This window comes from Clupea harengus, chromosome 13 (genome assembly GCF_900700415.2).
Source record: "Clupea harengus chromosome 13, Ch_v2.0.2, whole genome shotgun sequence".
NCBI lineage: Eukaryota > Metazoa > Chordata > Actinopteri > Clupeiformes > Clupeidae > Clupea > Clupea harengus.
In genome coordinates, this window is record NC_045164.1 from 16,163,981 (window position 1) to 16,308,159 (window position 144,179).

A 144,179-nucleotide genomic window follows, 5' to 3' on the forward strand; every position below is an offset into this window, starting at 1 on the left:
TGTAATGTTTATTGCATTCATGTCATATTTTACGATATTCAAACGATTGTTCACAGGAATTTGTAGGGAGCACAGAACAGTATTTCTTCCGGGTAGCAAGTTAAAGCTCCGGTTAAAGGGCTGGAATAGGAAAGGCTTCCTATGGTTTTTGTTGTGGTAAGAAAATGCACTAATAGATCGTCTTTTTTACTTTTTCTCGATGATCATCAGTTTTTCCCAGTTCGTCAGTCGTGTGGAATGGAATTTTCATTGTTTTTCTTAACCTGTTAGAAAATTTAAAAAAAATCCCAGTTTTTCAATCACAGGCCTTTCTTGTAAAGATTTAATTTCACGTTTAATGTATGAACCTATTGTTGACACTTAAAATGAGAGATGTGTGCCATGCTATTAGGGACAGCCTGGTGGATGACTTCATGTCAGTTCCAACCAAGCAGGAGTGGAGTGACGTTGCTATGGGTTTCTTTCAGTGGTGGAACTTTCCAAACTGCATGGGCTCCATCAATGGCAAGCATGTAGTCACCCAGGCTCTCTCAAATACTGGGTCCCTCTGTCACTGTTACAAGGGGACATATTCCATTTTGCTCATTGGTGTTGTTGATGCCCGGTCTTTGTGGAGGCCTTTCCCTTGCGGAGGAACCTTCTGTGTCCTTTTCCAGGGAACAACAGGGTGAGGAGGATCTTCATGGCATGCTTGAAGGCCACCTGTGTCCTCCACAACTACATCCAGCAGGATGTCCAGCAGGAGCCAGAGCCCAGCATCCGCTCCTACCCAAGAAGAGGAGTCAGCTGCACTGCTGGATGCTCCCACAACCAGTAGCACCAATGCTGCCCAATAAACCATCTGCTGCAGGGAGAGGTTCTCTACATGTTTTAAAGCAGAGTGTGCTGTGCCTTGGCAGCACCATGCAGTGTCACCACGTCAGTGGCTTCATAAATCAACATCTCTTTTAACATCAACCCATATTGATCATTTAAAAGCAAATGTTTCCCACTATTTTTGTGTGTGTTTCAATGTGCTTCAAGCCAACAATGCCTAGTAATAGTAGCAATAATAATAATACGATAATATTCTAAAGTTAGCATTTGTCGCTGTGCACAGATCCATACCGCTAGACCATGACATGGCAAAACCTGACTACAAAATTGGACTTGTTATGGTGCAGTTCCTCCTCCCTCTCAGCCCCATCCTGAAATTGCTTTATTTCAGTTCTGCCTTCTAAGATGGTGGCAACCTTTTCAATGCAGGAATGAGGCTTTTGAAAATCAGTAGATGGGGGCTGGTACCTCTCCACAGCAGTAAGAAGACACTCTTTGAATGGGTCCATCCTGGCTCTCTTCCTACCAGGCCTGGTCTGCGGTGTGAAAGGGGTGGAGGGCTGGGTTGGTGGTGCAATGTCAGGCTGGCTGGCTGGCTAGATGGCTTTCAGGGGGGTCTAAATAAAGTTTGCTTTATGTGTTCAGCTTAATTGATCTGCCATTGTGTGTAATGGTTGATGCCTGTCCAATCGGGTGAGATCACCAACTGGTGCTGTTGTCAGGATAGTACCAATGTTGTCTTGGTGGCCCTTGTGAAGAAGGTATTCATTTATGCACAATTGCACCCACATTTATCTGGCACCTCCTCATAAGGAATACCTACGTTATTCTAGAGCCTATGTGAGAATGGTAAATATACCAGTGGCATCAGGCAACCACAGAACACAGGATCTGTACATAAAAAACCTTTATTGTTTACTTTCCTCACATACAGTATATCCATACAATCTATGCATTTTTTGAGAACGAGTCAAACCAGAAAATAGCAAGAGGGCTAGCCAGTTAACTTCAGTAAGCATCAGAACTGCCTTTTTGTTTAAGGCTTTAAATGAAATAAACCCACCAGGAACGCCAACCATCTCTGACACAGCCCTCCACGCCTTGTTTTTCTTTTAAACATCTCTGTAGACGTGCATTACACAGGATGACTGGGCACTGCAATAATTATTTTCATCTCCATTTCTATAGATCAGAAAATGACAACAATGTCAAATATGGCACGATATGACGACGAGTTTTAAAGGCAAATGTCATTTCCATAGGATTACAATTTTCCCAACTCTTTTCACTCGTTTTGCCCTCATCCGTCTACGTCACTGTTGCCTGCCTCCAACAGAAATTAATGGAGTACAGAACTTGGTATGTATCAGTACCATTAGAATAATTATACACTCTTACATTGTATCTTGAGTAGACTTGTCTTATGTAAGTAGATATGCTGGGAAAAAATATACACAAAAAAGTATAATTTATTTCAAAAACCTATTTTCATCAAGGCCTGGACAGCTTTTTAAGAGTACAATTCAAGCACTTTTTATGCAATTTTAAAGTTGGCCTTTCTAAACCAAACATTTCCATGACTTTTGAAGCCTTTATCATCACATCTAAATTGTTAGCCTACTACCCCCAGCAATCAATGTCATTTGTTTATCCTACCAGCTGTTCATATTAACTTTGATGGTATGTTTTGATTATGATTATTTAATGCTTGATAATTTTCCAGAGTAAGGGATCAACAGAGGACTTACCTAGAATGGCGAGTAAACAAAAACAACTTTTTTGAATCTTTACGAACAGACAGCCTTTAAATTGTTTAGAAAAACAGTTTACATGTTTGCATATAACAGCGAGTAGGCTACAGCAACAGGCTATCTGTATGTGTTCAAACTCATTATTTTACAGTCATTGGTTCAAACAGCAGAAATAATTAAATTCAATTCAATTTAATTTATATAGCACCAAAACAATAAAACTGTCTCAAGTGGAAGAAAGAGACAAATTGAGTGGGAAGAGTTCGGCTGCCCAATATGTGTATATGTACCTAATGGATTTGGTGATGCATAACAATGTTTCCACAGCCATTGGCATTTATGAGCAAAGGTCACGCTATAAAAGAGAGAAAGTGTGGTTAGTAAACATCACTTTGATAAACAGATAAAGAGATAAACATTTACATTTACATTTACATTTAGCAATAGAACCTGGTGTAACAATAAATAAATACTACTTTACATTAGAAATATAACAAAATGAAATAAAAAGAAAGAAAGAGTGCAGAAGTGTAACTGCTGTAATTGCAAGTTACGCACTAGTCGAAGTGCCAGTTAGGACGGGAAGTGCTCTCTGAAGAGTTGGGTCTTCAAAAGCTTCTTAAAGGTAGAGAGGGACGCCCCTGCTCTGGTAGTGCTGGGCAGCTCATTCCACCAACGTGGAACTACAAATGAGAATAGTCTGGACTGCCGTGCTTGCACAGACGGCAGTGCCAAACGACGCTCACTAGAAGAGCGCAGCATCCTGGGTGTAACATTTGCCCTTACAAGAGCATTTAGGTAGGTGGGAGCAGAACCATCAAGCACTTTGTAGGCAAGCATAAGCGACTTGAACTTAATGCGAGCAGCTACAGGCAGCCAGTGGAGGTCAATGAGTAGCGGGGTGACGTGTGCCCTCTTCGGTTGGTTGAACACCAGACGCGCCGCCGCGTTCTGGATCATTTGTAGTGGTTTCACCACGCAAGCCGGCAGGCCCGTTAGGAGGGCGTTGCAGTAATCAAGGCGTGAATTCACCAAGGTTTGCACCAGCAGCTGGGTGGCATACTGGGTTAGGTACGGCCTGATTTTGCGGATGTTGAATAGCGCAAAGCGGCAGGACCTAGAGACAGAGGCAATGTGGTCCGTGAAAGTCAGTTGGTCATCAATAATGACCCCGAGGTTTCTTGCTGTTTTGGATGGAACAAGAGACAAGGAGTCAATATTGATGCTGATGTTGTGGTGGATGGCCTGTTTGGCTGGAAAGACCATCAGTTCCGTTTTGGCCAGGTTCAGCTGAAGGTGGTGGTTTTTCATCCATGTGGATATATCAGCAAGACAGTCCGAGATCCGCGCCGAGACAGTGGTGTCCTCAGGAGGGAAAGACAGAAACAGTTGAGTATCATCGGCATAGCAATGATAGGAAAAACCATGCGAGCGGATGATAGGGCCCAGCGAAGTGGTGTAAATGGCAAAGAGAAGTGGTCCCATCACCGAGCCTTGGGGCACCCCTGTGGTAAGGTGGTGAGGTACAGACAGCTGACCTTGCCATGACACATTGAACGAGCGTTTAACAATTAACAGCAGGTATTAACAGCAGGCCACTGTATCAGTATCCACTGAGATCCATAGCGATTCCACTGTTCCTCTCCTTGACTTCATCTCTTCTAATGGTGAGTGAGTCCACGTCCAGAAAATGCATTGCTGTGGAATGATCAGGGTTAGCCTGTGTAACTACTGTATTAATAGCCTACTATTAACTGTGTCATGTGTATGCGCGCACATGTTTGCACAGGCTTTAGTGTTCAAATTTGGTGACAAATTGCTTGCTATCTGGGTAGTAATGTAATCTATTGGATTATTAAAAATCTTTAACCTAATCTGAATACTTTTGGATTATTTTAAACTCAAACATTAAAAAAAAATGCACCGTATACTAAAAACTGGATGTAGCCACAAAATTCACAAATACACTTTGTTCTCATTAAACATCTCAAAACATTTTCAATCAAATGTGTTTTGCATGTTCAGCATTTATGGATGGTCAAATCAAATTACCCTTCCAAAAACAGTCCTGACACAAACTACAGGTGTAGGCTACTGTGTGTATTCAATGTGGGAGGCTGTTTCTCTTGTGTACGCTTGTGTTGCTGCTGTTTTTTAATCAAAGGCTACATGGAGGACTGTGCTCTTGCTCTTACATTTTCAATGTAAATGGAAGGTACAACAGAATAAAAACTCCATTATCCATAACCATCATTAAAAAACTAAAACAATATAGTTAAGTAACCATTAACAAAACCGGCAACCTGTGATGAGTAATTTAGGAGAGAGAACATTGCCATACATTCACTCGCCTAGTTGGTGTGGGCGCACAATGCGCTGTAGACCAATAAACTCCGGTTTGTCATTGTCAAACTTGTCATACGTTCAGTTTAGCTAGCCAGCTAGCAAGCTAACTACAGTGAAAATTGGTGATCATAGGTTCCCCTTCAACATTCTATTTCTAGAAGAAAATGACTGAAAAGTGTTCACAGTACATATGACAGCTAGCAACAGTGTGCTACTGCGACTCCATGCAATTGTATTGGGTAACATTAGATCTATATTTTCGAGATCCAATATTCGTAATTTGCTTGGTATTGCACATTAGCTTATGAGCAAAGCCATCGCTACCATTATAAACCATACTATTATCAGATGCAAATGAGCAGATGAGAACCACTGTGCCTGGTTGCTAGCTAGCTAAATTAGTATAAGTATCGAACACCCCTCCCCTAATTCCACCTCCTTATGTCTACATGTTACTTAATATTGATTTTGCTGCACCAATGTGTGTTATTGCACCAATGTTTCTATTGGTTAACACAGTATTACAACAACAATAATAATAATAGCAACAACAACAGCAATAATGATAATTATAATAATACAATTATATCTATTTCTATTCAACAGAAAATGTCACAAAAAAATTAAAGTGGAAAGACAAGGGCATGGTGCTGGCATTTGAGGAGGTGGCTGCAGGCATGCCAGTGTGCCAGCCACGCCGGGTCTTTGAACGTCCCTCGTAACACCCTGAGCGACAGGGTGAGTGGGCAGGTGACCCATGGCGCCCGCACAGGCCCCAAGCAGTGGCTGTCACCAGAGGACAAGAATGCTCTGTTGCAGTACTGCCTGTACTATGTGGGTCTTTCTTCTCTAAGTGAGGACAGAGCGCCCACTGCTCCACTGTGACATAAATCACACCTAACACCACCTGCCATCGAGGTGGCTAGGACAGCTCCCTACACACCTCCCATTTCCTGCCAGAATACTTTGATCCTTTGAAAATGGAGTTTGCCATGGTGACTGGCAATAGTAAATCAGACCGAATTCGACTAAGTTTTCTGCCACCCGTACCAGCGGCTTAAGGACCAGGTGTTGTGGTGGAGGAGTTTAAGGAGTGCAGCATCTTCCCTCTTAACTGTGATGCCCTCAACACTAGCTGCCTCATGCCCCCTGGCTGCAGAAGGCAGACCACCACCAGTGGGCCATCCTCCTCTTCCCCAGTGGGGGCCTCTGTACCCCCCACAACTGCTACCACATCCTCCCCCCAGACACCTAATTCCCCACCTCCCCCAAACCCCTTCAGATCATCTCCTGGTGGCTGCAGACCTTGCCGAGGTCCTGATGCAGGTTCAATTTCAGAAGACTGTGCGGAGGAGAGTAACAGCTGAGGCCCGGGTCATCACTGGGGAGGAGTATGAGAGTGGCCAGAGAAGCAAGGGAGCAGGGGGCTCAGCAGAGGAGGGAGCACGCCAGAAATCTTGACCAACAGAGAACCAAGTCCACCGTGGCCTCCAGGGGAACCCCCAGATGAACCAACTCCACCGTGGCCTCCAGGGGAACCCCCAGATGCAGAGGCGGGCCCAGCACCTGTGCCGCTCTCAGCCCTATGCATTTATTTTTGTTATTACAAAAATATTCAGCCATCAAATCTAGAATGCTACAAATCGGCATTTTCATCAGGTCTGTTGGCGTGCAAACCGGTGATGTCCTCTATGCGACATATTAACTGTACTTCCTTATCACCTGATTACAAAAAAAATTCTAAACAATTAAAATTGTGGCTGAAAATCAGATCCGTTCACTGTAATCTGTTACTTCCCAAACCTGATAGTTTCAAATACACACTTTTTCCACAACACCTTTCCCCCATGTCAATGTTGAAATCGAATTGCTACCAAGATTGTAATTCTACATTTACGCACCAAAACTAGAAATTATTTTTGTTATTTTTACCCAAAAAGAACTTCCAGTTATGCTTCCATGTTTAGCATTACAGATTCCCTCCTATTGCCCCCTTATGTTTTCCCAACAGTGATGTGTCACCTCCCTAACAACGTCTCTGGAGCTAGGTATTCAGTTGGTTGCAATCTGCAGCCTCACCGCGAGATGCCACTAAATCCTACACACTGCAAAACATTAGTCATGTTTTAGTTTGAACGATTTCTAGGATACGGGATAGAGGCGCTAGACCGAGGAGATAAGGAGACATCCGTGAGAAATAGGATGTGGTCCTTAACATCGGAATTCGCCCATTTGAAAAACATAACTTTTCTTCAAGTAGGGTCAAAATTGTCCACACAGCGAATACTGTTGTACCCAGTAAGCAGCCTTTTATTAATATAAAATGTCACTGTGTACCGAAAAAAATACACACCACAGTTACAATACGCCGCAGGTGAGTTTGGATGATAAACATGGTTGTAAAGACCACGTATAAAGCAGAGATCCTACAATGCACGGCACATCCTCTTAAATTTGATGTCGGGTGACGTGGCTGAAAGCAGGGAAGTGTTTGCCGTATTTGCAGCATAGCGAGATTGGTCGGACGTGGTCATGTGATGGGGTTTTGCCAATCGGAATCCTGTGTGATAATTATTCGTAAAGTAATTTACGACAATGACGTATGAAGACGTTTCAATAGGTAACGTTGGTGCTGTCAGCGGCAGAAGCAGGAAGAGGGAAGGTGGGATAGCGGGATAGCAAGGAAGGCTAACGTCCCAAACCTGTTGGAAAACTTCTGGTTAATGATAACGATGGGATCTTCTAGATGGAAAAGTACAGTAATGGTCTTACTCTCTGCCTTTAGCATGTTGTTACCAGTGAAAGCAGACGAGCATGAGCACACGGTAAGACCTCTAACGTCAGCCCTCTAGTGTTAGCTAGCTATCATACGTTCCACCGAAGATGAAAATCATCGGTTTTTCTTGAATGCCAAACGCAATGGACGGTTGTATTCCATTATAGACACTCAAACTGGCAGTCCAGCTATCCACCGGGTTTAATAATAACAGTTGCAATTATGCTTATTGAACTAACTATATCGGTATTTGAAGTAGGTACAATATAATCTTGCAAACCCCACTTGTTCACCGTGGTAGCCAGCGTATCCTGCGTATTCCCTGATGCTATGGCTAATGAGATGCTGACTAACGTCAACGCTAACTGCTCAATGCGTGGACTACATGTTCAAGGAAGCTATAATTGAGTGTTAGCTAGTATCGTTAGATATGTCATAATAACCCAGTTATCAAGCCTAAGTCCACGGTAATCGGTAATAAGGAAACGGGTATTTTGTGTAGATTAGCACAGGCACACAGTGAATGCCGTTCACTGGAGGGTTAAAGCTTGTGTGTCCGTACCATTGTCAATGCTAGCTAACTATCAGCTAGCTGTCCACATCCGGTTCGGGCCCTCACTGGTTTATTACTAACGTTACCTAATGGTAAGATTACCAGGTCTTTTCGGAGATGTAGCTCATGCCTAGATATTTTCCGAGATGAAGCCCATGACTAGCTCTGGTTTTATGAGTTTGAGATGCATTTCTTAATGCTTGTAATTCGTAATGATAAGTTTGCTATCGTGGCTATTTTAGTTTTTTTTTTTGCATAATGTTAGTTTTCATCGTTGCCTATACCAAATGTTGAGTTGGCACGTCAATTTCTACCTTTTAAAGCTTATTTGGAGCTCTGAATCGGCTGTCAGACTTTATATTTTGGCTAAAATGAACCTAATTTAAAACATTTAGAATGGGCTTACATTTTGAGCGTCTATCTTTTGGGTGCATCAAGGTTATGTATAACCCTGTGTCTGGGTATGCTGCTTTATTTATAACCGACTCCGTTTGGGACTCGTATAACTTTTTAGGAGACATAGAAGTGCGTAGAACATCAAGCTTCATGTATGCATTATGTGAAAACCCTAGTCTATGACTCCTTATCTGGAATTCTTTAACAATCCTGGTTATACCCACTCAGTTGCTTTCTGTGATTTGTGGTCAGACAATTAAAGGTGTAGTCTGCAGTGTTGGTTGTCAAAACCAAAAAGTCTTTGAGGATTTAAACCGTTGATGAAACATGAATGTTTTCTGGTGTTTTTGTGCATTATGTACATCATTTGGCCCCTTTAAGTCCCTGTTAAGTGTAAAGTAATGAATGCGAAACACCTGACACTGAGACTCTGAGACTGGATGAGTGAAATGCATAGTATTAGTATGAAATGTTGTTCTCCATTCCTTCAACCGGTTCTCATCACGGGAAGTCTAGAAACATTGTTCAAGCCTAGAAATATCTTAAACAACCAAATCCACTCAATGCATCTGGCCAGCTCAAAAGCACACTTAAGACTTCAGATGGATAGTTACGCTACACTGGTTGAAGTTTCGAGTAAATCTTGTATTTCAGATGTTTTTATATGTTCGTTTAACCCTCTGGAGTATGGGACTTGTCGGACACTGGAGCAAGCCTAACTTGACATACCTTAACAGCATTCATGTACTATATATATGATCCTAAAGTTTCAGCTTTTATATGTATTTTTTTGTATTTAATTGTTTTTATTATTATTATTCAGCAGAAACTGCCAAGTACGGATGTTGCTACTTTTGTATTAAATCTATTGTCAATACAGAATTTCCACATTATTTTCTTGAAGATGCTGAGATTATAAAAAGGTCTGGGCCAAGACCTTTGAACTTTGTAGACATAAGTGTATAACATACAGACTGTTGAGTGGCCCTCGTCATGCATATTGTGAGGCGTTTGGCACAGGTAGTCCCAAAGTTAATTTGGGCCATCAGTCTGGACAGATGATGATAGAGAAGAAAGGCCTTTTTACACTTCAGTGGAAATGTATAGGCTAAAGTAGAGCACAAAATGTAATTTTTTGGCCAGTAGATGAAAACAGTTACCGACTAGGCATATTTTTGACCAACCAAAATTAAGCAGTGGTTTTCATAACTTTATTTTTATGTATTAGTAATAAACTACCTTCTTGTGTAGTTTTTATTTCATTGTACACCACATATAGATTGGGTTCTAAGAAATTAGACTAGTTTAACTTTCAGTGTGGTTATCATTAGGCTTAAATTATTTTATCATACACTTTGTATTGTTAAACCTTGAAATTGATTAAATTAGCTAATCTTATAAACAGACAATCTCTAAATCAATAGAGGTGCAGTGGAACCTCTCGTCATAATGGACATGCCTCCTCTTGTCAATATCCCTTAAATACGCATGGATTTAGGAAGGTACTTTTATTTTGAAATGCATTCTCTGGAAGACGAACAATTTACAATTTCACGACTGAATACTATGCAGAATAACATAATGTGCAATAAGTTCATTCTACTTTCAATGAACTAACTAGAACTACAACTGTTCTGTTGTGAAAGGACATTCGCTTGACAATGACAATCTTAAGCTAACTTCACCGTTGTCATCAATCCATGTAATCACCTGACATCAAACAAATGGGACATGAAGCAGTGGCCATGAATATGAAAGACTGTGCATAACTTTATACCACCATCAGGAGGCCAGAAGAAGTGGAATTTAACATCAAGGCTTGTTTTTTTGTAATTTTATGCACAATTTTATGCAGTAAAGAAACAGAATATGCAGCACCGCTGAATTCCAAGATCGTGATATTGCGAAAAACTGGACGGACTATGTGTGTGTCCTTCCTCTCCCTCTCCTGTATGGCAAGCCAGTTTATCAGGATCCCATTTAAGAGACAGAATCATATTTTAAATGCCAGAGTGGTGAAGTAACTGCCATCATTCGACGGCCTACACCGAAATCTACATGGCGTTGGCGCTCTGTGGGTGCTCATTTGGTGCCCTGGTAGGAAAGGAAGGGAAGAGATGAATGGTAGGGGAGTGGATGATGAGACCCAAGGAGGTGCTGTTGGAAAGAGTAGAGGACCTAGAATTATCGAAAATGTTAAGGCATAACTGGTGGATATGCCAACTGTTGTAACTATTGTGTCTTAAAGGTGGAAAAACGGTGTGATGGAAGGGTGTCTGGTTATGCTGCATCTTCCATGCGGAAGATCTCAATTCACACAACACGTTATGCTGGAGATAGGAGCTGAGGTTACTGGAAGCCATTGTTCATTGTTCAAATGCGCCAACTTTTCTTATTCCGAACATACTTTTATTATGTGTACATTTTGTAAAGGTTCTTCTTTAACGCCGCTGTGGAGGAATTTTAGCCCACTCATCTTTGCAAAATTGTTTTAATTCAGCCATATTGGAGGGTTTTCAAGCATTAACTGCCGGTTTAAGGTCATGCCACAGCATCTCAATCGGATTTAAGTCGGGACTTTGACTAGGCCACTCCAAAAACCTATCTTTTGTTTCTTTTGAGCCATTCAGAGGTGGACTTGATTGTGTGCTTTGGATCATTGGCCTGCTGCATAACCCAACTGCACTTGAGCTTTAGGTCACAAACTGACGGTCAGATATTCTCCTTCAGGATTTTCTGGTTCCATTAATTATGGCAAGTCACCCAGGTCCTGAAGCAGCAAAGCAGTCCCAGATCATCACACTGCCACCACCGTGTTTGACTATTGGTATGGTGTTCTGAATGTGGAATGCTGTGTTAGCTTTACACCAGATGTAACAGGACCCATGTCTTCTAAAAAGTTACACTTTTGACTCATCAGTCTACAGAATCTTATCCCAAAAGTCTTGGGGGTCATCTTGCTGTTTTTTGGCAAATGTGAGACAAGCCTTTGTGTTCTTTTTGGTCAGTCGTGGTTTTCGCCTTGCAACTCTCCCATGGATGCCCAGTCTCTTTCTCATTGTGGAATCATGCACGCTGACCTTTACTGAGGCAAGTGAGGCCTGCCGTTAGTCTGGGCTCTTTTGTGACCTCCTGGATGATGCGTCGATGTGCGTCTTGGAGGAATTTTGGCTGGCCGGCCACTCCTGGGAAGGTTCACTACTGTTCAAAGTTTTCGCCATTTGTAGATAATGGCTCTCACTGTGGTTCGCTGGAATCCCAGAGCCTTAGAAAGAGCTTTGTAACCCTTTCCACACTGATAGATGTCAATGACTTTGTTTCTCATCTGTTCTGGAATCTCTTTAGGTTGCGACATCATGTACTGCTTTCTAGGTTCTATTCAACAGGGCTGGCAGTTATCATGCCTGGGGGTGTCTAGTGAAACTGAACCCAATTATCAATACAATTTGGTTTTAGTAACTAAAAGTGGATTTAGTAATTAAGGGGACAAATACTTTTTTCACATAGTTTTAAGTTTACTCAGGTTATCTTTGTGTAATATCAAAATTAGTTTGATCTGAAACATTTAAGTGAGACAAATATGCAAAAAAAAAAAAGAAATCGGGAAGGGGGCAAATACTTTTTCACAGTACTATGTTATTTCACTGAGTTGCGAAGGACCATGTAATTGAATTACGCTGCCCATAATAAGTAGCCGGTGTGTGTGTTGTGCACACAGCTAAGGAGGGAAACTGATGGGGCTTATGCTAAACTATATTGGTGATTGGTACACACAGGCTAAAGACAAAAAAAAACATGTCACACTAGTGGTACAGTGCCCACATGCTTAGAGTAGACTTTAGCATGGTCAACATTTTATAGGCTACAGACTAGTATTAGCTTTGTGAACTATGGTAGCCTAGTTCTTCTCCATCTACCTAGCTCTTAGAGTGAACAATATGTATGATGTATCGGCAAATAAATAGGCTACGTTTCCTACAGTCTCTTTACCGTTATTGGGGGTAAACGGACACAGGTGTATCTCTGTAGGGGTCCTATCCATGTTGACAGACTCTTATAATAGCATTTACGAGCCTGTCAGTGGCTAAAACAAGCAGTTTACTTTATGTGCCTGCTTGCCAAAGAGGATTCGATTGTATAGCTGTTATGCGGTTGGTGGTTTTAGTGTTATACACAACCGATTTTGATCGATAAAAATACATTTTCCATTACACTTCACATCTTCATTACAATAATGCAATTCCAGTGGCCCATCAGAGTTCTTATTCCTGAGTTTATGTCCTTGATTTGATGACTGCCTGGTGATTTTTGTTGCCATTTTTATGGCCCTTACTTTGCGGAGAGGGGCAATATTTAGAATTTTCTGCACTCTGTTTTGTTTTCGAAGTCTGAGAATAGCTGCTGATATTTTAATAAACAAGATTTTGATCAATTTTAATAATTTTTCTGACACCTGTAGGCTGCAGGTAACCCCCCCCCCCAACAAACCCCTCCTTTTATAAATCACTTGGAGTCCTCCAGGCATGCATCCTCATTGTGTTCTCCCTATCAATGTCAAAATGAGTTTGGTCATCGATTACCCTGCGTCTAGTATCGTCGACTTAGCTGGGTACTTTCTGTAGCCAGAGACTCCTGCCAGCATGTAGAGTATTTTGTAGCCAGAGACTCCCCCACTCTATGTACGGAGCTGTCATCCTCTTAGTCAAGTATGTTCATACCCTCTGAATGTTTGAATGTTTACTGGTTCCTTATAACTGTAGGTTCATCACTTTAGTTTGAATATGTAAATAAATTAGGGACTTGCACCTGACATTGTGATACTCTGGCTCACTGTTGAAATTATTAACAAGAGGACTAGGCTTTTACTAGGTAAAGTGTTACCGCAATGTAGGACTAGAATTAGTTTCAAACTAAAAAGCAGTAATGTTACTTAGGGCTGAACGATTAATTGCATTTGCGATTTAATCGCGATATGATAGAACGCGATTTTCTAACCGCAACGTTCGCGATTAAAAAACGTGGTCTAAAAAAAAAAAAAAAAAAATTAAATTTAAGATGGTACATTTTGCACACAGTGTTTAAAAAGTGCATGCCTACTGTTTATACTTAAAATGACTTTTTTTAAATTACTTAAATGCACAGTGGCAAAGCCACCGATTGTTGTTCTTGTTTCTGTAATGAGCAGTTAAATAAAAATGTAAAATGTGGGAAAGAATATTTTACACTAAATGTATCTAATATTGTGTTGGTCATATTTAAATCATTCATTTCGTTTTGTTTGGGAAAAAAAGAGGATAAAAAAAATCGCATATTAAATCGCAATCGCAATATTTTGGTAAAAAATCGCAATTAGATTATTTTCCCAAATCGTTCAGCCCTAATGTTACTCTTGAGGTGCCTGGCCAATCATCTGGCTTAGACACGCTGTATTGTACAGTGCTGGATTGGTTCCACTGAGCGTGTGCAGCAGCCGCTCACCTAGTCCCTGACGGTTAGGCTGGTAAATGGAGCAATCCGTGATCTTACTGCAGCCTCTGAGCTATTCTCCAGAACTAGTAGCAGGAGGAAAAACGGCCATGGTCATATCCCTGAGCAACACTTTCCCAAGAAGAAACCAGTTGATAAACAGTAAGAGAGGTTTTTGTCATAAGAGGTTGTAGGTATCCAGAAGAAATGACCCTATGCCAACCTACTAAACTAGTAATAATAATATTGCATTCAAAAAGCAGGGACTAAGGCTGAGTTCCTAAACTGAGTGTAGTCAGATTACCCAGATTGGGTTCTTTAATAAAATATTATATTTCAGCAAATTGCAGACAGTTTGCAGTTCGGGTGCCATGGGTTGTTGACCCCTGATGTAGACAAAAAATATTGATACATTTTGAATTGTCCATGACTCCGGAAAAAAAAAAATCAAGATGACTGTTTTTTTTTTTACCATATTTTTGACACTTACCCTATTTACCAAGGCCAAGCTTTTGCAACTGTTTTATTAGTTGTAATCTGAGTGTACACAAGGGATGATTTGATTGGGAAGATTGTTTGGTTTAATTACTCATCAGTGTTTACAAAACCATGTACAGTATTCTAACCACATAGTTTGTCAATACATACACATACACAGACAACCTCTGATTGTGTTGGTGCACATCGTGATTGATTGAATCTTTTTTTTTTCCTTCAAATTATAACCACAATGGATCTTTATCTTGTCTCTCTTGCAGTATACAGATAAGGAGGAAGTGGTTTTGTGGATGAATACAGTGGGGCCGTATCATAACAGACAAGAGACCTACAAGTACTTCTCCCTTCCTTTTTGTGCGGGCAACAAGAAGACCATCAGCCACTACCATGAAACCCTTGGGGAGGCATTGCAAGGTGTGGAGCTGGAGTTCAGCGGCCTAGACATCAGATTCAAAGGTATTTTTACACTTCTGTTCATTTAAACCTTGGAGCTGGATCACCTGTACGTTAAAATCCCTGTCCTAGCACTGACCAGATGTTTAAGAGTTGAAGAGACTAAAGGCATCCTCATACCTGTGTTTACCCAACTCGGAGTAGGTGTTTCCTAAACTGGAGGTTGTTAATTCACTACATTGATATCAGAGTAAGCCCTGAATGTCCCATTACTTCTCTCAGGCTTGCTTATTGTCTATGTGAAGCCATTTAACATCAGTCACAAGTGGTTGTGATCGCTGAACCCAAGACTTCCTTTTATTGGTCAGCTGATTTTGAGAAATCAGCCTGTGCAGCAAATGTTTTTTTTTGGTTGCCATGGTTGTGTAGTTGGTAGCTGACTAACTAGCTAGCTAAGGAAACGTTTAAATAAACATTAGTTAGTCATCTAACTCATGTTACAGTCTTCTCAATTTAACTTCTAAAATTATAATAGTAAAAGGTAGAAACAAGTTCATATTCACACACACTAGTAGCCAGCTGCTAAGGTGGTCCCCTGAGCTAGAGACTGCTGTTATAGAATAGTTAAAAAGCAACAAAAGGTAGAAACTCTCTGGGTGCCCGTGCAGCTTCATATGAACACAAGTTCATATTCACCTCATATTAAAATTAGTTCATATTACACACACTAGCAACTACCAACTTTGAAGATGGCTCCTTAAGATGGACATAGCTAGATTAACTGGCAGGAGGCCGTGTATGTTTTACACCTCACGAGCAGAAGTGGTTCACGCTCTGTAGCATTCTGTAAAAAAAACAATGAATGAATGAGAATACGCAGCACATTTTTATCGTTATGGAAGACTGAATGTGAATGAAGAAGTTATCTATCCTGTCTTTTTACCTATCGATACATTAATTGGTTTCATATGTGAAAGGGGGAGTGCTTTACCTGGCCGATTTACTGTGTTTGTTATTAACTTCCAGGCGGAAAAACTAATGCATTCCCATTTAAAGGCCTATGTATGGGTATCTGAGTATTAACTGCAGGGCCGAAGAAATGTTGCCATATCAATTTAATAATAATTGGGGAAATTACAGTAGTAGCAATCACTTAACTGCAACTTTATTATTGATTTCTAATGAGCAAATTATGGTCTTATCTTAATGATAGATAATCCACTTTATGGTCTTATCTTAATGATAGATAATGCACTTTGAGTAGTTTGGAAGCTGAATCCCATTATTTTGCACAGTACTACCTAGTGTCGTCCAAGTAGCCTGCTAGCAGGCATAACACATCACCCTGCTGATTATTATTTGGTAACAATTGCAATCGGGCTCACTAACAGCACAAGGATGAAAGTGAAGCAATTTCACTAACATCGCACAGGGTTTATATACTTAAGATTTATCTAAGTCTGATGCCATAAATGTTTCTAATATCAGCAAGAATAGCCACGCAATATCCACACTTGACTAAAAGTCCCTTTGTGTCATCCCAACTGCGCTTTCTGAGATGCAAGGATGTCAGTTTTACACAGTTTGACCCTCCTTATCACCTCTGAGCTCACCCAAACATAGACAAGAGGTTCCCTCACTTACGCATGTAGGTCTTACACATGCAGACTAAGTGGCGTCAGCACCTAATAATCTAAGTTACACACAGAAACACAGAAAAGCCACGGTTTACATTACCATACGGATAGTCACACATCCTCATGTGGATATAACATAAGATCTTTAAAGTGTACTGCAAACTAAAATGTGTGTTTTGAGTTGTAAACTAAATAAAATGACTGAACCGTGATGAAAATCATAAATGCTGGTATTAAGGTTGACAAACATGGCTCAACACACCAACAACACACGCTTAAAATCATCCTGAACTTTGCAAGGCTGATGCTGACGTAGAGTCAAAAGTTTGGGAGTTATCTACGTTCAACTGTCCCTTTTTCCTGGAGACTGGCACACCAAACTCAGTAGATTGTCATATTTGTACATAAAAGTTACAGAGAAATAGACACTGCAATGTTAAATCCTTGTTTTTGTAACTGAAAAATACGTCTGAGGGGATTTGCGAGGTGTCTGAGCCAGCTATCTAATGTTGGCATACTACTACCCACAAAGTAAACAGCGATGTATTGACGCATTGACGGATAGTTACAAAATTTGGGAGGTGCACGTCAGGCCACGGAGAGGTGCTCGGAGAGGGTTTGCCACGACGGAGAGGGCTCTCTGTGTCTCGGTAAACGGACGACCATAAATTACCCTTTAGGCTAACTTTTTTTGTGCACCCTTGAATTTGAGAGAAGGGAGCCACTTGGGAGCGGGATGTATTAGATTTTAACATCAGAACTATAAATTATTTGACAATTCATTTAAGAGGTTTCAGTGGGTTAAGTCCGGGCAGTTCTTGCCAGTAATAAAGGGTGTTCCACAAGGATCCATCTTGGGTCCTGCCCTCTTCACCATTCATATTAATGATATTGTCTCTTCATTGAATGGCTGTCAAGCCCATCTTTACGCTGATGGCACTATCACTGCTGACTCTTTAACTAGCCATGCAACTGCATTCAACCTGCCACTTTCCTTTAATGCTCTTCGGGAAGCTCTGATAATCTGAAACTAGTACTTAATGCAAATAATCAATAGACATATTTATTATAACAGTTTGCATATATCTACTGCAAATGGATCTTTGGGAGTCACTAAATATAAGTATTTTGGCGCGTGTCTTGGCAAGAAACCTACATTTATATTAGGGGTGGGAATCTCTTGGCACCTCACGATTCGATTCGATTCCGATTCAGTGGTCAACGATTCGATTCTAAACCAATTATCGATTCTAAACCGATTATCGATTATCAATTCTAAAACGATAAAACGATTATCGATGCATGTCGATTTTTAAACATTTGAGTTTGCTACTCAGAGTCTCAAATCACTTCCTACTTTGTGTTTGATAATTAAAGAAAATCAACAGATGAATTACCTTCTCTATTTTTTATTAGAGAAAAAGCTTTTCCTTGTCACAATTATGACTTTCAATGAACAATGCAATAATCGATGCAGCTTGCATTTCAACACAAAATGGATGTGTAAAAAAAAAAAAAAAAATTAATTTTTTTTATTTTTTATTTTTTTATTAAAAAATCGATTATGAACTTTTCTGAATCGAGACGGAATCGTTCTAGAGATAATCGAGAGAAATCGAAAAATCGATTTTTTCCCCCACCCCTAATTTATATAGACAAACTATATCTTTTACACAAACCAATCCAGCTAGAAAAAGGATTGTTGAAGCAGCTTTCATGTCGGTGTTTGGGCTATGGAGATGTGTTGTTTTATTTGTAATCTTGTCATCATTGAAAATATAGGCTAGCCTCAATGTATTCCAGAGAATTAAGGTTGAATTAATGGATGAATGAAAGAAATCTATGTAATTTTTAATTTAAGAGTGTAGGCCTCCCACCCCTCTCTGCCCTCTCTCTCAGCCCTTTTGACCACTTCTAAGCTGGGGTGAAGTGTGGATGGGGAGAGAATAGTGTACTATATAGGGCAATTACTGTCAAGCTATTTTAAAAAGCATGGAAACATGAATTCCTATATATTTTTTTGCCTCACGATCTCTCTCTAATGTAACCGTGTTTTGTCCTCAGATGAAGTCATGCAGACAACATACTGTGAAATCGAGCTGGACAAAGCCAAACGGGATGCTTTTGTCTATGCCATCAAGAACCACTACTGGTATCAAATGTATATTGACGACCTTCCAATTTGGGGTGAGAATTACTTTTATTGCCTTATTGTCTTCCCACATTTATTTTAAGTCAAGTGAAGAGTAATGGAAATGGCTTTAAGGATGTGTACTTGGCACTATACTGAACTGTTTCATTTCTATGTATGGTTTCTTTTATTGCATGGTATTACTGCACGGTTGGACCAGCCTTGCATTGCAGATAATGTTCTTGTTGGGTTGAATGCATCTTTTTGACTGTTTGCTGATTTTGATACATTTAAGTACACCAACATTTGGGTACCAAATGGTACACACTGTTGTTTACGAATAGCTGTGAGTTTACCGTTTGCTACGTTGTCACATTGTTCATAAAGTTCGTTTTGTATAGGCTTATTTTCTTCCACCTCTATCCCTTTGACACCATGTTAACTCATTTTAAAGGAAGTAATATTACCAATGTGTCGGTCAATGCACTTTGTTTAAACAGGCATTGTTGGAGAAGCGGATGAGAATGGAGAGGATCATTACCTCTGGACCTATAAGAAACTGGAAATTGGATTCAATGCTGACAGGATTGTTGATGTCAACTTGACCAGTGAAGGGAAAGTTAAGCTGGTGCCAAACACAAGGATTGCTATGTCGTACTCTGTGAGTAAATTCCAGTGTCATTATATTGGTAGAATTAACTGTATATCCGCTGAAAACATTACAAGGTTGCCGAATTTAATTTATTATTAAATTATTATTAATTGTGTATGGAAAAAGACTGAATTGAAGGTTAACATTGTCGCTGCTTTCCCCATAGGTAAAATGGAAGAAGTCTGATGTCAAATTTGAGGACAGATTTGATAAATACCTTGACCCATCCTTTTTTCAACATAGAGTAAGTGAATTTTACATTCTTGGGAACGCAGAACACAAAACCGTCACAGAACAGCAAAGTGATCAAAACAGCTATACACAAAGCTGTAACGTAAGCTAAATAAGATCAATAGTATTTTTTTTCTAAACATCATGGATGAGATGTCCTTCCTGTGAATAGGTCTATGAGGCACATATTTCCTTTTTCTATCCTGTTTGGTTTTGGCGACTATTAGGGGTGGGACTCTCTTGGCATCTCACGATTTGATTCGATTCCGATTCAGAGGTCAACGATTCGATTCTAAACCGATTATCGATTCTAAACCGATAAAACGATTATCGATGCATCTCGATTTATCTTCATTTTTTTTATTAGAGAAAAAGCTTTTCCTTGTCACAATTATGACTTTCTATGAACAATGCAATAATCGATGCAGCTTGCATTTCAACACAAAATGGATTTTTTTCCCCACCCCTAGCGACTATGATGTTTGTAACTGGTATTCCCGTTAGTTTTCTGCCCCTTGGTTTGTGCCACGCTGTGGCAGACTGGCTGGTGACATGCCAACTGGTCTATGACTCAAAAACACCAGGCAGTACATGAGGCCAGATAGATGGGAACAGTAACCTGCAAAACTGGATTACATTGCAAGCAAAATTTAGATCAATTTAGGCTTGAATCTCAGTTCCAAACTTCACAGCAGTTTCATACAAATGTGGTGACTGCATTGACAGGTCCAATCCAATTTCTTATTTTCTTACCCCTACCGATTGTTTGCTAGTGCCTCCGTTTTCGAGTTACCAGTCTTAAAACGAATGCTTTGCCATTGAATACATTGAAATAATGTTATCCAATGAAGGAAAGAAAGTATCCAATGGTTACTTTGTTTTCTGCGCGCCGATTAGCAATATAGCATATTTTGCAATGTATTCTGGAAAATGTATCATACCATTTGGTTTTGAGTGTGCTTTTGAAAAAAACTAAATTTGAAACGCTGTGTAGCCCTACCACGTTAAGTAAGCTTGCTGTTGGCGGACACTTTATGTTTGCTAACTAAACTAACTCTAAACTAGCTAGCTATCACAGACATTACTTTGTCATTTTGTATTCATATGAGCAGAACATCAGCTCAAGTATGGGCTTTAATTAATCCACAGTGGTAGCGGTTTCTTTATTTTAAAATGACTGCAGATGAGTATCCATGAAGTCTGTTATTCCAAGCTAAGACTGCCTCATCAGTCTGCCTAAGCCCTGGTGGAGCATAACAAGCACGCTACACATGATCAGGATGGAGGGGTCAGAGTCCATCTCAGAGCTGTTAGGAGGAGAAATGGTGCCGAAAAACGGAACTACTACTACTACTACTACTAATTCTAATTCAGAAGAACAATAGCTTGATTGTGCAATCACACTAATAATTAGATGTATTTACTCCAGGGAAGAAAAAACAGGTAGCATAACCAAAAAACTTCATGAGGGGGTAAGGCTAAAAAAAAAAAAGAATGTTTTTCATGAGTGGAATCTGTCTTCATTTATTATTTAGCCTTAGTCACTCCATAACTAGGCAAAAACAGGACTACATATGCTTCCCTAGACTGTTTACCAAACTATTTACAATAGGGAAAACAAAAGGTAGGCTCCACTGGAAACTTACAGAACGTACCACATGGTGACACAATAGGGGAAATAGACCAACACAGCAACCACAACAAGCTCTCTTTTTCACCGAGCACAACAGCTGTCTGAAGTAGGAGAGGGGAGTCCTCCCATGACAAACAAGGACACCTATTTGCCATGCATAATGACCTGCTGAAGGAGACGGAAGCGGAGAGAAACAGAGGGCACACCCATAGTATACACAGACAAGAGTAAATGCACAATACATCCATAAATGCATCCATAGATAAAATAAGTTTGTTGTATTCCCACTCATGATCGAGACTGTTTCACGGCACAGTTTACGCAGTGTTCTGTTATTGGTAAGACTTAAAGATAAAAAGAAAGAAAGAAAAAACGACGAAAAAAACTGCCATACTGACGAGCTGACCTATCCTTTTCTTCTCAAGTTTCCTGCTGATCAATACACCTGTTAAATGATTGGATGATCAGGCACCAGCAAATCTCACATGTTTTGATCCTGCTCTAAACCTGGCCCTTATTGGTCTGCAATTTGACACACAAAAAATAGACCCTGACGCTGTGATTGGGAAGCTGTGAGCACAACAACTTCAGGAGCTATACCAAAAATACCAAACAGATGCCATCGCATTTTCATCTCTGCTGTCAGACAACTTCTTTTGCTTTGGACATCTACCAACCCACCAACATATAGACAGTGTGAATGTAATGGCCCAAATAATGAGATTTCCCATTGGTGGTTCATGTAAAATATTTCAAAAGTATGACGGCCCTTTTATTATTAACTAACCCTGACCTAGCATCTAAAAACCAAATCCCTGCGCCCCTGTGTAATGTACTTGGTAGCAGGATGCCAGGGCACTGTATCCAGAGGGTGTAGGCTATTTCTATAAATTCTTGGCCGATACCGATGTTTAAAACAACAATCTAGCCGATACCGATATTTGTTTATTTCGTTTTTGTTATTCATTCACCCTTTTGTGCCAGGAAAATAATTAAATCATTATTTAAAAAGCACTATTTTAAATTATTTCAGCCCTTTATCACTTATCTTTTAATGAGCACAAATTCAGTTTAGTTTTACTAAAATGTATTTAATATAACCTTCTGTTACAGAAGACATCCAGCTAAAAAGCCTTTATAACTTTCAATCACCAGTGCACAGTCTCTCTGTTGCAAACAAATAGCACATTGTGCATACTATTAACAAAAACAATTCATTCATGAACTCTACATTCCATGTCCATATAATCAAACAAACACCATTTAACCCAACAGAAAATAACTTCACACTGAATAGCTATTACATAATTGAAATGTGAACAAAACAAACACCCCTCTGACATAATGCCCCGCTCCCTCCACAAGTGGCATGATGTAAAAGTGTTATCCCTGCGCGAGCGCGCTTTCGCGTTGGGACCAGTATGTGAGAGCGTGAGAACAAGGAAGTGTGAGTACATGTATGTTCACCAGTTTATGGATGTTATCGCAATGCGAATGGCAAATGGATGAGAAAGTGGGTACCCAGTATAAATCAGTATAATTTAGCAACAGTAGAGGTGTATGAAAATATTATGTATGATTGATATATATCGCGGCAGAACAAACAATACACCAAACTCGCGGTAAACACCCGACACAATACACCTTCACACCGTGAAGCAAACAAGCAACACAAACCCACAAAACACCCAACAACACTTTCAACAATGTTCATTGATCACATACAATTCTGCGTGCGTGTGTGTGAGAATGAATGGCGTCTGACGTCTCTTACTCCCGCATTCGCGGTAAACTGAGTAACTGTACAGTAACGCAGAAAACATACCAATGAACATCGGCCAATGCCATCGGTGAAAGTTTATTACCGATGCGTCGATGGCAGTAAACAAGGCGAATATTGGCCGCTACCGATGTACGGCCAATACATCGGTGCACCACTAGTTAAAACAAATGCTGAACAACAGTGATAAACTGTTTTTGTAATTCTAGGGGATTCACCAGTCTTGGGTATAACATGAGCATGAAAGTTGTGAGTCACTCCCTTAATATGTACTATTAAATGTCCATCTAACATTTATGATTACTATTGGTTGTTATCAGAAGTTGACAGTAAGAGGGCGAATGGCATTTGAACACTGAATATGCAGAAGGGCATGTTAACACCCTTCCCTCTCCTAACACAAATGATTCAATTAAATGTTCTTTAAATAGTGCCAACAAACAATGGAACTAGTCTCTAGGTGCATTACAGAGCCCAGAGTCTGAACCCCTTAGAGCAAGCACTAAGGCAACTGGGACAAGGATATCCTTTCCACAAGGGAATGCCTGGTAGACAAGAAGCTGAAACTTCCACACCAATTGCACTATAGACTAATTCTTGCCTGTCTACACATACCAACATGCGTGTTGGCGCATTTTACATGCCATTTTAAAGGTCCACATGCATTCACTGAATGGGTAGGCCTACAAAGGGCCACTAAGAGTTCAGCCTAAGAGCTCACTAGTACACAGTCAACTATTTGTGACTGGCCATGTAACGCTTTGTGTTACAATTGTGTTGCGTTTTACCCACCATAACCATTTATCTCATTGAATTGAATACAACAAATAGCTCGTACTAGCACACAGAAAAGTAAAAGGATTACGCTTGGACCTGGGTGGAATTTTATTTACAGTGAACTTCTCTACCACTGAAACAACAAAGTCTTAAACATGTGAATAGATCAACTAGGGAAGGGGTGTGTATTTACGCTGTCCTATGCTGTGAAGAATGTGAAAGAGATGCATACCTGAATATTTCACTTATTTATGGTACTTTTTCAAACAATTATTTTATTTGTCAATGGATTTATTGAAAGGAAAAGCCTTTAAAGTTTCTGTTAATGCTATTATCACGTTGGTATGATTGGAATCGAGATTCATGATAAAAATTGATATCATTTTTCTTTGCGCATGTAATATCCTCATTGTCTTATTCCTTCCAATCGAATCAGTTAATCAAACGATTAACAGCACATAATAATTTTTTTTATTATAATTTTTTTATCTACAAAATTGTAAGTGAATTGGCACACTTGCCCTATTCCATAACAAGGTCTTCTGTTGTGCTTGTGTGTGTTTGGTGATGTGCTGCTAATGTCCAGTGTCCTTCTGTTCTGTTCTGTTCTTTAATAGATTCACTGGTTTTCAATATTCAACTCCTTCATGATGGTGATTTTCCTGGTTGGTTTGGTGTCTATGATTTTGATGAGGACACTACGGAAAGACTATGCTAGATACAGCAAAGAAGAGGAGATGGATGACATGGTACGCCATCGCTGCCCCTCTTGGCAACCTGGTCTTGATTGAGTTCATGCAGTGCATGCAGAAGCGTCTTAATCAATGGGTTTTAAGGAATTGAATTGTTGTATCCATGTTCACAAGTTAACAAGTAGTTAGTTGAACTTGAAAAAGGATGGGAATAGGGGATCCGGTAAGTGAATCGTGCAAAGATCAGTGCAACTAGTTGAGGTCAACAACAATAGGGGCATAGTTAATGGGATTTTAGTTTTTTAATGATTGTATAATAACTTTGTGTGACGCATTGTATGCCTGAGGGTAGCAGGAATCTATTAGCTTACAGGTCTTTATAGCCACAGTCCCTTTTCAATCATTTTACAAGTCACTGACACCAGTGATTTGAGCTTGTTTTTAATGCAAAAATATGTAATAAGTAAAGTTTTCTGTCATTGTCAGACAAAAAAAGTGAGCACATACCTGCAAGATTCTGGTGGGATTGTAATGGAACTGGTTTAAGTTGGACCCTGTTTTTGTAGACTCCGGAAAAGAAAAGGATAAACTGTTGTGGAGGTTTTTTCCCCACAGGCTTCCACAAACTATACAGTCTAACAGTATATAATGACAAAATAAGTTTAGGATTCATCTTGACACTTTCTCTGCTCAACCAATGTAACTATATCCATATTTGTGCTGTTTTTCTCTTCCAGGACCGGGATCTTGGAGATGAGTATGGATGGAAGCAGGTTCATGGCGATGTGTTTCGACCATCCAGTCACCCCATGATGTTTTCTTCACTGATCGGCTCTGGCTGTCAAATCTTCTCCGTGTCTTTCATCGTCATTGTGGTGGCCATGATTGGGGATTTGTATACCGAGTAAGTTCCTTCTTCAGTATTATTACTGTTTCAGAACCTTCTAGAACGCCAGCATTCAGAACATACTTTAGAATACTCCATTCAGTCCAGCTCTTACTTCAACTTAAGCCATCTCTGCATGCTTTATGTTCTGCTACCTGAATGTTGTGGTGGCCATCTTCCTTCACATATGTAACAGCAGTAGGTTGGTGGCAAAACCAACTGAGATTGGGTGGCAAAATAACTCTAGAATTGCAGAGAAAATGTTGTATAGGTTGTGTTTTTAGCGTATTGGAGTGTTTTGTAAGCCTTTCCTATCACTGTGTCTGCAGGAGAGGATCCATGCTGAGCACAGCTATCTTTGTGTACGCTGCCACATCTCCCGTCAACGGTTATTTTGGTGGAAGTTTGTATGCCAAACAAGGGGGTAAGCAGAGTGTTTGTTTGTTTGTTTTTTACCTGTAATGTTTCTCTGAATCCCAACAGCCCTCTTCACATTACAGTTAAAAAGGAATTGCCCAGATGATGTGCGCTGTTGATGTTTGTCCACTGTTCTAGGAAGGAGATGGATCAAGCAGATGTTCATAGGGGCCTTTCTGATCCCGGCCATGGTGTGTGGTGTGGCCTTCTTCATCAACTTCATTGCCATGTACTACCACGCCTCTCGGGCCATCCCCTTTGGTACCATGGTGAGTCTGCATCAGCCTAATAGAGCTGCTCTCTAAAGGATGGTAAACATCCTGGACACATTGATTTGATAAATGTTCAACTAAACAGTAGCCTGTATTTGGGGCAGGCTTGTATTAGGGGCAGGCCTTTATTTCTTACGGCTCTTCAGAATGTTCAAAAAAGTTCAGTTGATTTGAATGGGGCACCCCAATGTTAGCAGGTCTGTAATTTCTTGATATTCACCACCTCGAAAAGTTAATGACCGCTGTCATTGGCAACGGGTTTTGTGTTTCTAATTCACATCTTTCATAGCATTCCGCAAGAAGTCCGTCATTTAACGTAGCGCAAAGTCATTGTAACTTGAAGTCAGCAAGTAATGGGTTGCTACGCAACACCTAGGACGTTAAAGTTGTATTGGCCTGAAGAAAAAAAAAATCTTAGCGGAAATCACGAAACGGCAACAAAATCATTAAAAAGAGGTATTTTGGAGGAATGTCTATCGTTTAGGCAAGTAACTGTATAATAACAAATTCGCCTTGTAGGCTGAAACATTTATTTTTTTATTGCAAACAGCCATGAAATTAGCCAACAACATTAAACATGAGGAGAACATCTATTTATGAAATGCATTCAATTAAATTGTGATGTCTGCTTTGTGCTGGACTGATGCTGGTAGGCTACAGTAAAATAGGCTACCGGTACCTTTTTTATCATCCATTTCGCCGTATCGCGCTCACCATTCACTCAAACTGTAACGTTAGCCTACAAGCCCAAGCAGCGTGCCTATTGTTTTGCTTCCGGTCTAGCTAGATCCGGCGTGGTGCTGTAGTGTTTCTAAGGTTACTAGTTGTTGCAACAGCATGTGAAAAAAACAACACAGTTTGTGAGGCCAAAAAGAAGGTTAATCTAATTTGAATGCAACCCACATTGCACATGCATGCAAACACTATAAATCTAAAAAGCATTACATTTTCTGGTGTTCTCTAAACTTTTGCTTTAGGCAACAACACTATCTCCAGCCATAAACAATAATAAACATAAACAATTAATCATTTAAGAGAATTTCTAAATAGTAAATGGTGTGTGTTTTAACATTGTAAAGTTAGGGCAAATTTGGAATGTGAACAGGATCGTGAACAGGATAATAGGTTCTTATTTTCTACACCAGATAGCTAGCAATCTAGCTAGCTAACTTCTTACAACTGCAGCTAGCCCTTTTCTCCTTAATACCTACCTTTTACATTTTTTGATCATCCACCGTGTTGCAACACATAAAACACCAGCACTTGAATATTATTCTGTGCTGTCCCTGTCTATATTGTGTACAGTTCGTTTTATTAGGAACCATTGCCTAGCACTCACAAGACCACAACGTTGAAATCAGAACTTTATTAACTTCAGACACTGTATCAGCAAACAGCTATGGACAAGTTTCTGATTCGTAAAAGTCAGGCAACAGATGCAGCAGTTGCGAAGAAGCCAAAGCTTCACAAATATGATGAGAGCTATTTGCAGTTTGGTTTTACCGCCACTGGCATGACTGAGCAACGTCCTCAGTGTGTTTTGTGTTCCGAGGTGCTGGCAAATGACAGCATGAAGCCATGCAAATTAAAAAGGCACCTCGACACCAAACACCCTGAGTTCAAAGAGAAGCCTGTGGACTTCTTTAAACGTAAGCGTGATGGCCTGCAGCAACAAAAAAAACACCATATCCAAGCGGTCTCCAAGCAGTGTCTGGAGGCATCGTATGTAGTTGCTCATAGGATTGCTAAGCTTGGCAAACCCCATACAATTGCCGAAACACTGATTTTGCCGGCCGCGCAAGACATGTGTAGAATAATGATGGGTGACAGTGCGGCTGCTAAACTCAGTGTCATTTGACATAGGTATTGCGCTATCACACCGAATATCAGAAATGTCCAGTGATGTCAAAGAGCAGCTAATTGACTACATTAAAATCAGTCCTTACTATGCACTGCAGCTGGACGAATCCACTGACACTGCTGGACAGGCCCAGCTTCTCACTTACGTCAGGTATGTGCGGGAAAAGGAAATTGAGGAGGACATCCTGTTTTGCCGGCCTCTTCAGACCCGTACAACCGGGGAGGCAATATTTAATGTCCTTGACTCGTTCATCCAAGACAGTGGTTTGGGCTGGGGAAAGTGTATTGGCCTCTGCACAGATGGAGCGTGGTCGATGACAGGCCGTGAGCGTGGCCTCGTAGCTCGCTTCCAGCAAGTTGCTCCACTTGTGCAATGGACACACTGCATGGTCCATCGCGAGGCCCTTGCTGCCAAGAAAATGCCACCGCTCTTCGAGTCAGTGCTTCACCAGGCCGTGGAAATTATTAATCATATTAAGGCTCGTCCACTTCACTCCCGTTTGTTTGGGGTCCTCTGCCAGGAGATGGGGTCAGGGCACGAACAGCTGTTGCTGCCCACTGAAGTTCGCTGGCTCTCCAGGGTGTTACAACGGCTGTATGAGTTGCGAGAGAAGGTAAAGTTGTTTTTGACCGAAAGTCAAACCGATCTGGCGAAGCACCTGGATGATACCATGTGGCTTGCCTCTCTCTCCTATTTGGTGGATATTTTTGACCGGCTGAATGGCCTAAACCTGTCTTTGCAAGGCCGCCAATCTAACGTTCTGCTCCTCGTTGATAGAGTGAATGCCTTCACACAAAAAAATTGCTCTCTGGCATGGCCACATCAGTTCTGGAAACTGCAACATGTTTCCCAGCCTTGCAGACTTAATTGCCGATGCACGTGGCACTGATTTCTCCTCTCTCCTCCAATCAGCTGCTGATCACCTTACAGCGCTGAAGAATCAGTTTGGGTCCTATTTCAAAGAAGACTACCGTTCATTCGCCTGGGTTCGGGATCCATTTATCTGTTCAGCAGACGAGCTGTCAATAGACATGCAAGAGCAGCTAATTGAGCTGAAGAGTGACAGTAGACTTAAACATCTGTTTACCACCTCTTCTCTTTCGTCATTCTGGGTAGCAATGATGCCGGAATACCCTCAGCTTTGCGACTTAGCCTTTTCGCGTCGACATATTTGGGTGAGGCAGGCTTTTCAAAACTGACTGCGCTTAAAACTAAATACCGCAACCGCGCACAGATCGTGGATGACCTGAGGATATGTTTGTCAAACATTGCCCCAAGATTTGAGGACCTTTGCAGGGCAAAGCAGGCTCATGTCTCACATTGACAGACCTGTAAGATTTTTTTTTTGTAAAGATCACAAGAGGCCCATAATAATAACAACAGTATCCTAATGATAGCAATAAAAACACCTATTATAATTATGATAATAATAATAATAATAATAATAATTGGTTGATAATCATTAATTATAATAATAATCCAAAGATGGTGATAATAATGATGATTATAATAATAAGAAAGCATGCAGGCTCACATAGCTGCTAATATTAATAGCCTAATAATTATAATAACAATAATAATTATAAATAGTAATAATAATTGTCTGTATGGGCCTAACAATAACATTAGCCTAACCTTGACATGTCAGGCCTATCAATAACAATATTCTATCTATCTATCTATCTATCTATCTATCTATCTATCTATCTATCTATCTATCTATCTATCTATCTATCGTGGTGTAGTTGAGGGCGGTGGCGGGGGGACCCCAACTACCCCTAACCAGCTTTGGGGGGGCCCAGCTTGCAAAAGTTTGAGAACCCCTGTTCTACACTGTATGTTCGTCAGAGAAAGTGTATTTCAAAATAGTAAATGTTACAGTTCATAACATTAAGTAACATGGCTTTTAACATTATCATTTTAACATCAAGCAAACTCTGCTCCCACACTTCACTCGGCCTTTGGTGGTGAAGCTGTTGCCATCACTATTGTTTTCACTCCAGTAAAGTTGCTAGTTTACATGTCGGAGCATTCCTTAGTTCATGGTTGTTTTTAGGCGGTTCTTAGGGCTTGAAAACATAACCAAGTATTTCAATGTTTGTGAATTTATATTTAATGGAGTATGCAAAGTCAAAGTTGAACATTGTGCACCCTGTTTTCTGTCACGTCTGTTTTTTAGGTTGCAGTTTGTTGTATTTGTTTCTTCGTCATCCTCCCCCTCAATCTGGTGGGCACCATCCTGGGGAGGAACCTGTCTGGGCAGCCCAACTTCCCCTGCAGGGTGAACGCTGTCCCAAGGCCCATCCCAGAGAAGAAATGGTAACGGAGTTTAATACTGTGTCATAGTTACCAGCGTGTAGAATGTGAAAAAAAAAGATGTCTGTGACCATGCTGTTTTCTTTGTACAAATGTAACCCTTTCTCTTCATTTGGCCAGGTTTATGGAACCAGCTGTTATTGTGTGTCTTGGTGGCATTCTACCATTTGGGTCCATTTTCATTGAGATGTAAGTGTCCGGCACCCTGCATTTCATGAAACACAAACACATACATAATGTCAACCTTTTTTCTTTTTCTTTTTTTATACTTTGAATTTAAGTATCAGGCTTGTATTGTCTGCGCTCATCTTAACAGATTTAGCATTTGAATGCAAGTAATATATTTCATAGTGTTAGTGTTTTGTTGGCTGCATGATGAATTCACTAATTATCTGCTGTTTTAAACATGCAACATTCAGTGCACCACAGCTTTTAAAGTTATGTATTATTAACTTAAACTATGAACAGTGGACTTTTGCTTTTTTAGTATCGTATTAGGCTTCTGGTGATCTAAAACTGACTGCTCTCATTTCTATATTAGCTTTGCTTTGTTGGTTCTGGATAAATGTCTGTGTGTAAGTTGTAAGCTGTGCTATCTGTATGCTATATTACTCATTGTGCACTTGAGCCAATACTATATGGTGTGAGCTGAATATACATGCAAATGTCATCAATGAGGCCTGAAGATATGGATTAGATTCTAATATGTCTTATTTCCTGTTTAGAAGGGAACCAGAGATTTCTCAGTATTTTAAGGTTTACTATGTTCATCTTCCAAACCTTAGCAGGAAATGTTCATACTTGGGGGGAACGTTGTTGTTCCATTCAGTTCAGTTTACAATCCTGAAGTAGGCCCAAAACACCAGAGAGAGAGAGAGGAAAAGCTCCATTTCTCAGCTTCAGTAGAAATGTATTCATGTGTTTTCACTGTTTCTCAGGTACTTCATCTTCACCTCATTTTGGGCCTACAAGATTTATTACGTGTATGGCTTCATGATGCTGGTCCTGGTGATTCTGTGCATTGTTACTGTGTGTGTGACCATCGTGTGCACATACTTCCTCCTTAACGCAGAAGACTACAGGTGGTAAGCACCGCCTCGTGAACACTTACATGAAGGGAACACAATCTTCTTTTCTTTTCTCAATTTGAATAGAAGTAATGAACATTGTTTGTGTTTCTGTTTCACTGATAGTTAATGTGTGTGTAAAGAGAGACCGCTGTGAAATCTGTGCATCCAACTCATTGCCATCCAGTGTTGTGTTAGTATTTAAGTCTGAAACTCCTCTTTGCAGGCAATGGACAAGCTTCCTGTCTGCTGCATCGACAGCCGTTTATGTGTACATGTACTCCTTTTACTACTACTTCTTCAAAACAAAGTAAGGGGACAACACACTGTTTGAATCATTCTTCATGAATCATCTTATAGTCTTGCTATTGGCTACTGATAATGATAATGATAAGTAAGGGATAATGTATAGTCCAACGGTCCAACTTGTTTCGTCCTGAAGGGATTTATTTTTTCGATAATGACCACCGGACTACATTATCCTGCTTTTATTCGGTTACTTGCCGAAACGATAGACATTTCTCCAAAATACCTCTTTTTAATGATTTTGTTGCCGTTTCGTGATTTCCGATAAGAAAAAATAGTTATTCACGCAAATAGAACTTTAAACTTTCAGGTGTTGCGTAGCAACCCATTACTTGCTGACTTCAAGTTACAATGACTTTCCGTTACGTTAAATGACCAGACTACTTGCGGAATGATATAAAAGATGTGAATTAGAAGCACAAAACCTGTTGCCAATGACAGTGGTCATTAATTTTTGGCAGCGGTGAATATAAAGACCTCAGACCTCTTACCTGCCGTGTAAAGGTGAATTCCGTGATTCTGGCAAAACATTGTTGATATTTGAACTCAACAGCCAATCAATTTACACCAAACCCTTCCATGCTCCTGAAGCAATGTGTTGACTGGCTGGAATAGTCTATGGCTCGGTCCGATCCACTTTACAGATCCAAGACTGTTTGAACACAAGAGTTCAGCTAAGAGGAGAATTGGTGAATTTCACAGGAAGTGTATTGGATTAGAAGTGTGGATTGTGCCTTTAAACCTTTCCAATTAATTAATGCAAGATTTAAAATCACTGTATATCTATGTATCAGACAGATTAGCTATGTGAATATATATTTGTGTGCATTCTTGTCTTCATTTCTTCCAGTATAGACATAACAACAGTTTACATTTGTTAGCTGATTTCACAAATCTCTGAATTTTGATTGCAAAAGCAAGTTGTTAAATGACAAACAATTTGTATCTGTCTGTAGGATGTACGGGTTGTTTCAAACGTCCTTCTACTTTGGCTACATGGCTGTGTTCAGCTCCTCACTGGGAATCATGTGTGGTGAGTCGCCTCAGCACACCTCAGCATTCATTAGGCTGAACATTCACAGAGATACATATTTATAGATTTCATATCAGAGATACATATATATATAGATATCATTTCAGAGATAAATATATATAGATATCATATCAGAGATACATATATATTTATAGACATCATATCAGAGATAAATATATATAGATATCATATCAGAGATAAATATATATAGATATCATATCAGAGATGCATATATATAGATAGATATCATATCAGAGATACATATATATATAGATATCATATCAGAGATAAATCAATGTTTTGTTTTGCTGTCGTCACATGCCTAGGTCTGTCTATATCATGGCTATTGTGTTCAATCAAATCCAAACTGTTTCCCTCTCTCCCTTAGGGGCTGTTGGATACGTGGGAACGAGTGCCTTCGTGAGGAAGATATATACCAATGTTAAGATTGACTGACTTCCTTCAGTCACAGAAATATTTGGACACATGAAAGATCCCAAGGTTTTTCCAGAGGCAGGCAACACTTGTTTTCAAAAAAGTGATTGTGGAATCTTGTATAGATCTTAATTCATTTTCTGGATGATTTGCAATTAGATGACAAGTGCACAGAAAATAGGAGAACAGTAATGTTTAATTCTTTCCTAATCAGCTCCTTCCAATCACTCTTTTCCTGTAGTCTAAAGTTCCTCCGGTTCATTTCTAAATATTTTAACATGCTTCCCTCTTTCTGGCAGATGCCTCACCCACCAACTGTGAACATAGTTTTTATTGATGGAATAATGTAGCTCTCTTCAGTGAAGAGGCCCAAGTATATTGAAAGCCTTTATTCTATTTTCTGAGACTGTTGGAGAGTTGGGTTTGTGTTTGGATTCTGTAGGTCACATAAGAGGCATCACACACACACACCATCTGTAACCTTTCCATCCATTAGGCACACACTAGTTCACGTTCCAGTAACATTTAGTTCTCTTTCCATCCGGTTTCAAAGTTCCTTTAAAGCGACTCAGTCGATCAACAAGCGTTCACAGCAGAACTCTATGGTTTCTTCATGAGAATAAAGGAAGGCTGGAAAGGTTTTGTGGCAAAAATGCCTCCCAGTCTGATTTCTACATGTTCTCATCTGCTCAAAGATAATATATGGATGGGGTATATGTAAACAACCTTCATAATGTTTGTTGGATGTAGATTCCCAAACTATTTTGATGTACAGATGTGCTACAAGGGGAGTTTTTTTTATATTATTATTGCTATTACTATATTTAGTCTTTTTTGGGGGCGGGGAGGGGAGGGGTGTAGAGGCACTATTGGGCAGGTTGGCTTGGTTACATCTTGCCTGAAATTGCATGACATTTTCTCCTTGACAAAGGTACTTCAGAGTCTCTTTTTGGGCCACATGACAGAGCGTTGCCTACGCCATGTGCACTTCTGTATCCGACTAGTCCTGCACACAGATGTAGTCATAAACATGGGGAATGGGGAAGTCTTTGTAAGTTTGTGTTTTTCCTTTTTTTTTTAATGATTTAAAGCTTTAAAACGCTCTCTGTGTGTTGGATAGCTGAATTCCTTGAGCTGTCTTCGGTATCAGGGAAATGAATTATTGTCGTGAATGTCATGAGAAATGGCATTCATGCTGATTTTCAACAAATGATACTGCACAAATTCAACTCAGTGTAAAATTATTTAGATGTTGTTCCCGACAGTGCTACATCGTGCTTAAAATGTGTTTTATATTTCATGTAAATACAGTAGGTATAAAAAAAAAATAATCAAAAGTGGCTTTGCCAGTTTTAAGACTACAGTCCTGATTCTCTTTCATTTCTAAATCCATCTGGCATTTTCCTTGGTTGGCAGGACATTTTAAAACCAGATGTGAACTTGTTGTAAAAAGACGAAAAATAAACCTAATATCTGTATATAAGATGGGTGTGTTTCTTTCTGACAATATCATCTTGTCATCATTGTATCTGACCGTAGTCTTTGAACTAGTCCTACAAGTACTTTGACCACTATCTTGTACTAGGGGGAGAACAATCAGAAACATGGCAGATGAAATCATACATGTATCAGGATGAGCATGCAAGCATACATGTGGTAAATGTGTAGAATACATACAAACATGGTACATACATGATGCATACAAAATACAGGATAAGGTGAGGCGAGAGCATTCAAGTATTATAGGACAGCTTAGTGGGTATACAATGTGCTTAGAAGTTTGAGAAACGGATGCCTCATAGGTCATGACCTAGTAGCTTTAGTAGGGCTCATAAAACACCAATCGGCAGTGAAGAGGCTCTGGAATGCTGGCCTGCTGGGCAGTTAAAAATTAAAAAGCCGTATTTGAGATCGGCTAATGAAAGGAAAAGACGACAATGAGCGAAATGAAACGGGTGCTAGGCAGAAGATTGAACATGTTAGACACATCTAAGTTGAGGTGTTTAGATCACAGAATGAACTGTGAAGCACAGAACAAATGAAAAGATACTGGAGGATTTCATGACGCATTCCAAGCACAGCAGAGGAACTGTGATGATCAGGGGGTAGTGTGGGTCCTGTAAAGTTTGTCATTTGTACATGGGAAAAGGAATCTTGAACCAGGAAGGCTAAAAGTCCATTTGACCATAACTCTATCGCCATGCCCTGCCCTGCGGACTGCACTGACTAAAGCTCGTTTGGTCCTGCAACAAGAGAGGCCAAAAGCGTTGCTTGAAATGATGCAAGACCTATGTGGTAAAGAAGAAGCCATGCTGTAATCCTGAACAGTTTGTCTTTGCTGCACACGGAACATTCTTTGGTAAAAGCACATTTTCAAGCACGGATTTATTTCTGGATTCATTATTTCTTGACTATATTTTCAATTCATTGTATACCTTATTTGATGGATACAAATATTTTGTAAAGTTTAGTTTTCAGGGTGATTCCAAACTTGAAAAGTCTTTGAGGGATCCTTGAAAACATGCAGGCTTTCACTAGAATGAACAGAGAGACAAGCGTTCATCAGCGGAGCGGAGCGGTAGAGAGGGGGAATACATCTGAAGGAGAAAATAGGTGCAGATCCAATAGCTGTCCTGTAGGCAAGAGGAGGTGATTTGAATTTGACTAGATATATAAACTTGTATTAATCCCCGTAGGGAAATTCAGGTGTAATAGCAGTAAGGTAATAGGAATAAAATCATTAAATAAAAATAAGATACGTACAACGCAGCTGGCGTATATTAGATAAAAGTTATTATGTGGGGGGTCAGTCCTTGGTTGTGGAGCCTGATGGCTACTGGCACAAAGGACTGGCCAAGGCGCTTTGTGGTGTGCCGAGGAGGGAATCAGTCTGTGGCTGAACGTGCTCCCCATCTGTGTTAGCTCATCATAGATGGGATGGGAGGGGTTCCTCCTCGTCCTCTCCTCCGCAACCGCCTCCAGATTATCCAGTTCAGTTCCCACCATGGAGCCAGCCTTCCTCACCAGCTTGTTAAGTTAGACTAGACTAGCAGCTACAGGGAGCCAGTGAAGGGTAATCAGCAGTTGTGTCGTCTTTCCCCACAAAAATCCAAAACTCCAAATTTGACACCAATTGAATAAAACTTTTTACCATACTTTTTGAATCTTTCTATCAGTTTTGCTACAGGGTTCTTCCTTATAACTGTGATTGACTAATCCTCTTGTACCCTTATTATCTTTTGTTAAAATAAAAAAAATTATATTTCTCAAGACTCCAGACAACTCTCTTCCATGAGGTGCTGCTGTTGTCTGCCTTAGGTCTGAGAGGGATTCAACAGCTCAAGAACCACTTTTAATGGCCAACCAGTTATATTGGTTGGTTCAACAGCACCATCTAGTGGTCAACTACCCTTCATAAACATCAGAAATATTTACCTCCTGTCAAGTTCGCTTTGCTGCCAGCAGTATTATGCAAACACTACACGGCCGATTCTGATGATTCTTGGGGTCGAACAGGGACCAAGTAAAAACTCACTACAGGTCCACATCAAGGGGCAGATGCAGCAATGTTTTGTTCCCTTTCTGTAACATTACAAGATAAGACATAAGGTCTGTGCTCTCTGAGTGCCCTTCTGGCTCTATTAGCTTTTAGTTTGTGAATTTCAGGAGGGTGTATTCGTATTTGAAACATGTGTTGTGTTGTGTTGAGAAAAAAAGGAGCTGCATTTTGAGTGATGAGGCAGTGGGGCATGTTTGTGATAAAGATATAACTTTATTTGAACGTAAACATGCTTTGTTGAGTACTTCTCCTACGTCTCCAGGCCAGGATGAAGTATGTTACATATGAAACACACATCTGATGTAGTGCCCAGTAAAGTGTTATTTAGATATATTAAATTGATTATGGACAGAGGGGAAGATTGGGGAAGATCCAGCAATAGCAGCTCATTATAGACCAATTGCAAATTGATGTAAAGAAAGTCAACAGGTTGTCAATACGTTTATGGGAAAGTAGAATGTATCCAACTAGAGACTGACATCAAGAAAGTCTTGGGCTTGAAAAGGTGTTAGTGGCTGTATATTTGGATATTGAAAAGGTGTAGGTTTTTCCTCAGTAGGTGGTGGTATGTGCTGCTCTTACATTTACATTTACATTTAGTCATTTAGCAGACGCTTTTGTCCAAAGCGACGTACAAGGGAGAGAATATTCAAGCTACGAGCAATAGAACCTGGTGTAACAATAAATAAATACTACTTTACATAAGAAATATAACAAAATGAAATAAAAAAGAAAGAAAGAAGTGCAGAAATGTAACTGCTGTAATTGCAAGTTACTAGTCGAAGTGCCAGTTAGGACGGGAAGTGCTCTCTGAAGAGTTGGGTCTTCAAAAGCTTCTTAAAGGTAGAGAGGGACGCCCCTGCTCTGGTAGTGCTGGGTAGTTCATTCCACCAACGTGGAACTACAAATGAGAATAGTCTGGACTGCCATACTTGCACAGACGGCAGTGCCAAACGACGCTCACTAGAAGAGCGCAGCATCCTGGGTGTAACATTTGCCCTTACAAGAGCATTTAGGTAGGTGGGAGCAGAACCATCAAGCACTTTGTAGGCAAGCATAAGTGACTTGAAGTTAATGCGAGCAGCTACAGGCAGCCAGTGGAGGTCAATAAGAAGCGGGGTGACGTGTGCCCTCTTCGGTTGGTTGAACACCAGACGCGCCGCCGCGTTCTGGATCATTTGTAGTGGTTTCACCACGCAAGCCGGCAGGCCCGTTAGGAGGGCGTTGCAGTAATCAAGGCGGGAATTCACCAAGGTTCTGTTTCAGTAGGTGGCAGTATGCACTGTACAGGCAGAGATGGGCAGTATTTCAATTACTTGTATTTGAAATACATATTTCAACTGCTTTGAGTATTTTGTCATTTGTATTTGATAGGGCCGATAAAAACTCTAACGTAATTTGTATCAAAATACTTTAGAGTAGAGTAATTTTGTATTTAAAATACTCAAAATACTTTCTCCATTGTTAAGGCAGAAGGAGATTTTTTTTCTGTCAGATTCTACCACTAGACCATCTGATCTGCCTTTGAATGTCATTGTCGAATCAGGCAACAGTCAGGCAAAAGTGGTGCTTCAAATGACCCCGCCCCTTTTTGGGGCGAAATGGAAATCGCCCAGATCTCTCTCATTGACTCTCACGTTAAATCCATTTTTTTTTCACAAAACAGGGCTGTGTTCGAAAACTTAGATAGCTGTCTTGATCCTTGTCAATTTATCTTCATTAGTACGCCGACTTAAAGGAGGTTCTTTCAAAGAGAGAATCGAGTTGTTGCACCGAACTTTAGCCATCTTGACAGAATGTGGCTGTGGCTATTACGGCACACTTTACAAAGTACTCTGCAATACAGTGCACTGCAATACAGTGCACTTACATATGTAGTTTGTTCTGTCGCTGATTAGTGTTGTCTGAAATGGAACACTGAGAGACACAAATGTGGAAGCCTTTAACCCGCAAATCTGTGCTCCGGCCAACTGGAAATTTGGCGAAAAACAAAGATGGCGGACCAAAACTCTGCTGACAGCCGTGTTTTGTATACAAATGTACATCTTTTAGCGTTTTCTCGCTTAGATTTTTTAAAAGTTACAGAGAAATAGACACTGTACTATCAGATAACACAGTTATTGTAACCAGCAATAATGGTTGAAGTGATTTGCGAAGCGTCAGTCAGCCAACTTTCCAAACTGAAAAGCTTCCGAAAGGGCTCCTCCTCTTCCGCTACGTAGCCGAGATGGCGCCCGTTTAGAGTGAGTAATGTCCATTATTTCACACTGCATTTTTTGACCGTTTGCAGTGCGCCATCCAGGTACTTTCAGTGCCCTGAATTCTGCTGGTTCTGTCAGTGTGAACGCCCTAAGCACTGAAAGTCAGTGTTTGAAGTGTGCAAGTGTGCGGTAATAGACACGGCCTGTGACTTGATCAAAGTCGTATGACGTCCTTATACACAATTACGTATGACAAAAGCATGGTGGGACGAGCCCTCCCGGAAGCCATAGAGATTGCATTGAGATCCCTGTTTTGTGAAAACATGAGTCACACAGCTGCTGCCTGCAAATATATATATATATATATACATAATCAATCAAGTTGTTGTCTTTTAATAGCTTTGCTTAGTTACACTGATATTCTGTGACTGTTTTTCCTATTTGTGGGGTTCCCCAGAGCTTTGTGTACATTATATAGCCCAAACCTGAATGCTCTGCTATACCAAACTGTGAGAAAACGGAAAATCCAGAAAAAGTATTTCCTATATTTTAAATACAAAATACATGTATTGTATTTTGTTACATTTTCTGGCACCAGTATTTTGTATTTTATTTTGATACATTTATTTGAGGGGTATTTTGTATTTTGTATCAAAATACATTTTGATGTATTTTTGCCCATCTCTGTGTACAGGCGTAACCTGCCAATGAAAAAACTAAGAATAGAAATAGAATAGAAAAGCCTTTATTGTCATTGTATTTGCATACAACCAAACTCTTGGTGCGACGTGGGACAACATATAACACAACAATAGTACAAAAATGGCTAAAAAAAAATAATTAAGAGTTCAACAAAGTGCGGTGGTATTGAGTAAAAGTACTTCCCTGAGGTGCGTTGCAATGAATACAGTAACATTTTCTTTTATACACGTGTGTAAGGGGACTGAGATGGCAGAAGTGACTTGCAGTCGAATAAGGTGATTTAATATTGCACAATGAAATTGCAAGTTTAGTGCATGTCTGTGTTTAATGTTCTGATGGCCGTTGGGAAAAAACTGTTCTTTAGACGCGTGGTCGTTGCTCTGGATGACCTGTATCGTCGACCGAGAAGAAGAACATTCCGAGTGTGTGTCAGTACGGCTGGTACAACAACCCCCCTCATGTGTATTTCACAAGGTCCTGAAATGGAAACAGTTATCATTGACGACACATTAGAGCAGTCTAGAGGCGGGGTGGAGTGACTTGACTGCTCTCAGCCCTCACTACAGTGCCGTCCAAAGCTGTGGACAAGGTGGGATTTAAGACAGTTATGTTATTTCCTGGTTATTATGTTATCTATTGACTGCCGGGTACAGAAGTTGAAGCTGTGAAACCATCTGAAACCAAATGTACTTTTGTGTTGCTTAGATTTTACTATGCCTTTTTTAGTTTTTTCTACTTGAGTACTTCAAAAATGTGTTATTTAATGGTTGTCATCTATTGACTCTCACAACTTTGTAGAGTATTTAAAATGAAGTTTAACCCAGGTTTTAATGACCATTTTGAATACAGTGTCTGTAAAAGTAAAAGGGGGGTTGTCAGATCTCCTATTGACCCACTCCTGCCCCATCTCTCCAGCTGCGGGCACAGGCAGTCAAACAAACAACAGCAGCTCACTGAGCCTCAACCCAAGAGTGAACGGGTGGGGAAAAGACATCCTTTATGTGAGCAAAGGACATTTCATGTTTTTATTTATGTTCACTTTTCCATACTCCATATAATAGTCACACACATGTTGTTGTATGTGGGTCTACTTTTTGATGTCCGTTGTTCAGTGTACAAATCGCGGCTATACAACCAGGGAAAAAATTGACAGGTAAGGTGCAGCACAAAAAATGATACTGTTTCCTTGTGAAGAGTCTATTGATGCACTACAACTCCCCACTTGTTGGTTTGGGATGACACTGAATGTGTTGGACCCTCCATGTGAAGATGCAAACGGAGTCAAAGTGGGCAGGGAGAGGGTGTAGTGGAAAACGTGTGAATGAAAACTCAATAATCTCAAGAAAATCAACAATCTGTATAACCACAGATTAGTCTGACTACTAAACAACTCAAAATGATTATGTGCACTCTATTTTTAAATGTGTATAGCAAACATACTGATGTTTGAAGCTCTGATGTGTGGGTTACATACCAGGAGCCTTCTGTTGGGCCAGTTGGCTGACCAAATATGGCATAAAAACTTCCGGTGCCCCCAATTCTCCAATTAAAAACAAGATCTATTCCATGGGGAAGGGCCACAGATGATTAAGTGTGACAAGAGGGGTCCATCAGAGGTATAAGAAAAGAATGCAAAACTCTGTAAAGTCAGTATTGTCTCGAAACTTGCTCAGGTTTATGCTGTTGGTATTGTACTGACAAAAAGAATCCTTTTTTGCTCTACACTCGACCAAGAACAGAGTTTTATTCAGATCTGAAAAGAAAAGAGAGTGCTTACTTTACTACAAACCTACAAATCAGACACGACAGGGGTGGAATTGAACATAGTCCTTAAGTCCTTGCCTCCCATCCTCATGTCCTCCATGGTTTCCTCAGAGGGAGGTCATCAATCAAGGGTAATTTTCTTTTAGGTATTCCTCAAAACCTTGTCTGATGTCAGTGGAAGGAGTTCTGTCATTATTGTCAAAGATGAGCTCAACAGTTGTTGCCACTGTCTGAAACTGGCAGCTATTGTTATGTAGGAGTCTCCTGCACTGAACAATATGTGATGACAACAAAGAGGAAGCACAAGCTGTGAACTTTTCATTTATTTTATTATTTTACTTCTATAAAAATGGCATGCTTATAAGGTACACTTTTGCTGTCCTACACAGGTTCGTCTAAGCAAATATTTCAAGTTTTACTTTCTGGCTACACAACTCTAGCGTAAAAACATGAAATTGCATCATGGTGATTTCAATACATTTAGTGCAAAATATTTGTGGGAGAATATTTCACGTTTTTGTTTCGGCTTTTTTTTTCTGTCCCTAGTGTCCCTTTAGGGTATGGTCATAGGCAGTCGTACAAAGATTCATGTCAATCCAAGTTTGGGCCTAATCTGACAGACCAGTTGGCAAATAGTGTCAATGAGAGCCAGATCCTCCGTGAGTGCTGATGCAGTTGGCAGAGTGACATCACTCAGAGTGTTCCATCCATCAGGAAAGGAGAAGGTGTAAAGGGAAATCTCACCTGGCAGGTGGCAGGCCACACCTGTGACAGGTCAGACGACAGGGACATAGAGCTGGGTAGAGAACCACAGCGCAAGAGGTCCCATAGCTGCTAGTGACATGAGACCAACCAGGTGGAGTGGCAGAGGCTGGACGAAACATGAAGCTTGTGCATTCTGTGCGTGGGGAAGTGAAGAACAATCTCAGCTCATTTGGACACATCATCTATGTGTTGTAAAAGAAGGAAATTGGGAAGATGAGCATCAAGCGGAAGGCAGTCCCAGAAGTGAAACGAAGGGACATGTGATAGCTAAGGACGAGCTGGAAATAAGCTTTTTCTGAGAAGAAGACAGGGCTCAAGGTGTTGTGGGATGTGCAAGAGCTGGCACAACTGTGATAGGGCAGGAAGGATTAGAAAGCAGAAGAAGGGAGGCCAGGCCTTTCCTAAATGGAATTGAGTGTTTCAGTTCATTGGGTCACTGTCCCTACGCATGAACATGAACATGGGCAGGAGCTTGACTTAGCTTTGGTCACATAGTTTTACTACATCTGATAAATACATACAGGATCACCTGCCGATTGTTTTTAATGCCAGTCTACTGCACCCAACTACTAAACACATGCACTCTAGCATCAGGCGATAGAGAAGGGACTGCAAGGCCAGTCTGTTTTGTGCCTGTTCCTGTTCCTCAGTCTTACTCCCAGTCAGGCATCGATGAGCTGGTCTCCTGTTTTAATTCTGCATGTACCTCAGGCCTTCACACTATTGCACCTGGAAAGGAGTGTTGACCCAAACCTCGTTCCCACCCCTGGTTTAATGACAATACACATTCTTAGGTTATTTTTATAATATCCACTCCCACTTAAATAAAAAATGATGGTGGTCCGGACCAGAACTCAAATCCACTGGTGGATATATATACGCTTGCTATCTGGGAATGGCCTTCAGTGTTCAGGTAGCAGACATTAGTGCACTTCTGGCACTTCCTCAAACATGCATTCATTTCTGCTGCCCGAATGCTGTGTCGTCCATTATCCCTTACATATTTTGCACTGTAGATCAGGTCTAAGGTGTTTTTGTTTTGAATACCAACTAAAGTGTGATAGAACTCTTCAATGATTAATGAACGAGGGCCACTGGTGGCACCACATTCTCCAAATGAACAGAATGCAGACATAATGGCAAGGCCTAGGACAGACTTGATTGGGTTTACCCAACCAGTAAATCAATCCATGGTCTAACTGATGAGGAAAGGCCTTTAATATTTTAGACTGGAGTACGAGTCTATGAAGAGTAATGGTGTCCACACAGGGATAGTTGTAAAATCCACTTGAGGCTTCAGTAACATCAGCATGGTAATTAGAAGGTGTTTGCTTTTAAATATTACATCTCTTACTAATTGAATTTAAACCCTTCAGCCACTCTTTTCGTTTTATAAAAAAATAAATAATCCTTGAGGTAATACAGAAACTGAAATCCCTGACAGATGCTCCGACTCCGTTTTGGTGAACACGTACCAATGATTTTGTATGTACAAGCCACATTGAACGAAGCTCTAGGTTTCTACAGTGTGCATGTCTGACAGAAATGAACAAGCCAACACTGCTTACAGTGCCTTTTCGTGACTACAAGTCTAATTAAGTTGACCTTTGAGGGACGCAATATCTTTGAAGTCGTTCAGAACCACCATATCCAAAATCAATTAAAGAACTAGATGATCAGACACAAATTTGAGATTGAGGATTTTATTTTACGGAGATCAACAAACAACTTACATACTTCGCTTAAGCACTAATCAGAATGTATACAATGTCATTTCCTATGGCTTTAGCATTCCAGGAATCCATTCCCACAGGTAAGCCTACGTAAATTCAAGCTTCATTCAACTTTTTCCTGCAGCTTATGTTGTAGGGCCAGACCAAGACTTTATTTTCAGTTCATGACCACCATCTTTGGAATGATCACTGTCTATCTGCTTACAAAGTTGGCTTAGTTAACCGTCTCAAAGTACTCCTTCGATCCTTCAGGTGTTGGTTTGATCTAGAAGGGGGAAAAAAACGATTAATATTCATTCATAGCAATCTTCGTTGGATATACGAAGATGAAACTGTTAAGTTCTGGAAAAAAAAGGGTTGTATGAATATTTTAACATATTTTGTCTATATTGTAGTCATGAGAACAGTTCATACAGATTGGAAATATCACTGTTTCATTGAAGTAATACATTAGGTCAAAGAAAACATTAACTGTTAATTGATTCATATGTGTAATAGTATAATTATTGATTTATTAAATTCTACTATATTTATTTAATATTATATATATATATATTTTCCCCAAATGGCATTTCTTTGCGTGTGGGTTAAGTTTTTTGAAGACAACATACGTGAAAATATGTGGATTTCTATGGACCCGACACTGAAAGAAAAGAATGTTCTAAACTGTGAAGTTGCCACACATCACACACTGTCAGTGGGCGTTGCTCCGTTCTGAAGAACTAGAACCGTGTTGACGCACAGCCAATGGCCATCTCCCTGGAGAGTTCAAGGCTAGCCTGAATGTCCATCCCTGCAGCTTCAGACTGACATTTAGCATCTCCTCTGAAGTTATCTGGGAAAGCCTTTAGTGCGGCATGTTGCTACGTTTTTTGCCATGTGTGGCAATCCTTAGTCCTAAACTTCAACGACAGCTCAGTTTAGTTTTGTGCAACATTTAATCAACTTTCCATTCTGATGTTCAAGTCACACCCCTTCATCTATGTTCCCTGCTGTGATTTATTTAAGCGACTGTGTCTGTGTCATTTGTGAAAAAAAATGAATTTTAGTTTAAATGACCGAGGACCCCACTACTGAAACACCATGATTGCTAGGTTTCAACACCTCAGGGATTTCTCTCCATAACAGTTATCTTCCTTGTTCCATGGTCATACTATCCAGGGTCTTTGTTATTGTCATGTTGTTGTTATTGATGCTTGTACAAGAAAGATTAAAATAGTATTTGAAGCTGCAGTAATCACAGTTAATCTGCAGTTGAGCTGATTAGCAGTAAAATAGCCACTATCTTAAATGGGCTTCATTTATCATAAGGCGCTCAAGTTTAATGGCAATTTCATGACTTTAATTTAGTAGGCTACCAAACATGTGGGGGCTCAAATTCCAGAACCAAGTGGTTCTCTCAATACTACACATGGGTTTGTGAGTTAGAAACTGAACCAAGTGGTTCTCTCAATACTACATACAGTATGGGTTTGAGTTAGAAACTGAGCTTGACATTTGTATGTCGAGGAGCCTTTCCACATGCATGCATCTAAAGTAAAAGCGGTCGAGATGTAGGACTCACCGTGGGGGATTCTGGTTTCCAGCTGGCAGGGCACACTTCACCATGTGTCTCCACAAACTGGAAGGCTTTCACCAGGCGGAGAGTTTCCTCTACACAGCGCCCCACAGGTAGGTCATTCACACTCATGTGTCTCACCACTCCATTTGTATCAATGATGAACAGACCTCTAACAAACAAACAAACAAACAAACAAAGAAAGGAATAAATCACTACATTTTGTTTAAGCAATAGATCATTCCATGCCAGCTCACCTAGAGCCTCAAATATGAATCGACCTATAAATCGTCTAAATGTGTAAGACTTCAGCCACTGCTGAAATTCAACATATGTGGATTCAGAGCAGGAAAAAGTGCAACTCTAACAAGTTAACCAGTTAATCTAGCTCAAGTTATTAGCAAGCAAGTTAACTGTGTACCAATTCTTTTTTTCATTTATTCCACACTGCATTCCAGATTATGAAATCGCCATTTTTGTTTGTTTATCCTAGACTTAACCTTATTCTGGACAGACTACCACCAGCATAAAGGAGTTCAGCTTGACCAGCACTGGTCGGCAGTATAGCTGATGGAGATAATTTCGCGTGGGCGACAGTGGTACAGGAGGTAAAGAAGTTGTTTAATAATCAGAAGGTTGCTAGTTCGATTCCCTGTCGAAGTGTCCTTGAGCAAGGCACTGAACCCCTAATTGCTCCTGATGTGCAGTGTGCCATCAGTGTAAAATGTGTATACATTGTAAGTCGCACATATGTAAGTCGCTTTGGATAAGCATCTGCTAAATGACTAATAAATGTAAATGTAATGACTTCAGAATATATTAATCAAGTGCCTTGTATTAACATGTACCTTGTATGAATCATGTGCTTATCTAAGCAGGAAGATGGCTTTTCTGTGTTTCTGTGTGTGTGTTACTTAGATTATTAGGTGCCACTGCATATGTGCAAGAGCATGTTTGGACCAGAGGTGATAAGCAGGGTCAAACTCTGCTTCTTTCGACCTTGTGCAAAACTGACATCCTTGCAAGACAGGGAGCCTCGGACGTCGGACGTCAGAGACCCACCACGTGGTTATCCCTGCTGACAAATAGTTTTGGCGCCAGAGAATGCTAAATCTACAGTCATGGACAAAAATATTGGCACCCCTGCACTTCTGTCAGATAATGCACCACTTCACCCAGAAAATTGTTGCAATTACAAATGCTTTGGTATTCACATGTTTATTTATATTGTTTGCATTGGAACAACACAAAAAAGCAGAGAAGAAAAGCCAAATCTGACATGATTCCACACAAAACTAAAAAAACTGGACAAAATTATTATTATTAACCTATTTATCTGCAGGTATAACCACCGATACCAATAGATCTGCAATTATTATTTTAGCAAATAATATTGGCACGCTGATTTATCGATCGTATTTTAGGGGGCACAAAAAGAATGTAGATTTCCCTTCACCTGTCCCTTTTGAAGCCCTTTTTAGGATAGGACTGGAACTGAGCCTCAGTGACTTACCTTAGTGCGATTCCCGCGCCCTCTAGAAGAACGCCATAGTCTTGAGAAATCCGCTTGTTGAGGTCTGACAGAAGGGGGATGTGGATGTTACCAAGACCTCCAGTCTACAAAATAAAATAACCTCAGATCAATGGTACACTTCTTAAGGATAGATTCTCTCATTGCGGTGATATATCTACTAAAAGAGGTGGGGAAGATTACAAGGTTCAATCCTTTTCTGGTCAGGTTGTCCAGGGCAAGTAATGAAAAAAAAAAAAAACTAAAGCAGATAGTGTCAATAATGGTGCTCCTACGGAATTCAGTATACGTCCAAATAACATGATCTTTTTTCAATGTATCAAGTTTTGTTTTACTTGCTTGGTCAAATTTTTAAAAGATTTGGTGGGGGAAAATTGAACGGAATTCAGGAGCTTTCAAGGCTTCAGAGGAAAAATTAACCATATGGGTTAGAACAAAAGAATCAGAAATATAAGCTTCTTATAGCGCCCCCTAAAGGCGTAATCAGTCATTTTAGTTGTGCGATTCATTTCACCAATTTGGAATCTATGGTGAAATCTACTGGTGCCTGTGCGATTTACGGTTTTTGCTGCTTTTGATAGACTTTGTAAGACCACTGAGCTATTTGTGAAAGTGAGTATACAAAATACCAACGATTTTTTGAGACAAAGGAATAATTATACATTGATTGGATTCCACGGTTTAGATATTTTATGTATGTTTTTTGCTAAATGACACACATATTGAAAACTGAAGATAGGAGATTTCCACTTGGATTAATAAATTGGGAAAATGGGAATTTGCTCATGATCTTCATGAACATTAAATGCTTATTGAAGAATTCATGAATTGGGGTATTCTTTACTGTATTCAAACTGATATATAACGGACTTCTTATGGTGGGAGATTAACATCCACATGGATAATGAAAACAATAACTGTAATGCGATTGTGAGACTAGACTCCATTGGTATGTAAACAGACACACTCATTACTGCGATCGATCGACACCATTGATCTTGTATTAGCATATGGTTTAGAAATCGACCATCTAATAGCTCGACCTCAAAATACTGTCAGATCACCTAATTACTTTCAACGTGCAATTAGAACCAGAGTCAATCCACTTCTACAGCCATTGTTTATCTGACAAGACCACACCAGACTCTTGATCATTCCTACTCTCAACTACGGGACAGTTATAAACCCCTCCTCCGCCCAGCCTTTGGTATGGCAGATAACACCTCCATAGACAGAGAGTTCTGAACACAGTCACACAAATGGCCCAATAGCTGACACTGAGGGTACTCCCACACAGTCTTTGCATTCCAGCCACTCAGATGATGTACGCATTACAATACCACCTTCCCTTCAGTCTGATTCAAGCAGTATTCACGAAGCCAGATCTCGTGCTGGACGTATACTTAGACCGGTTAAGCGTCTGTTGTATCAGATGTCTCAATGGGGTATTGTCAGGGATACCAGTCAGCTTGTTGACAAAGCCAATAATTCAATGTTTCAATTATTTCAGTGAAATAGATATTTTGTATATATATGTATATATAGTTGGGTTTTAGTAAATTTCAGTGTATCCTTTGGGTAATTTAGATATTTTTGATTACTTCACCATGGATGTGTCTGAGTGTACCTGTAGGGACCTTTTTCTATGTATGGGATATGGTTTGTGTGGGGTGTAGACTGCATCCTACTTCCAGAAGCTGGTAGTGAGCAAGGTGCCGCTCTCTTTCCACTTCATCCTTTTGGGGATACTTTTCAAGTTGGAGTATTTGTGTAACCATGTCATGTTAGGTGTTTTATTGACCACTATTGTAAATGTGATGCCTTGTTCATCTAACGATTATGGGCGAAATTCAGAAGGGGTGGGTGTAACGGAGTTGAAAAATCCGTTTAACTACATAATGTATATACAATGAGTTTCGCCATAATTCAGCAGTTGTAAATAATGTTGGTGTTTTGGAGCCACCTCTGGAGCTGTGGTGTACTGTCTAACCCTTGAACACTGGAGTGAGGAATCTATTGCCACTCTCCAGGACTGCTTTGAAAGCACAAACTGACCGGTGTTTGGTGCTGCAGCTGATGGGGACATTGATGAATACACAGACTCTGTCTCAGCCTATATTTCCAAGTGCATTGATAACATCGTCCCGAGAGTCAATTTTAAGACTTTCCCCAACCAAAAGCCCTGGGTTAATGGTGATGTCCGTTCTAAGCTAACAGCACGGTCCTCTGCCTATACCTCTGGGGACCTGGAGGCCTTGAGGAAGTCCAGATATGACCTATGGAAAGCCATCACAGATGCCTACAGGGACAAGTTGGAGTCAAGACGGATGTTGTGGACCTCCATTGTAGACTATAAAGGGAGAAATAGGAGTGATGCCTGGCTCGCTGCCTCTCTATCTGATGAGCTCAACACCTTTTGGTTTGAGGTGAGCAACACCATCCCTATGGCAACATTAGCCGAGGACCAGGATGACTGCATTCTGTCCCTATCTGCGGCTGACGTGAGGAGAGCTTTTAAGAGTAAACGCTCGGAAGTCACCAGGGCCAGATGGCATTCCAGTCCGTGTCCTCAGAGTGTACCCCAACAAGCTTGGGGAAGTATCAACCTTTATTTTCAACCTTTCCCTGAATCAGTCTGCAGTCCCCACCTGCTTCAAACCAACAACCATCATTCCCGTATCAAAGAAATCTCCCATCACCTGCCTGAACAACTCCGGCCCTGTAGCACTGACCTCCATCATTCTGAAGTGCTTTGAGCGATTAGCCAGAACCCACATCTGCTCCTCCCTTCCTGTGACCTTGGACCCCCTCCAGTGTGCATACCGCCCCAACAGATCCACAGATGACATCATTGCCCTGACAGTGCACACCGCCCTCTCCCACCTAGATAAGGGGAACACTGCCATTTAGAGATTACAGCTCAGCATTCAACACAACTGTTCCCACTAAGCTCGTTCGCAAGCTCAGGATCCGGGGTCTTAACACCTTTCTCTGTAACTGGATCCTGGACTTCCTGACAGGCAGACCCCAGGTGGTGAGAATGGGTAACCCCTCCTCTTTTGTACTGACCCTGAACACTGGAGCCCCTCAGGGCTGCATACTTACGCAGTCCCCTCCTATACGCCCTGCTCACGCACAACTGTGTGGCCTAGCGCAGCTCCAACGTCATAATTACGTTTGTAGACGACACCACCATCCTGGGTCTAATTTCCAACAATACCTACAGAGAGGAGGTCAGTGCCGTGGCAACATGGTGCCAGGTCAACGCCCCCATTCACATTGATAGAGCTGAAGTGGAGAGAGTGTCCTGCTTCAAGTTCCTCTGTGTGTTCATCAATGATGACCTCTCCTGGACCAGACAAACTGTCACGACAGGCAACTGCCCAAAAGCGCCTATACTTCCTGAGGAGTTTGGCATGTCTCCCAAACTTCACAGACTTTTACAGATGCACCATTGACAGCCGTCTTACTGGCTGCAATCACTCCTTGGTATGTCAGCTGCACCACTGCTGATCGCCTGGCCCTCCAGAGGATGGTGAAGTCAGTGGAGCGAATCATTGGCTGTGACCTCCCCTCCGTGCAAGGCCTCTACCACACACGATGCCTAAGGAAAGCATGGAAGATCAAAGCAGACTACAGCCACCCAAGCTATGGACTGTTCACGCTGCTGCCATCAAGGAGACGTTAGCGGAGCATTCTAACACAGACCACCAGATTCGCAAACAGTTTTTTCTCCCAGACCATCAGGTTTCTCAACCAGCAACATTAAGTCAGTGACCACATGTTTGCGATCACGTCATGCATGCTCCAGTCACTTCCTATGTACATCACCACAATTGAATGGACATAGCCATTGGCACTTTTACATGTTATATTTGTAACAATATTATACGGCTCCTCAGAATGTCCCAAAAAGTTCCATTGATTTGAATGGGCCACCCCAACGTTTGGATGTCTGATATTTCTTTATATTGACCACCGTCATTGGCAACGGGTTTTGTGCTTCTAATTCACGTCATTTCGCAAGTAGTCCGGTCATTTAATGTAACGGAAAGTCATTGTAACTTGAAGTCAGCAAGTAATGGGTTGCTACGCAATACCTGAAACTTTAAAGGTTTATTTGCGGTAAGAACTATTTTTTCTTAGCGGAAATCACAAAACGGCAACAAAATCATTAGTCCTGTTTGTCCTGTTAGGATATATATTTTTTTTAATGACCGCCGGACTATACATTATCCCTTACTTATTACCCTTTATCCTTGTCCATAGAGCCCTCATCTTTACTGGCTCTGGAACTGCTGCTAGCATTTTACTTTTTGCTTCTTTGTCTACTACTTATATATTTATTATTGCCATTCTTGCCCTTATTGTGACTTACAATCTTTTTGAGTTGTTTCCTGCGTAGCAGTCGGGTGGGAATACGCAACACCTGTTACTTAATCGTTATGGAGTCAATCCCATGTTGTTTTTACCTGATACAAATAAACGGAATTGTATGTGAAAGGGGGATAGCTTTACCTGGCAGATTTACTGTGCGTATGTCGTAGGGCAAAATCAATTTATAAACTGCAATATATAGTGGGGAAATGATGGTAATAATAATAATATTAATAACAATCATAAATATAATTGAGAGTTTTGGATTTGGAAATTGGGATGGAGATTCAAAGATTGAGACAAGACGCATCATGGGAGAATGGTGGAACCCTCGGATTACAAGACAAACACCTTTCCACTGACCCACTGGGAAAGACTAAATGTACTTGAAAATCCACTATTACTAATCCCTATTACTATCTACTACCACGACTATTCACAGATTGCATACATTTTAGAGTTTAGATACTCTTGTTAAATTGATCGTTTTTGCTCAATTTAATGCATATTAGAGATTTGGCACTGAAAATTGGGGATATAGACTGTGAAGTCCCTGGTCATCCCCGTGTTGAATCTACTGGGATAAGAAGCACCAACTTTGGTAATTGCAGACATTTGAGAAAATCTTTACGCTTCCCTAAAATAACAAAGGAGGCTATGGTAATCCCACAGAGGCAGCAGAGTGGGTGACCTTGCAACAGCCCAATTCACCCACTCAAACTGTTGAACATTTGAACAACACAGAACTTGATGCAATTGTTGATGCAAATTGTTTTCTGCAATTTTATGCACAGTTTATGCAATAAATCAATAGAATATGCAGCATCAAAAAAAAAAAAAAGCTGACCCTAATATGACACGGGACAATAATACAGATGACACAACTTGGTATGTCCCTGTTTACACTAAATCTTTCGCCACACACAAGGTTGAACACACAGGGCATTAACTGTACCTTTCTTGGAGTATTGGTCCAGGCCAGGTGAGTGAAGTGGGAATCCACAGACACACCAACAACCTCACAGTTGATGTCATGGAACTCATTAGCCTTGTCACTGAAGGAGATGATCTCAGTCGGGCACACAAACGTGCTGTACAAGAAGCCAAAAAGAGTAAACAACGGATGATCATCACAGTCCATTCAATACCAACACATTTAATACAGATCACAGTTTCAACATCAGCCATAAGGTGTCTCTACAACAAGCCACAACAGGTTTTCCTCCATTTCTCTGGCATTGTTTGGTACATGTTCAAAAAAAAAATTAACCTTCAAAACAGTACACAACATTTCCAAAATTCTAACTGTCCTTTCACCTGGTGAAAAGATTGAATGATTCAAACCCTGGCCACATGGTGCAGTTCACACATGCTGCTGGGACCCCATTGATTGTGGATTGTGGCTGTATGGATTTATCTTTATGACGATTGGGATTCCTTATATGGACCGGTCCCTTCATCTGTTATTTACCATTCACCATTTTTATTACTAGGGATTCAATTGGGATTTCTTATGTGGGGGGGGGGGGGGGGGGGTGCTCTGTGGATGCCACTGAAAGGCTCTGCAAGAAGCCAAACGTCAGTGAGGCCCACTGTCTGGCCATCGTCTGCCAATGGCCTAGATTGCATGCCCAATATAGAGACGGCTGTTGAAGCCCTGGTGCTGACCCCTGATGAAGCACTCCGGCCTGATGCCCGTTGTCCCCAACCACAGTGCTGTTTGCCAAACGACTACATTGTGAAGAGCTATGACACACAGTAGCACGTATTGGACGTCTTGGGAATTCCATGTCGCATCTTATCCTAACCCTGTCCCAGACATTTCAGAACTCTGAGGCTGAACCTTCTGTCCAGACGCCTGAGTGACGCCTGAGGGGGCAGACAATGACTGCTCCACTCCCGTGGTCGGGCGCTTCACCAACCTTGCCAGGCAGCCTCTGATCATTTATCTGTTTATCAAATTGATGTTTACTAACCTAATTGTCTCTCTTATAGCCTGACCTTTGCTCACAAATGCCAAAAGCCGTGGAAACATCGTTCCTCATCACCATATCCATTAGGTACAACTACGCTTAATGGCAGCCGAAATCTACCCACTCAGCTCTGGATCCAAGGACCAAAATGAACTATGTCAGTGAGGACAAAAACACTGTCACAGCCAGCCAGACTGACAGATGAGATGACTGGCCTAACTTCAATTATGGTCATTCAGAAAGGGTGTTCAGTACAGGGGTAGGAGGACAGTCTAATAGGTCTCCGTTCCTCACTGAAGCCTCAGAATGTTGACAGACTTGTGTTCCTAGCACACACCTTTGAGCAGTTAGCTGCCCAAAACAGGACAATGTTCATTAAGCATCATGTTGTCATTAAACATACTTACAAGTCGAGCGGGTAGAAAAAAAGCACAAGGTATTTTCCTTTGTAGTCATCTAGGCTGATCTCTTTAAACTCGCCTTGGTGGACAGCAGTGCCTTTGAAATGAGGCGCATTTTGGGTAACCGCAGCAGCCCACCTAACGCAATCTTTGTGTATGAAGTAAAACAGATAAACACAGAAAACATAGTAAAGTTAGTCAAAATGAATTATGCAATTAGGAAGGATATGGCAGACTGCTGTTTGCTAAATGAGTTACTTACTGGTTGAAAAGTTCTTAGTGTGATTTGTTGAAACCCCGCCTGTAGCAATTCCAGTCTGTGCGGATGCTGCTCGAATCCCACTGACTGCCACGCGCTTCAACTAAAAACAGAGTTTCTTATAATTAGCTGGAAAATGCGTCCAGATAACAACCTTAAACCAAGTAACGTGACCTAACGTCACTGCTGTCAAGGTGAGTCAACGTTAGTTAAGGCCTACGAATCCAACGAATGTCTGACAACTCATCTAACATTAGTTTGGCATAAATTAGCTAGGTTAGGTCAATTTTAAACTCCAGAAGAACAGCGAAGCATTTCCTATAACCTATAAACGTGAATGCCTCACATTCAAATGTGTAAAATCCAAAGTAATGTAACCTTGAGATATGTTGACTCTAAATAACTTCACACAACGCATTGCATAGGAAGATTTTACAATGCCGCTTTCCTTCGGATGACGGTAACCTTAACGCAAATATTTTTGAAAACTGTACATGAATTTAAAAAGAGCAATTTGATCAAATTACCGAGCTGCCAAACAGTCTTCCAACGTAGGCTGCCATCCTACGAAAACGTCACGTGCAGCGTTAATGTCTGATTTAGCAAAGAGTTCCGTGCAACCAGAGCGTTGTAAAACCACAACCACCTGCGCTTGTTCTGCGTGTGGCGTAACCAACGTCCTTCTAACTTCTCTGGTGTAACCAGCGACAATAACAAACAGTACAGTATGGCTGCTATTCGTCGTGTTTTCAAAATAAAAGTCTAAACTTATTCATTTGCTTTTATTTATCGAATGGATACTAATAAACAGAAACAAATACTCATTTAACAAAAGGTTGGAAAATACAAGCTGTTAAAAACCTTATAATATTACCTTATAAAAAATACCACATTCTTATTATTACAATCAATTATTCAGCTGTTTCTTCACTTGTTTCTCCGTATAACAGTCTCTCCACCTGCTTGAGATTTGGAGAAAATTGCACATTCACTATACCTACAGTAATCACCTAATCACCTGAACTGTACATTGTGTGGCTGGGAAAACAACAAATTGTGAAATTAAACACTCATTACATGTCTTTTTAGAAAATGTATGCATAATGAGTCCTTAATCACCTTTGTAGGTAAGCTACCAGGGCATGATAAGCCCCACCCGAATCACATACATTAGATCTACACCATTTACCTACTGATGAACTTGAAATTGTCTGGCTGGGTAAACAACACATTTTGCTCTCTTGATATGGGGGTGAAATGACATCCTGATAACATGCAGGGTTTTTTTCTGGTTTTGTTTTTAGAAAATATATTGACATTGAGGCAGTGGTTCCCATACTTTTCAGGGCAGACCCCCTTTGACAATGAGAAAAAAAGTGCTTGCCCCCAACACATGGTGCAAAGGTTGAGATGCTCATATAGTCTGTTGCCTGTGTTTAATAAGCTGTTGCATTGCTGTTGCTCTTTTTTTAAATGGATCAAATCTACAGTTTTATGAGTGGCTTTGTATAGTTACATTGTTTTAATTGGTTCATGTTAGGTGCATGTCCATTGTATTAATAATAAGGCTAGCTATCCCTTCTAATATATAGGCTGGTGGTAGGCCCTGACCATATTGTAAGTACGAAGTAGGTTATAAACTCACCGAACTAGTTAGAGACTGCTATGCTGTAAGAGCAGAGCCATGCCAGTAGTTGTTTGTTTGGGTCGTTCCATTTTTTCGCCCTCAACCTGCGTCCCCCTTGCTGTAACTTGGCGGCCACCATTGGGGTACCACCCCACTATTTGGGAACCACTGCATTGAGGTCTGCATCTCTTTTGTTGGTACTAGGGCATGGTAAGCCCCAGCTGAGTCCCATACAGTAGTTCCACAAAACATTGGGTTAAAAATTGTCATTACTATTTCACCCAGCAACTTCAACCCATAGCCGGTTCATATTAAAACACAATACTTCTTCTGTACAAACCAAACATATTTGTTGAAAGTCACACCTTCTCCTAACAGCTCAATGTATATGTTAATTTAACCTAATATTAAAGGCTAATATAAAATATTAGGTAAGTTAGCCTATACGGTCAAATAAAACAAGTTAGATAAAGAGACTTCAGACAATTGATTTCTATTTTACAATATAACAGGTCTACTTTCCATCATGAGAATTCCTTCCACTGTTCCATCTATTTTTTGGGGGGTAATGTTCAACCTTTAAATCAAACACAAAACAGATTGTGTTCATGCAGAGTAGAGGTTCTCAACTGGTCTGGCCTTGGGACCCAAATGGTCTTTAAGTTGCAACCCAAATGTTTTAATTAAAACCATAAAGTGAACAGAAAAATGTAAACATAAACAAAGGGCATACTTTTATCCCGAAATTCATAGTACATTAGTCTAAGGCTAACATCAAATAGATACAAAATAATTGACCACACCATCAAGTTATCTGGGGACTATTTACTTCACTTTCACCTAAATACAACCACACCTCAGACTTAGTCCTCTTAGAAGGCTGAAAAATCTCCAAAGCCTGTCACTGCCTTCCATCATGTTTTCACTGACACAAAACAAACGCACGTTGCATGCTGCTCCTGCGTCTGGGAGACTGTTGCTAACTTTGGTTGATGCTGGACAGTAGGCTATTTTACAAAGTGCGTTTTTCAAAGTGTGGTAATCAACCACAGTTTTAATGATAATTCAACCAAGTCTGTGGTTTTATTATGGTTTACCGTTAAACCAGTAACCGTTTCATTCCTAGTCACAAATGTGTTGTGTGCTTAAGTGTACCTACAAGTGTTGTCATGTATGAATTCTTCCACAAAGACTTCTCCCAAGATCCTCCATCCAAGAGGGCCAACTAGGCAGATATCCACCTCTCCTCCAGTCTACGGCAAAGCAACAAGACTGACAACCAAAGGGGCGACAGTGAGCAGACCCTAGAAGGCAAGGTGAACTGGTCAACTGATGCCAACTACTGTGCACTGGTTTGAGTAAAAACTCCTTTGATGCAGTGGACAGGAGTGGACTCAGGGTGCAGAAGGTTGACTTCATGGAGTTTGACGGTTTCTCAACCATTTGTCAAGTGTACGCCAATCGTTGTAAGGCAGAAAACACCCTGAAAATGATCAACTCTACACTCCATTCCATTCCATACTTCCATTGTTTGTATTCACAGCAACCCCATTGCATAAGCCGTGTTTCCCTGGCAAGCCAGCGTTTTGATTGGCTAATGTGTAGTCATGCCAGCCGCGTATTGCCCCCTCACCGGTCAATACGGATCCGTATTGCCCTATGACGACATTTTCAAAATGAGCGAAAGCGATCAGTCTGAGATTTACTATCCAGACAAAAATGAAAACATCAATAGCCATGAGGAAATTCAGAAGAAGCGAAAATTTGTTATTGAAAGTGATGATGGAGACTAGATACTATAGTTTGAATCACTTGTGTTGTTACTTTACTGTAAATTAAAGCCATTTTAGCTGAGCCGTGTTGTCCGTTTTCCATTGATCATTGAAACTTGAAGTTAGCAAATAATTGGTTGCTACGCAACACCTGAAACACATTGTGTCGTGAGAAGACTTGAGAGCTGAACAAAACGACATGTTTTCTATTAACAATTACCATTTATTTTCATTTACAAAATGAAAGGAGCGAAAAAATGCCATATAATAAACAACTTACTAACCTCGACCGTTCTGTCAACTGCTATGTTATCTGTGTTTTCCTTCTCCTCCCCCAAGGGTAGGAAACATCCATCACTGCGGCATTTCCATGACCTCACCAGCCTCTCGTCCAGGTCAAGCTACTGCATCAGAATACTCTCATTCTACCCTTGGCTTGGTACTGAAGCTCTACAACACAAGTTAAAATAATACCACAGACTTGAACCTTGACCTCTCACCCCTGTTGGCTAGAGGTGCATCTGTTTGAACACCTTCACATACACCCAGTCCCCAGGCTGAACTCGTCTGTATGCGTCCAGCTGTGGGTTGCTTAATGGTTCTCGTCTTCTCACCTGTGTATAAATAATCTTATGGATTCAGCTACGTATGTATTTTCATTTATACCTTTTTTAAATATTAAAGAAAACTAATACAATTTCTCCCAAAGACTTACATTGGGCCATTGTGACATCATAATAGATTCATCAAACCGGCTTACATCTGTGTTTTCCTGACGAGGCAACTTAGCCTCAGGCTTAAGTTTAAACTCCATAGGACTTACTGACTTCACCAGCCCTATATCAAAGTCTCCTTCAGTCCACCTGATCTGGCACTTGCTTTAGCACTTTGTTCTTATGCACTTCTGTTCCTTTCTCCAGAATCATCATTTTGACACCTCCTTGCTCCCACAGCAGATTTCTCATCCACCCTATCAAGTAACTTCTCTGTCCCTCTGTTAGGTGCCTGTGAAATTCAACATCCTAGCATCCTGTATCCTGCTCCTCCATACTTGCCTTATAAACAGTATGGATTTCCATAGGGGCAGTCCGCTGTCTATTCTTCCTCCTCTGGGCCTACATCATCATTCACTTCCACAATCTGAGGTTCCCCTACCAGCATAGCTTGAGTGCCTAATCTGCATCAGTGTTTTGTCTTCCGACACTCTCATTCTCTCTCTGTCTAACCCCTCTGCATATATCCATGTGCTGGCTCTGGTCCTATTCATAACTACTCTCACTACTCCTGCCCTAAATCCTGACCTACTTTAAGGGTGATGTGTGGTGTGGCGTTTGGCTCGTCATATGCGTTGCTGTACAACTGTTCATCCAGCCTCACCTGCACTCCTACTCCTTCAAGCCCTATGATTACACACTCAGCCTGTCATTTAATTGGTGTTCTCCCCATCAGAGCTCTCTCCCATTTCATATCTGCACAGCTCTCTGTAGCCTACATGAGGCATCAGTCATCATTATGGTGCAGTGTGTTGGGCATTGGGCCTCTCTAAGATTAGGATGCCTGGCACGCGTATCAACCAAACAAATGTTTCAGTGTTTGTACAGTAATAACCTACTTACTGTGAAAATTTCAAGCGATATTTTGCCTTCTTTAACAATTTTGAAATTGCTCTTTTTGTTTCATAAATGGACTACAACTCAAGTCACGTGCCCTGCTCACTGTAGCCTGTCTGATCACCTATGTTTAAAGTATTGTGGAGCATTCAGGGACATAAATCTCAACTACTTGACACATTTTATTTAATGTTTGGAGTGTCCTGAACATATTCCACCCCCCTTTCATTGAGACACTATCTTCAGTTTTTTCAGCAAAGAGTGATACATGTCACCATTGAAGTTAATGCATTTTCGCCTGTCTGATCACCTATGTTTAAAGTATTGTGGAGCCTTCAGGGACGTAAATCTCAACTACTTCACACATTTTATTTAATGTTTGGAGTGTCCTGAACATATTCCACCCCCCTTTCATTGAGACACAATCTTTAGTTTTTTCAGCAAAGAGTGATACATGTCACATGGCCCTACCATTGAAGACAATGCATTTTCGCCTGTCTGATCACCTATGTTTAAAGTATTGTGGAGCCTTCAGGGACGTAAATCTCAACTACTTCACACATTTTATTTAATGTTTGGAGTGTCCTGAACATATTCCACCCCCCTTTCATTGAGACACAATCTTTAGTTTTTTCAGCAAAGAGCGATACATGTCACATGGCCCTGCCATTGAAGTTAATGCATTTTCGCCTGTCTGATCACCTATGTTTAAAGTATTGTGGAGCCTTCAGGGACGTAAATCTGAACTACTTCACACATTTTATTTAATGTTTGGAGTGTCCTGAACATATTCCACCCCCCTTTCATTGAGACACAATCTTTAGTTTTTTCAGCAAAGAGTGATACATGTCACATGGCCCTACCATTGAAGATAATGCATTTTCGCCTGTCTGATCACCTATGTTTAAAGTATTGTGGAGCATTCAGGGACGTAAATCTCAACTACTTCACACATTTTATTTAATGTTTGGAATGTCCTAAACATATTCCACCCCCCTTTCATTGAGACACAATCTTTAGTTTCATCAGCAAAGAGTGATACATGTCACATGGCAATACCCTGCCATTGAAGATAATGCATTTTCGCCTGTGTGATCTGTGTGTCAAGTGTTTTTTCACAGTGAATGACCAGAATAATGACTGCTAAACATATTTTACCCTTTCTTTACAGTGTTCTGAACATGTTCAACCAACTTTATTAGTCTTTATATATATCTATGGAGCGAACTGACCGGGGCAAGATGGCCGCCATGTGCGGACGTTCGACTCCGTTGGCCGGCAACGCGGACGAGACATCTAGTCTTTATATATATCTATGGCTAGCAGAACGGAACTGTCGATTAACAGGGTTGTTTGTTATAAAAACCTTTCATTTGATACAACAAACTCATTTTACTTCCTCGTTTCGTTTTACTTCCTGGGGTTATTGTGGGTTATCGTTGCTAGCAGAACGGAACTCTCATTTGCCTATAGTTGCTCACTGAACGCTGCTCTCATTTGCCTATAGTTGCTCACTGAACGCTGCTCCACCAGCCTAAATAAAACATCCGGTTTTTGGCAATGGCGACCGAAAACGGTTGAAAGCATGTCAAATTAATAGTCCGGTCTAAATCCTTTTAATTTTGCTAGTTTATCTGGATACAAGACGTTTATCTGGCTATGAACGATACGAGTGTTGAAAATAAAAGTAATTAAAAAAATCATAATTTGCTTGTCTGACTGTCGTATTCATGGTGATTAGATTATAATTTAACAGTGCAATATGCTTGTATATTTCACTATTCCGACATTTACTTTGCTAAAGTGTTCAAAACTCACCATGTAGGGCAGGAATCGGGGAAAAAAAGAAAAGAGTGCTGACCACCTGTAAAACCTTTCGTGAAATATGCAGACAGGTTTTTTTATTTACTGTGCTGAGATTTTACTGCAAAAACTATTTTGTACACCATTATCTTTTTTTCTTTTTTTTCCTCTGTCTTCCTCATTATCAGATGTTCTACCAAAAAATGAACACATATCAGGGAAAGGAAAAAGACAGATTTCCATTATTACAATATCACAGTTAAAAATGCACACAGGTGTTATATTATTATTATAGATATACTCACAATATCAGTACAATAATTCAGCTGGTAAAATGATCATCCGTGGTTTGCCCCATGTCTTAGTCAGGTGCTGAGCTTTCTGCACTTTTTGCCCTGAAATTATTACATTACACAGCAAAAACTTGAAACATTCATTCATGAATTATTTCATAAAAGACACAGTAGCCTACATTAACATTAAGGTTTCTTTAAACATTGGAAATCAAATCACCCATTTTACCCACTGTAGTAGTAGTTACACAGAATCAGAAATGGGTTTATTGTAAAGTTTTCACAATATAAGGAAATTATCTTTGTTGTGTGGTGCAAACGAGTTCAATAGTTGACACATCTGGTCATGTTATATTTACAATTACACCCAAGTAAAATGCTACATTTTAAGGGAAAAATACACAAGGTGGTGGTCTTCAAATTATAGTTTTATACTCAGCTCCTAGAAATGCACTACCCTGGGCCACTGCACATGATTACAGAAAGGGGCAGGTAATCTGATAATAATGTTTTCAAGAGGTCATTAATGAAATAATTTCAACTCTAGGCTTTCTGACTGAAATTATTACTCCACAATTTTTGATGTTCTCTGATGTACTTAGTTTAAGTTACTTGATTGCAATACGGTTGTTGGTTCCACATGAAGAAAATGGGTTAAATCAACTCTACATTCCTCTTTCAGTTTAGAAAATATAGGCCTATGAAACAGAAACATTTGCAAGCACATGATGATGATGGAAACACCAACACACTTATAGGCTAAATCAGTGTTTCCCTGTACCAAAGCATATAATTGGTACAAGTTTCCCCAGCCAAACAACTTTTGCAGTACCAGTGTACTTCAATTCGGCCTATAGAGGTCAATAACCTGCACACTGGAAAGGCTGCGGATGTCACAAGGATGACAGTTCCCCACCTTTTATTTTAGAATCTTGTTCTACTTCTTCCAACAAGCAGATTTGCTCCCTATATTTTTCGTGCTATTATACAGCTGCGAGTAGACATTATTGGGCTTTTACTATGAATTTGCACCGTCTCCCATCCAGCAATCCTGACCGGAAGCGACCTTCTGTATTTCGGCTTATTCACGTTGCTGTATTCCGTAGCGGGAGCTCCTCGGAACGTGTTGTTCGAACACGCGGATGGACTCGTGTGACTGTGAATAATCATCTTCGAGAATTTATTAAGTCTTGAGTGTTTATTCTTTACATCGGTTTGCAACCATGCCGGCCTACTTTCAGAGACCGGAAAATGCTCTGAAAAGAGCTAATGGTGAGTGATTATCTCATCTCCGTAGTAGACAGGCCGCTAGCTAACTTTATCGGCATGGCGATGTCAGCCATGTTGTAAATGTAATCTTATTCAGACCATATGCCATGTTGTACTGCGGTCAAAACTGTTCAATCCGTTGCAGAGCATCCTTTTAGACCAGTCAGGTCTTAAGTTTTGACGTGTGAAAATGGAAAAGTCAATTATTTACGTAATTAACGTCAAATGTAATGACCTCTTTAATCTGTTTAAGGTATTTTAACGTTAGCTAGTTAGCTTAATATTAGCCAGCTAATGCCAATCCTTATCTATGGGTAACGTTAATCCATGTAAACTATCCCGTTTGCTCACACAAACATCGGTAGGTACATCAGATACTTGTCAGAGGGAAAATATTTTCTACACATTACAACGCAACGTCAAAACGATATTGCCGATTTTTGACGAAAACTAGGCGCTGACGTTACCGATACTTAGCTAACATCAGACATTCCTTGCTGACACACAACAGCTCGGTGAGGACTGATACACTCTTGTCGATATCTTGTTAATTAATATATTCCACCAATATTACGTTAGTTGCCAACTTTCTGTTGTGAAAGCTGACATTGCACCTGATTATAACATTATAAAGTGCTAGTTACTAAGCGGCTAGTAGGCATGGCCGTTGTGTTTTCTCCTTCAGATGACTTTACAATCAAAAATGATATTAAGATCTCATTGCAAAAACATTTACACATTTACTTTAAGTTATCATTTGATACCCTCAATTTCTTCAACCCTGCAGCTCAAGTTTTCAGTAAGATGCTCATTATCAAGGTTGTAAAACGCCACTCCTTAAAATTCTTATTGGATCTACAGACATAGTAGGCTGCTGTTTACAGATTGCTAGAATTTGCTAGAATTATAGAGGGGAGATGGATTCACACTCAGGGTTTTCCCTGGATTTTCAGAGAGTTTAGATTCTACTATGGCCTGGGGAGGTGCCGTTCAGCCCAGGAGAGGGAGGAGGAATTGCATAGAAACCCCTTGTCTATCATAAATGGACACTGTTAAATTAGACCTTATAATGATTGTGTTGAAAGGTAGGGGTGAAGAATGAATGTTGTTGCTATGCACCTGTTGCTTAGCATCTTTTGTATGAATCAGCATTTCTACATTCATAATAAGCAATAACATTATCTACGGTGTCAAAGCCTTAAAGCAACAGTATGCAACAACTTTATCTTAAAATAACAGCTTCAAAATCAATTGGGTGGTACACTGCAATTGGCGGACAGGGTGCCACACCTCTTGCGAAAACTACGTAATGCTTTATGGCACCACCTCACACGACTACATACTTCATACTCCTGCTAGCTGTATGAGGAAGCTAATGCAGTATTCGCTGTATGGACATCATGCTAGCATCCAAGGTTCAGGCTAGCATCCAAATAAATTCATCTCACCCCTAAAAGTTGGATCGGTTTTTGTCAATCTCGCATCAAATAAGTTTTGTACGTTTGCAACCTTAAACACTTAACTCGGCTAGTTTGTAATAATTTACTGTCCAATGTATGTTATGCACAATATGTACCTGTCATGACGCTAACAGCATTTTATTAGATTACACACATTTTAGTTTTGGTGAAATACTGCGTGGGTTTTCAGCCTATTTACATTGTTTTCTAAGTGTTTGAATGTGGAGTATTTTATTAGATTACACAAGTGAGCAGTATTTCACAAAAACTAAAATGTATAATTTTTCTTATGTTATTCTTTTGGTTATGTTGGTGTTCATCACCGATGTCAAAATAAAACTATGCAGTTATTTTTGTGTAAAATATTGTGATATTACTCTACCTTGTCAGTCTCCCTGCTTCTTTGGCTTCTTTTGTTTTCTTTGCCAGTTCCATATCCTTCCGCTTGTCAACAAATGCACACGTGCTACTGTCCATTATGGGCGCGATTTGTATTTATAACAGTGGTGTAAAAGTGAACTACACTCTGCAACTTAAGAGGAAGTTCAGTAGCAAAATATACCAATTCTCGCATAATGGGGCTTTAAGAATATAAAGAGAACGTTAGCCTATATATTTGTTAGCTACCTATAATAAACGTATGACGCTGTGTGAAACTCGAAATGGCCAGTGATTGTGTATTTAACTAGCTTCTATTGTATTATAGCTATAGTAATTTCTATTACAATAGTACAGTGATTTGTAGGAAAAGACCGAATGCAACTAGAATGAAACCTTGAAGCTCTCCAACCAGATGTGTTGAATAGTGACAACATTTTGCCAAAACAATACAAGCCTCGATACGGAGGTCCGACCGAAAGTGCTTCACGTTTTTGATGCAAGCTTCAAAGCCAAGGGTAATACCACTACATTTAACCTCTCGTCAATAGACAATAAACGATATAATAAGCACTGGTATTTTTTTTTATTGTTTGATAGTTCTATATAATCACGCCTAATCTGTCACAATGTCAATGTATTCACTTATCCACTTTTCAATTCTGTAAAAGCCACAAGAAAACATTCAACCATCATCTTAGATTATTTTCCCAAATCGTTCAGCCCTAGTTGAAACACACAAGAAACTGAAATGCAGTGAGGATGTAAGGAGGTGTCTGAATCAACTCTCACTGTTATGTAGCTTACTTGGTTCAATACGCTCGCATTCCTTTCTGTCTGTTCCCTGTGGTCTAATCATGATCAATGCAGCGGCTGGGCCACCGCAAATGGCAAACACGAACAAAATCGAACTGATCTGAACTTGTGTGTTGTCGGGGATGGGTACATTAACAATTAGGTCATATCAATTCACCCAGTTGGTACCAAGTCACTCTCTTAGATTTCCTTGAAAAATGGTGCTCCTGTACCAAACGGATGACACTTTTCTTTTTAATATTCGGTCTGTATCCCTTTTGAAATATGAATTATTTGTATGCATTTTGCAGAATAAGGCCTTTAGGTCCAACTTTTGACGTTCATAGCTTCTTTGGTATGGCATGTTCAGCTTTGAAACTTTGCGATTTTAGTCTAGAATTTGAAAATGTTATCAGATCAGGGGTGTCTTATGTATTTCTCCACCTACAAGCCTCAGAAAACGGCTGGACATTTTTAACGTAATAAAACGACACCCCTTTTGGGAGCTTCTCACTCAAACAGTATGCAAGAGTTTAATGGAGTAAAGCACTCCGTTTTTTTCCCTCCATATTTCAAACCATATGTATTACTGTTGTAGGACGATCAGAGTATTTTGGTATGTGCTTGATTTTCAAAGGTCCTCAACCCCCTTATGTCCTCATTTGACCATGTAGGCAGTGATCCATCATTGTCATATTTTTAACATGTATTCTTATATATCTGGGCAGTATTCACAAAGCATTTTATCTTGACACTAAGGGTACTCCTTAATCGCACCAGAAGATTCTAGCTAAAGGGTTTCTCCTAAATCTGTTGAGATTGTTGAGACCAACTTTCACTAAGGAAAAGCCGCAGGTCCTAAGCTGTGAGACTCAATTGCTATGGCTGATGCCAGGTCTAATGCACTAGCTTGCTTTCAGTAACCTCTGTGATGAGTGACTGGTATGTGCCAGTGAATATTAATGAGTTTTCCCTGGCCAACTTGCAAAAAGAAAACTTGTGTACTGTTGAATAGGCGTTCACTAAATGATGAATAATCATAAAGATTACTAGAAAATGACTACAAATGAAATATTAACGGAATACGCTACCTAGACTGAATATCTTGGCTAAGTTTTCAAAATGCATAATTCTTTCGGTTGGTTCGTGGTGGTACATCCCCTAACCGCCACAATTATTCCTTTGCGAATGAGATCGAGATTTTTTTTAAAGTAATTTAGCAGCGGCATACCAAAACTGACTTAATGAGTTAGGAGTCCTCTTCATTACTTAGTCCCAAAGTCACATTTCCATTTAGTTATTTAGCAGACGCTTTTATCCAAAGCGACATACAAAGGAGAAAACAGTTAGGAGTTAGGAGTTTCTCATAAATTGGCAAGTTAAAAGCCACTTTTAGATTAAAGAACATCATTATAAAATGAGCCTGTTAATGGCTATGGCTAATGTATTTTATCAAGTATAAATTCGTCGTACCTACTTTATTGTTTAGGCTCGTTGTTGCATCCTATTGTTAATGCCACCATTTGCCATGCACAGAGATGGTGTTTCAAAAGAAAAGTCCCGGAAGTTCATGCATGCTGAAGGGTCATTTGTGTATTGGTGAAGTATAAGGGCAGATATGGTCAACATGTTTAAGATCTTTATGAAAGTCTTAATCCACAGCCTTGACTACGTCTTAGGTTATCCTAAAGCTTGGATCTAATATTTGCCATTTACGCGTTAACAGGTTTTTGAAAAGACATCACCGTGTAGAAAATAACCGTGGCAGCCAGAACGTTAATGCAAATTTACAAAACACATTGCACGATAAACTGCGTACGCTCATGATTATTATAATAAACCATTGCTTTACGTACTTCAGTCAGTGTAACAGATTCTCTAACCACTGTTTAGTTTTCCCTCTTCCCCTCCTCCAATTTCTGGTGATTTGTAGTTATGTCCTCATTAACCCCAGTGTCCTCATATTAACACTGCATTTTTTTGTCTCTTTGATTACAGAATTTTTGGAAGTTGGCAAGAAACAGCCAGCCTTGGATGTACTGTATGATGTCATCAAGAGCAAAAAGCATCGAACATGGCAGAAGATCCACGAGCCGATCATGCTCAAATATCTGGAGCTCTGCGTGGATCTGCGCAAGAGTCACCTGGCCAAGGAGGGCCTGTACCAGTACAAGAACATCTGTCAGCAGGTGAACACACATGGAATCATTATGTACTCACCCCTTTATCCTACATGGAATGGCAAAGCTAAGCACATATTTTAGTCTTGTCCTTGTGCAGTGTTTAATTTTAATAGAAACTGCACAACAGGCCTGGAAGCATTTGGGCGCTCGCATTCTGTCATTGAAAGTGAAAGTGAATAATTCTATATTTGTGACTAATCCTGATCATGCAATATCTTAGGTGAATATCAAGTCTCTTGAAGATGTGGTCAGGGCTTATTTGAAGTTGGCTGAAGAGAAGACCGAGACTGCCAAGGGGGAGTCTCAGCAGATGGTCCTGGATATTGAAGATTTGGACAATATTCAGACTCCTGAAAGGTAATCACAACCAATTGCATATTTTTTTCACCATTCTGTTTCCAACGACACGTTGGCTGGGCAACAAGCTCTGCAAGGAGCAGGAACTCTTACTGCTATCGTTTACGCTCTGTTTGGAATTGATAGCATCACCAAACTGCAACTTTTTATGTCGTCACAACACTTTAGCGTTGCCCTCCTATCAGCTCAGAAGTAAGTACTACAAGACACGTTTAGTGTTTCCAGCAAGCTGCTTTAGGTTCTTTATTACGCTATGGCTAAAGAATAGTTACCTTGAACCATGATTAGTTGAACGTAGGCTGTAGTTTGCAGGATTGTTGTCAGTGAAAGAGGTAGCTAGAATGATGCTAGATCATATACTTGACCTTTTTGTCTCTACAGTATTTCTGTACAATATCTGTTTAAAACAGGAATTATGCAGAACAGTCATTTATAACACAAATCCTACACTTTGGATGTGTGAGAATTCTTCATCGTAGGCGCAAATCTTGATCTACTGTGCACCGACGTAGCACCTTTTAAAAGATAAACAAGCTTTGTAATACTTGTTGGTAAGATTAATCTAAATATTGTTTAGCTTGAATTAGGGATGCACGATAATATCGGCATGACATCGGTATCTGCAGATAAAAGCTTAAAAACTTAATTATCGGCATCTGCAGATATGAAAAATTCTGCCGATGTACCTGGCCGATAAGGTGACGTTCAAATTATGCCCACGCGAAGCAAATGTTTTGGTTACTATGAGCGCCAACAACGTAATTCAACACGTCGGCTGTGTGGCAGTACTTCACAGTATCAGAGGATGTTGACATGCTATTTGTCAGGAAACTTTTCAGGAGATGGAAGAGGAGACGACAGCTTGGCCGTAACGTAGGTTGCATGCATAGATGCAGACCACCCGCGTGCAATGCTTTGCAACATTACCTGTTGCACGCTAATAGAAGTTAATAAGTTGCTAGTTAGTTAGACAACACTAGCTAGTTAGCTTGCATGCTACGTGACACCAGCGAAGTTGATGATCTCATTTGACGGGATGTGAAACATTATGTCACGAGCCCACGCTATCTGTACATGGCTTACTTTCGCATATATGGAATTTATATAGCTAACTTGGCAATAAGGTTACATAGATTAGTCTAGAAATCCTAGAAGGGATGTTATTAAACTGTAAGTCGGTTAACCAACTTTAGTTAGCCAAGTTGCATTTCCAGAGTGTAGTTGTTCAAGTTCAAGGAGGTACTGTTCAAGTATGAAAATTGTGACGTGAAAATATAAATAAATCTGCCATATTTGAAATAATTTCAATAGTTTTCATGAGTGAATGTCTATTTCTAAAATGATACAAATCAAGTTATTAATGTCCCGTAGCTACAGCAATACCCTATCATAATAACAGATTAATTCTAGTACAGGAGAGACTTCAATAATTAAAAAGCAGAGGTGTATATATCGGTATCGGCATCGGCAATCGGCCAAAATGAGCTTGTAAATATCGGCATATCGGCTAAAATTCAATATCGTGCATCCCTAGCTTGAATACTTGTTCGGTGGTCAGAAGAGTCGTTTCTGCACAAAATGAACTGAACCAGCAACTAATGCTCACCCCTCTGTTGACTGTAGTGTATTGCTGAGCGCCGTGAGCGGAGAGGATACCCAGGACCGAACTGACCGACTGTTGCTCACCCCCTGGGTCAAGTTCCTGTGGGAGTCTTACCGTCAGTGCTTGGACCTACTGCGGAACAACTCCAAGGTGGAACGCCTGTACCATGATATTGCCCAGCAAGGTCAGCTCCTCCTCAATCCTTCAGGGCTTCCAACTTGGGAAATGTGAATATAAAATACAGATACAGCATAGTTCGTGGATAGCTTTTCACCACAAGGTCTTGGTAAATGTGTTGTAAATTCCAATGCTGAAAATATTATGCGTTTTGGAGGCTTTATGTATTACTATGAGCTTGAAATGCACAGAATAGTCAGACTTGTGTCTCCTTTCTATTTTGACCTTAACTGAAGGGTGTGAGATGTTTGTTTCATTGGTTCTTCTGTTCATTTCCCTCGTAGCTTTCAAGTTCTGCCTTCAGTACACGCGAAAGGCAGAATTTCGCAAACTCTGTGACAATCTGCGCATGCATCTGGGCCAGATTCAAAGACACCATAACCAGAGCACTGCCATCAACCTGAACAACCCTGAGAGTCAGTCGATGCACCTGGAGACGCGCCTGGTGCAGCTGGACAGTGCCATTGCCATGGAACTCTGGCAGGTATGGACCTTTATTTCATTCAGTGAAGATTAGGTATTGGTATAATAGCAAGAGTTTAAGATAAGATAAATGAAATGAATGAATGAAAAAGAGTTTAATTTGTCCTGTCTGAAGAGGTCAATATTCACTCGCATTGTATTACTCTCCGCTTTGAGATTCATCTTTGCTTGGCTGTCTTGTGTGTCAGATTAGAATGAAATCAATAGCTATTGTCACAGCAGCGTGGATGTTGAGGGAGGATTGATTGACTCATTGGGGACCATCATGCTGAGAGAAATAAGAAGAGTTTTGTCTGGAACCTTAGATCCTACTGGTGCTTTGATTTAAGGACATAAATACCTGAACTTATTTTAGGTACTTTTCAAACAACATTTTATTTCATTCATCGGAGAAAAGACTTCAGGCTTTTGGGAATGCTATTATCTTGTTGGTGTGCTACTGGTATTGGATCTAAGGTTCCAGACAAAACTCATCTCATTTTTTGGTGGAAAGGTCATTTAGCTGCTTGAGATATTGAAAGACCTGAGGAACAGTACGCTCATGGCAGAGACATTGGTTTTAATGACCGGATCGCCTCTCATTATTAGACTGAATCTTCTGCTCCCTTTTGCGTCAAACTACCTCAAAGCTCTCATGTCGATTTCAATCTTTCATTGTAAGGTAGCAGTGTTTCCCCTAGGTTTACAGCTTTGGGGGGGGGGGGTGCGGCACGGTGCGCGCTGCGGCCACCGACACAAACGCTTAAAGGAATCATGGTGTTCATGTGTTTCTTTTAATGACAGCAGTCAATATAACAACTGAACAATTATTTTAACTAAACATCGGAACATGTCTTTATTTTTATGCAGCTTTTGTCTCTGCAGTGTACCTTTTTGGGCTTCTATAAGAAAATGTTTTGAGATACATGTATTTGCGGCCTAAAATTCCTGATTTCGCAGGAGCTTTTCAAAAAAGTTGCGATGAAAGTTTTTATTTTTAGGTCTTTTTTGCAATGAAATTGCCGAAAACAAGTGAAAGTTGCGATAAAAAGTTGCAAATTGTCCTCTTTGTAATTAGAATTGAGTTATCTGTTGAAAAATAACTGATTCATAAACAAACATTAATTCATCAAGAACAAAACGATTTAGAAATAGTCCTTTTAATAACCTCACCAATATGCCAAACAAAAGATTACCAGGACTACAAAAATGTAGCAAAATAGGTTTTACTTATCCACAACGAAGTGCACATGTTGGCATTACAAAAGGACCATCAGTGAGACTGAATAAAATGTTATGAATGTCTAAGTCTTCATATGACGAAAAAAAAAACAGCCTGTGTCACTATGATCTGTCTCGTCACCTAAGGCCTGTGTTTCTGCCGTTCTCATTCTAGGCTTATCAATCTGTTTTGCTATCCTTCTTTATTTATTTTATCCGTATAGGTGTTGATGTTCAATTTCATATATTAATTTAAAGTCGTCCAATTTCAAGTCACCCATTCTTCAACACTATCTGCTACCTTATCTTCAAACAGAAAGTAACGTTAAATCTCCATGGCAACAGCTCTTGAGGGTTTGGGAAATAATCGGATTTATTGCTTCCTTCATTATTCACAGCAAAATAAATAATTTTCATTACAATTAATAGATTTATTACCAGACTCTATGTAAAAAAGGGCCACGCACAACTCGCGGAAAATGATAAAAAATGCAAGCCAGATCTATTTCTGAATTTTCGGTGCGGACATGGGCGTACGTTCTGTTTCCACGTCTGTTGTAGCCATTGTCATTAGGCCTCATTCTCGACCCTACCTAGGAAAAGATCTCCGCTGGATTCACAAACGCCTGGAAATGTGTTTTTTAAAGCTTAAACGTGTCCGTAGCTGTGCACTGATTCTTAAGCCCAATTATGTCTGCTGGTGGGAGGGTGCTCACCTGTGTGTGTGTGTGTGTGTGCGTGTGTGCGTGCGTGCGTGCGTGCGTGCGTGCGTGCGTGCGTGCGTGCGTGCGTGCGTGCGTGCGTGCGTGCGTGCGTGCGTGCGTGCGTGCGTGCGTGCATCTTGGCGGAACTCCGCCATGCGTGATACAGAGAGCAGATAATTGTAAACGCGCGACCATGTAGAGACAGAAATTGCATGCCGTCGTGTAAATAAGATAAATAACATAAGGCTATTTATTTTGTTTAATAAAATAACAAGCTATAGACCTGTTCTATAGGAAAGGTCACCTTAAATGACTTCCGTTGTGATCTGGCGCTTTATAGAAAATAAAATTGAACAAGATTAACTTGACCTTCCAGGGGGGGCGGGGGGGGCCGTTGGGGGGGCGGGCCGCCCCCCTAATATAACGGTAGGGGAAACACTGAGGTAGGCTGAGAATCCATCTTCACAGGCGTGGAAATCCGGAGTTGGGTTACTTTCCGTGCACATAATGAGCTAGCAACAAGAAACATATTTGCTTCTGAAGGCCTTATCTGGTCAACGTTTATTCAATATGTGTTTAAATTCTGCGAATTGTCATTGGGTTTCAATGTTGGCAGGTTAGCTAGCTGGCGTCTGGGTGAGCTAAAACAGAAAGAAAAAGATGTGTTTATTAAAAAAAAGAAAAAAAATGCGAGCCAAATCATGTTTTGGCTGGAGCAACTATAAGACTACCATAAAGTAGGCTTAGTTATATATTAAAGCGATAAGCTTATTTCTTTTCAAACGTGGCTTGCTTTCCAGTGTGGTCTTTGTCACACTGCCCCACGCTCGAGGCGCTCTCATTCACTTCTGTTGACGTCAATAGATGACCAATGAGCTAGCACCATATGTAGGCCTAGTGAAGGTGCAGTCTGCCATTCTAAACCCATACATAATCATAGAGAGTCAAACCCTTCTTTTCAAAGTGTTGATATCCGTGTAGCTTGCATACTCTGCAGTATAGAATGTGCCTTGTCCAACAGGAAGTAATAGTGTCAATTAATTAACTTCCTTGTAGCTTGCTTGGAGTAAGAAATCACGGTCTTCTGATGCCTTGGCAGAATCAGTCTGTGTCTCTAGTTCATTTTGATGTGAGATTCAAGGTTACAAGATTACTTTCAGAAGATATTCAACAGGGAGGAAAGGCTGTTTCACAAGTTCTCTTTATATGCTATAAAAACCTCTAATAGACAAAGCTTTAATGTTACCCACCCATGTCAATGTGTCTTGTCTCTGTTTGCAGGAAGCCTTCAAGGCTGTAGAAGACATCCATGGCCTCTTTGCCCTGTCTAAAAAGCCCCCTAAGCCTCAACTCATGGCCAACTACTACAACAAGGTGTCCACCGTCTTCTGGAAGTCTGGAAACGCACTTTTTCATGCCAGTACTTTGCACCGCCTGTATCACCTCTCGAGGGAGATGCGCAAGAACCTCACCCAGGATGAGATGCAGAGGTGAGATCTGTTTGGTCTTGGTTCCAGTCATACCCAGCTAGACCATGAAAGGTTGTCTGGTTATCCTAATGACAATTCCCTTTGTTCACTCGACATTTGACTTAAGTCTTTGTCATTTGACTTAAGTCTTTGTCAAGGTATTTGTATAGAACGCAATGTTCTTCATCGGCTCACTCTCAGGCTTTGTCGTGGGACTCAATGCAGATTTGCCCAAAGCCACTTAAGGTGTTATTGAATTTACATTTATAGCCTGTTAGACAATCTTAGAAAATCTTTCAATGAGCAACCGTTAGTGTTTTCCAGACAAGCCATAATCTGAAGACGGGAAGTTTTTTTTCTAGGATTGGTGCCTTTAAAGACTGGTGATAAGTGAAATATGATTGAAAATGGGGTTGATCTGATCCGTCAATCTTGAAGTTGTTCATAATTATCTTTTAGGTGAATTGTAGAGCTTGTCATGTACTGGCATCCTGCTCCTGTTTCCAAACTTAAAATGATTCCTTTGAAGAGGAGTAAGAATGAGGAGCCATGCTACGTCAGCCAATCAAGAGTGATCTAGTATAATATACGGCTACACTGATTGGACAAATTCCCTCATGTCCTCCTTCCCTAGTATGCAGTGAATGTAAACAATACTATTGTGGTAGCAGCAGCAGCAGCAATATGGCGGACCAACATCTGGGCCCCAGTCTTTTGATGTGGATTACAGGTTTAGCTGTTGTTGAATCTGTTATTGGAGTACTTTACAATGCAAGTCCATAAGCCCATTAGTTAGTAAACTCATGTCAACGGTAGTAAATCACAGCATTACACAAGCACTCACTGGAAGCCTGTCCTAGCTGTGCCAGTGTGTCATAAACTCCATTCACCAAGTTTGCAATACAATTTGGCCTAATTTAATCTCCAATGTGAATTTGCACATTTCCAAAATGTCATTCCAGATGAGATGACGTGGAATATTATTTCCTGATCATAAATCACTATCATTCATATATTATAAATGTTGCAATACAAATAATGATGAAAGAAATGTTGAGATAAATTGAAGATGTAGGCCTACACAACATAAAATACAATATTTATCCCAACATTTCTTTTAAGTTTCTTTTCTCAGGTATGCTTTTGGTGGTTGCATGTTTAATGTTCTTGGCCTTCCAGCATAAAGACACTTGCACTTGCTGATCATACTTAGGAGTCTTGAGTTATGAGTACTTCCAACACTTTGTTATGATTGTTATTTAATACATTTGCTGGGATTGCCATCTTTAACTCCTTTTATAGGAGAAGTTTTTAAATCTGGTCTTCACTGGGCAGAAACCGTTAAGTTGAGATTGCATCTAGATTTTTTGTAAAAGAATAAGTACTGTTGGATTCCGATTGTAATTTAAAAAGATTGTGATGTGATCTTTTGGCCAGAACTCCAGTTATCTTATTTTTCAGTGTCATCTCTCTGGCCTGGATAAACACCTAGCAGTTCATCTATTGTAAACATTGGTGGTGTTTCCCTTTTAGAATGTCTACCAGAGTTCTCCTAGCCACCCTGTCTATTCCCATCACCCCTGAGAGGACCGACATCGCCCGCCTGCTGGACATGGATGGAATCATAGTGGAGAAACACCGCAGACTTGCTACTCTACTGGGCCTCCAGTCCCCTCCCACCCGCCAGAGTCTCATCAATGACATGGTGGGGATTATTCAACCATGTTCAACAGTAGTGACCATGAAACGTCTTAAGTGTATAGTTTAGGTATAACTCTCCCCCCCCCCCATTTTCTCTTCAAGGTGAGGTTTAATCTTCTGCAGTACATCGTCCCTGACGTCAAAGAGCTGTACAACTGGCTAGAGATGGACTTCCATCCACTGAAACTTTGTGGAAGGGTAACAAAGGTAAGTGATCTGAATTATAGTTATAATGCTTAAAATTTGATAACTGACAATTCTGTTAAACAAAAGAAAGAACAAAACAAACATTTGAAACACGCGGTGGTGTGAGCAAGCCTAGTAAATGGCTCAATTAGAATAAAACTCGACAATAACAATTATATAAGACACGACTGAAGAGAGCTCGCTAAAGTTCAAAGAAGTTTGGAGCAAGTATTCTGACCCTGTTGAATGTTGGTTACTGGAGTTGACTGACGGGCGGTGCATTCAGCATATAGACTTCACGTCAAGCCATCATCTACTTAATAGACTACGCAACATGAGCTTGACTTCAGACATTGGAAAATGCCATTTGTTTCACCTTTGCCTGAATAGTGCTTTTGAATCCCCACATCTCAGCGCATATTTGTGGTTAGTATATTAAGTTGATTAGAGCGATTATGTGATGCAGAAAACAAATGCTCATAATACTTAACACATTTACTGGAACTTTAATAATGCCAAAGTTCCATGTGAAAATCTCAACTTTGGAAGTAATCTGTTAGTTTTATGATGCCTAGCAATTTTATATTTGATAGACATTTGACTTAAAAGCACTTAAGCACGATGCAAATTACTAGGGGTGGGGGGAAAAATCGATTTTTCGATTTCTCTCGATTCTCTCTAGAACGATTCTGTCTCGATTCAGAAAAGTTCATAATCGATTTTTTAATAAAAAAAATGTACACATTCATTTTGTGTTGAAATGCAAGCTGCATCGATTATTGCATTGTTCATAGAAAGTCATAATTGTGACAAGGACACACTTTTTCTCTAATAAAAAAATTGATCTGTTGATTTTCTTTAATTATCAAACACAAAGTAGGAAGTGATTTGAGACTCAAATGTTTTAAAAATCGAGATGCATCGATAATCGTTTTATCGGTTTAGAATTGATAATCGATAATCGGTTTAGAATCGAGAATCGGTTTAGAATCGAGAATCGGTTTAGAATCGAATCGTTGACCTCTGAATCGGAATCGAATCGAATCGTGAGGTGCCAAGAGATTCCCACCCCTACATTACTGACTTCAGCTTTTGGTGGTGATTAGCCTAGAGTTTTTCACTTTTTTTAACCTAAAATGTGTTTTACAGATTTTAATATGAATGGATAGAATTCAATAGTTTTTTTTATCTGTAGATGTTTGTTAAATGAACAGGCCACATTGAAGGCAGATTTATGCAAACAGATTCATACATACAAGTAACTCTACAATTCCATTTGGTGTTGAACTAGTGCATCTTAAGCTAGTTAAGAGTGTAACTAGTCTAACCACATCTGAACTAACACATCTTAAGCTAGTTAAGAGTGTAACTAGTCTAAACACATCTAAACTAACACATTTTAAGCTAGTTAAGAGTGTAACTAGTCTAACCACATCTGAACTAAAGCATCTTAAGCTAGTTAGGAGTGGAACTAGTCTAGCATTCTAGCTTGATAAGGTTTTCCACTGTCTTTCCTTCCTGCACTAGGTAAAAGGAGTTTTCTCCCTTAGACTAAATTGACTTTTTAATGAGCAATGGTTTCTCTATTATAAAGGAAGCTTAGGGTCAAAGATATGTTGCAGTGGGGTTTGCGGAGTAATTTGCGTGATTTGGCCAGTTGGGAAATACTTTGTCATTTAAATGTGTAATGTTTGTTAGGTGCTGAACTGGATAAAGGACCAGGCAGAGAAAGAGTCTGATCTTCAGCAGTATGTGCCACACCTCCAGAGCAACACCATCCTTAGACTTCTACAGCAGGTGAGTCTCTCAACTAGACACATCATTATTCATTCCCTGGCTTTTCTTAAAGTAATCTTTTTGAGAAGGAGTTAACTTGGTCGATGCCACACATTTCTGACCTAGAGATAATGCATACTCTGATATTTTTTTCATTGACTTGTCATATGTATTTGTATATGTTTGTAAATACTCTCAAACTGTCTGATATTTCCATGTAGCCTTCAAATAATCCCAGCTTTGAGGTGGTCTCAGACTTTTGGACCCAACTGTATGCTAAGGCTGGGGCTTGTGTGCTCTCCCACCTATTGTCACCCACTTATTACTCAATCTATTATTTCAAAAGCTAAAAAGTTGAAACTGTAAATAGAATGTTTCTTGTTATAAAACAATTGGGTTCTATTGAATTATTTAGCTGTTTCTGATTGGACGAGAGACGTTCCATGAGTTGGAATATCCCAGGACATCCCAACTCGGACTTTTCACAGCTAATAATAAATCACTCCGCGATGAAACAATTAAGCGATAACCGTTAATTCAAAGTTCTTATAATTCCAAAAGACATTGACAATGGAACTATTTTTTTGTTGCGGAGAAACAAGGGCGAAATAAAAAAAATGTAATCAATAACTTCGTGTTTAAATGTGAATTGGTTGACTATAAAATTGTTTTATAAAAGCAATATAGTACGAGTGCGAGTGGGGTAGGTAAGGGATATTCCCACGGGTGTTGTTGCCTGCGCCACTCGGCCTCCGGCCTCGTGGCTACGGCCGAACACCACCCGTGGGAATATCCCTTACCTACCCCACTCGCACTCGTACTATATTGCTTAATTACCACATGTGTAGAAATGTGCCTTTAACTTGTGTAACTGCAGTTCTCACTGACTGATGATGATGGGTTGAATCATTGCTTTTGTGCATTTATTTTGCCTCCAGTGAAATTCTAGTTGAAACGGCAGCTGTTAAGGAAGCCTATATTCCTGTTGTGTTGGGTGAATCTTGAACAAGAGAGAGCCTCATTGTATGCTCTTATATACTCTTTATTGAACAAGAGAGAGCCTCAGTATATGTTCTTATATTCTCTTTATTGTGTTATTAGGCTCATTATATGTTCTTATATACTCTTTATTGTGTTATTAGGCTCATTATATGTTCTTATATACTCTTTATTGTGTTATTAGGCTCATTATATGCTGTTATATACTCTTTATTGTGTTATTAGGCTCATTATATGTTCTTATATACTCTTTATTGTGTTAATAGGCTCATTATATGCTCTTATATACTCTTTATTGAACAAGAGAGAGCCTCATTATATGTTCTTATATTCTCTTTATTGTGTTATTAGAGAGAGCCTCAGTATATGCTCTTATATTCTCTTTATTGTGTTATTAGGCTCATTATATGCTCTTATATACTCTTTATTGTGTTATTAGGCTCATTATATGCTCTTATGTACTCTTTATTGTGTTGTTAGGTGGCCCAGATCTACCAGAGCATCGAGTTCACTCGTCTGGCGTCTCTAGTGCCATTTGTGGATGCCTTTCAGCTTGAGCGCTCCATTGTGGACGCTGCCCGACACTGCGACCTGCAGGTATGACGGCACAATCTCAAAAAAAAATCTTTTGAAAGGAAATGTGTGTAAGTGCTAATTAGTTTCCTATGGTCATTAAGTTGAAACCCACATTTTATGGAATTCAAATCTAGCTAATTTATTTACCGAAGTTAAGCTGGTAAACACAATGTCATGATCATTTCTAAATGTGAAAACATGAATATACTTTCATAGAATTGTATTATTTATTTTATTATTCATAACAGTTACATTACATGACCCTATAGAGGTAATATATTGGTAACTTGTACAGTAGAACTAATGGGTAGGTAGTGAGGTTTAACCTTTTGGTTTTGACCCTTTCTTTTGTTAGGTGCGCATCGATCACACCTCTCGTACTCTGAGTTTTGGGTCAGATCTGAACTATTCCACAAAAGAAGATGCACCTATCGGCCCGTTCCTCCAGAACATGCCCTCGGAGCAGATCAGGAACCAACTCACCGCTATGTCTTCCTCTCTTGCCAAGGCGATCCAAGTCATCAGGCCACCTTCCATCCTGGTGAGAATGCGTCGATGTATTTTGATACATTTCCATGTTTTTACCTCTGCCAGTCATACCAATATGAGAAAGTCGAGGTTCAGAGTGATGCTAAACAGTGCTAGCCATGTTTAGCTAGCCATGCTAACAGTATAATGAGCTCAGTCATGTCAGTGCACAATTTGGAAAAGGAAAGCAATCTGGCGATTGTGATGCTTTGCCTAAAGCAAATGTTGTCAGTGGTAAGGTGAATTATCTAGGTGGTTTTGCAGATTCTAATCACATAGGGTTATGATTACATAGTTTTTTTCACAGTACACTATATCACTTGGTGGAATTATCAAAAGATATCTCTCGTAAGCGTGTTTATAGCCTAGGCTAGCTCCTAAGACTTCAGCAAAGAAATATATGTATATTTTCCCTAGAACAGATTGTTAATCATATTATGTATATAATGTGAATGCTTAGGTGTAAGCAAACCCTATTTTTGGTCCACATCACCCAACTTGGATGTATTTTGATCCTTAATGAGATTCAGAAATGTATAACCCCCACCCCCTCAGGCTAAAGTTTTTTTTTTTTTTTCCCAAAACATCCCAACTCCATATATTGCTTTTCCTCTATCTCCAATTGGTGTCTTGAATGCTCACACACCCTATTTCATGATGTCTTTTGGCATTTAAAGGCAAAACAAGATTGAATGTGTTCCTTCTCTCTCTCTTTTAGTCATTCCTTTATTCTTTTTCTAGCAGGGTGACCAGTGGACGTTTTAAAAAGTAATGTCTTAAATACCATAGATATACTTGTGCTGAAGTAAGTGTGATTTCCTTTTTCTTTTTACCCTGGTAGCAAGAGCGTGAGGAGCAGAGCCAACTAGCCATCGCATCTTACCTGAAGAATGGTCGTAAAGAGCACCAGCGCATCCTGGCCCGCAGACAGACCATCGAGGAGCGCAAGGAGCGCCTGGAGAGTCTCAACATCGCGCGGGAGAAGGAGGAGCTGGAGCAGCGCGAGGCGGAGATGCAGAAGGTGCGCAAGGCAGAGGAGGAGCGCCTGCGGCTGGAGGCCAAGGAGCGCGAGAAGGAGCGCATCATGCAGGAGCACGAGCAGATCAAGAAGAAGACCGTGCGAGAACGCCTGGAACAAATCAAGAAGACTGAACTGGGGGCCAAGGCCTTTAAGGACATTGACATCGAGGTACATTAAGTCTAATACATTGTTTTTTTTACATTTAGAAACAGATGTTGGACACTTAAGTCAAGGCAAGATCAAGAAAAAGCTGACGGATCAACTATAAATAACATGTTCCCTAAAATTCATGAATGAGCATCATATAATTGATAGAACTATTGATCAAAAACTGGGAAAGAAATACTCAGAAATCAATCCGAACTACACTACAGAACTACTAATAATCTATAATAGCTCACCATCAAAATTGGCCTGTATGGGAGGGTGGCAAAAAGAAACCATTGTTTGAGAAGATCCGCATTAACAAATGTAAAAATGTTTTATGATCAGATGAGGACAACATGGAGCTTTATGGCCAAATCCTCAAAGCACTACTTATGGTGTAAATCTAACCAAATCTAGCCAAAGCCAAGAACACCACATGTATATTACACTGCCATGCTGTCTGGCTGTGCGCGTTCAAGCTATGTTTAACAGGTGTATACGGCTCACATGTTGACCAGAAGAACCCAGGCTAAACCCCCTTTGTGAATATGGCCCAAGGTGTTTACATTAGACCATTCTGTGCACAGGACCTGGAGGAGTTGGACCCAGACTTCATCATGGCCAAGCAGGTGGAGCAGCTGGAGAAGGAGAAGAAAGAACTTCAAGAGCGCCTGAAAAACCAAGAGAAAAAGGTGAGAGTTGTCAGCTCACTGTTTCAGTATCATGGGCCAGTTTGGCTTTCAACAGCCTTGGCCAATTCTGAGGCACTTGCTTTGAGATTCTTTTTTTATTAGCAAAAATCACTCAATATGAAATGGTTTTTCTTTGGGTGCAGATTGACTACTTTGAGAGGGCTAAAAGGTTGGAGGAGATTCCCCTGATCAAGAAGGCTTATGAGGAACAACGCATCAAAGATATGGAACTCTGGGAACTGCAGGAAGATGACCGGGTGAGAACTGTTCACTTTTGAAAGATGCATTAAATCATCATCACATCAACAGAAATTAGTGTAGTGCTAGCCTATTTAACAACTTGAACAATTAACAAACATAGAAATATTGCGGGTACTTTGCTGCTTTAGTCTCAGATATAGGAATGTTGGTGGTATGGACAGGTCAAGGTATATAAAATAACATCCTGTGTAATGGTTCATCTGTAAAGGCTTGTAAGTCATTTTTGAATGGTTGGTGTCCTCCAGATCAGCAACATGAAGGTTGAACGGGAGAAGGCCCTGGAGCACAAGCAGAGGATGTCTAGGATGATGGAGGACAAGGAGAACTTTGTTGCCAAGATCACAGATGCTCGAAGTTTCATCTATGAGGTAAAATGGCTAAGTGTCAGCCCCTCCCCATACATATATGTAGCTGCTGTCACATATGGATATACTAAAGCGTAAGACAACCCAAGATCACCAAGAAAAAAAAAAAAACCTTATTTCATACTGGGACGGAACAGAAGAAGGCCCAAGCTATGGCAACAAGGGTACACATCTCACTACATAGTAAAGTTTGACTTGAAGCCTACCGTTCAGATGTTACACACGAATGCCTAATGGTACTGATACATGCAAGCTGTATTCCATTCATTTCTGTTGGAGATAGGCGTTTGTGATGTAGTCGAGCGAGTTGGACGAGGCGAGCACAAACATTTGGGGGAAGTTTAATCCTATGCAAATGAGGAGTGAATTTTCGCTAGCATCGGCCATCCAGATTGTTTGGTATCGTCTCTGACCATTTGAAAATTGCAGGCCTGTGGCGTCGTTCAGTCGTTTAATGTGCTAAAAAGAAAAGCTAGAAGGTCCTTGTAAGGGGTTGTTCTTCCTGGTACGTTAGATATGTAATCCTGTGCTTACCTCAACAGAATGACAGTTCTGATATCAAGACTGGATAGCCTACCATCTTGCTATCCTGCTAACTAGCATGCTAGTCCAGTCTGTTGCCCTGTTTCCACACACCACGCCCACTCAAAGTGACGCGAGCGCTTCGCCTCTCTGGCATGTATCAGTGCCGTAACCGGTGTTGGAGCTTGTTGGATGGAGTGTGTGATTGTCACCTTGGTGAACACCAGTGAGGTCACCAACCTATAGGAGAATGGCTATCACTGTTTGGTAGCTTGTGCCACTCTTTGGCCCCCGACACAGGCGACATGAGGAGATGCAACAGTCGGCCTTTTGTCGCTGCTAGTTCTTTGAGTGGTGATAGTGTGTCCATGACTTAAGAGTCCTGACACAACCTCACTTTGTAGATCCTTCTCTCTTGCTCCCCCCCCCCCCTTATTTGCATTTCAAACCGACCGCTTTCTGAGATGACGTGAAAACTGTCTGATTTGAAAACATACAGCCACTCCCCACTGGTTGCTGACTGATGACATCATACAGCCACTCCCCACTGGTTGCTGATTGATGGCCAAATGAATTGACATCCCCCACCGCCCCTTTGGTTTCATGCTGGGAGTTTGTTATGAATTAGTATTCTAATCCCATACGCTGTGTGTGTTCCTTAAAGAGGAAGTCCACAGTTCTAATCCCATATGCTGTGTGTGTATTCCTTAAAGAGGAAGTCCACGGTTCTAATCCCATACGCTGTGTGTGTATTCCTTAAAGAGGAAGTCCACAGTTCTAATCCCATACGCTGTGTGTGTATTCATTAAAGAGGAAGTCCACAGTCATAATCCCATACGCTGTGTGTGTGTATTCCTTAAAGAGGAAGTCCACGGTTCTAATCCCATACGCTGTGTGTGTATTCATTAAAGAGGAAGTCCACAGTCATAATCCCATACGCTGTGTGTGTGTGTTCCTTAAAGAGGAAGTCCACGGTTCTAATCCCATACGCTATGTGTGATATTCAGCATATTGCTCCTCATGGCCCTCATTCTGTGTTTGTACAAACACCAAAACCTTTTTTTGAGTGCAGAGTGGCTTGGACCGTGCCCCTGTCCTGGCTCTGTGTGTGGGATCAATCAACATGTGACCCCAGTAGCACAGGAGGGACGGTGTAGTGTGACCGTTGAGCTCAAATATCAACAACCAGAATCGCAGACCGTTTCTTTAATAACTATGTCGACATCCTTTTACATTGCTGGAAAAGTCCCTGGTTAAATCAGGTGATTGATTTAAGATACACTTAGAAGATAGGACGTTTTGGACAATAGCTGGTATTTGTTCAGACATATTTGTAGTGCACTTGCCATTTCTGTTGTTTCTTAAATCCTGTAACCATTTCCTGTTGTTCTGCCAGTTCATGACTGCTTCAGTCGGTGGCTCCCTTGGTTACACATAATGCATGTTAAATCTGTTAATCATATTCAGAATGGCTCAAATTAACATTGCATTTTCAACATATGCAAACATATGAGAAAAAAAAAACCTCTAAGTTGAGTCATTTATATTTTTATTTGTTAAAAATGTTATCCTTCAATATCCATTAAGAATGGAGCTAACAGAGTTATTCAAGCAAAGAAGCATTTACAAATTTTTATTTGCAGTTCTGACACTATCTTTCAATTTCTTTAGGAGAAACTTAAACAGTTCCAAGAGCGCCTGGTGGAGGAGCGAAAGAAACGCCTTGAGGAAAGGAAAAAACAGCGCAAGGAAGACCGGCGCAATGCCTACTACCGTCAGAAAGAAGAGGACGCCCAGAGAATTCACGAGGAGGCACTAAAGAAAGGTAAAGTTGACCCCATTTTCAAAGCGGTGCTTTTCTCCACAGATGAGCCAAAGCATAAGGACCATTAACAGACAGGGTCAAAAACACTGTCCCGTCACTGATAAAAGCTAATCAATAAGATTGGATTATTTGTTTTACAACTCACTATAGTCCAGTATACCAAGCAACAGAACTTTAATGTAATGACTCATTGTGACATTGAAGCACCAGGTCCTGGACCTGTGGCTCTGACCATTGAGATGGATTTTTTGCCATGGTTTGCGTTCCTGGTTAAGACTTGTTTTAAGTCTAGACCAGCACAGTTTAAACACTTTTGCCAAGATGTAAGTTGAAGCACCGGGTTTGGCAGGAAACTACTTCTGGAAAGATCCAGAGACTTCTGGAAAGATCCAGAGACTTATGGCTTGTGTGTCCTTGCAGAGCGGGATGAGCGTGAGCGCGTGGAGCAGGAGGCGAGAGAGGAGGAGGAGAAGGAGTACCAAGAGAAACTAAGAAAACTTGAGGAGCAGGAGAGGAAACAGCGAGCCCGCCAGCAGGAGATTGAGGAGCGTGAGCGCCGCAAGGAGGAGGAGAGGAGGATGCCTGAGGAGAAGGGCAGTAAGGTAAACATGAGCCATAGAACTCTCTAGAACATCATCTGGTGTATACACATGCACACATAGAACTCTCTAGAACATGAACATCATCTGGAGTATACACATGCTCACATAGAACTCTCTAGAACATGAGCCATCATCTGGAGTATACACATGCACACATAGAACTCTCTAGAACATGAGCCATCATCTGGAGTATACACATGCACACATAGAACTCTCTAGAACATCATCTGGTGTTTACACATAGAACTCTCTAGAACATCATCTGGTGTATACACATGCTCACATAGAACTCTCTAGAACATGAGCATCATCTGGTGTATACACATGCACACATAGAACTCTCTAGAACATCATCTGGTGTATACACATGCACACACAGAGCTCTCTAGAACATCATCTGGTGTATACACATGCACACATAGAACTCTCTAGAACATCATCTGGTGTATACACATGCACACAGAACTCTCTAGAACATGAGCATCATCTGGTGTTTACACATGCACACATAGAACTCTCTAGAACATCATCTGGTGTATACACATGCACACATAGAACTCTCTAGAACATGAGCCATCATCTGGTGTATACACATGCACACATAGAACTCTCTAGAACATCATCTGGCGTATACACATGCTCACATAGAACTCTCTAGAACATCATCTGGTGTATACACATGCTCACATAGAACTCTCTAGAACTCTCTAGAACATGAGCATCATCTGGTGTATACACATGCACACATAGAACTCTCTAGAACATGAGCCATCATCTGGTGTATACACATGCTCACATAGAACTCTCTAGAACATGAGCATCATCTGGTGTATACACATTCACACATAGAACTCTCTAGAACATCATCTGGTGTATACACATGCTCACATAGAACTCTCTAGAACATGAGCATCATCTGGTGTATACACATGCACACATAGAACTCTCTAGAACATGAGCCATCATCTGGTGTATACACATGCTCACATAGAACTCTCTAGCCATCATCTGGTGTATACACATGCTCACATAGAACTCTCTAGCCATCATCTGGTGTTTACACATGCTCACATAGAACTCTCTAGAACTCTCTAGAACATGAGCCATCATCATCACACATGCTCACATAGAACTCTCTAGAACATGAGCCATCATCTGGTGTATACACATGCACACATAGAACTCTCTAGAACATGAGCATCATCTGGTGTATACACATGCACACATAGAACTCTCTAGTCATCATCTGGTGTATACACATAGAACTCTCTAGAACATCATCTGGTGTATACACATGCACACATAGAACTCTCTAGAACATGAGCCATCATCTGGAGTATACACATGCACACATAGAACTCTCTAGCCATCATCTGGTGTTTACACATGCTCACATAGAACTCTCTAGAACATGAGCCATCATCACACATGCTCACATAGAACTCTCTAGTCATCATCTGGTGTATACACATGCTCACATAGAACTCTCTAGAACATGAGCCTTCATCTGGTGTATACACATGCACACATAGAACTCTCTAGAACATGAGCCTTCATCTGGTGTATACACATGCACACATTGAACTCTCTAGAACATGAGCCATCATCTGGAGTATACACATGCACACATAGAACTCTCTAGAACATCATCTGGTGTATACACATGCTCACATAGAACTCTCTAGAACATCATCTGGTGTATACACATGCACACATAGAACTCTCTAGAACATGAGCCATCATCTGGTGTATACACATGCACACATAGAACTCTCTAGAACACCTCACTTCTGGAGGGCAATCAGCTCAGTGCTCCCTGCCCCCTTTCCACAGGACTGGGCAGAGAAAGAGGAAGGAGGAGGAGGAGGAGGAGGAGGAGGGGGTGGTGGTGGTGGTGGTGGAGGAGGAGGAGGAGGAGGATGGAGAAAACGTGGTGAAGGAGAGACAGAATGGCGTCGACCTGTGTCTGATCGGTTAGTGATTTGATGCACGTTTTTGTCTTCAGATAACATGTTATAGTGTTTGATTACGTGTTTGATGCAAAATGTTCAACTCCACAGCGAAAGGAAACAGGATGACAATGATGACACTGAGGAGCATGAGCGAGAGCCAGCCTTGAAGAAGCCAGCTGATGTGCCCCGCCGCGTGATCTCCGATGACCGCCCTCTCCGTCGTGGCTTTGATGATGACTGGGGTCCTCGCCGCGGCGCTGATGAAGAGCGCGCACCCCGTAGGGGCCTGGATGACGAGCGTGGCCCCAGAAGGGCCTTCGATGATGAGCGCAGTCTGAGGAGGGGAGATGACGGTGAGCGAAGCCTTCGAAGGGGAACAGAAGAGGACAGAGTGCCACGCCGGGCCTTCGATGAGGACCGAGCACCTCGGAGAGTTCTGGATGAGCCCAGGGCCCCCAGACGTGGGCCTGATGATGATTGGTCCAGGAAGGGTGGAGATGAGGAGAGGGCCGTTCGCAGAGGCATGGATGACGCGGGGCCACGGCGTGGGGATGATCCTAAGCCGTGGAAACCTGTAGCCAAGGCATCTACAGGTACTGGATCAGTCTGCTGTCAAGGTCTTTCCTTCTTTGCCTCACAATATCCCCATTTCACCTATTGATGTTCTACTGTGTGTGTGTGTGTGTGTGTGTGTGTGTGTGTGTGTGTGTGTCAGGTGGTGGGTGGAGAGAGAGGGAGAAGGCCCGTGAAGAGAGTTGGGGTCCCCCTCGTGATGGCGCTGGCCATGATGATGAAGAGGATGAAGAAGAGGCTGATGTGGAAGTGCCCCAGGAGAGTGAGCCTAATAAAGACCGCCGACCACCACCCCCCAGGTATAATGGAAAAACAAAACAGCCTCCTGACTGATAAGTATGAATTCTATGAATTCGCACTCAATTGTTTACTGTGTACAATGTTGCAATTTCCATGTTTGTTAATGTGATATTGCAACTACACTGTCACTAAACTTTATCAATCTATCAATCAATTTCTTATTTGATGCAGTCTATTTTATTACATTGCTCTGTTAGCTGTCTCTCTTGCTGGAAAACGGTACTTATTGTTCCGTCATAGTCACAGTGTGTCACTAAAGCTTATTATAGTGGAACTACAAAATTGGTGATTCCAGGCCCAAACATGGGTGTAGCCTTCCATATCCATCCCGAGCAGACGCCTGAATAAGTGACATCAGAATGGGGGTCTTAAGATCTGCCTGATCAAATTAAAATAGCTGCAAGCATCACATTTTGAAGCCCAGAAAACCTAAGACATCACTTTGCCAATTGCAGCCATATTAACCTCATTAAAAGTCTTGCGTACCCCCACTGAATGACACAAAAGACTGGTACTCTATTCTAGTTTGGTGCTCTGGCACTGAGGATCACCTAGAGTAGACCCTGACCATAGAGACATACACACCTAGAGTAGACCCTGACCATAGAGACCTACACACCTAGAGTAGACCCTGACCATAGAGACTTACACTGAGGAGCACCTAGAGTAGACCCTGACCATAGAGACCTACACACCTAGAGTAGACCCTGACCATAGAGACCTACACTGCTCTGGCAGCAGCTGGTGGTGGCTTACAATAAGACAAGGCGATCATCATTATGCCATCTGTAAGAAACCTTCCAAACAGTAACCTGGTAAAGCATTTGGATTAAAGGTCATTGTATTAAACATGCTCGATGTCCCTCCTAGTTAGGGGGAATTCTCCACGCTTTGGACCACGCTTGACACATTTTCAAAAAGACAAAATCATTATCTAACACAAGAAATTCCATGCAGATAATTTAGTCTGACCATTTGGTTTGACCTTTTGGCAGAGATCACTCATGTAAGCAAGGCGCTGCAAGCAGCAGGTGTCTGACTGGACACAGCCATTATGCTGGTTAAGTCTTTGAAAGACTTCCTGGTTCAGTGCAGGTTGGAAGGTTCTATTCTATTCCCATTGCACGCCTGATGGCCTTTACTCCTGAACTCTGAACAAGCACATAACTCCGCTGGCATTGTGAACAGAATTCTAACTCCACTGAAGATCAGGACGCTCAGACTTGTTTTAGGTGCATGGTGTTCAATGTCCTTATTGACACTGTTACCCAGGAGACAGAGCCGTGTCTGTCCCATGGGTCCGGTAAGAATGGTCGAACAGACGCTTAAATCTGGTGTAAAACATGTACAGTAGTGGCTGCTAAATACTAGTGCATCATGTATGTAACTTAATGATTCAATTATTAGTTATTAATGTGATCTGTTGAAGCTAATAAAGAAGGACTTCCCTTCTGTCAATACTGATATTTGACTGGAGGGCAGCAGTGATGATGTTGCATACATGGAATCGGCCTGGAGATGGCTTAGTTACCTAAACGATATAGCAGTTACCTGACATTACCCAGCTTTGCATTTCAGTCTGATGGGAACACAACTAGTAGGTATTGAAATGGAGGACTTGACTAAATACTGTGTGTGATTTGTATGTTTGTGTAGGGAGGAGGGTGGAGCTTGGAGACGTGGAGTAGGAGGAGGTGGTGGAGGTGGTGGTGGAGGTGGTGGTGGAGGTGGAGGTGGAGGTGGAGGTGCAGCAACGGAGGAAGTCAGCAGCTGGCGAGGAGGAGGAGGAGGAGGAGGAGGAGGAGGACGCGGTGAGGACGCGACTCGAGAGGAACGCCCAGATCGTCGTGACATAAGAGAGCGAAAGGATGAGCGTGAACCAGCAAGAGCCCCCCCTCCCAGGGAAACTGAAGAAGGTGAGATTTAAAGAGCGACCTGACTAGTGGGCTGGTTTAGGCCACCCAAACCTTTGTGTGTTTCCACTGCAGAAAATTGCTCCTGACGACCCCTTTCTGGGAAATAAGTACCTGCTCCGGGGTAGATACTCCAGTGCAGCCCTGAAACTGCAGAGTGGGCCTCGTGTGGGGCCGTCACGGACGCTTATTGGTTAAACGGGATATGAGTGGAAGACGCCAAACGCCATTTTTATAACCATATAAAATTTTTGACCAGAGCTTGCATGGTGAATACAGCAAAAGGAGTTCTAACTTATGAGTTAGCATGTTGAACAGGAGCAAAACAGCAGGTGAAACATGGGCATTAATGAACTAATGTTTGTATTAATTTATATATGTACATATGTATGTCCACATAAGGCCCTAAAACCAATAGTGATGCATATCACGATAGGCACTTCCAATAGTGATGAGGGAACTGTTAGATAAAGGGTTTAATGCAATTCAGCTGTAGGAACAAACCCTGAAAGTGGTCCCGCCCTGACTCGGAAACTCCACACCATACACACACAGCCAATGAGTGCCCAACACACACACACACACACACACACAGCCAATGAAAGGGTGTCGTTTGTGCCCAACATACACACACACAGCCAATGAAAGGGTGTCGTTTGTGCCCAACATACACACACACAGCCAATGAAAGGGTGTCGTTTGTGGCAGGCAGCATGATCATATATCAGGTATTGATGGTCCAACTATATCAGCAGTGTGGAATGCGAGTGAGAATATGAGTGCAGTCAGGAAGGAAGCGATGAAGAAATGGTTCTTCTAATCCAAGGTCAGCTCTCCAGTATGGCAGCTTTTATATGTCTGACCGGTCAAAGCAGTTTGTGTAAATTGTGTAGGAACCCGACGAACTTGCTTAACTATTTGGCAGTGTATGAACCACCTGACCATTCAGCAAATTTAGCTTCAGTTGTATGGTGCAACACTTTCTATACGGCTCAGATTTAAAAATAAATGATTCATTAAAAGCAGTTGATATTGATAATTACTGGCTAGAGCATTTTTATTGCGCTAATGTTTTCAGGTGTATCGCCCAGCCCTGGTCCACATTCTGGTTTAATTAACATTGCGGCCCAAACAGCAATATGGTGTACATTTGATCTGTGCACACTAAGCCCAACTGTCCAAATTCACATTGTGACTTGAAGATTATTACTGAAAATCTGGATGCCGTTTTAAATTGTTGTTAAGTTTAAAGCTAACATGTTTTTGTGATTTATTTCTTCAATGTCCATATCTTAAAAATCATTAGTGATAATGATATCCGTGGTAAGTCACAAATAGCTGGCTGATTGGCTGACTCGCTGATTGGCCCTCTCAGCTCTTCTGATGATTTATCATTAACTATAGTTCCCCATGACTACAAGGCTACTACATCATTTTTAATGGACAAGTGATTGCTCATTGTCAAAATAGTTGGTTGGGTTGAATGTACTGAAACATAGGCTTAGCACACATGTTGCATCTTATTACTAAGGCAAATTAGTTTCTCTGTAACCAGTGCACTGCAATGCACTGATGTTTCCAGTGTGGTAGCTTCCCCATATGATTGACATTCAGGCCGAGGACAGGAGGGAGGCAGTTAAGAAATCCTCAGGGTTCATGTCATGAATTAAATAATGATAACAACCTCAATGTGTTCATCCGAACTGCAGAGCTGTAGCCTATCAAAAATAGGTAATTGCCTTGAACCCGCCTTTCTGGACCATCAAAAGAAGGGGCGACTGTCTTTGACTATGATTGAGATACAGGTGAAACATCATGATTGCCAGTAACTAGTCAACTTCAAACTACTGATGTCAGAGAAGACATCATGGTGCTCCAGGGCTTTTCAGGGCTCTCCTTTGAAATGAAGCGGCCTACAGTTCACCTCCATTTTTATTCTTTAAAGACGTAGACAGACATACAGACATTACACAGCTCGTCACACCACCTAGAGGCCATTAAGCATATTGAAGGCTAACAAGTAGTTCCGTGGATCTTGTTTGATTTTGGCCATGTGCTGTGTTTAGATTTCACAAAAATATACATACAAAACTTTACGAACTGAGAAGCCATACAAAATGTGAGTTGTTGTGTTTTGTATTGGTGCCTTTGAGAGGTCATAGAGCTGTTTGTGAACATGGCACACGCTGATATTTGTCATATTACATTGTATAATTGATTTTCTTGAATGTAGTTTAAAATTTTTCCTCATTTTTAACATCAGCAGTTTTAGAATATTACAAGATTTTCTACAATCACATATAGCTGTGATTGTGGCTGTCCACATACTTGTAGTTTATGTTGATCATCTCTTATCGACTGTCATGATCCATCACACAAGGCTATTTCTGCTGAAGAGAATGATGTGTTGACACAGGCGTGTTATAAACATTCTTTATAAACATTCTTTATAAACACTGGTCAAATAAGCACTACGTCAGGTTTAAAAGTGCCGTTCTAAAGGCTGATTTCACAAGCATGTGTGTTGCATGATGCTTTTTTATTGGTTAAGAATTGATGGAAAAAATGTGCTGAATTGATGAGAGGCCAGTAGACAATTCTCCAAAGTGTTCTGAAAACAACCATGCTCTTGTGAAACTTGTAAAAGAGTGATGCTCTTGTGAAACTGTTTGAGTGTGTACAAGTTGACTTTAAACTTGAAGCAATATTTCAACAAATGAGTGAGTCTTTTAATGACCAGGTCTTGATCTGGATCTTTTGAATCATAATTGTGAGGCCTTGTTTGTCCCCTACCAGTCCTAAACATTTTCATCAAATGAACTTTTCCATTCAGGTGGCTCCTGGAGAAGAGGTGGAGCCGGAGGAGGAGGAGGAGGAGGAGGAGGGGAAGTCAAGCGTGAGGAGCGGGAGGCTCCAGCCAGACCACGGGAGCGTGAGCGTGATCCTGAGGGGGAAAAGAGCTCTTGGCGATTAGAGAAGGAGAAGGAACAGCGGCGTATTAAGAATGAGACTGATGATGATGGATGGACCACGGTTCGCCGTTAGGCCACCACCACCACTGTTGCTTTCCATCTTAAGTGTAGCTTCAGTGTCTTTGAGTGTTCTTGAATCTTTCAATGGTGTTGCTGTGGCAATTATTTCCAAATTAACAGTACAGATTTGCTTAAATCGGTGCATGGAGCCTTCACTAAAGTAGATCCTTTTTCAAATAGATTTTTATGCAGCTTTATGTTGAATTAAAATCATTCCTATCTTTTGCATGTTTCAAGTATAACATTGGTCATTCAATATACCAGTTGTGGGTTCATTAATTTGGGAGTAATGCATTTTAAGAGAATAACCCAGCTCCAAATTGTTTTTGATTGACTACAGAAATGTACTGAGATGTTTCAAGATGCTTCCTCTAAATTCTAGCTAGCTGTCCTTCAATTGCTTCTCCTGATTCATTTTAAAGGAAAATAAACTCATTGAAGTAATTGATGTCTTTTCTACTGTCCATTGGTTGCTATGAGGAGCTATATAGTAAGAGGTCTTTCTTGGGTCAAATTCTATATAGCATGATCTAGAAATATGAGAAACCCCAATGTGTGTGTGGGGTGGGGGTTTCACCCATATACACGCCTGATTGGTTACCAATAGCCTATAGACGGTGTTTTTCTTTGTGTGTAATCCAATCCAAATTGCACATGTAGCTTAATAGTTTATTAAATGCATTACAAAAAGAGCCTACCAGCCATTTTTAACCTGAAGTTTGGTTTAATTTCACTTCAATTCTAATTTTGCATACGAGTTAAATATTTTCATAAAATGTAGGCCATTTTCCTATTCAACCTAACCTATTGATCTGCCCATAAATTCTGTGAGCGTTGATGTAGTCATTCCAGCTCTCACCCATAAGGTCTCTCTTGAAGAACTTTCATAAATGGCCTAATGTAGACTTTAGCTGGCCTAAACTTGGCTGAACTCGTGTGAGGATGACAAATTAAACCAGCACCCATTTTGCCTTATAATTTAATATTATTGTTTGATTGAAATGTCTCCTATGCACTTTACTTTTTAACACAAACTGCTGTAGCGGTTGTTCCAGAACAGCGCCTCTGTCCTATGTAACCATACAGGCCAAGAGTAAAGGGTTCTGTTTAGGCATAAATGTTAGGCTATAGTCTCATCTAAAATCTGAACAGAAATTTCGCACAATTAATGGCGTAGGCCATTCCTCTTTGTTCAGTTTTCCACTTTTTTTTAGTGTGTTATTTTTTTCATGCAGATTTGATCTCAGTAGAACGTGGTTGTAACTAGGCCCAAGTTCAGACACTGAACTGGCTAGCTTAGGCTGCATGCTATTTGGAAGGATTCGGGAGTCATAGGACTCTTGACATATGTTAACATATGAACAGAAATTCCGCAGTTTTGAGGTGTGTATTTTGATTTCCTATTTAGTTTTGTTAACAAAATGCATTTTTTACGGAGGCCTAATCGTTATCCCAGGCAGACACGAATAGGCTATATGCCTGCCTTAATATAAGCTACACGAATTGAATAGCCCTACGCTTAAAATAAATTCCCCACGTTAGATAGCAGCTTTCATTGAGACTGGTCGGGGTATTTTGTGACTATAAAAGACGTCAATCTTCCACGAAACAAGCACGGTTGTCCCCCCACATTCTAGCCTTGTCTGGTTCCCGGTTTTCAACACTGATATTCAATTGCCAAAACAGGATAGACCTTTTGTAGAAATATGTTCTGTAGGTTTTATATTTTCTTTTTTATTGCAGGATTTTGTAGGCAGCTTAAAGGCCTACTGTTTAGGGTAAGGTTATACATTGTTTCACATACAGGCTACTGTGTTTTCCAGGACCCTGTAGCCTTGGATTGTTACGAACACTTCTTTGCATGAACTTGCACTTCAAAGCAACGCGTTTAGAAGCCAGCGCGCTACACACAAACAAACAGTTACCTACCTTCGCAAACTATGCCAGTAACAAGTTAAACCCAAAAAGAGGGGACAAAGAAAGTGCGTCTTAAATAGACTTCTATCGCCTAGCGGAAGAATGTTACGGCACTTGCTTCTTGGTTTCAGACGCGCTTCATTTAGTCCTGGCGACCAAACACTTTCGTGTGAACGGGATAGCAGGTGGTAGGCCACCTCTACTATCTACCTGGTTGCAATTTTGTTGACCAGACGAGTGACATCTAGGCTACGCCCATTCATTTGGACTGGTATCAGGTAGAATTTAAGTCGTCTGTAGGTTAATGTCTACAATATTAGGTTATTAGGGAAGAGTTCATAAAGGCTATATGATTTGCATAATAGCTTTAACAGCAATGCCAATGACTCTTTGAGACGTGGAAGCCTTTGTTCTACGGTTAGGGTAGAGAGAAAATACTACTTAAATGAGTACGTTCTATGGTTACTCATTCGCAAAAGAAACGTATGCATTAGATTAGTCATCAAGCTTTAGGTTATTAACAGACACGATGAGGAAGAAAATACAAGCACTCGGCTGGTTTTAAGGATCTACATGAAGAGCCTAAGGTAAGGTCTTTTAGGTAGGCCTAAAGAATGCTTGTTTTGTTGTTGTTGCATTTCCTACAAGTGTTTTGTGGGGCTTATTAAGTTCGTATAAATCATGCAGTCCGCGTGCGCGCTCACATACACACACACACACTCACACCCCAATTTTCATAAACCATTGGCCTAAGGAAATAACAACTTCAGGTGAAAAATGCCACGTGAGAATCCTTTGAAAAGTCATGTAGAATTAGCAATGGTATGGCCTACACACGTAGAACGCCTGCTGGTGGACTGTAGGCTAATACACTGATCTTTACAGTGAATGCTGGTAAGTCATTGCATACCTGATCTGGCGGTAGTTTGCCACACTATCATTTGCAGTAGCACATTATAACAGTGGAGGCCAAAATGGATACCAATAATGTAGGACACATTTCTTAAGATGTACAAAAAAAAAAACTCCCAGGAGTAGGGGCAACTGTTGAATTTAATAGTAGGCCTACTTGAGATTATGGTTGGAAGATTGTGGTTCAAGTAAATGAATGCGGCAAATTATCTCTTTTCTGGAAAGTAATCACATTTTGAAAAAATTGCATTTTTGAAAAATTGCACAAAGCATTGGAGAGGTGTGGGAATACCCACCAATTTTATTATTTTGATAACAATGTGGTCGATTGATTTAATTTTCACATGAAATGTAATGCTATACCAGCAAGTTATTTTAAAACTAGCCTCCGTTTGGGTTGTCTAATAGTGAAACCAATGAGAGGAACATGATTGAAATGTAGCCTGGATTTAGGCCTGTATGTTCTGTAAAGAACGGAGAAACTTCGCCGTATGCTCATGTCAACATGAAGAACATCAGCTGTGATTTGTACCACTGCCAGCAGGTGACGCAGTAGTATCGACTAACACCGAAACAATGTGAGATGACCTTGACAAGACAGGCGATGCAACACATCGTACCCTACATTAGGCCTACCCAACGATGTCGGTAATTGCATCTGGACAAGACCAAACCACCTATTATGATATTAGCCTATTTTGACTGTAGGCAATAGACTTTCATTAGTGTGGAAATATGCGCTAGTCTTAGCCTACTCCGGTTATTTATCATATAATACTTTTAGGGGCAACTAACTTTAGACGTGTCGGGAGCAAACTACCAATTTGAAGCACTTCTCTGAGATTAGTCTGCCAAACTGCATCGTTTCCGTTGTTTTCGTCCTCTCCAAAGCAGGAGATTCATGCGTCGTTGTTGATTAGGTTACAAAGATTGTGGTAGCCTATTAATTGTATCAGGTAGGCAGGTATTAGCATAACCCAGTGACTTGAGGTAGATATAAACGTATGATTATAATCCATGTGGCGTATTTTATAAAGGTTCCGCGACTGTGTTTTAGGAAATGGATTCAACAGAATGGCCTAAATATTTTGTTGTTGTGGGTCCTTTATGGCAGAAGCCTAACGATTGCTAAGCTACGGCAGAAGCCTAACATTAAGCTACGTCTGATCAAATGCAGTTAACATCTAAATAAATTATGGTTACCACAATTATTGGTAGGGCTAATGTAACAAAAAGGCCTCATGCAATAGGCTACACATAAACGATAAACATTGGCTAAAATCAGGCACTCCTCCTTATTATTTATTATATTGTTGAATACATAATTCTATTATAGTTTATACGCTATTGTATGTCTATTTATTATGCTATGCTTTGTTAGTAATGACTATAGGCCTACATTACCCGCATACCAAGTTGCAGGTTAACTTTAACTGGATATTGTGGTTTAAAACGTCTTTACTACACTTTGTAATTAGGTTTATTATTATGGTTATTATTATTATTAATAATTAATATTAATAATAATAATAATAATATTTTTGTTGTTGTTATTATTGTTGTTATAATAATATTATGCCTATGTCTGTAGACTCTGTTTTGGCCATAAGACGTTTCACAAGTCCTAAGATTAGACGGTTTAGCCTAAATTAATGAAAGTAAAGAAGTAGACAAATAGCCTAAGCGAAAGAATTAGCCAACATCATACATTTATAACAAAGTGCATTCAATATACAAGCCCATTGACAGAAATGGATGTTTAGTAGTTCGAAATAGCTAACGCCACTTTTTGTGTACACTATTTAATCACCGACCTTTTCTCTCCCAAGTCACATACGAGGGGCATGTGTTGGTGTTCCCCTTTGGACCTGCTTCACGGCGTACACACAGTAAAGGAGTTTTACATTTAAACTGCGTCCAGTGTCTGGAATTGCTTAAGAGTAGGCTATCTGTGACAATGCAGACTACTGTCGTAAGTAATCTATATTAAAATGTATTTGCCTTTTCATTATGAGAGAAATTACATATGCAAACTGCGCGTAGGCTATATCCTATGGTACCGCATATCCATTGTCTTACAATTGAATTTAATGGCCTAGTTTATGAAACCACAGTAATTGTCCAAACCTTCACAAAAAAAAAATAAAAAATGTAGCAATAGCCCATAACCGCTCCTTCAAAAAAAATATTATTGGCCAATTAATAATAACCTATTAAATGGCTATTATGGCTTTTTAAAAATGGCAGCGAACATGTTAAAAACAAAGACTCAGACTTAACCAAGGAAGACATTTCACTGCACTGGTTCTCTGTGCCACGTTTGCCCAATTCGATGAGTATATTAGGCGAATAGTAGGCTTATCCCTTATCCATTAGACAAACTTTGTGATGTATTGATCATTTGGTGTCTCCATGGAGAGAGAGGGAATCTATAGGCTACCTACTCTTAGGCTTCTAATCGCAAAGCAAGTGGTCACAAAATGTGACAGCACGAGAAATAACGCGTGAAGAAAAGTACCCAAGAAAGACAGAAGATGAATACTTTTGTGCCATTCATATGAGTTTTAATCCGATACAAAGATTGACATTGCGATACCTATATTCTTCTTATATAATCCAAATAGGCTATAATTCTCTCATAGTAGACAGAACATTTAGAGCAGGCAACAATAGCCTACAACAAAAATCTAGTCATTTAAATTGATATGATCTGAAAAATTTAAACAAATGCTTTAGCCAAATCCTATAAGAGAATTTGTCTTGAGGGTCTGTCGTCGGACATAAATAGCCTTCATGGTACCTTGAGCTCCTCGATGCGCTAATGTAAATGCCCCCGCAGCTCCAGTTCTGGACGAATCCGTTCCGTTGAGCTTGAATCCGCCTCTCTGCTCGTTTCTGTTGACGCACTTAAAGACTCTACCCTCAAGCTTAAGGCGAGTTGCAACGACCAATCACCAAGCCATTACAGGCTTCAGAGGAAGCTGTTTATATGACTCTGGCGCTAATTAGGCTCATGAACTAACAAATCTCTAACACAACTGGCTGGGAACCGATCGCATCCATGGATTGTCTGGAGACGTCGACTACTTTTTTTAGTTGACAAGTCGCGGTTTTGTCTTCTTTTCAGAGGGTTTCAAAGGGCTGCGTCCACCATTTTAAAGTTATTTATTGTTGTAAGAACTTCACTTTAGGGCGTGGAGTATTTCTGAGCGGGAACCCTTGCCCGGCTTTCACTAAACTGGAGAATATTGACTGGTTACACTATGTTTCAACCCACACCGAAGAGGTGTTTTACTATAGAATCATTGGTGGCAAAGGATAATCCTTTGCCTTCGTCGAGATCCGAGGAGCCCATACGGCCAGCGGCTCTCAGTTATGCAAACTCGAGTCAGATAAACCCTTTTTTAAATGGCTTTCACTCCGGCGGCCGGGGCGTCTATTCGAATCCGGACCTGGTATTTACTGAGGCGGTCTCCCATCCGCAAAACTCCGGTGTCTCCGTTCATCCAGTTCCTCCACCACATGCTTTAGCAGCACATCCGCTTTCATCTTCGCACGGCCCGCATCCTCTGTTTGCCAGCCAGCAAAGGGATCCTTCAACTTTTTATCCATGGTTGATTCATAGGTACAGATATTTGGGTCACAGATTCCAAGGTAGGTTTGCCATTTATTTTTTTTATTTCTGTGCACAATGGAAAGAATGTAGACCAGTTGTAGCTGTTCAAAAATAAGTGCATTCAAGAAAGGGGTTAGTGAATGTATTGCTTATCGGTAGACGAGGGCATAACCTGCCAAAAACGTTGAATGAAAGGCAACCGAAAAATTAGATTTTTATTTGTATGCCCGAAATTTAAAATGGTATAATTTACTGTAGCAGAACTATGAGCTTGGGTTGCCTGTGTGGACATTATTACTGACTTCTCTTAATCGTTCTTTTTAGATTGAAATATAGGCTATAATAAATAATTGGGTGAGGAAACAGATACGCTCAACAGGATCGTAAATATTTTTTATTAACAACAAAAAATAAATATGTATATATATGCCTACAGCCACACAATATATATAATGAATATAATTGCATCCACATATTAATTCCGCATGCGCTAAAGGCTAACATGCGAATCACTGTGAAAATACTGAGAACATGCCTAGATTTTGTGCACCAGGCCTAATAAAAAGTATTAGGCAACGATTGTTGTACAAGCAAGTACAAGCGCTAGAAGGGCAACAGTTTGACATTAACACTAATTTGCGTGTTAAATTCTAACTGTAAACAATTTACAATTGAGCCTAGTTGGTGTCATTTCCTTTTCACGTTTTTAATGGAGAGGGTAACTTGTATGAAATAGCAATAATATCTATTTTCATAGAATGCTGATAACACTTTAAAGCCCCGTCAGTTGAGCATTCAGTCACTGTAATAATAATGGCTTTAGCAAATAGCACGTTATCCGCATTTTCTTTCTGTGGGCAATACAGCAGTAGGCTACTGCCTAGTATAAGCTACGCATCACATGAATGAGAAAGTTATACATGGCAAGGCAATGCATATTGTAGGGCCTAGTGTATATTATGTCCTATAGACTAATAGGCTGTTACAAATAATGTGTTGTAATTGCAATTTAAAAATTTCCACACGTTGTTTATTACTTTCTCTTGACTATCAGCTAGGCGACTGACATTAAACTATTTAATATAAAGGTTGGCTCCGAAAGATTTGAAGCGAAATTAAACTTTCAATTGTTTTAGTACCCCCATTAATTGTTCGGCTATTTTTGAGCTGATTATTGTCTTGATTACTTAAAGTTACTCGGGTAGTTTTCTTAGCCTGTCTCTGTTGTGAACGAACGTTGGGTTTGAGAAGGCCACCGCTGATCATATTGACTAAACCTCGTCTTTATTTACAGGCAACGAAACGAGTCCGGAAAGCTTCCTCTTGCACAACGCACTGGCCAGAAAACCCAAAAGAATTCGCACTGCGTTCTCGCCATCGCAGCTCTTGCGACTCGAACACGCCTTTGAAAAAAACCATTACGTGGTCGGTGCTGAACGAAAACAGCTTGCGCACAGCCTTAGCCTCACAGAAACTCAGGTAAGACAGTGTCTTCTTTAATTTTCATGAACTTAGGATAGACATTTTGTAAGGATATAGTTCGATACCACAAAATGACAAGGGGAGAGAATGCGATCATAGGCCTTGTCTATAAGATCGCCATAGCCAATATAACATGCAGATGGTTCTTTGACTTGATTCAGGCTGTATTATAGGAATACTGCTTTAAAAAGTGGCCATATGAAACAAAATTACGCTCTCTACCTCATGTAGGTCAACATATCTTAGGCTATATAATTTGTATACATAGCCTAACAATCCAAATAAAAAACACTAAAAATAGAAAAAGGTTGAAGGCCATTACCCTATATAACAATTGTGTCAAATTAATATGGGCCTATTTATGTGGGCCTATATATTTAGGATGTGCCAATGTAAAGCACAACAGTGAATAAGGCTCTTCCTAAATGGGATTACTGGATCAGATCCAAGTTCACGGTCCTCTTCGTCGGTGAGCTCAATGGGCTGCTGAAGTATAGAAATTATTAACACAATAGAAATTATTTAAACACAAAATGCTTAGACCTTTACTTGTTTAATAGGCTACATCCCTCGTAAGTATGAAGCAAGTTTGTTCAATCACCCTTAAAAAACAACCAGGCTATATTTCCGTGGAACTGGGATTCTGTTAAATAGCTCCGGGTCAGTGTCGACTTGTTCTTAAACGTTTCGTTTCAAGAGGTCAGCAGGCAAAGCTGGGTAGGCCTACACTGAAGAACCACTCAATTAAAAATCCGCAAACGTATTAAATGCTTCAGTGTTTCCTGCGAAATAGCTACTGATGTGAGTCTGACCTAAATGCGGCGAGTGATCGGATTCGGAAACAGAAATGCGGAATAGTCTTGTCTATAGAAGCCACAGGGGATTTTTTTTGTAACATAGCCTACTGTATTGTTGCAATGCTCCACAAAGTAGGCTAAACTATTATACGACCAATTCTTTTAAATGTCTTGCTTGAAGGTCTTGGTGTTTTTTTTATCGCTAATTCCAGTGGATAGCAGTAGTGCATTATAGCCTATACAAGGCACAACTGATAGCCTACACTTAACCAATTTAGCCTACATAATCTCTCATATAGCCTAATTAGGCTATGTATTTCTGTGTGCTTGCAAATATATTAGACTAGATGTTGTTTCAGAACTGTTAAAAAATACGTGTCTCAAGAACTGACTGCTTGTTGCAAGTTTCCATGTTTTCATACATTTTTAATAGTATACATATATATACTTATAGGTGAAAGTTTGGTTCCAGAATAGAAGAACTAAATTCAAACGACAGAAACTGGAGGAGGAGGGTTCGGATTCACAGCAGAAAAAGAAGGGAACGCATCATATAAACCGATGGAGAATGGCAACTAAACAAGGGAGCCCGGAGGAAATTGACGTCACATCAGACGATTGAGAGACTTTAAATATTTGAATCCGGGACAGCAGCGTGGCGTAAAGGATGACACGGATAAGGATTCTGTGTACAGACAGAAAGGAACTGAAAGAGGGTAAAGGCAATGTTCACCTTTCGCTTTTCGGAGATTGGCAGCTTGAGTGTTTGAGATGCAATTGGTGACACTACTGTCATTGCTACGAAACTGTTAATAGTTCTACTTTGCAAGGGCAAGGTGTTCAAGAGGTAGCCTATCATACGCATTCTCCCTCCTCAGCATCAATGACCACTATCCCACAACACACAAAACAGCTCCGGTTGGCTCTAAACATTTGTAGTCTGAATGCTTATGGCCTGTATGCACACAAAGACTAAGTTTCCTCACCAAAATACCAAAATACTTTGTTTTTGTAAAACTTGAAATGCATGGTAGACGAAAGTATTTTGGTAGATAATTTAACTTGACATTTTCTTTCCATAAACATATCTTTGCTTTAACAAGTTTTCATCTCAAAGATGTTGTAACTTTCTTCCTTTTTTAAAAAAAAATGTGGCGTCTTGAATTTTGATCCTCGTGTTAAAGTGATTGTGAGACGAAGTAGCAGTGCTGCATTAGTGTTGTCAAGATGTAACGGGTGAACCCAACTTAAGGTTTACTATCTCACAGATTAAGTTACCTACAATTAAACAATCCAGGACATTCCTTGAACCGAAAGATCGATTGAATGTGTGCAGAATCTCCGAGCGTTTGGTAGCAAAAATTGCCACAAAAGAGCTGACACAAGAACGCCTGGGCAGCAAAACTTCAAGCACTGAGCATAATCCGTGTATAAAGACACTAAGAATAATGTTTCTGTTGAATCTTATTTTAGCAGAATGTAAATAATTTGTGTTTGTGTTAAATTTGCTACAATTTTATCAAAGACTATACTTCCAAGAAGTATGTAATTGTCAATATTTTGTCAATAAAGTTTTATCAATATGATTCCAAACCATAATTGAAGTGCCGTAAAGTACTCATTTCGGCTGCCTCTTTTACTGTTCTGAATTATAGTTTTGTGGACAGTTGTGTCAGAAATTGAGGGAAGAGCACGGGTGCCTTTAAAGCGAATAGGCTGAGGCTGTTTCAACAAAGATGAGCCTGTCAGTGTATAGAATAGACTATGACTCCGTACCGTGAAAGCATTTTTTATGACATAAGTGGACAGCTGTACAATTGATACTACAAAAGTAATATTGCGAAGATAGGTTGATGTAGGTATAGGCTAAACATGTAAAGAATGTTTCCAAATATATCAAGGGCATTTTCCCGACAGGAAGTCGCTATTTTCCCGAATCCTTATTCGCCTCTCAGACTAGGCTGCATTAATCAGTTTGTCAATTGATAGAGGAGCTGCTTCTGGCCTGTTCGTGCTACAAAGAGCCCAATGAGCTTTTGTGAAAGTGCAAATCAGTTTAGGCAATTATCATACGAGTAATATGAGGGGAGAGGAGATGCATTGCCCAGTGGTCCACTTTAATCTCATAATCCGTGGATCCAAAGGGGTCTGGTTGGACATAATTTTGTACAATCTGACTACCGTTCACAACGCGATAAGGGAAGGTTGCAATGTGCCGCAAAATAGGAGCTTTGTCTAAAGCCTTGTCTCCAGCAGCTACGGTTCGGATGTGTATTCTCTGATAGTGCATGTGTGTGTATATGCGTGCGGGCGGGCGGGCGGGCGTGCGTGTCCATACAGAGAATTAGCGTGTGCGAATATTGTCTTAAATTTAGCGCAGAACATTGCCGTAGCACATTCAAAAGGACACATTTTAGGTCTGAAAACTCCGAAATTAAAAATAGTATTGGCAGGTCTTCCATGTTTTGTAAAAATAAAGAAAAATGTCCCGACAAAGCATTAAGCCCGCCTAACTGAACATTTTAAGGAGACAAACCTATAGGCCTACGTATTAATATTAGACTTAATTATAGACTATTCATTAAAACATAACCTGGACATTTAAGGTGAAACACATGTAATTTCCTATACTTTCTGTAAACTCCACAGTGGGGCTTTCTGTACATAGGCCTGTACACCCACTCTATGGATAGGGAATATTTAAACGGTCAAGACTAACAGCAATGAAAAAAAATCCTTAGAGAATACCATTAGCTTTGAAAACCCCCTAAAAGCTTTATTACAAACCCAGCTTTGAAAAGGGGGGATTAGAAGGCTGAAAGGGCCCCACAATAGTTAGAAGAAAAGGTTTCATGCTAATGAGGTTAATGCCCTTTGTATCTCCGGACTCCACAACTTCATTACTCCTATCTCGGGCAACACCGAGCGGCTCAGAGCCCGCAATCCACTCGAGCTTTTCCCTATCCTGCCTAAAGAAGGATTTGATAGCAGTCCTGTTCAAACTAGATAATTATATCTTTTCAAGTTGGAATTTAGATAAAGAAAGTGCAGTGAAGGCGGTGAGCCTTGATCCGCTGCAAACAAATTTGGCGCACTTTCTCCCTCGGTCGTGGCTCGAAATGTGCCGGCCCCTTCATTAGCGCAATCCCCTTTCATTAATTTAACACTTCACATTTTAGCGTATGTGTTTTCTTTTAATGACAGATAATGTGATTGAATTAGCCTAAATGAAAATATTTGTTTCACTTGAACCTACAATTATGATCTTGACATAAAAAAATAGGTAAGGACAGTGGAACCCTCTTGTCTGAGAGGCATATTTTACCATTGGCGGCATAACATTTTTTGTAGTCTATTTTAGCGAGAAATATTTTTTCTGTTTTGTATTGCTAAAATAACACTCTATACACGAGGACTTTGGTGATTGATTGTATTTATTTACAATACCTATTTACCATAGGTCTTAGAGTGTTAATAGATGTTCTCTTTAATTACAAGTTTTCTGAGCCGCTTTTACCATAATTTAAATAACTAACATCTTGTCATGTTTGCAAGTGGAATATGACAAGTAGCCTATTTCCCCCGATATGTTGAACGAAACCCATGTTAGACTGATTCTGGAAAGCATAGTCAATCTCTCCTGAGAGGGTCATTGCGACGGCGTCGACCTATGCTACTGTGAGTTCCCTGTCGTCAAGTGCTGAAACTGTTTCCTTCGTTCAAGGTCGTGGCGGTGAGTGGTGCTCTGGTGGGTTCGACCCCATATATCAATCGATTTATTTTTCAAACAAGCATGCTGCGCTTTGAAAATGGAGTGACCTACTGAAGAGCTTTTGACCCGCTCAAGTGACCCCATGCTGTGATAACTTGTTCAGGGCCAACGTGGAATACAAACATTTTACTATATGACACTCGGGGAGTGAGAAAGTGATCAATCACTGGATCCTCAAGATCGGATAATCCTTAAGTCACAAACTGGTTACTAAAACCGTCATTTGAAACCCTATTAGATTTTATATTTAGACCTTACCCAAATAGCGTGCTTAACGTAGCCCTACTACTATGCAAAATTATTATAAGCTACCTTTAATTTAAAATGTCATCGTATCAAGCAACCCCATTGACCTGCACCCCCTAATCTGCAATTAGCATCTTTAATTACGCCCCACGATTCCATTAATGTGAAGAGCAGTTTTCACAGAACGGCGGGCAAACCATATTAAGATGGACATCGTGACGCATTATCACGAAAGTGACGGTCAGACGCACACCTGCTCCAGTTAGCTAGCTCGTAATCCCCTGCTATAGGACATTTACTGTTTTTTAATAAATGACTTCACTATGCCTAATTATAAACTCAACAATACCCTATGAGGCCTAACTGATCGCTGCTTCAACCAAAGTCCTCGAAACTTTAACATCTGGCGTTCAGCCCTGTGCCTGCACACCTAATGCCCAAAAATGTAGGCTATGTCATTTTACAGCATAATACATATTCTCTATCAAAATGTAAGGCATCTCATTTCTGCACAGTGAGGTAGCCTTCTTCCAATAGCCTACCAGGTGTTTGCTGTGCTCTTTATCAACTGGTAGGGTAGTTCACTTGAGCGCTGGCCAATCTGACGTCACAACAAACTTGATCTATCCTGTTACACAAATGACTTCTGAAACTGATCCTGGTAACGAGAGAATGAGCCGCACACAGTTCCCGTGCTCTTGACATAAGGAAAAGCGATAAATATACACGACTAATGAGCAATTATCATATAATGAACCACTAAATGGCTTACACAATAATAAATTAAACATTACATTGTCTCAGCCATAATGTATTTTCTTGTCTCAATTATTGCTTACAAAAGATATAAAATTTAAGAGCTCATCTGAATTATTTTGCAGGCATAAGGAATTATTTTATATCTATATAGCCAACATCAGAGCTTAAATCTTTTAACAGAATGTCCCTCTATTTATTTGTGTATTTATTTAATGATGTAGGCTATGCCATGTATGAAGCCAATGCAATTTATTTAGCATATAGATTTGTGTGTTTATTTCAGAAGACAAATCGGCGATGTCCATGTTGCCCGACTAGTTAGAAGACCGTAGATGACTGGGATTGGCCTTCACTTAGATCAATTATTGATTGTATTAATACTGGTCAGTTAGTTGATATAGCTGAATTGTTAGGCTAATTTATGTTTACAGGTTACTGTTTTTTTTGACAAAATCATAATATGAAGACGTCCCCTATGGCGCGTGCTGGAGGCAATAAGCGTATAGGAGTAGTGCAGCCTATGAAGCCTAATTTTCATTTGAGAATTCACAGTAGGCCTAGTCTACTGGATAACTGAACTTTCAAATCAAGAAAGCTCGACAGCTGTAGCCAGCTACATTTTGTACACCCGCGTTGCCAAGGTAAAAATCTTCAATCCCACTCGCTCTCGTTGTCTCAGTCTCTGGTCCTGCTTAATTAACCTGTTTGGACGGTTGTGTCGCGTTGCCCCCCACCACCATTTTCTCCGTGTTCATAATTCAAGACAACGTTACTTAATGTTTGGGTGTCAAATTATCATTTTTATCAATAATTTGTAATTAGAATACAATCATTTACGTTCATTAACCTATAGGCTTAGCCTTATACTTTTCCTTCCCTTCCCCATGCCTATTATTTTGTCCTTTAAATTAAACTGATCTTGTTTGCCGCCCTACCACCCTCACCGATGTTTGTTGTCTTTGATATATAGGCTATAACGTCGTAGTATTATCTTCCAAAAATTACATTATAAAGATATGCGCAATTTACATGTCCATCTAATATTTTCTAATGACAATCAAGGGTCTAATCGATCCTAAGATAGGGGTTAGGCTACATTACATACGGCCGCTTCAGTGTTGCACAGCGTGCACTCATAACTAGGCTAGAAAATGACACAATCTGACTTACTGGGTAGCTGTAGGCGCTCATCCAAGTTTATAGGCTATTCATATTTGTACCCTATAGTTTGTTTGTAGCGACACAAACAGCCAAGGCCATTAATCAAACAAATACATTTACCATATTAGGCTATTTTCCAGAGCCTTTTAACCAACTTTCGGTGTACGTGGCTCCCCCCCCCCCCCCCCCCGCTTTGTATTAATATGCACTCATTCCCTTGCTTACATAAGAAAACTGCTATAATCTAATTTACACCTCAAGACATTCACCAATCCATTTTCATTGATTTTATTGGTCAGAGTGTCATTTTTCCCCTGGCTGTAAGATAAGCAGGAAGCCAGAACAAATAAGATCATCAATAATATTGTGTAAATGACCATTGAAACATTTCAACTGCACAGTTGAACTCCTGTATGAAGCAATATGAGCCAATCCTAAAATGACTAAATGCAGGTAAATGATATGGTACTTCAAAACATCCTGGACTCAGACATGGCCTACTGTATTTTGAAACATTGTTCCGAGCCATGATGACCACGCCAGGCTACTCCGACCTGCTGCGCACTATACCTGCAGCACACAGATTGGTTTTCTGGCACCATCTATGATCTTTCAGGTCAAGGCCAGGTCAGGACAACACAATGATGAAAGCAAACACAGCACCACGTGGGATCTTGGGAGTAGACTATCACCAGCTTTTACAGAATGAATACGCAGTTGGTGAAGATGATGCATAAATGGAAATGTGGTCTGAACATTCTTGAAAGTTTGGTTCCAAAGAAGCACTGGACTTTTCCTGGTTTGCACTGGTTCTTTGCTCCCTTGAGGATGAAATATATAACTCTCCACCTGGCCTCTCTCCGTACATCCACAGCAGTGCATTCACTTGCTTAAAAGTGCCACTTCTACCAAATATCCATTGGAAGCGTTGACAGAGTAATAGCCAAGCACAGTCAGTCCCAAACAGCCAGTTCAGTCTCATCAATGACAGAGCTTTCCTCTTCACCTGCACTGTACGCCCCATAATCACCGCTGAGCACCACACACTCGGGACTCACTCAGGAAATGTGTCTTAGATGTCTTAGAACTTAGTTTGTTTGAATTTATTATTTTGTCTGTTACACTTAACCAAAACATACTGTTGTTATTATTATTATTATTATAACATATGTAATATATGGTATAATAATATTAATAGTAATAATAATAATAAAGCAGTCAAATATTGTACACGATTACACAAACAAGATTTACTTAAAGATGCAGTCCACGACACTAATCCAATATACGCTTTGTCAAATTCAGTGAATTGCTCTTCATGGTCCTCTATTTGCTCGTCCAGTGTGTGTGTGCTCTAGTGTTCCTGCACAGTCCAGGTGCTGTAAATGGGAACCCCTTTAGTGTTCCTGCACAGTCCAGGTGCTGTAAATGGGAACCCCTTTAGTGTTCCTGCACAGTCCAGGTGCTGTAAATGGGAACCAAACATAGTAGTTCGGACTAAGCCATAACCAATCACAGCCAATCAACACATTGCCTCAGGAGCAAGGGGTGTTTGATTTGATTGGCTGTTGAGCTCAAAATGAAGAAACCTTTCGCCAGAATCGCAAACACAGTATTAAACACATGAAACGTTGAATTGTTCCGTGTGAAGGTTTTGCCAGGATTTCAAAACTTGCTTACTGAGTAACACGGTTACTGACTAAGCAGCATTTTTGACATTTGTCATGTTCTCTAAGATAGAACCAATATCAAATGAAATGAAACAAAGCAAAACACTAGAAAACAAAGCACACAAATCAAAACAGCAAACTAAACCAATGTAAACACAATATATTTGTATTAGAATTGAACCACTGGATGTGTAAGTGTTCATTGGTATTAGACCATCAATAAATGACTGTGAGAGGAAGAAGAGGAAGAAGGACTGTGAAGAGACTTTTGAACTAAGCTGCAGTCTCAACCATCACCACCTTCACTACTACTACTAGTAATAATAGTAATATTATATATAATATAATGTTATATATAATACTAGTACAACTACTACTACTACTAATAATAATATATATAATACTACTACTATAATATTATATATAATACTACTACAACTACTACTACTAATAATAATATATATATATAATACTACTACTATTTTCTTTAGTACTACTACTACTAATATCATAATAATAGTGAAGTATGTAGCGTACTTGTATTGTGAACATATAAACTACTTTCTCCAACATGGATTCAGATTTATGTTATTTTACAAAAAGATCAGATTTAGGATAAACAACCTTACCATCTGTCCCATAATCACTATTGCCTGAATGAGTAATCCAGCAACATTAACCACATTGTGTTGCTGTCAATTGAACGCCAGAAGAGAAGAGGACATGTATGTAATTCCATGAACATGAGATTGTGCTTCCCTCCATATTATGCTCCATTGTTGTTTCGGTATGTTTGTACAAGATTCATTGGAGGTAATATCTTCTGTGTAACTTACAGTATTTGAAATCATCAGTATTTCTCTATGACAGTATTTATACATTTCAATGCAAATACACATTTCAGTGTAAATACACCCTCAAAGAATGGTCCTCTCACAGTCATGACAGTATTCTAGGTCTCCATTTCTACCCAGGAAACTCACAAATGGTGTGTGCATTGGTTTCCTCTTAGACAGCAGACTGAAAACGGTTGGTGTACTGGTGTTCAAGTTGTTTTATATTTGTAGGCAAATGCAGAGCAAAGCAGGTCATTTCTCACATAAAAGCCAGTGTGTTTTTTTGCTTGTGTGAGTGAGTGTGTGAGTGTTTGATACGCTCTTGCTCTCCAACCTCACAGCTCGCTGTCCTTTTACAGGGCTCCAGAGGCTTGTTAAAAAGTGTCTGATTCACACCGTGAGCCTAATTAGATTGCAGACTGAGGTCTTAACATTTTCCTGTAGAGAAGGGAGGAAAAAAAGAGGAATACGATTGCACACAGAGAAAAAGGTGCTAAAATATCAACCACTTTTTTTATCCTCTCAATGGAACACCATCCCCCAGCCTAGCCACCCTTTTCAAAAGAAAAACAAGGACCAATGAGCTAATGAAGTTTGTAATTAAGGGGATTCTGTCAGGCACAATGGAGTAATTAGGACAAGGCCTCCCTTGGGTGTTCAGCAGTCCATGCTCATCAGTGCGCCAGGCCATGCCAGTGACCAGGGAGAATGCCCTTTAGGAGTTTGCCAAAGAACAACCAAGAATGCAATTTTCATCTTTCATGGACAGAGGACTGTTGTGGCTTTGCAGAAGATATGTCAAGATTTTTTGCTTTTGTGCCGGATGGGTCATAATACATCGGCCTATATACTTGTTTTGTCTACGGCCACTCCCTCCACCACCAACACTACTGCTAGTGCTGGCTCGACTTATAACAATAACAATGAGAAAGTGATGTTTAGAAGATTTATAAGCATGATATTGCTTATAAAAACAAGTAGTGAAATACTACACCTTTGAATGTAGTAAAGTATTAGTAGTGCTGGCTGACTGTGTCCTAAGATATGAGGTGTAGCAGGGTGGGTGACAGAGACCAGTAATGTGAATATAAATGGATACATTCATAGGTGGATAATATATCACGTTTGATTTCATACTGTACTAAACAGTAGTCCTAAGTCACAGACTCTACTAAAATGTATTTTGCCTTCCAGAGATTGAAATCAGAAATGAATGACCTGATAATGCACTTTAATAGAACGGTGCGTGCACGGCTGATCTCTCGCCCAGCATGACACACCACTCAGAATTCACTGGGGAAGACAGCTCCGTTCTAATTATCTCATTTACTCTGCATTTGTTGACTGTAGTGCTGATAAAGAAAGTTCACTTGGCCTCAATTAGGCATATTTATCTCATTATCCCGTATTGAGATTTCTGCTCAGGCACAGAGATGATGTTATACAGAGATTGTGATGCTAGGCAGAAAATGACATTTCCCTCATGATGTTTCATTTGCTAGAAAAGGGAAATGATGAAATAAGTGAAATGAAAGACATGGAAATTAAATTAAAAACATCAAGAATTTTGGGACAGAATACACAATAGATCTCATTCACAAAACCTGCCTGCATACTGATGTCTGGCTATAAAGGGTGTGTTAGCTTATGCTGAAGAATTAAATAACTTTCCTGTATTAAAATTGTTCACGCGTACCCACACACATACACACACATAAATTACTCATATTATTTTACTTCAGAATTTTTGAAATCATGTAAAAAAAAAATCAAAAACCTCAAGATTAAAAGTAGTGATACTAGTCTGAGGGGAAATATGTGTATTTGACGTGTGTTCTGTGTACTTCACAGTATTAGATCTTTTTTTACATCAAAAACAGCAAACAGAACCTCAAAAAGTTTTACATTTACACACATAACAAGGTTAATGTTTCTCAATATATGCCATTTTTTTTGCCACAGTTAATATTCAAATACCCAGAAGTTAGTTATACCAATTAAGAACAATCAATAAATGAGTCTACGGACAGGCAGGTTGGATGACCCCACTATGTTTTGCTCAGATAGGTTAGCAGATAGGTAGCCCTCTTTTGATCTGGGATGCAAGTTTGCATTCCTGAAAGTCATTTACACTGTTTAGACGGGAAGTGTGCTGCTGCAGGGCACAGCACCTGGGATTTGAACCTGTGACCTCCTCTCCGAGGGCAGCTGCTGAACCCCCGTATCCTCCCCCAAACCTCGATAGGATCAAGCTGGACAGACAGGCCTAGGACTCTTCATTTCCTGTTTTGCCTGAAACGATCAACACACCCTTCAGGAAATGTCACCTCTGCTCAGGTGAGGAGTAAGCTGGAGGGATGATGCCCACGACCAATCAATCACAGCTGCACGCTTTATGTACAAATAAAAACCTGAAATGTCTTCTGTAATCTAAAGTTGGAAATATAGCTGCAGGCAGCAATGGCGGGTTCCTCCAAAGATTGCGAACCAGGGAAAAATGTATATTCTGCACAATTTGTCACTGTATAGAAAAATCCATGCTGCAGACTTACCAATGGGATATTCAATTTGAAATGCAATACTGTCAAGATCCACAAGGGCCTTGGCTTCAAGCTAAGGGGTGAGTGGGGGCTTGGTCAGGCCACAATGTCATGAAATAGTGTGTGTGCGTCTCGAGAAGCTTGCGCGTGTGTCAAGGGAAAGTCTGTGTCTGTGACAATTGGAGCATGCGCGCAGGGGAGCAAAGGAGCAGAGAGGGAGACGTTACACTGGAAATCACCCTAGCAATTAGCCAAGCATGCATGTTTCAAATATTCACCAAAAATCTACTTTTCATCTTACAGTCAACTTTTTTTCAGATTTGTGTACTAAACATTCTCAAGTGTCTTCATATGAACTTGTGATTGAATCAGAGTATCACTTTTTGAATGAAAAATGTGTAAAGCATTATTTTAGCGTTAGCGATTAATGCAATTTGCTTTATATCAATCATTTTTGAAGATATGAAGTTGCCTTTGCACATGGGGACATGTTGTAGTGTCTTCCACGTGCATACCAAGTTTGGTGTTGATATCTGAAATATTTGCTGAAATATGACTTCACTTCCTGTTTGAAGGCTTTTCTGCTGAATTTCAGTGGCTGTACCGGACAAACGGTTGTGAGGATCAAAATTCTGTTGAAGAACTTTTGTGAGGCTTGGTCTGAAGATCATCTCTGGTGATTCTGAAGAAGATTTGACAAAAATTGTAGGAGTTGATGCCTTTCAAAGGTTTTTGATAAAACCGGAAATTGCGGAAAATCTATATAACCGGAAATTGACGCCATAGGGTGTGTTGAATTCGTCTTGATCCAAGGAATCCAATGGTACCTCATTTTTGAAAATCGGTCAAACGGTTCAAAAGTTACAGTGTTAACAAAAGTCCAACTTTGACCTGTTGGTGGCGCTAGTGTGGTCTAGTGGGAGACATGAAACTTGGTGTGAGTGGAGAATTGACTGTCCTTAATGAGTGTGCCAAATTTCAGAAAAAGTTACCATACGGTTCTAGGGGCTGCCATTGACTTCAATGGCACAAGAATAATAATAATAATAATAATACCTACAATAACAATAGGTTTCCTCCTGACGGAGGAACCCTAATTAGCTTAACATACTGTGATCACATGGTTGAGAATTACTACAAGTGAAAACCCCAGAAAGAACTAGGGGCAAGTATTTTATTATTTGATTTAAGGTGCCTAGCCTTTTCCATGTAAAACTGGATAACCAAGGGAATTCTGATAAAACATTTTAAATTCCAAATGTGTATTAAACTGGATAGCTTTGGATGGGAAAAGAGGGCAACCAGCAAGGGGAGCTGTTAACTGAACCAGCAGCTCCTCCAGTCCTTTCTCTCTCTGGTCTGCTGGAAATATTTTGTTTACCTGTACTCTGGCCAAGAAATGTTTATGGACTCTGGAGAGTATACAAATGAAGTGAAAATATGGGGTTTTGGAAATCTGGAAAATTTCTTTTTTTCACAAGATAAGATTATGAACATTTGCTTAATAAGGTCCTACTATGAACTGCTATGCGTCATCTATTCCAGTTTTGATTTTAGGCTTATGCATTCCTATTTTATTGTGTAACTGTTAAACTGTTAGTCATTCAGGTCCCTTTTGTAAGTGTAAGTGGCACTGGAGATGGACTATTTGACTTCTAAAACCACACCAGGAGGTCGTTTGACACACATTCTAGCCAGATACTGAAAAAGGTGTAATGAATCTGTCTCTCCAACCCTTCACCTTCTTAAACAGCTGTCAGTAATCTGTGCCTGGCATTCACCAGGGAAATGACACAGAGGTTGTAGGAGACGTAGAACACCATCATCTTTGTTCCCATCTGCAGAACATGTAACGTTAACATATGATACATTGAGTAGGAAATGAACCCCACCACAATTAACTGAGGAAACAAAATAGAATGCCACCAACCAACCTACTAGTCAAGGGTGGTGTTCTTATTGCAAAACCAACCTGTGTTCAAATATTAGTCGAAGGTGGTGTTCTTATTGCAAAACCAAATACTTTGCTTGATTATTGATATTGATGTGGACTTGACAACTTGTTACTTATTGCAGTGTTTGACTTATTTCATTTGGCTAGATAAAGTTTTGACTATCTGTAAAATCTCCCGCCTGTGTGCCATGCACATCTGTTAAATCTATGGCAAACTGTGGAAGCTAACTAGTAACAACAACAGCAAGAACAAATATGTGATCTTGACTAGATCAGGTCAGATTACAAATGAAGTTAGAATTTGTTTAGTACATCAGGACTTGGAGTTATTGCACATACACAAAGTATATGCATAATTATTACAGATATCAGTAATTCTGATACTGACTGTACCCACCATGTTACTGTCATATTCATGAAACTAATTGTGGTCTGTGATCTGTGCAAGAACACCTTTAGAGGTCACATGTTCTCTAACTTTCAGTCTTCATAGATGAGTAACAAGGCAAGGCAAGCGGAAGGTCTGTACCATTGACACTCATTTAGGTAAAATGTTAATGTTTGTCAGTAATTGAGTGACATAGCCCATCATTAAACAAGAAGACAATGCTGCAGAATCTGGAACTTTATAGTTTTTTAGATTTAGTTCTAATAGTTCTAATTAAGGTACACTTTTGCCTACAGCTACTTACAAAACATTTAAAAAAAATATTAACAACAAAAAATAAAGCATAATACACAAGCATGGAGATACAGTAAAATAACAAATATCACAATGATAGTGGCGGTGGGAGGAGTCTCTGGACAGGTGGCGGTGTGGCAGCAACTCCCCTCGGCCTGCGTGCGTCTGCGAGGCACTGATGCTGAGCAATGGCGTGTGACGTGCCCTAGTTCCCTGCATCGCTAGCATCCCTCAGACGGTCCTGTCGTCCTCCGGGCCCCCGCTTCGGTTTCTGAGGAGCTGCAGTCACGACCTGATGAGTAGCCTCTTCTTCCTCCCTTCCAAATTGACCTGGCGCACTCGATGTTTCGTGCCTGGGGACCGCAACACATGCTCCACTAGCTCTGCCTCGGCCAGGGATCCAGGTGCACTAAGGCAGTGTTCTCCATTTCGCGGCAAGTGCGACCTGGACCCTCGTCTCCTCTCCTGACCAGGAAGGTCTTCAGCAGGCCTTCACCACTGTAGCGGGACAGCTTTATTGTTCTTCGGCGCAGTGCTTCCGTTGTCGCGATGGTGGTCCTCAGCTGGTTGGCAGTTGAGTCCAGGATTGGTCCTGGGTCTCACTCCACAACGGCTTCCTCAGTGGTCCTGGTGTAGCTGCAGTCGCATCCCTGAGACCTGGCAAGGTGCTGATACCCAGGGCTTCCTGCCGTCCTCGGGGCGGGGACACGGCCAGTCTCATCCTCATGAAGGCTCTTGGAACATTGGCCCCCCTGCAGCAGCTGGTCGATGAGATCTTCGATGTCTTCTAGTGCGGCCATCCCATATCCCACTACTGACAGCCATGTCTTGTAGAGTGAGAACAACGCGTAGGTTTATTGTGATGCACTCGGGAAACACCGATACTGAATGGGAAAACAAACATGGACGTCTAATCTCCACATAACACAGTGGGTAAGGGTGGACAGATACGCTAACTACACAGGATTCCAAACACAGTGGGTAAGGGAGGACAGATACGCTAACTACACAGGATTCCAAACACAGGTGTCTACACGTATCGCACAGACAGACCAGAAATGGTAACAGAAATACATGCTAACATTAACGCAAGAAGGAAGACACGAGTACATTCTGAAATGGAATAGTAACATTCTCACAACATACGCACAGAACTCTGCGATCATTCCATCACGCACACACACGCTACCCCCCTGCATGCTACAACATTTGGTGTCCTCTTCTCAGAAGGGTTGGAAGGGCCTGTCTGCATCCCACTGGTCAAACCCAATAGGACACAATATAAGAGCACTTAATCAGGTGGGAATTTAGAAAGTTGAGACCACAAAAGTCTGCTACTGCAAAGAGAAATGTACCACATCCACACACATGATTTACTACCTATGGCGCGCTATTTGAACCACCCACTTACCTGCTCCTCTAGATGGAACACCTGAGCAAGGCTGCTGGCCGAAACATGTTTCTCATTCAATATTTGATGTTTGAGAGCAAACAACAGTGTGCCGACTCTCTTTGTTCCACTCCAGACTGTGGTTGTGCCTGCCCTGCACCTCCTCCCCAGCCTGTGACTACATCCCTGGGTTCACCTTTGACCTCTTTCTCAGGACCCACGCCACCACTGTACCCTGTGTCTACAGCACACTATCAAACTTCTGCTCACGCCCAGTTTATGGTAATCCTATGACTAATCTCCCTCAGGTATTCTCACTTCCCACAGTCCAGCCCATAGCAGGCTTGGCAGACGCCAGCCCCTCATGCACTCGGGCCTCAGCAGCTTGCCTTCTTCCTCTGTCACCTGCTGTTCCTAATGGCTCCTCCACACTCATGGCATTGACTGTGGCGTCATGATTCTCACTGGACGTTAACATGCAGAACAGATCTTTCCTGGGCTGCCGCATGGCCCCCTGCACTATCTGTAGCAGTCTGGATCGTTCCTCTGCCAACTGTACCCTGATCAATTGGAAAAGTAACACTTTCCCATCTGAGGTGCCAAAGACCCTCTCCAATGTTACCATACTCTGTCCGTCAGCAGGAACTGTTCTCAGACAGTTCTCTTTTCATCTTAACAAGGCAAAATGCATGATCTCTATGATCTCATTAATGTTTCTGTCCTTGCTGTAGATTTAACCTGTCATCCTAGCAAACTATTGTCTGCTGTCAGAGCCCTACATGCATGGATACTTTACTCATGAGTGAAGTTGACACTGACTGGATATAATAGGTCCTTTCAAATCTGTTTTGTGCTGCAAAACTACTATGTTAGACATTTCAACAGTTTAATCCTGTTTCGATGATTAATCAATGGGTTTTGAGGTAACAGTAGACCAAACCAATAAAAACAGCAGTTATTGAAAAAACTATTTGTCCATCTTCTAACAAAACTAACTGACATTTAGTACCCATTTGGCCATATTTAGCCATATCTATCTCTGTTTAACAAGATAACTCAAAATCTAAATTAAAATTAAACAGGCGGGACATATTTGCGTCCATGAAATCAAACTCAAGTAGCCTAATGAGAGTTTCTTGCAGGATTTTGACTTACCTCATTAATTAAGAAAAAGAGGGCAATATTCCTTTTCTCAAGTGAATGCATTATGCTTCTGTAGATGTGCAACACATCTAACCTAGCAAAAAATGAGCCTAGGATAGTATTTTGAAACTAGGTTCTTTCTGCTATTGTGAGTTAAGGTATCTGTGATATATGTATATAACATTGAATTGACTACATAAAACCAGTCATAACAGTACCATTGCAAGTCCGTGGTCAACCCTCACTATCTAAATACCACCCACAGCCTGCGCCATGTCCAAACTCATGTTGGGGCTTCCAGAAGTGACTGCACTGGTCATAGGCTTACTTTTCACGCCAGTATAACTTACTAGTTTCTAATATTTAAAATAGCAATCGGTAGAAACATTCAACGAGTAAATGACAAACTGAACATGATTTGTAGGGTCACGTGGGGTGATGCGTAAACGTACTATCAACTACAAGCTAGCTTGTTTAAATTGGAACATTTCTCATGAACCATGCATGGCAATAATCAGTTGAACACTTTTCCTGTTAACTCTGAGTTTGTTATGTGAAATATTTAAAACAGCCATATGCAGAAATGTTTAACCGCCTTCTTTCAAATGTATGTCACAACAAATTGAATATGCATTACAGGGCTACCTTAGCCATCATCGATGACCGATGCAAAAACGTCGTGACTCCTGTAAACATTAAAGCCTGCAGCCGCTGATAATGTTAGAACATAATATGGTGTGACGAGGTAATACTATGACATAAACATTAAAAAAGCGAAAGGAGGTCGAATTAAGTACAAATTTGCGTTTCTGTTCTCACTCCCTACCAACTCTGTTTCACTGGCACAGTTTCCCTGTAATAATACTGCATTCATCTCCCTTCTTTCTTCAAACTAGACGTGCGCTCACCTTCTTTGTGTTTAACAAAGTATACAAGGATTGTGCCTCAGTCACGCTATCATCCAAATAAATGCATCTCACGCCAGAAAGTTTGGTCAGTTGTCGTCAATCTCACGCCAAATAGTCCTTGGAAGATTGCAACCTATAAACTGTATTAACTGACACTGTCCAATGTATATTATGCACAATATGTGCCTTTATCATGTCGCCAACAGCATTTTATTAGATTACACATACTCATTCAAACACATAGAAAACAATGTTTATAGGCTGAAAACACAAGCAGTATTTCAGCAAATCTAAAAATGGTCCTTCTGTTGTTATTCTTTTGGTTATGTTAGTGTTGTCACAATAAAACAAAACTATGCAGAGCCGTTGTCTTTGCCAGTTCCAAATCTGTCAGCTTGTCAACCAATACACATGTACCACTTTCCATTAGGGGTTCTCAAAGCACGATTTGTATTTATGACCTTGGTGTAAAAGTGAACTAGAATCTGCAACTCAGCTCAGTATCAAAAATGACCAATTCTCGCATAAAATCTCTCAGCAAAGAACTGAGGCAGAGAGTTGTCTTAATGAATAAAAAAGGTTTTACTGAGAAATCAATGGAGACTTATTCATATAACCTCTGGACTACACTACCCCAAAACACTTGCAACAACAACTACAGGTATGGGAATCCGGGTAGCCCAAAATACAACAGATAGGCCTATGTAGTGTACATTGGTATGAGTGTTGAAAGTGGTGGTGGTATTTAGTGGACACTTTTGTTCAAAGTGACCAACAAATCAAATTTGAAAAAAAAAACAACAACAACCAGAGCATTATGCAAAACACAACAAATGCGTATAACAGTATTGTCTAGGTTATTTTTTGTGTTTTACACCTTAAGGTGTTTAGTGGAGATACATTTTCTTTTTTACTGTGTATGAAAGATACGTTTGAAAGATAAGCTCTTCCTTTCTGTCCCTGAGGTCTTATGACTGCAATATGCCTTTTGTTACATACACAACTTGCTTGTTCTAACAAGGAACATGAGGAACATATTAGCCGGACCATGGGTACCTCCCTTAGGGAGACATGCGCCTCAATGTAACATACCTGGACTAAACAGTAGCAGGAAAGGTTGCTGACATACATAATATAATATACACCATGGGATGGAGCATGTGATGACAACAATTGGAAGACAGAAGGATGTATATAGTGTATTGTGAAACCCCCCTCGAGTCATCACTTTTTCCTTGTCTTGATAGAAACCAGCCAAAACTAGTTTGGTCATATGTCTGTTAGCCACGTGTCTTTCACTGGAATAATGGGACTGTATGTGTGACATGAGTTGAGTTTCTAATAAGAAGGGGCCTTGCCCCACAGAGCTTTGGATTTGTTGGTTGACCCTTGTGGGTTTCTGATGCTGTGAATAAAGCTGCACCTAAAGTCTCACACCTGTGTCGCCTGAAAGTTTTTACCACATGTTGTTCATGTTCATCTAGCAGGGAAAGATAGCCTTGTAACCCATACAAAGCACTCTCTGATGCCAAATGTGCCTATTGTGCTTCACTAATTGAAGAAAAAAGTCTGCAGAATCTTGGTATATTAGCAATGCAGTCACTGCACATAAGTATACCTGCTTACCTCTCAGACCACCTTCAGTTTGAACAGTCCCAAAATGAATAATCTGCTTACACACAGGTAAGTTATGGAGTTCTCCAAGGCTCTATACTTGGTCTGGATGACTATTCACTTCTTGTTCCTAAACTAAAGATAAAACAGGTTATGGTTGCAGGCCCTAATCATTTGAGAAGCACAATATCTACCCATTTACGGGATGGCCTCTCACTGTCTCCAACCCAAGGGTCCTGGTGTAATCATTTCATTAAAGTGCCTTCAGCTGATACAAAATGCAGCCTTACTTAAATGCAACACACTTACTACAACTTCAAAATATCAACATATTTCTCCTGTACTTGCGTCTCTTCACTGGCTCCTTGTCAAAAGTGAATCGATTTCAAAATAGTCCTTCTAGCATACACAGCCCTGAATGGCCTAGCTCTGGGGAATGAATAGACCCATACTGCCTATCAGGAACTCTTCAGAGTGCAGGGCTTCTTGTAATTCCAAGAGTGTCAAGAGCTGTTTGCTATATTGAGCACCCCCTTTGTGGAATTATCTTCCCTCTATCTGGGAAGTGGATTCTTGCCTTAGTGCTCGGAGTTGATGTGGGCTTCTGTTTGTGGGCTTCTGCTTGTCCACCCCCTTTTTGAGGATTGACCACAGGTTCTCAATGGGATTAAGATCTGGACCAAGGATCCAAAATGTAAATGTAATGATCTCTGAGCCACTTCATTATGGTGCTCCATCATGCTGGGAAATGGATCATGATCAAATTGCTCCTGGATTGTTGGGAGAAGTTGCTCTTTGAGGACGTTATAATTCCGTTCTTGATTCATGGCAGTGTTTTTGGACAGAATTGTGAGTGAGCCCACTCCCTTGGATGTGAAGCAACCTCACACATAGATGGTCCCAGGATGCTCCACTGTTGGCCCGACACAGGACTCATGGTAGCGTTCACCTTTTCTACTTCGGACAATCAATTTTCCAGATGTCCCAAACAGTCAGAAGGGGGCTTCATCAGAGAAAATAACTTTGCACCAGTCTTCTGCTGTCCAATCCTTGTGCTTCCTGCTGAATTTCAGTCTTTCCTTGATGTTTTTCTTGGAGAGAAGTGGCTTCTTTGCTGCCCTTCTTCACACCAGGCCGTTGTCCAAAAGTCTTTGCCTCACTGTGCGTGCAGACTCACACCCACCTGCTGCCAATATTGAGCAAGCTCTGCACCGGTGGACTCCTCAGGAGGAGAAGGTCCTGGGGCGTTCTGGACACTCTTGGACGTCTGGAAGCATTCTTCACCGCAGTTGAACCTCTCTCCTTAAAGTGCTTGACGATCCGGTAAATGGTTCTTTCAGGTGCAATATTCTTAGCAGCAATTCCCTTGCATGTGAGGCCATTTTGATGCAAAGCAATGATGGCTGCTGGTGTTTCTTTGGAGGCAACCATTGATAACACAAGAAGACAATGATTTCAAACAATGATTACCTATTATAGCAATCAGTCTGCTCTTGTAATCCAATCAGAATGTTCGAGTGATGTCACCTGACTTGTACTCATTCACACTCTGCCCTGTGCGGTTGCCTCTCTGCGGTGAGCTTGCCAGTGGTAGTTGGGTATAGTCAGCCGCCCATGTGTCATGCCTTTCTTCTTTTCTATGTCATCTGTTAACTTGTCTGTCTCCTTTCTTCCTTAGAGTAGGACCAGTAATTGCAACGCTGATGGCTGTGATAATTGTTTTCCACTATTATAACTTATCTTTACATATATATACTTGTATATAGGGTAACCACATATAGATACTGTATATAGGGTAACCTATACTCTTTCAACTATCTCCACTTTAAGGTGCAGTCTGTCCAGTGATCCCCTGAAAAGAGAGGGTGAAAGGGTGAAAGATTAAGGGTGAGAGGGTGAAAGGGTGAGAGGGTGAGAGAGTGAAAGAGTGAGAGGGTGAAAGGGTGAGAGAGTGAAAGGGTGAGAGGGTGAGAGGGTGAAAGAGTGAGAGGGTGAGAGAGTGAGAGAGTGAGAGAGTGTGAGGGTGAGAGAGTGAGAGGGTGAGAGATTATGAGAGTGAAAGAGTGAGAGGGTGAGAGGGTGAGAGAGTGAGAGAGTGAGAGAGTGAGAGGGTGAGAGATTATGAGAGTGAAAGAGTGAGAGGCTGAGAGGGTGAGAGGGTGAGAGTGAGAGGATGAGAGGGTGAGAGAGTGAAAGGGTGAGAGGGTGAGAGGGTGAAAGAGTGAGAGGGTGAAAGAGTGAAAGGGTGAAAGAGTGAGAGAGTGAGAGGGTGAGAGGGATGATAGAGGGTGAGAGGGATGATAGAGGGTGAGAGAGTGAAAGGGTGAGAGAGTGAGAGAGTGAGAGGGTGAGAGAGTGAGAGAGTGAGAAGGTGAGAGAGTGAGAGGGTGAGCTCCCATTCTGTGGGAGGGCACTAGTGTGCTGTGGAGCAGACTTCCCTTAGATTGTCATCATAGCTTCACACTCAGTTAGACGTTGTATCTGACCAGTTCAATGACAAGTCAGGCGGCCATAGAGAGGCTAGTGAGCATGGCATCCCCAGATGCTTGTGTCAGATCATGAAACATTGAGGCATTCCTAAAGCAAGTGGCATACAACACATGGAATCCACTCAGATTAGCAGAAAGAACAGTACAGACATTAAAGATGAGAGGACACAAAACTGGGCAGATTTTTAGGATTATCAGAAATACTGATGTCTATGAGCTGTTACCGATGAAGAGATGGCAAAGCCATGATTCTTCAACAATGGAAGCAGACGGGACAGGACATGTTGTACTGTGAATGAGGGCCTTTAGACATCAAGCTGATATGATATAGAATATAGTAACCAGACTTTTTACATATTACGTTTGACCCACATTGATGCTTAACATACTGTATGTCTTTAAAAACACTTGTGTTCATCAGTATTCATATTTGCATGTTTGCAGCTTTAAAGCTACTTCTGTATACTGTTTCATTAATGCAGCATTAAGGAGGTTTTGTCTAAAACTAGTGAGCAAACATCAACAACAAAACAGTTGGCACTGATAAAAGCTTAAAACTAAATGTTGCCATTATATTTGGCAATGATGTGCTTTCATTTTTGTTGTCTGGATCCCAAAATAACATGATGAATTAGCTGAGCGGCGGCTAGTGGGAATGACAGGTGTGTTTAGCTGGCGTTCACATGACCATATATCACCAAAATGAATAATAATAATAATGCCCTCCCCAATGTGCCTTTGTGATAATTTACTGTGTCAGTGTTTAGTAGAAGATAGACAATGACTAGAAAATTCTTTCAAATTCTTTCTTTCACATGAAGGTTGAAGGTTATTTAATTACTGGCTCTCATAAGATATCCCCAGACTAATTGCATGAACTGTGTGATAGTGGCATTTACACCAGCTAATCTCACCATAAACATATCCTGCTGCATCCGTGTACAGACACAAAACACCACTCAGCCTGTATTATCTGCAAACCATATACCAACACTCTAGAAAGATTTACCTATAATTCATCATGGGTTTGTCCCCTCAACCCCCCCCCCCCCCCCCCCCCCCCCCCCGACACACACACACACGCACGCACGCACACACACACACACACACACACACACACACACACACACACACGCACGCTACATAATTTATAGCGTCTAAGCTCTTTCAGTACTCCAAAATGCCAGATAAACTTTTCTCATTTGCCTCTAATTTCGTCACATGAGATAGCACCAACATCTGAGGGGTTATTAAACTGCATTTTAAAAGGCATTCCTAAAAGGAGCTGGAATTGGCACCTCTGCACCTTGTCAGGCCCCATAATAATTTCCCATTTGGTGCTTGCCTTAATGTACTGATTAATCCGTCCCTCTCCTCTGTGTGAGACACATCAGCTCTATTATTTTTTTTAACCACCTCTGCCATCTCTGTCTCTCCACTGGTTTGTGCCAATGTCAGGCCTTTGGTGAAGAAAGCTATTAGAAGTTAACACCTCTCTCTCCCAAGGGACCGGTATGTAACTCTCCCTCATGATTTAATGCCAGCGGCCACTGTTGGAGGAAGGCAGCTGCCAGGCCTGGCATTGTCTGGAACCTGGCAGCAGCTCCGTCAGTAGGTGGGGGCATGTCTGATAAAGGACCATTTGCTTAATTAAAGGCAGGGCTTGAAGACAATTTCAAAGAGGCGGAGGGGTGATATGCGGGTGTTGTTTGAGAAATGAATGCGTGCATTGTACATTTAGTTATTTTTGCTGCTCACAGCATGCCCATCAATGGAGTATGATATATAAGCTTTACCAAAAAAGAGGTCCAAAACTGTCATCACAAGCACGTCATTATGGCTTGGGTCAATAGACATGAACTGTTTTAAGAGATTTCATAATATGACACACATCACTATGAGCATCACACATGGCAGCAATATCACAAAAATACATCTCCAGTGTAGGTATAGGATTTGACTATGTGAGCTAATACTTAATTTATATATATATATATATATATATATATAAGCTTACACACATTTCAGTGAGCTGGGGCTCCAGTGAGTGTATGAATCTTTTAAATGCAATGGTACTCCATCAGGTCGCCCGGTGGATATGTAGCACTATTGCGGTTGCTGGGGCCTTGTTAAAAATGGCAGCGTGTTCCTCCATTACACCTCTGTAGAGTTTCCTAGAGGGAACCCGTAACATAATCACACTGCTGTCTTCAAAGTCTTCATAGTCTCACACTGCAGTCTTCAAAGTGTTCATAGTCTCACACTGCAGTCTTCAAAGTGTTCATAGCCTCACACTGCTGTCTTCAAAGTGTTCATAGCCTCACACTGCTGTATTCAAAGTGTTCATAGCCTCACACTGCTGTATTCAAAGTGTTCATAGTCTCACACTGCAGTCTTTACACAAGCCAAAACAGCCTTTCAATGGTTGAATACCATGCTGTTTCATTTGTTGTTTTGAAATGATTTCATAGTGACATACTGCTAGAGGCTGAAGTAGGATCAACAGATGTATATATCTTCACATACCATACACATTTATTTAAAGATGATACGAGATTTGGTTACCCATATAGACATACCTAAAAAAAAAACGTATTACTGCAAGAAAATACATCAAAACATATTCTTCTTTTGCTTTCCCAAAAGCACCCTTTACCCTTATTTTCAATGACAATGGCACAGGGATGCAGTTGTTCTCAAGCTAAGAAGCTAACATTCATTAGCCTTTCTAATGGCAAGCTTTCCTTTAGATGAAAAGACTAAATATGGAACCACACTTTGTTAAAATGTTCCATCTCCAGCTGTATGTTCAAGGCTAAGGGATAGGGCAAAGAAAATGAGATGTAAAGGATTTCAAAACAAAATTGTTGGTTGGTCTCAATTTTGGAAGAAATACCTATATAAAAATATCTCTGTTATTGTAAAATATTTGTCTCTGCATATTGCCATCTTTGTTTTTCATTTCCAAGCACTGCATCTTCTTGTGGTAGGTGAGGCACTGACTTTCTAAAAATTCATTACAAAAGTGTAGTAAAACAAAAGTTCTCATCATCCAACCATCATCAGTGCCACTGTGCAGATGTAAGTGCTGTTATAGATACTGGCAATAATCACCACAGCATCTGGTTCTTCGACTTTTGATTGCAATAATTTGATGTTTGGAAGCCGAAGAGAGCTTGCATACAAGTGTTCTATCCAGTGTTGTCTGTCTTGATGCAAGTGTATTCCACTGTGACTGTATCGCCACTCAGAGTGACAAATACAAACTCTGCTGGAGTAACCTGTGGTTACATTAGAGGTGAATCTTAAAGACATTCTAGAAGAGTTTATAGTATCCCTCCCTCTATAACACGCAGCACATCTCACTAAAGGTCTTGCCATGTGCATGTCATTCTTTGCAAATATGCTCTATGAACTTATGAATCATGTATAAATGATTATCACAGCCCAAACTATTCAAACAGATCGACTACACTGCAGATGTTTCTAGAAAACCATTGATCAGTTAGACATTATTTAATCCATGAATCTTGACATGACTTAGATATAACTAATCACAGGAATAGAAGACATTAATCCCATTTAATAGGTCTTTGTATATTTGTATGCACCCATGCCCCAACCGATTATGAATTGGTTTTTAGACAAGATCCGGTTGCCTTCTCCACTAATCATTCTCTGTGATAAGATCTCCCATTGTTATAATGGAGCAGCAAGTGATCTTTACATCCTTATCCAGCTCACATGGACGTCACAGTTTGACCAGTGCCTTACTAGTTTAGCCATTTCATCTCAGGGAGCCAGACCAGTCCTCTTCTTTAAAGGTTACAATCTCTTCAAATTAATTATGAGCTTGTTTCTATTCCAACATCTTTAACCATATGACTGCATTGCTTAAAATAATGGTTATCATTGGTAGCATCATAGAAACATACTTGAATTGTAGCACTACAACCATATTATTAGTATTAATTTGCCCTGTTTGTCCTCAAGTTATCCAAACTTGCTTTTACTTTTTGAAGTGGGCGTGTCACATTCATTTTAATCACCAGATCAGAGCATGACTTTACTCACAGGAAGTTCATCCCTACAGGTGTACAGGTCAACTTGAATGGCATGCTCAATAATGATTGGATAAGAGAGATCAAACTAAGCAAACCCAGTCACATTCCCCGAGAAGTCTTCTTGAACTCACCCACGGGGGCAGGTGGGCCAGAGCCCCACTAAATATTCATCCACCTCAAAGCATAGTTCTAGCAATTATAAAGTGATGCAAGGGAAATATGGTCAAAATAATATACACATCTATATTTAATATTTAATTTATGTTGAAGTTTATCTAAAATGTGTGTTTGCGGTTTTGAAGTCATTGAAGAAGCACGTAACACTCTGGTGCCCTACACTTTGCCCTGCTCTTTAATTCTCCCTACCACAAATGAAAACCTTTTTGAGAGACAATGTCAGACAGACTGAACGCATTAGGCATGCTGTTGTACAGAGCTATACCGTGAGTACCTCCTACCCAATGCACACAACAACATAAAACAGCCTCTGGGTCCCATTGGTCTGAGCCACACTGGTTTCTAAGGCTTAAGACTGTCAGATGTGTCAGGTGATAGGTAGGGAATAATGGATTCCATAACGCTCTGCTGGCGGTAAATAAAGGACACTGAGGTGGTAATATAGCCATGCGAAGAGCAGTGTGTTTTTTTTTCTTATATTGCTGTGCATTATTATTCTTCCATGACATACTGTACATATGTGAGTAACTAAACACTACATATATTAATTTGCCATAGTTTGCACATTTTTCTATATTTTACATACACTAGCCTCTTTCTTGTGAATGTTTTATATGGCTTGAGTTATATAAATGTACTTTCATTAAAATATAAGGTCTTGGTTTCAAACGTAGGCCAGAACTTGGAGGAGGGCTAAATCAGGTGCTGCCCCAGCGATATGTGTGGTCACAAGCTGCTACTGCGCCTGATTCAATGGATACAAATGTCATTATCATTTCAAATGTCCTTATCGATTTATCATTCACCATTTCACTATTATTAAGCTGCCAGGACAGTAAGGAAAACCAATTCATAATCTGCAGTTTCTCTTGCTACACTGTATAGTACCTCTGTATAAAATGCTCTGCACACCACAGAGGGGTAACCAGAATCAGCAGGGGTATCAGTGCGGTATCTTATATCTTATGTTTGACAGTGGGCACTGAATGAACACTCCTGAGCATGGTTTTGAAGGCACACCATACTTGTTAGTGAAAAAGCCCTATTAGTTATATTGATGACTATATATGTAAATGTATACAAAATTAATTATTATTTGTTATATTGATGACTATATATGTAAATGTTTAAATAATTGTATTCACCTAAGTGAATTTGTTTGTACCCTTTTACATTCCAACATTTCACTTTATTGAGACCTAGGTTAGCAAACCATAATGTTATCAGAGAAAATATTTACTAGTCACATACATTTCCTATCTTTTTCTACAAACAAAATATGGATGTTTATATTTTACCACATAGATTCAGGAAAAATAAACTGATAGAAATTGTCCAAACCTTAGCCAAAAAAGATTGCAAAAAGTAAGCTGTGTTATTCAGCTGTTATGAGCAGCTGCTATGACAACAAACTTGCACAAGTGAACATATATTTTCCGACCACCCCTTGACATTAATAGAAAGCAGGTGTTTTCACTCACCACCAGACATGAACTTGAAGACATACCAATCAGTGACACTGCAGGATAACATTTTGAATGTACACAGTCTAGTCCCAGTTAGCCACTGCTAATTTTTGCGAATTCACCAGCAAGCCAAAGCAGTGGGGATAGAAAGCATATGCTGTGTTGATAGCCATTTGTTTTATTTCAGTGACCTGAAATATTTTTCATTCACTATTTTCCAAAATAATTTTTGAAGCTACGAGTACACGAAGTAGTGACACATAATTTACTGTATCTATTAAATCATTTGTTTATTACAAACTTATGCATGCATCATGTCCCACATTAAACTGCAATGTCCACCCCAGCATTAATGTGGCGTAGCAGACAATGCTTATTCCTATAGGAAGATGTGCAGCGAGACACTGAGGAATGAGCCGTAAAACGTGATAAATGCAATAGTACAACAGAAGCACTTTTCAAGAAATGATGGTGAAGAATGTAAAGGGACTTGAACCCAGTGTGATAAACAATAGTGTCCTCTTTAAAATAAGATGACTTAAAGGCCTTACTTGCTCCGCAACAGCTACTATTATTCTGGTGCCCAAAATCCTACAGCTGTGTGTGGAAAGTGGAATCCCATCTGCAATAGACAGAAGAATAAGAATATCTATGGTATGAATGGTTAACCAACATGAACAGTTGAACAAATAGCCCCACAGTGGCTCGAGTTCAGAGAAGGGGCAGTCCCGAACAGGACAGATTGGCTTTGAGAGGTGGATCGGTATTGCAGGAATTTTTTAATTTCCTGTGACTCAATAATTCAGTTCTAGTTAGAGACTTGTATAACATCCTGTGTGGTGGTTTTTTTTTTATCAGAGCAATCCATTGTACAGACACTGACCCAATGCTCTTTAATTGCCATTACTCTAGACCGGTCCAAGCGCTCCCAAACCTCAAGGAGGTGTGGAGGAGTGTGTGTTCTTTCTGTGGCGGGGCAGAAGGCTGGACACCTGTTTCCAATTGCAACCTTCTGCTGATGTCACCTGCAGGAGACAGCCCTATTGCACAAGTGGTAGACCTCGTAAATAGATGTTTCTCTTATCACAGTCATCACATTGCAGCTATTTAATACAGAGGAAGAGTGATGATGAATGCTTTCAATTCTGCAACTAAAGCACTTCATATACATTATATGACTCCACTTCATATACATTATATGACTCCTCTGACCACCACTGCTGTGTATACACTGAATGACAAGCAGACATTGGCTATCTGGTGGGGAGGGGAGCAAAACGTTTGTGTGGGGGACCATTCAGCAGGCTTATACTACCCCTACTCTTTGATGTAAGTGTCTATGGGGTTTTGCAATCACACAGGGCTGGAGGACAGCTGCCTCTTGGACCTGAACAGTAGCAGCCTTGGCTTTCCTTGAAAGACTCTCATACATGTACTGCAGCGCAACAGACAAATAGCCCTTTTACACTTGAACTGAACTCCACACATTGTCCGGTCATTGCATGGGTTAATGCTTGCCTGCACCATAGTAGAAGTCCCAGACATTACCTGGAGTTCCTGTATGAACAGGGACCAAATAATTCTCCGGACCATTCATATTGAACCAGTAGGTGTACCAATGTCATATTTATCTGTGCTGTAGGACCAAGAGTAAACAAAAACAGGATGAACAAAATCAGTCTGACAAGAAGGCAAATGCTAACTGGAGAGATGTAGAGGTCAGGGAGCTTCTGTCTATAAGGGCAGAGGTAGAAAGAATTAGTCAAAGCTAGAGACTGTTGTTTACAATCAGATATTTCTTTCTGCAGCAGACTTTTGGGGGCCAAGCGGAGAAGTTGCACTGGCACCTTATGGTATTATTATGAAACATCTTCTTCTAGCACCTTATGGTACTATTATGAAACATCTTCTTCTAGCACCTTATGGTACTATTATGAAACATCTACTACGTCTGGCACCTTATGGTATTATTATGAAACATCTTCTTCTAGCACCTTATGGTACTATTATGAAACATCTACTACGTCTGGCACCTTATGGTACTATTATGAAACATCTACTACGTCTGGCACCTTATGGTATTATTATGAAACATCTACTACGTCTGGCACCTTATGGTATTATTATGAAACATCTACTACGTCTGGCACCTTATGGTACTATTATGAAGCATCTACTTCTTCTAGCACCTTATGGTATTATTATGAAACATCTACTACGTCTGGCACCTTATGGTATTATTATGAAACATCTACTACTTCTGGCTAGGGTGTCTGAGGCAGCCCCTAGAGCGGGATGGTAAAACGTGGTGTAATTTGGCACACTGATTTGGGCTGCTTCTTTTATTCAGTAAGTTTGATGTGCGCGACTCAAGCAAACTAGTGCCACCAATGGGTCAAAGTTGGTGGTACATTAACACACATAACATAATGAGTTTCATTCAAAAATGAGGCATAACTGCATTCATTGTGTCACATCGAGTTTTTTGCTGTACTGGATGTCATAGATTTTCTTGAAAACTGTTTTATTCACTTCTCAGACTAGCTTTGTCCAATCTTCACCAAATTTGACATACAATATCTTCAGACAGAGCTCCAAAGAAGTTGATTCAGTCACCTGGATTTGCCCATAAAAAACAATCAAAATGACCAAACAGGAAGTGAGGCTATCTCTCAGCAACAATTTTATGTATCTACACCAAACTTAGTCTTTGGTCTAAAAACATGATTGTTGTTTCAAGTCAGGCCTTTTGTGATCCTGACATCACAACATTTTGCCATTTCCTGTTCTGAAACAGTCGCAAAAACAGGAAATGAGGCTGATGAACAGGTGTAGTTGGGTGTCATCAGTATAGCGATGAAAGAGAAGAGCAGGGGTCCAAGCACAGATAAGCACAGTGAGTTTCTAAGTTAAAGGACCACTATGTAATAATTTGTATTGTGAAAAAACAGCTTGAAATATATTTTGGTGGTACCTGGTCATGTAGTAGGGAGACTGACATGTCTGTGGTCCAGACATGTCTTGGCAGCCTGTTAGCCTCTATGTCGTGTGGATCAGGCAAGGGCCAAAACCTGTGAGAATGTATGGGACTACTTCATCCCTCACCACCCCATAGACTTAAAACATTTACAATTTTAATTTGTGTATTTCAATGTGGTCTCATCACTTTTTGTATTAACGTTTTTAGCTTTAACAACTACATGCATCAAACTGGTGTACTTCAAAATGAAATCGGAAGGATTTATTTTGATTTACTTTACTGTCAGTTGTCTTTATTCAGAATCTGGTATTTTAGCCACAAACCTCTAATAAATCTGAGAAGTCAATTTAAAGTTTGGAATGTGAGTTCATCTCTATCATTAGAAACACGAAAAAGTACTATTAAGTAGTGTCAGCTTTAAATAAGTCCTACACCGGTAAGAAATGTTCACAAGCTTAGTGGGTATACAGTGTGCTCAAGCGAAGATTTGTTATTGAAAGTGATGAATCACTTGTGTTGAAAAATTTGTGTTGTTACTTTGTGTTTGAAAGGTGAAAACTTTATAGCCATTTTAGCAGAGCCGTGTTGTCCTTTTTCTATCGATCAGTGATTCGACTCAATGCTTAAACATCCTATAATAATCCCTCACTATTGCTCGGTCGATACGCCAAAGCCCTAGTTTGATATTTCCTGGCATGACCTCACTCTCGATTAGTAAGTAGTTAATATTGACCTAGGTCACTCACACTATTTTTACTCCGGGATTCTCTTGGTTGTCAGTTGGTCGCTTAATGGTTCTGATCTGACCTTTGACCTTTGACCTTTTCCGTGATTACCCATTGACCCTTGACCTTTGTGCCTTATTGTTCAGACTCTGTTTTTGCTCGCTCACTTTTGTTTCTTTTTGTGTTTTTGTTCCCTGCCCATGTTCTGGGTCGTTTCGGTCTGTGCTCTGTTTTGACGGCCCGGTTTTGTTCCTGTGTTGTTAAATAAAGCTTAATTTTTCAGTTACATCTACCCTTCATGTCATGCTCTTGGGTCCTCTTCCACAAAACCTGACAGTACAAACTGACCAACCATGGAGCCAGCAGACTGGATGCTTTGATCAACTATACTACAGACTTTAGAGGTTTAGAGGCTTTTCCTCCAAGCCGTGGCTGACAGGGTTGCCGGGCGTGGCTAGATTGGCTGCATCACCATGTGACTCCCCAGGGTGCCAGGTAGCCACCAGTCTGCCATCCCCCTACCAGACCCAGCCCATGTGCATGCTCATCCAGACACGTGTATGAATTCATCTGCCATGTTTCTGTTTGTCTTCCCTCCCCCTCTCTTTTGTCACATGGGGGCGACAGTGGTACAGTGGTAGAGAAGTCGTTTAGTAATCAGAAGGTTGCTAGTTCGATTCCCTGTTGAAGCGTCCTTGAGCAAGACACTGAACCCCTAATTGCTCCTGATGTGCAGTGTGCCATCAGTATAAATGTAAAATGTGTATACATTGTAAGTCGCACATATGTAAGTCGCTTTGGATAAAAGCGTCTGCTAAATGACTAAATGTATCACATGGGAACTTCATGTAATCCCCATGTTGTCACGTTCAACCAACTGTCCCCTTCTGCCCCAAGCCCCCCCCCCCCCCTTTCTTTTCCATCTCTACCTCTTTACCCGGCCGGATCCAAGCAGATGGGCCCCCCTTATGTGCCGAGGTTCTGCTCAAGATTTCGTCCCGTTAAGAGGGTGTTTATCCTTGCCCCTGTCGCCATTGTGCTTGCTCTAGGGGGGGTTCAGGCCCTGGGTTCTGTAAAGCACCTTGAGCCATTGTCCTTGTTTTGGCACTATGTCATCATACAGATGCTGTTTGAAAACTGTGCAAAGACACTCAACCTGTGGGTAGGGTATTCCGTTAAGAGGCTTTTTCATTTGGATCCTGTTCATTTAGTTCTTTATTGTAGGTATCTATGACCAGCACAGACCTGTCACACATCAACCAATCACTGGCAGTCACAGTCTCAGCAAGCTCAGGCATGAGACTTGACGTCAGCCAGAACTATGGAGTCCTTCCCTGATCTTAGGTCTTTTTCTTTTTAGTTACACACAGGAAAAGACGTAAAATTCCTTGTGCTATTGATTGGGGACTTACTTACTGTACTCTTGGATGGAAGATGGAAGATAAAATGCTTTGTGAATACGGGCCCTGTTTGTAAGGTAAGTCAAGGACTGAAGAAACTGCATTACGCATGTAGCTTACACATCGCACACACACACACACAGAATCTAAAGTAAAAATTTTATGCAAAAAAGCATTAGTGGGTTTATATATAGTTTATTGAAAATTCTTAACCCTCCGTGGACCTCTCTAATTTCCAAACGCTGGTTGCAGACCTTGGTCCTACTGATCTTGTCCTCACCGAATGCTGTTTTGTTTGATGAAAAGGATGATTGATAATTACAAAGGTCATTGAAATATCGAGATTTATGCCATCTTTTTCTCAGCAGCACTAATCTTTCAAATACTCAGCTAGCCAAGGCTGGGACCAGTTATTACAAGTGGATCTGGTGGATCGAGAGCAAAGACTCTCCGGAATAAGAGCCCATTAGGAAAGAGACAGAATCTGTGGGATCATAAATCCTCTAGTGAGGAGAATGTGCTTGGAGCTGGTAGAGTGGAGAGAACCAGGGAGGAGAACTTGGTGGGGATAAGAATTCAGAGGCTATGAGGAGAAGTGGTAACAATAGGCCCTTTCCCATTGCAGGAACTCATAGAACTTCTCTTGAGTACCAGGTTCTTCTCCTTAACACAGCAAGTGCTTGGTGGGTTTACAGTGATTAACATCATCTAATGGTATCACCATTTTAATACCATTTAGTTGTACAGTTAAAAACAGCGTGAAAACAAAAACAAAAAAAAACTACTTTTAAGCAGGATTTAAACATTAGGTCATCTTTCAGACACTAAAGTAAAGATGGCTGAAAAGGGGCCTGTGCTGTTTTATATGAATATTAAATCATTTTAAATCGGTCATTTCCAGCAGTAATAGGCATTTGCAACATTAGTGATGTTTTTGCTATTCATTTCAATCTAGGCTATTTCAAGCTACCTTAGTGAATAAACCTATTTCTGTCGTAAACATTGACATTTGCGGTGTAATTCCAAACATCTGAGTGGTATTGAAGTGTCAATTTCTAATGTGTCAATTGAATTGTCAATTCATTGTAATTTGTCACAGGTCTTTATTTTGGGCACTGAAGTTTAGCTGAAATTAAAGATACTCTTAAAACAACAATTTGCCTTATTGAGGTACTGTATGTTGCTATGAGCAACTCATTTTGGTATCATCTTCAAATGAATTTTAATGGTAAATAGTCATGAGAAGGACAGATAAACACACCTGACGTTTCCACTAATCATCCAGGCTATGCACTATGTAGTTTTGTGTTTCGAGTTGGAACACCCCAAGAAAAAGTAAGAAAGTCTTTACAGCACAACATCGCCAAAAATATTGCCAAAAGACAGCAGTTAGCATGTAAGCAAGCTTTTATCAGTGCCGACTTTTATCAATGGTTGCGCTTGCAAGGTTTTGTGTGCTTTGTAGGCAGATAGCTCACTAGGTTTAGACCAAACTCCATAATGCTGCTTTAAATTCAGTATCATAACCTGGACAGATTATCAGAGGGTAATTTCAAGCAGTTCAAGCAATGCCTCTCTCTTTGAACTGTAATATAAGAATGTGATCCTAATGAATCTCATTAAACTGCTGTGTCCGTATTGTTTATGCAACCTCTGAGTGACCCCTAATAACCAAATCGGTTCAAGTCTGCTTCTGCATCACATTTTGGAGCATAGCAACCTTTTTGACAAGGCATTTAAAACAATTATAATAAATAAAATAATTAGTAATAACTATATATATATATATCGCTATATATAGTATAATATGAAAGGGCCTAAAACACAAAGAAGAACATATTCATGAATGACTCAAGTTACAGCAGGACCCATGTGAAGTGCAGCTGTGGGAGAGTTTGGATATGCAGCGAGAGACACACAGACAACATTTACATGTATTCATTACTTTCATTCAAAATGACTTTATTCAAACATATATTCAGTATACATTGGGTTTAATAGAATGTGTTCTTCCTGGGAAACAAGTACGTGATCTTGGCGTTATTACCACCTTGCTCTCGTCGGGGAGCTGTGGGAGAAGCAGGTAATAAGGGCTGATTTATTTCGCATGTGTTCTGCTTTCATACATGACTTGCCTCATGTTCAAAGAGGGCCAACTTCAAAATGTTGTTCTAAGAAGGTTTTGCCGGTTGTTCAATACATTCCTTTTAGACAGACACATTTGTATGCAGTTATTTGAACTGTCTGGTTAGAAAACAAATTGGTATGGTGAAATGTATTTGGGAGTTTGACTGGAGACATGATGACAGGAAGAACATATTTTATTTCATAATCAGGACAGATGGAAATTCTCCATTTTGCCAAACTTTAAATTTTTTGCCAGATTCCTATTTCTTTCAAATCACTTTTCAAGCAGGGAGACCATGTTTTAGTGACCCACAAAATGTCTGCCACTTTGTTGTGACTAATCCCCAAGGCACAATAATTCTGTGCACACCAAGGTAATGTTCTGTCAAGTCTAAACATTCATCCCATGTGTCTCTTAGTCACCAACCAAACCTTTCATGAATCATCTGTATTAATTAAGTGATTGCTTTTCAGTGCATTCATCATTCATACCGCAGGACAGAAATCACTCTTTGATCTAGTCCAGACACAATCAAATGGGAACCGTATTGTCCTAGTTATCTGCCTCATTAGGCATCCTTGAGGTGGGTAGAGATGGCCCCACCCTCTAAGGCTTTATATTATGTTTGTGAGTATAAGGAGATGTGGGTTCTGGGACCACAGGCACACACACAGCGAGAGAGAGAGAAAGAGAGAGAGAGAGAGGGGGGGGGAGAGAGAGAGAGAGAGAGAGGGGGGGGGAGAGAGAGAGAGAGAGGGGGGGGGGAGAGAGAGAGAGAGAGAGAGGGATAGAGAGAGAGAGGGAGAGAGAGAGACAGAGAGGGGGAGAGAGAGAGAGGGGGAGAGAGAGAGAGAGAGAGAGAGAGAGGGCATTTCAGACAGGTAACCTCTTGGAACAACACTTAATCTGGCTTTATGGGAAGGTTTAGGGTGTTTGTGTGCTCTGATCCATCCATGAGAAGAGGAGATGCAGTCCTTCTTCCTGTATTGCCAAGCCTGACTGCTGTCCGTGGCGACCACACACATGGCACAAAGACAACAGGGAGCTTCTCTCACTCACTTTACCAGGGCAGTCATCTGAAGAGAAGCTGAAGGGAAGAGTGAGTACTGTGGTCGAGTTAATAAGTGGTTCTCTCCTTGTGAGTACACCTGGTGAAACTTAAAACGTGGTTAGTTAATTATTTTAGACATGGGAGGGGACATTATTCATGATATCTGTGACTTGTGTGGGGTTTCTTTATGGCAGAGACTTTATTGATGGACCTCTTTCCCTGAACCATAAATGAACAATACATATTCATGAAATCTTACTGTGTCCAAACATTAAGACGGGCAAACTCACAAAGCTAATCTTAAAGTCTAGCAGGATCTGTAAGGAGGAAAAAAATGCTTTTGAACACAAATATAACTTAACACTAAAACACCAAAAGCCTTTGCACTATACACTGAACACATCTTGTGCCTGACTCTCAATGGCCACATTGCAGCATGGAGCATTTAAACATTGAGTAGGTTAGGGGAAACATGATGTTTTTGTGTGAGAATACAACAGCGCCCAGATGGCCCAGAGTAGGCAAGACAACGTGGTCTGGTCTGATCTGGTCTGGTCTGGTCTGGTCTTTAAAGAAAGGATAGACCTTCTAGGAAATGTGGTATATCAAGAAAAAAGGGAAAACTGAACTGAGATGAAAGGGAACAATTAAACAAATGTGCCAGTCCCTGCAGCCTAACCAGCAATATACTAGCTGCTAGCTGCTGTGCTTTAGTGGGAAAGAACTGGAGAGGTTCTCTCTGTGTGTGTGTGTGTGTGAGAGAGAGAGAGAGAGAGAGAGAGAGAGAGTGAGAGAGAGAGAGAGAGCGAGAGAGAGAGAGTGTGTGTGTGTGTGTGTGTGTGTGTGTGTGTGTGTGTGTGTGAGAGAGAGAGAGAGAGAGAGAGAGAGGGAGAGAGGGAGAGAGAGAGAGAGAGAGAGAGAGAGAGTGTGTGAGAGAAAGAGAGAGAGTGTGTGTGTGTGTGTGTGTGTGTGTGTGTGTGTGTGTGAGAGAGAGAGAGAGAGAGAGAGAGAGTGGTGGGGGAGTTGGAGGGTGGGAGGGCATAATGAATGACATATTGTGAAATCTTCACCAACAAAGTAAAGTCTCCCATGCAAATGAGCTCCTCTCTCTCTCCCTTGATAACAATCTGTTTGATGGAACACAAGCGCAATATGTGGCGGTTAAATCCCTCATTAGTATTCAGTACATCTGTTTGGAAAAGACCAAGGGAAAACTAGCTATAGAGCAAACTGTGCAAAACCCAATATTGATTCATTTAATGGTGTCAGGGAGTCAAAAATCAACAATTCTTATTTATTAGATTGTCAGCGAGGCAAAGGGTGCCCTGGATTAATTAATAGCTCATTATGAAAATGAGATTATATGCCTGAGTTGGTAATGAAACAAGCTTTTAAGTCCAATTAAAAGGTGTTCTCAAATGAGAGGAATATAAGAGGTTATTGTGCATTCACATTATGAATCATACTATAAACAATATTGTAACATAATAGAACTACATATGCTGAAAAGGAAAAAAAAATATAGGTCTGTTTAGCCCATTTCAGGCCCTTTGTGCAGGTATTGATATGTGTTCATGTCCTCTAATGTTGACAAAGACACAGAGAGAGGTGGCACAGCTTCTTTGTTGTTTGACCAGGATGGTCAGTGAACTTCGCTTTTCTCAGTACTCTGAGATTTAAACCACTCAGCACAGTCTGAGAGATCCACCTCACATGTACTGAACTCATATTGTACAGCTTTACAACCACATGCGTAGCTGTTACCTTGGTTATAGAAGAAAATATATTGATTTATTCATCCTACTTGTGAATAATAACAGGATAGGCATGTTTTCAGTGTTAGAAATACATTAAGAATATTTTGTTGGCTGTTGTGCTTGCTGATTCAGACAGAGTGAGAGATGTAGGTACTGTTTGTCATTTAAAAACTTCTCAGATGCTTTATGAAAAATCCTTAAAGCCTTAGCAGATCAGGGCCTTTATTCACAAAGCATCTTAAGGCTTAAAGTAGCTCCTAACTTGCCAATTTATGAGAAACTTCTAAAAAATAATGGGTGTGTCAGTCCTAACTTTGGGACTAAAACATATTTGTTTTTGACTAAGAGTAATTCACGAAGCCCCTTAACGCTAGAAGAAGCACCTAAGCCTGGGAGAACTAAGAAGTCGTCGAGAAGACTCCTAACTCATTAAGACCAATTCACAAACAATCGGAAAACAGCAATTACTATCATTCCACGACCCAGTGTTTTGGGCTGCAGGTGCAGAATCACGTAAAAGAGATCTCAATGGCAGAAGACTCATTGTGGAGCCATGCTCAGGGATGCTCAGGGATGCAGCGCCACCAACCAACTGAAAGAACCCATTTATTGTCCAAACTGAATTGAATGTAAAGTTGTATTGTAGATTAATTAAACTAGTTCCTATCTACACAAACATTTCATGATACATGCATTTTGAAAACTTTGCGAAGATACTTGGTGTATTGGTAGCGTATTCCGTTATTCTACTCACCACCGGAGACCAAGAGCAAAAGTACTGTTAAAGATACTGCACTGTTCACAATGGAACAATTGAATGTAACGTTTGATTGTATATTCTGTTATTATTTCATGTGTGGCCTATGTCACATATTAATGTTCAACTGAATGAAGAGTGCGCTATAAATGATTATTTATTATTATTATTTATTGTTCTTTCCGTTAGGCTATGAGGCGTTTGCCTACTCATCAGCACAGACCCGTCACTTATCAACCAATCCCTGAGGTCTTTGAAAGCAAGCTTATGCCTGAGATTTAACGTCTGCCATAGCAACCGAGTCTTTCCCTTAACTTCATACCTTTGTATTGCTTTAGGAGATGTAGGAGTACTCTTAGTGGTAAGATAAAATGGTGCTTGAATACGGGCCCAGATGCGTTCTCACAAAGCTACGCTTGATTTCCCCCAGTATTTTCTTTGGATCTGTTAAATCTGTTTAATTTGATTGTCTCTGACATTACTGTGACAGTTCAACCATTATTATAAATGGGCAAATTGTAAGTGTGTAGGGTAACTTATTTGCAAATACAGGTAGGGTAAGTTTACGTCTTGGCACTGAGGTAATAAATAAGTGATGAAAATTATTATAGCCCTGCATGCTGTCCACAGCCCCAGGCTCTCCTCTTGATTAAAGAACAGCATAGGATTCTAGGGTCGTGGCAGGGCAGCTGTTGGTTGGGGGTACTATGACATGTCGTCATAAGACCAACCCCTAAACGATTATCATATGTAGGCCTTCTGTTTAGACAGGTGGGCAAAACTACCTGAGAACATTTGAATCTAAAACAAGTAAATCATTGAGCTTCAGACATCTTCCATTAAATAGACAAAATGGTATTTGTGTGGATTGGAGAGTGGTGAGAGAGAGAGAGGTGCACAGGAAAGAAAGAGGAATTAAACAGTCAAAACAATGACCACATTTGTAAAATGGACAGGATCAGGAAACAATTGTCAGAGCAAGTGTGTAAAAGCGTGTCAGAGGATCATCTGGATTAAGGAAGACTTTTCACGTGATTAAATTAATTGTGTGTTATAATAGTGTTTCCTGAATGCACTTTTTTGACACTTGGGACCCCACCTTGTGGTTTTGTTTTGGAACTATTTATTCTCCAAAATGTGGAGCACAAGGGCTCTATCCAACTATGTGGAGCACAGATTAATACTAAGGAAATGAAGACATCATTGGAATATCAGACATAATTCTTTGACAGGGTGACAGTATGAAGGTATGAATGAATGATGTAATTGGACTGTTATATTTTCCGTTATTTTGTTAATAATAACTTGTGAATTAAAGATGTTTGTGAAGTAAAAAAACATTCTAAAAGATTGGTTGTTGAGGTTATCAAATGAAAACTAACCTTACAAAAAACTATAATCCAACCACATTTAGCCTTTCTGTAATTATACCCTTATACTCTTGGATTAGGAGTTAGTCAAATAATGGCTAAATATCCAGTGGCCCCACTAGGGAGTTAGTATATTTTTCATTCTTGGCTGTATATATCTGCATAAATACTGTAACTGCAAAATAAAGACTTCTTCTGGGATCCAAGGGTACAATGTGAATAAGCAGAGTATCACTTTGAAGAGGTGAGGGAGCGCTGCTCCAAACGCACCCAAGCACAGCCTAACCACATCTGGCTCTGGAAACTAAACTTTCCTCCCTGCTGATTAAAATGCACCAGTGTTTCCCATTTAACACCTGTTCATCCTAATTTCCATTCTGGAGTGCATGGTGCATTTCAAATCATTTATCACTTTTTGGAAAGTGCTTCCACATGTTCATGTAACCTCCCAACCCCCATAAGTGTAAGACCCTTCCTGCCTCCGGCCAACCTTTTCCAAATGTATTAAAATTCACTTAAGCCCAAAGATGTTGAGACACTGATGTTGTGGTGAGGTCTGGTAATTATTAGTCCAAATTATGGGTCCCAATTGTGACTTGACAAGTTTGGGTCCATGTTACTAAGTGGAGTGAATGAGAACGACATGCTGATGGGGGAGACAGTTGGTGTTTCCTTCGAATTCACAGTTTGGTCGTGCCTTAGAAGTCACACACTCAACTACATGTTTGTAGGTCACAGACCTGAGGATCATCACTGCGGACAAGGGTGCTATGGTTCATGGTGGAAATGATTTGAATTCAAGATCTGTTGACTAAAACTGACCCAATAACAAGATACATTTCATCACAGTATAGTCAACTGTTTAACTGAGTGAAAACAGCACAGACTGAGCGTAGGTAGCAATGTGTAATTGTGTGAATGTGTGTTCCACTAAGGAGAAGTCGAGAGGACTCACTAAACTCACTAGGATCTACACCCAAACAAACAGAAAATGGCAGTTTCTATCATTCCAATGTTGCAATGCTTTGGAATGCTGATGCAGAGTCACTTAAGGGAGACCATCTGAATCTGGAGGGAATAACTGGGGAGCTTGTAAGGGATGCAATAATGCCACCAACCAATTAAAACAACTCATTTATTGCTGGACTTGAAATGTATGTAATGTTTTATTGTCAAATTAAACTAGCTACTCTCTACACTAAACTGTAAATCACAAAAGCTTTGTGAATAGGATTTGGGAAAAAACTTGTAGTTCGAAATTTTTAGTGCAGTGGGACTCTTAGTGGTAAAATACAGTGCTTTGTGAATACTAGCCCTGGTTTGGACTAAGACTAGACTACATCAGTACTGGCAGTAAAGTTAGCCACTGGAACGTTAAGCCAAATTAAGGATAAATTGAGGACAGTGCATATAATTGCTGCCCTCTCCTAGACAATAAGAAGTCTGAAGAAGGCTATTATTTGACATAATGACAATATTAACATGTTGTTTTTGACCTGTCTCTCCTGAGAGGAAGACAGATAATACAGGTCTCAGGTCTCAAGGCCATTTTAGATGAAATGGGATCCTCTTTGACTTTGGGGATGTCGCTCATAGACCTTGCCCACAGTGAATTGTACACCCAATACTGGCACTAGAGTCAATAAACAAAGTAGCATTCAGATAAAACTGGTCATGGAAGGATGTGCATTACTACTGTTGCTGTTTGGATGCATGAATAGTGATTATAGGTTAAACATCATAAACATAATGAAAATAGACCCACATGTAAGCAGTGGTGGGTGTACACCCATTTAGGTGAAAATATACTTTCAACAAGCATGGTTTGTTGGTCATTCATTCTGTATGCATTCCTCGTGGTATGACACTTTCACTCTACTGGTTTTTCATCCAGTTCTAGTGTTAAGATTAGTTTTAATGTGGTGTGGGTTCTTTGTGAGATTGTGATATGGTTGCGCGTAAGTGTTTCTGATGACAAAAAATGTCTGATGTTTCTTTATTTACTTAACAAAATGTCTGATGTTTCTTTATTTACTTAACAAAATGTGTGTGCAGTACTTCATGCCATGCCTAATGGGACACTTCATTGTGATGAAAATCAGTGTTCCACACAGCGCCTCATGGCCGACTGCTTTATTAGCCAACAGATTGTTCCTCCGTATGGAGTTTAGGACACATGACCAGGATGTTACTGGGGCTAGTGGGTAGACTCAGCAGCACAATGACTTGTTTGTTGGATGTTCTTGATTTCTGTTTCTCTGAGATGTGTTTATCATGTCTATCAGTGGTAAGAATATATAAGGTTTCAACAAAGTTCCATTTATTAGTGTACCAGGAGGATAGGATTAATTGTGCAACCTTCACCCATTACTGCAACTTTATAATAAGATCATGCATGGAAAGGTAGCAATTATACTTGTAGGGCAAGGGCAGTGTCCATAGATGTTTAGGTCTAAATACAATATTTATATAACCTTTAATGTGTCGCTCTAATCACCGTGAGGCTGCACATTGCAGAAAGATTCTGTCTAAATTTACAGCAATTACAGTATCATTACTATCATATTTAAACTCCATTTAATACTGGAGACGTTTGAAATGGTTTTTTTTCTTGATTTAATATGTATTTAATCATTATTGCAATATCTTTGGATATGGAATCATTTGAATCTGTACTGTAAGTATTCTTAATTAAAGCACGCTCTTACATGTGCACTAATCAGATAGAGTTTACAACAAAGTCCCTGAAATTAACTAATTATAAATTCATTAAAAGGCACCATTTTATCAACAAAAGAAATGGTAACCTTTAAGGAAGCACGCACCTCTTCAAATAGAAAATGGAAAAAAATTGCTGGCTTTTATCAAATATCAAATTTAGGAAACAAGCATAATATAGACTACAAAAAAATGTCATTGTTTTGAAATAAGTCACTTAGCTAATTAGGTGGCTCTTTTCTGGGCTTTTAAGGCAGCACATCATGCTGATGAAAGATCATGTTACAATATGCTTCTCAATTTTGCAAAAACACAGTATGAATATTTTATTCAGTGAATGACTGAAACAAAAAAGCCATATAATCTGGCTGGTTATAGCATATGTATAATAAGGCATGAGGTAAAAGTAGTTCTAATCCTGCACACACGGTTTCCGGAAGAACATCTCTGGTGAAAGAAGTCCTTCAGTAGTTCTTGACGCATCATCCTCCTAATACTGAAACTGTTAACAATTGAGGTCTAAACCATCCTTTGTTGTTAAACGTTGCACATTGCACCTCGTATAGAACATCAGGGCTTATTTATTGAGTCTCCAATGAAGTAGCCAGGGACTTTAATTAATATTAATGGGGACAGCACTGATGACATAATTGTGAACATTCTCAGTGTTTTTATGGTAATATACTCATATACTCACTCTTAGCTTGGAAACGTGCCCTACTCATTCAGCCTCCGAGGCACCTGACTTGTACAGCTGAACAGCTTTTTTATTTTTGATCCCTGGATTAATACTAAACTCCAAAAGTTTGGAAACTCCCTAGAAAAAGTAGGGTTTAAAACAATATCCGCAAAGTTCACTTGTATTACGCTTAAATGTAGTAAATTAACTTGCCATTAACAATAACAAGACTAGGCAATAATCATTGTTAATACATAACAATGGAAACATTCCATTCAAATCAGACTTGCATTTTATGGCAGCTGCATCTGAAAATCCCTCCTATGTGGGCAGGGAAAGAAAAGGCCATCGCAGAAGTGTCCAAACTGAGCTCAGGAAAGACAAACAGGCCAAAGAAACATTACATTAGAAAGGACTCATCATCAGATGAGTGTTCCTGCCTTGTCTGTGTGGAACCTGATCATTAGATGAAGACCCTTTTATCCACCATGAGGGTTGGTTCACATGCATCATAAAGTGCTTTTGGACCAAACAATTCTAGTTTAGGGACTCATTAGGTTCATTATTTTCAAAGATCTTTTTTTGCGTCTCTGCCCTGCAGGACCTGAGAAAGAGCATAGCTCTCTTAGAGCGCCATTTTGAGGCACTCTCTCAGCTCCTCCTTCAGGGTACATACTCCACCAGCATAAAAGGAACTAGAAGTGTACGTTGATTGGTCGAACACATGAGCCAATGCCGCACCAGCAACCAACACAAGTCAGTGTATAAAATGTTGGCCTTGTAAAGAACAGTAGGGCACGTACGGGTCGCGTTAGCGCTTGATGGTGAGCTGGCCCGACGTTTGGGGGGGTGTTTTTTAAAGCCTTTGCTAATGCAAACGTTGTAACGAGATTGACAGGTCAACAACCAATCACACCGCTA

At 40.4% G+C, this 144,179-nt stretch overlaps 4 protein-coding genes across 4 annotated transcripts; 3 read left to right on the plus strand and 1 right to left on the minus strand.

The window, feature by feature from the left end:
• The first annotated feature begins 7,514 nt into the window (after positions 1-7,514).
• Positions 7,515-34,599, plus strand: tm9sf3 (transmembrane 9 superfamily member 3). The gene is made up of 15 exons (XM_012819039.3): positions 7,515-7,738; positions 14,863-15,058; positions 18,697-18,819; positions 19,264-19,424; positions 19,582-19,659; positions 24,454-24,585; positions 25,266-25,432; positions 25,744-25,838; positions 25,970-26,100; positions 30,144-30,283; positions 30,401-30,469; positions 31,219-31,365; positions 31,574-31,657; positions 32,610-32,686; positions 33,075-34,599. The coding sequence occupies exons 1-15, from the start codon at positions 7,637-7,639 to the stop codon at positions 33,140-33,142; spliced, it is 1,770 nt and encodes a 589-aa protein (XP_012674493.1). The 5' UTR covers positions 7,515-7,636; the 3' UTR covers positions 33,143-34,599.
• Positions 34,600-43,799: 9,200 nt separating this feature from the next.
• Positions 43,800-54,641, minus strand: prdx3 (peroxiredoxin 3). The gene is made up of 7 exons (XM_012819041.2): positions 54,472-54,641; positions 53,948-54,047; positions 53,692-53,833; positions 52,267-52,402; positions 46,917-47,020; positions 45,410-45,575; positions 43,800-44,110 (listed from the first exon to the last, which is right to left on the minus strand). The coding sequence occupies exons 1-7, from the start codon at positions 54,505-54,507 to the stop codon at positions 44,060-44,062; spliced, it is 735 nt and encodes a 244-aa protein (XP_012674495.1). The 5' UTR covers positions 54,508-54,641; the 3' UTR covers positions 43,800-44,059.
• A 7,496-nt stretch (positions 54,642-62,137) lies between these two features.
• eif3s10 (eukaryotic translation initiation factor 3, subunit 10 (theta)) lies at positions 62,138-92,542 on the plus strand. The gene is made up of 22 exons (XM_031578516.2): positions 62,138-62,321; positions 66,950-67,140; positions 67,355-67,491; positions 69,115-69,278; positions 69,556-69,755; positions 72,940-73,148; positions 74,661-74,832; positions 74,931-75,035; positions 76,713-76,811; positions 78,270-78,386; positions 78,721-78,906; positions 79,735-80,082; positions 80,649-80,753; positions 80,897-81,010; positions 81,260-81,382; positions 83,573-83,726; positions 84,147-84,328; positions 86,162-86,301; positions 86,389-86,873; positions 86,996-87,152; positions 88,810-89,069; positions 91,900-92,542. Exons 1-22 carry the CDS (start codon positions 62,273-62,275, stop codon positions 92,109-92,111), a joined length of 3,909 nt encoding a protein of 1,302 aa, XP_031434376.1. The 5' UTR covers positions 62,138-62,272; the 3' UTR covers positions 92,112-92,542.
• Positions 92,543-97,848: 5,306 nt separating this feature from the next.
• On the plus strand, positions 97,849-102,421 carry emx2 (empty spiracles homeobox 2). The gene is made up of 3 exons (XM_012819037.3): positions 97,849-98,581; positions 99,838-100,022; positions 101,277-102,421. Exons 1-3 carry the CDS (start codon positions 98,191-98,193, stop codon positions 101,442-101,444), a joined length of 744 nt encoding a protein of 247 aa, XP_012674491.1. The 5' UTR covers positions 97,849-98,190; the 3' UTR covers positions 101,445-102,421.
• Positions 102,422-144,179: the final 41,758 nt, after the last annotated feature.

Bases quoted from the DNA above. Each gene is read 5' to 3' on its own strand.
- eif3s10 (XM_031578516.2), top strand. From the start codon at position 62,273: ATGCCGGCCTACTTTCAGAGACCGGAAAATGCTCTGAAAAGAGCTAAT. The intron at 81,011-81,259 runs GTGAGAACTGTT...GGTGTCCTCCAG, and splicing joins AACTGCAGGAAGATGACCGG to ATCAGCAACATGAAGGTTGA. The intron at 83,727-84,146 runs GTAAAGTTGACC...GTGTCCTTGCAG, and splicing joins CGAGGAGGCACTAAAGAAAG to AGCGGGATGAGCGTGAGCGC.
- emx2 (XM_012819037.3), top strand. From the start codon at position 98,191: ATGTTTCAACCCACACCGAAGAGGTGTTTTACTATAGAATCATTGGTG. The intron at 98,582-99,837 runs GTAGGTTTGCCA...CTTTATTTACAG, and splicing joins TTTGGGTCACAGATTCCAAG to GCAACGAAACGAGTCCGGAA. The intron at 100,023-101,276 runs GTAAGACAGTGT...ATATACTTATAG, and splicing joins TTAGCCTCACAGAAACTCAG to GTGAAAGTTTGGTTCCAGAA.
- tm9sf3 (XM_012819039.3), top strand. From the start codon at position 7,637: ATGATAACGATGGGATCTTCTAGATGGAAAAGTACAGTAATGGTCTTA. The intron at 19,425-19,581 runs GTGAGTAAATTC...CTTTCCCCATAG, and splicing joins GGATTGCTATGTCGTACTCT to GTAAAATGGAAGAAGTCTGA. The intron at 31,658-32,609 runs GTAAGGGGACAA...ATCTGTCTGTAG, and splicing joins TACTACTTCTTCAAAACAAA to GATGTACGGGTTGTTTCAAA.
- prdx3 (XM_012819041.2), bottom strand. From the start codon at position 54,507: ATGGCAGCCTACGTTGGAAGACTGTTTGGCAGCTCG. The intron at 54,048-54,471 runs GTAATTTGATCA...CTCTGTTTTTAG, and splicing joins GAAGACTGTTTGGCAGCTCG to TTGAAGCGCGTGGCAGTCAG. The intron at 53,834-53,947 runs GTAAGTAACTCA...TCATACACAAAG, and splicing joins CACTAAGAACTTTTCAACCA to ATTGCGTTAGGTGGGCTGCT.